Here is a 144,179-nt window from a genome sequence, read left to right on the forward strand (position 1 = left end):
TCAATCTTTTTAACTTACAATATCTCATGATGATTTTTTTTGTTGTGTTTTTTCTCATATGAGAAGGACAAGAAAAAATTGTTGTACTACTCATTGCATAGAGATTATCAATAAACAAGATGATTATTCTCCTCTTTTGCATGTGATTCTCTTGCTTTTATAAAGAAACCTAGGAAATCTTTCTAAAAATGGACTAGAAAAATAAAATGGTAAAATACTTCATGCTTGGTTTTTTCATAATGCGGGTTGTATTGAGTAGAGTAAAAAAGATACAATAGTACATGTAGGTGCAACAAAGGTGTAGCTCATTGAGAAAAGCTTCCTGGAGAAGATCTTGTAGATCCATAGGTATTTGTCCTAAAGTTAAACCCTACTATGAGATTTGATCTAAGCAAGTTAATACAATCAACTAGCATGCTAGGTTTCTTTCCAAGGATACTGTCATTTCTCCTAAGCAATAAGAACTGGACAGTGATCAAAGAGACAAATGATATGAGTTTCCAAGAATGCTTGCCCGGCCAACATAGTTGGACAAAGAAGGTTGGAGTAGAACTAAAGTCACTGCTCTTAGCTTGGAAATGTTGAGCTAAGACTTAACTTTCTTCCAGACCACCACTATGTGTGGGAATTCCAAAACAAGGCATCTTTCCATTTATTATACTCTCTTACACTACAAGAGAAAGGCCCTATAGATGCGCACTGTACACGTGAAAAAGCGGGCATGTTTATAAGCGCATGTATCAGAGCGTCTATTCAGCTAGTATACAGAACGTGTCTATATATCCGCGTTTATAAACGCGCCTATAGATGCGAAAATAAACGTACATATTTTTCATTTCTCATAAAGTCCCTGAATATGACCAAACCTCTTAACAGCTAGTATTTGTTTGAATACATTACCAATTTTACTTCTTTCTAAGTATTACAAATATACATCCAATCATTCAAAGCTAATTATATATGTGTGATTTCATGCCCTATATACATCCAATCATGCCCTATACAAATGTGATTGGATAGGGCATGATTGGATGTATATACGACATAATTACACCTGGATCATAAGGACATGATATACATGTATAGGACATACATGTATATCATCCAATCATTCAAAGCTAATTATATATGTGTGATTTCATGCCCTATATACATCCAATCATACCCTATACAAATGTGATTGGATAGGGCATGGTTGGATGTATATACGACATAATTACACCTAGATCATAAGGACATGATATACATGTATAGGATCATAAGGACATGATATGCATGTATATACGACATGATATACATGTATAGGGCATACATGTATAGGACATGATATACATTACCAACTTTACTTCTTTCTGAGTATTACAAATATACATCCAATCATTCAAAGCTAATTATATATATGTGATTTCATGCCCTATATACATCCAATCATGCCCTATACAAATGTGATTGGATAGGGCATGATGATTGGATGTATATACGACATAATTATCAGAGAAGTGATTGATATATGCACATGTTGCATCTATTGTGCACTTAACCTAGCCATGGCTAAAACTTATAGATCAAAGGTTGACTTGTGAATTTGCAATATATATATATATATATATATATATATATATAGAGAGAGAGAGAGAGAGAGAGAACTGATCAATACACTCACATGTCTCATTTGTTGTGCACTTAACCTAGCCATGCATAAACTTATAGATCAAAGCTTAATTGGTGATTCAAGGAAGTACCCTCACTTTTTAGGGTAGTCCCTTGATTCTCATTATTCTTAAGGAATATACATCACAATGAATACAATCAAATCAAACACAAGACATGCATGCCAATTCGTAGCATGAGTAGATTGATGTAAATCAGTTGGCTTGTGCATGTGCAAGCTATTCCAATCATGTCAAGGTGCACTTATAGCTCACATATAATTTTAGATAAGGTGGACCACATGTAGTCAATGTACACATGTCCTCTTTTCATTATCTTTAGCCAGTGTGACCACTTGTTGGTGACTAAGATAGATCACTGTAAGGATACTTTGCAATACCAACAAGCCAACTACAAATCTCTTATCTATGAAATGTATAAGTAAATTAACTTGGTTAATTTGATGAGGTGAAGTTTTCCGTTCATGGACAGTGTGGTTGGCTATCTACTTCAAGGTTATGAGAACTTGCACAAGTCAATGGAGCATCCTAAAAACGACGATACTCTAATTATTATATAAAGTCACTTCATATACATATCTTTGATTGATTGATGGATAATATGCTTTTCTCTATCTCTTTCATATACACATTCATTGCCTTTATATCTCTCTCTAGCTAAAAACCGTTCGTGCTTTATCCACCTATTGATACTTGCATGCAGTTGCAAGTGGGATGGTCTAGTAAGTCACCACATATGTGCCAATTGACTTGCCAATGTGTTATCTCTTATCCTCAAGCTTTGTTATATATGTCACCACATAGGTCAATTGATTTGCTAGTGTACCATCTCTTATCTCAAGATTTTCTATATATTTCACCAGTATTCTCAATCAAAAACATCATATCAAGCATATCTTGCATTAATCAAGCAGATTGGCCAACCCAACATAAATGAAATTGTATGAATAGCAATGTAGATCAAGATCTTAGCTTAAATCAATGACACCTTTTTGCACAATATAAACTGTTAGAGTTTAACTACAATATATAATGCCTGCAAATAAGAAAGAGGCTTGATTTGTTGGACCACTATGCACATACAATCTATATATGTCATATTCCCTAAATGCATGCATTGATACTTACAACATGCAGGCAAACATTTTGATATTGAAAGACTAGGAAAGTCATGTCATGTTGATCCAAAAACAACCAAAAGCTAGCATCTAATCAGTTTAATTATTCCTGCGCGTCTGTCAGCGCGTGTAATAGGTATTATCTACGCATATACACACACAATTACACGCAATTACAGACGTGCTACGCAAATATTTAAAAAAAAATTAAAAAGTTGTGGCTTTCTTTTCAAACCTGTGCTTTCCTGCATTTTTTGCGCATTTTCTGCAGTTCGAGCTCGACATCACTACTCATGCCTATCTATCACTTCATGAAGACAATGAGGCAAGGAAATAAGAGTAAAAAGAGGACAGGAGAAAAGAAGAGCCAAAGAGTAAAGAACAAGAGCCAAACAGCAAGGAAGAGAAGAAGATTCAAGCAACTTACCAAGGGAAGGGAGAAGGAGGACAAAGAGCTTGCAACCTAGCCGCCACCCGTCGGAACAAGCAAAGAAGGTTAGTTCTTCTTCTCTCTCTCAATCTTGTTTGCTTTCTCTGTCTATTTATCTCTCTCTCTCTCTCTCTCTCTCTTTACATGCTATAGTCTGTCATCTATGGAGGTTTTTTTGCACGTTTTTTAACCAAGTTTGAAAAGAAATGGTCCGACTGTGCGCGTCTATCAGCACATCCAGATGACAGTGTAGATGCAGGTATAGACGCGAAAATAGACGCGTTGACAGATGCATACAAAGACGCAGATATAGACGCAGCATGTAATATGTTTTATCTGCATAGGGCAATATAATTTTTCTTATGGAGATGTGGAATCCTGGATCCTCCAGCAGTGATCTTGAGTTGGAACACATGAACAACACCTTAGCGGAGTTTTCTAGAGGTGTTAGTAGCTTTTTTGGAGGTTTTCCAAACAAGGAGCAATTCATAGGGGAGATGACCAATTATGTTGGTCGCCCTTCCACTACAGAGGAGGTTTTCAATGTGATGTCTGGGACACTTATCACATATTTGCCTAGCACTGCCGCACAAACACCAAACCTTGCCACACCTCTACTAACATGTACTCCATGCACTATGCATACACATAGATCAGCTGATGCACAGGGATCAGTTGAGGTACATGGATTGGCCGAAGCACGTGCATCTGCAAAAGCACGTGCATCGAGTGAGGTAGAGGGTAGTGCCCGTCGAGGGAGGAGGGAGAGTCATGCAGGAGGACGAGGAGGTCGAGGGCTTTGTGGGGGTTGCCTAGAAGGTGGCTCTCGATCACCCTCACTGAGAAATGAGAGAGGTGAGCCTCCACAAATGTACTACTCTGTCACTGATGTTGGTGGTATCTTGCATGAATCTGAGGGGAGGGAAGTGATAGCCTACTTGAGGAGTGTCGTGCATGCCACATACAAAGATTGCATGATTCCCTTCAAGCACCAAAAAAATAGTTTGTGGCAAGAGGTGCTGCAGGTAGTACATAGAAGGTACCCTAATCTCGAGAATTTACGATTCTCAGATGATTGGGGACAATCAAAGGTGAGAGACGCGCTTCATAACAAGAGGTCTCACCTTATGACGAGTGCCAAGGAGTCACTGCCGGAGATAAGAGCAGGGGCACCTTGGATATGGCCAACCACCGAATTGCCACCGTAGGGAGTGGAAAGAGGCCAATAAGAGAGCAGCAGAGGAAATGTCAAGTCATCAGCATGCAGAGGCATAACGTATCCAGATGGCAACCATGGGATCGTCGCATTATGGATCGGGTGGCAGGGAGTCATGGGAGGCTGAGTTTGTAAGTATTATTTGATTTTTAAAAAAATTAAATTTTGTAATTTGTTTCACTTCATTATGTAGTGTGTTCTAATATGTTTTACGTTCAAATTTTTTTGTAGTATCATATCGTTGGTAGGATGCCTACTCCTACAGAGGTAGGCTACCATCGAGGTCATAACCGGGCGTCCACTTTTGGCAGCATTTCTATGAGGAGGGACTCATCAGGGAGGAGCAATATAATCGTGCCATGAGGATTCCACCACCAGAAGAGGTATGTTTTATTTTTTACATGAAAAGTATAGGTAACTCTAATTTATTGCTTGTAATGGTATTTATATACCTTAATCCTTTGTGTAGGCGAACCCTGATGCAGTTGAGGATAGCGAAGGGGGGACTAGCAGTAGCGGTGGCGGCAACGGCAGCGGCATAGGCAGCGGTGGTGGTAGCGATGATGATGCCTCTTTTGAGGAGATGTAGAGGAGCCCCATGTATGCATGCCTCCCCTTGGCTTGTAATTTTCATTTTAATCTTTCTTTGTTTTCCCTAAGCATACAATTTGATGTTGATGGGGAGAAAAAAACCAGAGAGCATGTGGCTTGCAAAATCACATGCTCTCTGGTTTTTTTTTCATACCTCTGTTTTGCGTGTCTATCAGCGCGTCTAAATTGCAGGATAAATGCACGTCTATTCTCGTCAAAAACTTTCATAGTAAATGCTTTTTTAGACGTGTAGATACACGCGTGTGTAGACGCACAATATGAATATATCCACTTTTTTATAAATATGATTATATATTTATGTAGCGCGTCAATACGGGCGTCTATATGCGTGTCTACATGGCCGTGTAACTCTGACCATAAGCGCGCTTTTAGATGTGAAATTGTAGACACAGCAGTAGATGCGGTAATAAACGCGCCCGACATTTTTTATCACAGTTCAAATATTGCATCTACAAGCGCGTCTATGGAGCCTTTTTGTTGTAGTGTTACAGTGTGGGCACATGGGGCTTAGGACTTTTTTGGTGAGTGGTGAGTGGAGGGGTAAGGCTTTAAGCATCAACCTCCATTTAAATACATTGAGTTGGAAGGAGGGGGCGGCCCTCAAGATGCTATGGAATCTTCTCTGCCAAGTGGCAGTTTTGATGCAACGGGGTAATCTTTCCTCAACCTTACATGGGCCTTCATAAAGATATCAAGCAAATTTGTAGTAAAATAAGGATCAATTAGCATTCCTTAGGGTAGTTTGCCAACATGTCAATAGTGTTTGTGCAATCTAAGGATCAGGTATCTTGATTCCTATGGTGCAATACAAGCGCTCTTATCGTTAGGTGATGCCCATTGGCTCACTACTTGCCTATGATGGGAGAGGAGGCCATCCAATGTTCTAAAAGAATAGTCCATGGTTGCTTGCTTATTTTCCTCTCAATTTCTACAATCTTTTACTCAATCCGTGTACCACCTATTGCTTTAGGGGAGGTAATAGTGTCCCAAGTGATCAATGTAGGCCCCTAGCTCCCCTCTTGAACCATAGGAAGTCTCTAAATAGCTTCTTAACCTCAAGTCACAAAATTTTGCTGAAGGCAAAGAGTGAGGCCATGTACACTATAGTAGATGTTACAAAGATCTTCAAGATTGTCAACCTACCTACGAAGGACAAAGGGTGAGACATCCACGTTCTCACTTTGGCTACAAGATTTTCTAGGTAGTACCACTTGAACCTGTGCCCACTAGTGAAGCTTACCTTAACAAGGCACCTAGATACTTGATCACCTCCTTGGGGTGAACCACCTTGAAGCCATACTGTAGCAGCTAGCCTTCAAGCTCTTTCCATGATAAGAAGACAAGCTCTATCTTCTCTTGGTTGATGTACAAAGTAGAATTCGGAAAACTCCTCATAGGTTCCCATTCGGGTATCCAAAAAATCCTTCTCTGCAGTGAGATGACAATTGCAAAGTTGTCATCAACAAAAAATTGGGCTAATGTAGTACTCTTGTTAAGTAAGGGAAGGGGCTTGACGGACCCACGTACTAGCTTGAGATCAATCCTTCTTAAGACTGGAATTGTAATCATGGTCGAGCAGAGTGGTGCTCCTGGGCAACCCTACCATGATCTATTGAGCATCATTGATGCTAATCATAGTAGTAGATGATTTTTGAAAGAGACTACATACCATAGATATGAGTACTAGATTGAATTTGAGTGCTGAGAGAGTGCTTATAGATTCATAAGGAACTTTAAACACTTTTCCATATAGCAAAAAAAGAGAAAATTTCCAAATACTTATCAAAGTATCTAGAAAATGTCTCAACTAGTAAAAGTGGAACACTTTACGAGTTAGTTATATTGTAAAATGATCCTATATATAGATTTTTAAACTTTCTAGTTGGAAATTATAGTGAAAATTTCTTGTATAAAAAAACTTATTAGAATGCATTATATAGTAAAATAATTCTATATAAAAAGACTAGTTGGAATCATTGATATATCGAAGAAGTATTTCTATATTCTAACAATATTTCAATCTCTAAATAACTAAATAGCATAATTATGAAGCCATAGATAAAGAAATTCATGTTTGTAAGAATATGTGTGTTTTACATTGTATGGAGGCTAGTAATAGTTTATCTTAATATTCTAAAGCATGCCACATGGCACACTACCATGTGGCAGGAAAAAGTAATGTCATTATAAATAGATGGTCAAGGACAAACCAAAATGTATTGACATATTCACTACAAAAACAATGGGAGAGGAGGTCATATTACACTTGTGGACATGATAGCACAAGGAAGTATACCCACATCGTGTATAGAGCATCTATGCAACCATGGGCCATCATCCATCACCTCAAACAAGGAAACCTTACTTCTTCTCTACATGATGATAATGCGATGCAAGGTTGTTACTACTCTAATGCAGCATGTTAACCGCACCAATTAGACAACATCAATCACAATATTGGATCATTAGCAAGACAATGTCAAAATTCAACCCAACCCTAAGGTCCACCCAAAAAGCTTTACCAATTTTCCCACTAAAGGCATCTACTCTTGGTTAGATCACTTTAAATGTCACAACCTATCATCATTGGAGTGAAGGTCAAAACAACAAATTAGTATCCCATTTGAGGGAGTAGCAACAACTTAGTGCACTCAACAAGATGACCTTACCAGGGATTTGAAAGTAGCCCTGATTCAGAACTTCGCATTGTAGAATTTTACATGATCATCATTATAGCAAATCAGACATTGTGAATATTAGCAAGCCCAAAGTAGATTTTTGTAGATCAATAGAGACAATTTACATCTAAAGTACTCAGAATTCTCACCAATTTACATCTGAAATACTTGAGATTGTCACCCATTCTTTTAGGATTCAATGTGTTTCTACATCCCCATACCATTGACAAAAAAATTGACTCTCAAATCACCTTAATAGAACCATCAACCACAAATATGTTTTACTCTCTACATCAGTCTCACAAACAAGAAAACTTAGACAATATGCTCTCTTGCCTCTCGCATGCATATAGGATCACTATGGCATTTTCAATTATAAGACGTGACACAAATTACAATATGGAGTTTCTCTCATTTTTCTTCTTGAATTACACACGTGCCAACTCGTTCCTCACCATACCTTCTTCTTGAGACCCTACATCTTTCAAGCCATTGCGTGCACAGTGCCCTGAGACAACGTACAAAATCTCCTTCTCATCTTCCGGTAATAGATCTTCAACAATTGACTTGAGCTTTCTTTGGGGAGGTTATTGATAAGCTTCTCAACAATAGCCTCACAAGAACAGGTGTGTTAGGGAAGGTTTGAATAGTTCTTGAGGGAGTTGAAGAGTACTTTCTGTCGCACTAGCTACCTTTCTCTATCCATCTCTCTTCTCTCTCTATCTTAATCAATTCTTGTCTCTCCCCCCATTTGTATTCTCTCTACCTCTATTTCTCTCCCTCCCTCTCTCTCTCTCTCTCTATATATATATATATATATATATACATGCAAGGTGTAAGAAAGCATGAGAAGGAGCCTAATTTTTTGGAAATAGTCTTCAGATTATTAACCATAATATAATGTGCATGAAGGACATGTACATTCAATTTGTTAAATGGTTGCAACAGTTGTATTGATCTAACTGCAAGTCAACGGCATGATCTTGTGCAAGTTATAATGATAGCATAGGCTCTCATGGAAGACCACAAATGTTCTAGTTTATTCTCACCATAGGAAAAGCATGCAATGAGAAATGACTAATATTAAGGTCCTAAAAGTGGGTTGGATGCCCAAGAGTGATGGTGAAATCCTACCCCTAGAAATCATATATAAAAGGATGAAGATTGAATAGAACAAGCTATTCATGTGTGTTCAAAATTTATGCACTTATTCTCTTACTTTCATTGTGAGAGATTGAATGAGAGTGAGAGTGAGAGATTCAGAGCAAGAGAGTGAGAGAGTGAGGGTGAGGGACTAAGAGGGTTGAAGCTCTATTCATCTTTTCTCCAAGCACTCTCTCTTGCCGTGCCCATGCTTCTCTTTTGCATGTGGAAGTCATAGAGGGTTAAGAGTCAAAGGAGCACTCACTTGGATCGTGGAGTGTGCAAAGTGTATCCTTCATGGAATTGAAGGAATGCCATGCCACTCACTACTAATTAATGCTTGCATTTGTGTCTCAGAGACTATGTGAGCGGTAGTCATTCTATTCTCATGTGTTGAAGCTCTTGGAGGAATAAGAGTGTGTCCAAGATCCCACTATGTTGAGCTTGTGTAGCATAACATTTTAGTTATATTTCTAGGCCTAAAAGAACACGTGGACCATGAAAGTGACTCGTACATTTCAAGTGTAGAATAGGAGGGGTGTGGAAGTGCCAACTTCAAAATGCAAGTGCTTAGTTAGGATTTTATGTTCGTAATGTAGGGATAAAATTTTGTTGGTATAAAAAGATTGGAATTTTTGGTTAGCTAGAATCATCTATTTTCACACTTTTTGTTTTGCTTTATTTTTTATAAACTTGAAAAAAACAAAATAAAATATATTGGAGTAGTTTAAAGTTTTGGCTATCTCTCTATATTCTCAAGTCTCCTTTGCTTTTGTGTGTAAGAGCTCTTGGATTCTTCACCTCTCTCCCCTCTTATATGTTTTCGTGGTATCAAAGCCATCCCACAATTGCATAGAGCTTGATTAAGGTTGACGTGAAGGCGTTGAAGCACAAAAGCAAGCAAGCAACGAGTAAGAAGCTCTTCTACCTTGCCCGATTTATGCTATAAGAGGCTTTTGAGGCTGGTAGGGCTGCAATCTCCAATTGTAATGAAACTTGGTGAGTAGGAAAACTTGCATATATAATATAGTTTCTGTAGTGATTTTTGGCATCTAAGGTCTTTTTGGCCTTCTTTTGGACCTGCAAGTGATCTTGACAATAGTTTTTGGGTATACTGCAATTTCGGCTACATTGACAATTAATAGGTGCATATGTTACGAATTTCGAATCTATAAGATTTGAGGTATTTACTAGGTTGCAAAAATAGAAGAATTTGCATATAGATTGTAGATTATGGTTATTATTGCACAAATAGTGAAAAAGCCTGTGTGTTTTGGTATGGTATACCTGTTATTAGCTTTCTAGTAGGTTGCAGCTTTTTGCAAGGTTATCTGTTTTGTCAAAATATATGATAACTTCAACCAGATTGTCAATGACAATCTTGATAAGAATAATTATCCTACATAGAAGTTTAAGATGACAAGTTTCTTGAAGGGCAAAGGTGTTTGGAATTACATTAAAGGAGACATGGCTATAGCACTCAAAGTTCTTGCACAAAATGTTATTGCATAATAGGTAAAAGCTAGAAGATATTGGGAGCAAACACAAAGTAATGACATGTATAGTTTGTCTGTTAGTGTCATAAATAGCATGATGGGCTATTTGCATGAATTTGATACCCATGCCATTGAATGGAAGAATCTTGTAACATACCGAACTTCCAATAGCACGCGTGAACCCCCTTTATAAGTAGTAAGGATAATTTTTTGATTTGGATAATGGCAAAATTTTTTATTCCCCTTACCCCCCAGCCAACAGTCGTGTTGGAGGGGAGGGGAATAGCATGTATAAGCAAGCTCCTTGCTGGAGCTTGCTGAGGCTATGGGTGCATGCGTGAAGCCACGCAGGGGAGGGAGGATCCCCTCCCCTCCCCTATTTAAATCGGGGATGGTGGGACGATGAGGGAGCGTGGCTGCTGCCATAGGAAAGAGGGCTGCCAGAAAGCTTGAGGAGGAGTAGATTGATGCTGCTGGGTGGTTGAAGAGAGAGGAAGAGCCAAGACGCTCACTGATGCCATAGAGCGAGGGAGGGCTTCCGTAAAGCCAGATGAGACGCTGCCAATCACCAATTGCAGCTGCCGCTGCAATCTGATCCCCCTGCCCACATCGCTATCAGCAGAGCTGAGAATGGATGTGTTGGTGAAGCCATCACCGTCGCCTTCCCTTCCGCCACGTGGAGGTCTCACGACTCCACCAGGAAGCTCAGAAGCTTCTTAGGAAGCTTCTATAACCCCTAAGAAGTCCCCCCCTCATATGGACTATTAAAGCCGCTTTTCCCCCCCAAAAAAAAAGTTTTACCTTAAAGGGCCTTCATATGACCCTTAAGCCTTTTTTCCACCCTCTCAAAATTACCTCCTAAGGGCTCCCTTAGGCCCCTTCCCCCCCCCCCCCCCCCAAATTTGCCATTGAAGGGCCCACACATGATCCATAAGCCCCTTCCCCCCCCCCTGAAATTCGTCTTGAAGGGCCTTCATGTGGCCCTTAAGATTTTATTTTTCCCCATACAAAAAGTGCTTCTTAAAGCCCCTTCATACCCTTTGTCCCCCACACGAAAATCCACTCTTAAGGGTCTTCTACACCCATTTTCCCCCTTTTCGAGGTGCTTTTGGAAACCTTAACTACGAGGGTTGGTATTCCCTCCCCTCCCCTTGAGATTCAAGAAAAGCCTCCTAGCCCTGGTCATGTGGGCTTACTAAAACACCCCCTACCCTGAGAATCCAAAGCCCTTCGTGTGGCCCTTTCATACCTTTCTTTTTCCCTCGGGATTCTTCCACCCAATTTCGCATGAATTCCACCTAAATCCCTTTCCGTGTTTGCATACGAAGGATACGAACAAGATCGTCACTCCGCGCCCAAGGCACAACCGCAGGAGGATCGTCTCCTAGCATCCATGTGGACATCTCACCACAAGTCCAGGTTTTCCTTCCTAATTTTTATTTTATGTTGTTATAATTCAATCGTGCGAGGATAATTTTTGGAAATATGATGCATTCTTCGTCTTAAATGCTTTAGAAAAATTAGCTCACGACGGAGGAATTCAGTCATTAGTATTTTTAATAAAATGAACAAAATAAAGTGAGTAGAATATTGATATGCGTTCCTAGCAATAGCTTTTGTGCATTTCAATGAACTAAACTTAGATTATTGTCCATATTTACAAAACAAAATTAAGATAATGCACTCCGTTTAAGCATGGAAGTATAAATTGCATGTCGTGTTATTAGGACATATCTTCTTTGAAAATGAGTCATTATGGAAAGTGCTAATAACCCATAGAAAATTGCAAGCCATGAAATGATTCTTACGTTGCATAACTCTAGTCAATTATCATTTCTCAACTGCATAATTATTAGAAAAAGACTGCTTTCTTGTTCGCAAGTTATAGGGTGATTAATTAGAATTAGGTTATAACCTAACCTATGCTTGATCTTAAATCGAAAAGTTAGGGTTGAAAATTAACTTATGCGTAGACAATGAGTCACGTGGTTATGGAAATAATAGCGTAATTATCTTCAAGAATAGATAGGTTAAATTGGCATAAACCTAAACACCTAAAAACCGCGGAGTACTCGTTTAGAAAAGGGTTAATTCAATGCGATGTATCCCAAGGAACTGACGAGGGTTAGCTCGGTGGAGACATTTACCTAGCCGCATGTATTGCCAAAAAACTGAAACTCGTAAACCCTAAATACTTGCCCACATTCACGAAATGTAGGGACAGTAGGACCTACTTGTGAGAAGTGATCTAGGGTTTTCCTAAAAACCTCTCGCTAAAATGATGAAACTCGAAACCCTAGGACTGACAAATCGCCCTAATGCCGTCAAGAACAGACTATTTCGTGACTCCATTCGATGGGTAAATAGTCCCATAGTTGATGCAACACTTGTGCAACAAGTGGTAGAGTCGCATGATCTTGTGATTTGATCACAAGGAAATGGCCAATTCCTCGGAATGAGATTGGCAGATTCTTACACAAGTTATCTTGCAAGAGGATGAATAGTCGTCCTAATATAGTATCTTTCTTGAGTAAAGATAATTGCTTGGAAGCAAAAGACCAGCCGATAAATTGGAATAACATATGAACTTAAGCTTTTGACCAAGTCGGGTTAATAGGGTATGCCCTAACCCAGGATATAGGGGATCTTGCCAAACCGCAATTGATCCCGGATCAAGTGTTGGATGCATTCGGGAAGAAGGATTCACTCCTTAGCAGTTGGCCAACAATAACGACCAATGGAAATGATTGTGCTTGTTACAGATTTAAGAGCACTGTTTTGCTTTGTTTGATCAATGAATTAAAGAATAAATGAATATCTAATGCTTCAGGTTGAAGGCCTCAAGGGAGAGGCAGCTTCAGTTACCCCCGATTGCCTGCTTGACCCTAACCAAGGGGGTTGTTAACCGCGCCGGGAAGGTGGACCGAACCTGCCACGTGAGGTCTCTCTCTTGAGCGCTACTTGGAGCAGGAGGATGCTTGGGTGCCAAGGGGGGCTCTGGCCGTAAATCCCTTGCCTTCCGAGCCCTACACAAGAGGCTAACGTGACTCGGGATTGGATCTCGAGGCCCGCATAGTAGTCTATGGGTGGAAACTTAGATTAATGATCCCTGTGGATTGCTGGATAGCCTTCGAGCAGATTGTGGATAAGCCTATGGGTTGGACTTTATATATTTCAAAGATAAATATGATAACCTATTAAAAAGGAACTTGTTTGACATTGCTTTTCTATGTCAAGTGCTATGATTACGTGAAGGAACCAGTGCCTAACAGGCTAATTAAAGAAGTTGATTGATACACATCCAACTAAATGTGTTAGGTAATTAAATAACTAAAACAACCTGAGGAAAGTGCAGTGGATGTGGCCATAGGTCCGTCCTATGGATGGGTGTTCCCGGTTGGCCAGGAACTTTTCTCAAATCACAATGGATAGCCAGAAGATCGTTCAGAGAATAGGAACAGTAAGAGCATTGACCTAGAGTCTAAGATACAGATGATCCCGATTTACGCTGTTTTAGGGGAACGAAATGGGACTATGCCTTATGGCAGAGAGGTTGAGCTTCGTATCTCTCTCATTTCCCATTCTCCTTGAACCAAGTGCAGCATGAATCCGCTTCAAACCTGGCATTTTTGCATAAATTAGTTCACTTGGATTCGATGCTAGTTGCCATTAGGAAATGACCAATAGGGAAAAACCCTAATTCAGGTCGGTCCTAAGTGGGAACGGCTGAAATACTTCCGCTACGTGGCAGAGGCGGAAAGTCCTAGATCACAAACCCCGTAACATTCCATGGGAGTGCCAAGCAGAACCTTCTAGATATCCTTTTCGATGGACTGCTAAGACGTGTCTTGAAGATAACAGGTGGACACGTTACAAATCTGGCAAGGCTATTCAAAGTAAACACAAAGGCCAGAAAGCTACAACTCAAGCTAGAGCTAAACCAAGTGAAAAGAGGGAATTTATCCATTAATGATTATGCATTGAAGGTCAAGAGTATTGTGGAAGCTCTTGGATCTATCAATGTGGTAGTTGATGATGATGTTGTTGTGTGTGCATGCTTAGATGGACTTGGAGATGAATATAAAAGCTTCAAGTCATATATGTATAGGAGAGATGATATCCTTGATTATGCAAATTTGATTTCTATGTTGATACTTGAGGAGAAGAAGCTTGGCTTGGATTCCTCTTCTTCTCAAATCAAGAACAAGTCTGAACATGTGTTTTACTCTACTAGCAAAGGTAGAGATCGTGGCAAAGGCCAAGGTGGTAGTCTTTGTCAAAGTTATAATGCAAAACAAAATAGAGGAAGACAATCCCAATGAAGGGGGAGTCAAAGAGTCCAAGTTGCAAATTCTAAAAGGCAATCGAATTCTAATGATAGTAGGGAGTGTTGGAATTGTGGTAAAAAAGTCCACTTTTCTAAAACTTGCTTTTAAAAAAAGGCCAAACTTAGAAATGGAAAAAAGTAGCAAGGTAATTACATATCCAATAACAGAAACCACAATGATAAAAGTGGATGGTTATTTGTTATGCAACACTTTATGAATATTATGAAATAATGATGTATGGTATGTTGACTCAAGTGTATTTAATCACGTGACTTCTTACGAAGAGTGGTGTAGAGAGATGCATAGTCCAAAATCTCCAAGCTATGTGGAAATAGGTGATGATATAGCTCACCCCATTACTCAAGTTGGAAATATTATTTTGAGTATGTAGGATGGTAAAATTAAGTACTTTACTGATGTGTTGAATTCAATTAATATTACAAAAAATTGGTTTATGTTGGTTAAATGGTAGAATAAGGATTGCATATTCGGTTCACATCTAATGGTTATTATATAGAAGATCCTAATAATAATTACAGGTTGATTGCAAAAGGGAAACATGTTGGAAAATTGTTTACATTGATATAAGTTTTCTTGAAATGGATGCTACCATATTTGAACAAGGTTTAGGTTTTGTGGTTAATACAAAAATTTGGCAAGAGAATTGGTCATGTGAATGTGCGGCAAGTGAAAGACATGAAATCAAAATAGATTGTAGATGATTTGTCCAAGTTTAGAGTTGATGGGATGTATAAAGTATGTGAAGCATGTCAATTTGAAAAGCAAGTAAGACATGCGTTTTCACATGAAAAGCACGTATGCAAGAAGCCACTTGAATTGACACATTTTGATGTGTGGGATGCTGTAATGACTCTAACTTTGAGTGGTTGTAGATATTATGTTTTCTTCATTGATGATTATACTCACAAAGTATAGGTTTACTTTATGCATGAGAAAAGTGAGGTGTTCACTCACTTTAAAAGCTTTAAGGCTTTGGTTTAGAAGGAGACATAATTGCATATTAAATACCTAACGTTGGATGGAGGGGACGAATATCTCTCCAATGAGTTTTTTTATTTTTTGCAAAAAAGATTGTATACATGTACATACACTCTGTAGCAAAATAGAATTGCTAAGCAAAAAAATGCATATTGCAAATGTGACTCGTGCATTGATATAAAAAACAAACTTGTCTTATTACTATTGGGCTGAGGTAATTACTATTGATGTATATATTATGAACAAGATACCCACAGTTGTTGTACATGGTATGCTATCTAAAGAGAAGTTTACAAGTAAAAAGCCAAATCTATCCCATTTAAAAATATTTGGATGTATTTCTTATGTGCATATTCCTCATGAGTTGTGTAGTAAATTGGATCCCAAAGCAAAAAAATATATACTTATGGGATATTCTCTTGAAGAGATAGGATATGGATGTTATAACCCTATTACATGTGAGCAAGAGTTAGAAAGGATGTTGTTTTTTATGAAATGAGTAACTAGTATAGTAATGTGTGGAATGCCATTGGGATTGATGAACATGTGAGTGTGGTTGTGCAAAACATAGGTCAACAATCCATAGATAATGAGTGGACCACAAGAGCCTCCTCGTCATGGTTCTATTGATAGACCTTAGAGTGGTAGATTGAGGTCACATGTTACTCTATCAAGTACATCATAGAAATCAAGAAAAGATAAAGAGAAAGTTGGAGACTCACCTATTATGATAGATATATCATCAGGTTTCTCTCATATTGATGTTGATTGAGATGGCTTAGATCAGAGCTTGGATGAGGAGTTTGAAATTTCTTTGAACACCTGGTGTGCCGAAAGCACAAAAGAATGCTAAAGTACCTAGTAGCAATCTAGGTCCACACATGTTAAGTAGAGAAAGAAAGCTAATGCAGCAATTGACATATGATAGCTATGTAGCTCATCACTATGCATACATGGCTAAGGTTGTGGAGGATGTGAAATCCACTTATTTTGAGGATACCGTGGGTAATCAAAATTGGGATCATGCTATGGATGAAGAAATGGTTGCACTTAAGGATAATGATACATGGGAGTTGGCACCTTTACTTGAAAGCAAGAAAGCTATTGGGGCTGCAAATTGGTTTGCAAGGTCAAGTATAATTCAGATGAATCTAAGGCTGAAGGGTATACATAGACTCATGGTATTAATTATGAGAAGATTTTTTCTCTAGTGGCTTAAATGACCACTCTAAGGATTGTGAAAATAGTGGGTGCATCAAAGGGTTGGATCACACATCAAATGGATGTAAAGAATGCCTTCTTATAGGGGGGGTTGTAAGTGGAAGTTTATGTGAAGCAACCACCTGGTTATGTAGATGAGACTCATCCAAATTATATATGTAGACTTCATAAGTCCTTGTATGGGCTCAAGGAAGCACCCAAGGCATGGCATGATAGGATTTCAGAATACCTTGCCAGCATTGGATTTCATAGAGCAAAAGCTAATCACTCACTCTAGGTAATACAGATATTGTGGTCATTACTATATATATGGATGCTTTGATCATTGTGGATGATAATGAGACAGAGATTGATAATGTGAAGGGTCTCCTCCAGAATGAATTTGAGATGAAGGATTTGGGAGAGCTACACTATTTTCTCAGCATAAAGATAATCAAGACTCCAAAGGTTATATGATTGCCACAAAGGAAATATGCATTGGATATGTTGAAGAAGTATGGTATGGTTGATTACAAGCCTATTTCTATACTTTTCGATGTTAATGCTAAGCTTAGTGCACATGAGGGTGACTTGATTAAGGATGTCAATATGTATTCAAAGATTGTGGGAAACCTTATCTATTTGATGATCACTAGGCCAAGCCTAGACTACACAATTGGTTTGGAGAGCCACATTTAAATATAGTGCAACACACATTGCACTATGTCAACTCTACATGGGACTATGAATTATTATATGATACAAGCATACCATTGGACATGCATGGTTACACAGATGTAGATTGAGTTGGTAGTATTTGAGAAAGGAGATCTATCATTGGTTTTATGTTTTCCTTTGGTAGTGCTATTGTTATTTGGAGCAACAAGAAACATCAGATAGTTACCTCATCTAGTATAGAGGCAAAGTCTAGAGGTGGTGCAATTACAACATCTGAGGTAGCTTGGTTACGTAAGCTACTTAGTGATTTGGAGATTTTGGTGGACAAGAAGACTATCATCTACCATGATAACCTTAGTAGCATTGAATTGGCTAGGAACCCATGTATCATGAATCAACTAAACACATAGAGGTCTATTATTATTTTATTTGGGAGTGGGTTCTAGTAGGTGATCTTAACTTGGTTTATATTAGCACAGAGGATCAAGCTTCTACCATTTTCACCAAGTCCTTGGAAGTTGAGAAGCTTCAATTCTTCAAGACTATACTTGGAGTTCACGAGATCATATTGAGCTCCACAGGGAGTGTTGAGAAGTCAAGCTCTACATGAGCTAGCATCCATTGCATGCATTAGTGATGTGGTTGGATATTACTCATGGATATATTAGGTGACAAAAATGAGGATCCACAAGTGATTCTATAGTTGGACTACATCCACATAGTCCACTCTTGGTTTTGGCACATTTATTGTGCCACCTCTTCTTTCCTTAGTGGGTTCACACTTGGTGATCGCATGTACATACGTTGTGGTACTTTCACATTGGTCTTTTATCATATTATAGACTTGGTTCTTTATTATGGAAGAAGAAGAAGATTTCAACCCTATCTCTTTGTGTTCTCAGGTCTCCATTGCTTTTGTGTGTGTGCATTCTTAGATTCTTCACCTCTCTTCCCTCTTGTTTGTTTTCAAGCAAGACAAGGACAACCCCTAAAAATGTGTTGTAAATTGTGAGCTATTCTTTTGGGCTTGTTATTATTGTGGGTGACCTTCCAAGGTCACATGCTACTGATTGAAGGTGCCCCAGATGTTGGAGAACAAGTTGGAGAAGGAGGGGAGTTGCTATATACTCAATTGGAAGAAGATGTGGCTACCATGGAAGCTCAGTTAAAGCTCTCTTTCTCAAGATGAAGAAGAAAGGATGAAGCTCCTAGAATGCCCACTTTGATACCAATAGAAAGGGTGAGTATGAGTGTGAGTGATAGAAAAGCTCAAGTGGAAGTAACACAGCAATGGCTATGGTGGTGTGAACTCAAGAGAGCAAGATCAGTATGTGGGAACTCTAGCAATCACAATGCGTGACCTACCTTCCTTTTATTATTCCATAGTAAATAATAAATAATAAACATGATAGTGATGGGTAGTTGCCATTTGCAATGTATAAGTATGTGGGTACTAAGTATAAGATAAATATACTTGGCTAGGCACAAGCAGCCTTTAAACCCTAATATTTATCGTGGAAACTTTTTGCTTGGGGATGTTTAGATACATACATGAGATGCCTCACTAATCTACCTATTTTCCTTGTTTGATACATACATGAGATGCCTCACCAATCTTGTCTTCTTAAGATACCTTAAGATTATGTGGCTAGGTTCACCATAATTTCAACATGTAATATCTCTTTGCAATATTCAAGAGATAAAGTGCACCTCTCTAGTGGTCTAGAGATTCAACTAGGTTTTATTAACACTATCTTAATATAAGCACCTACCTCTCCCAACTATCTATCACATTGTATATGAGGCTACCCACCTAGTTGTGGTATATCTACCTCAATGTTTCTTGGCTATCCAAGCCTTGCATCATGTGGTACATGCCATACATGTTGCTCATATGACGACTATCCATCCTCTTGGAATATCACCTTGTATATCTCAACTATCTATATCTTGTTGAAGATTATATCACATGGCTATAAACTATTTTCTTAGCTTTAGGATCCCAAAAACGATACTCCACTTACCTAAATATCCATATCTAAGAAAAAGTATCATTCTTGGACTTAGGATCAAGCTTGTTCCACTTGTCCTTCCTTTAAGATATGCATAGAAGCCCCACAACGAAACACGGACAAGTGATCATAAGAGGGTTTCTTACCAAGCCACACCTCTTTCAGAATCTTGCCATCCAATGGCTTGCTAGTGATCGATTGATCAAGGAAACAATTATCTGAATACCCTCAATCAAAAGTTTATTAGTTAAGGCCATCTTGACATCGTACTTTTAACCCTATCATGTATGTTATTATTCATTTTTTTAGCCACCCCATTTTGAGGTGGATTTTCGAGAGCAATCAATTCCCTTTTGATACCACACATCTCAAAAAAAATTTGGAATACACAAGAAGTATACTTCCACTTTTATTAGCTCATAGTTAAGGTTCTTACCTAATTGTTTTTGGCATAGGCAAATAACTTTTAAAATGTATCAAGCACACCGCTCTTCTTACAAATAGGATAAGACCATAATTTTCTAGTAGCATCACCAACGAATGTAATGGAATAAGTTGCTCCTCCCAATAATATTGTAAGCATAGATCCATGTATATCACTATGTATCAACTCCAATACCAGGATCCTCTTATGTGACACTTTAGTTTGTTTCTTGTACATGTAATGCTCACATATCTCAAAGTTAGAGAAATTGAAAGATATAAGATACTACATAAAAGAAATGAGGATCATTCTAGTGACTAACATATGGCTAAAATGGTAATCCTGAAGAGATGTAGATGGATATGTAAAGAGTGCAAAGTGCTAGACTTTGGCCCTATAGAAACAACAAGTGACCCTTCACATAACTTCCCAGCGTGATTACCAAATACAACATGGTAACCACAATTATCTAGTTGTCTAGTGCTTATCAAGTTTTTCCTAAGTTCGTGGACATTCAAAAGTACAAAAGAGGAACCATTGGAAAATGCCACATGTACATCTCCCACTCTAACAATATTGCATGCAAAGTCATTTCCCAATTGGACACATCCCTTTCTACCTACAAATCATTAGCAACAACAAACAATGCATCCCTGAGAGTAGAAACATAAAGTACATCACATCATCATTATTGCTGCATATAATGTTTACCTCTTTAATCTTTATCTTTAGTTTTATCTCTTTCTTATCATCATCCTCACTTTTTATTTGCCTTTGTTCTTGTTCATCCACTTAAAGTAGTCATTCTTAATGTTATATTTCTTAATGTAATAAAAGAATTCTGCATCTTTCCTTGTGCAACTTATTTCTTGCATTACTCTATCATGGAAATTTCCCCTTTGATTTGACCTTCCTCTAAACATTACTCCACTAGAGCTATTTGAACCTATATTATTCTTTATATTCACCACTTACATCATAAGCAAACTACTTTCACATTAGCACTAGTCAATCCACCAACAAGTATGTTGAGCTCTTGATTGGAGTACTAAAAGTATCCCAGCTTCAAAGGAAATCTTTGTATAGAAAACTGGCTAAAGATAGTATTGAACCCATTCAAATGGTTGCACATGGATGTTCCCTCCTAGATACAAAGGTCTATGAGTTTCTTTAGCTAACAAGCCTATGATATAGCAGTTTTCTTCTAATAAAAGGTTATATAATGTAATATTTCTGTTGAAAAATATTACTATCCCGTGTGAGACTCATACAAATGACAATTCCTGCATTGAAGTTACCGACGGTGCAATCTTTAAGCTGTACACAAGGTATCATGACTCTCCACTGGCAAAACGGGACCGAAGTTTAAAAACCCGCATAACCGCAGGTGAACATCCTCTTAGGAGGAGGTCATGAGGATAATAATAGGTTTATTGCAATTTTTTTTAATTACCTTCCCCCAGCCGAAGCGTGGCTGAGGGAAGGGGATGGGGCTATAATGGGAAATTGAGGAGGTGGAAGGGAGGATAGCATGCAGGGGGCCATGTAGGGGAGGGAACCCTCTCCCCCCTTGTCCTATATAAACACCCTCTAAGGGGGAAGGAGGCAAAGCTACGTTGCTACCATTGTGTCCTGCTATGCCGTGAGGAGGGAGGAGTTGATGAAGAAGAGCCAGTGCTGAAGCTCGTTAGGCCGCCAATCTGCCAGCTCCGCCTGCATTATGCCACGGCGGGCTGTTGCTGACGCCGCCCTTCCCTCATCCACGAATTACCTTCACTTTCTTCCACGTGGGGGCTACAGTCCAAAAGCTCCTTCTAAGAAGCTTCTAAGGGGGCTCTCTAAGGCCCCCTTTCCATTGCAACTCCCACAAGCCTTTTTACCCCCCGGTTTTCTTTTAAACCCCTTCCCGTGGTTTCTCCCCCCAAGTCCTTATAAAGACCACCTTACCTCGGGTTTTTAAAGCCCCTTCCCGCGGATTTCCATAAAGACCTATTAGGCCCGAGTTTTTCTTTAAGTCCCTTCCTATTGGATCTCCATAAGACCTTTGTACCCCGGGATTTAAGTCCCCTTCCATTGCATCTGTCACAAGCCCAATCTCCTTGCCGGGTCTAAGGGCTTTCCCATTGAAACCTCCTAAAGATAACTTTTCTTCCCTCCGAGCTTCGAGGAGGAAGCCTATAAGGCTTGCCCATTAGATCCTCAAATAAGCCCATCACGGCTTTGAAGAAGAGGGGTTTCTCTAAGCCCCTTTCCACTCGAATTCCCCCATAAACCCATCTCTAATTTTTCCCCCACACTCCCTCTCCACAAAGATCTTTATCCCTGGAACTTCTATGAAAGGAAGGAGAAGTTCATAAGCCCCCATTTTTTCAAAGCCCATAAACCCATTCCTAGCCGGAATTTCAAGGAAAAGAATCTCTCAAGCCTCCGTTTCCGCAAGGTTTTCGCAAGAACCCTCTCACAAATCCCTCTTTTCCGAAAGAAAGAAGGCCCAAGCCGAACCCTAAGGCCTTCCAAAGCCCAATTCTGCAAGTTAGTACTTCGGTCAAGGAAGTCGTACCTCAAAGGGAATTGCGCGTACGAGGGAGACGGGCCAAGATCATAAGACTATGGCCAAGGCAAGAAGGTCGAATTCACGATGGCTCTTAAAAAGGCACAAGGCACAACCGCAGGAGGATCATCTCCTAACATTCATGTGGACATTTCACCGAACCCACAAGTCCAGATTTTCTTCCTAATTCTTGATTTACGTCGAAGTATTACAAACATGCATGGTTAATGCATGGAATTAGGTTGCACTTTGCTTGTAAAATCCACCTAGTTTGATGAGAATGAATTACATTGGCTATTTCAAAAAGAAATAACTCACGATTGAAGATTAGTCTTTTGTATTTTTTCAACGGAATGAACGAAAGATGTCCATACAATTTTAGCAAGTTGCTTCTGTACATTAAAAAGTAACGAATCTAGAATAACTAATGACTATCATTACAAAAGTCGAGATTATTGTTGTACACCTTCGATTGGGAATGGGAAAGATTAAAATTGCATGTTGAATTATTAGACAAATATTTCTCTGTAATGATTCATTAAGAAAGTTGCTAACAATTGTAGGAAATTGCAAGGCATGGAAATGATTCTAGGTTGCATAAAGTAGGATTAACTCTAGTCAATTGGCATAAATCTCGTTCAACTGCGTAGTAGTTAGGAAAGATTGCATGGTTTGTTGTAACCTAAAACCCTAAAATCTTAGTGGCATGAATTGTATGCAAATTTTAATATGTGCTTTGATCTTAACAAGAAAAGTTAGGATTTGTAATTCTAATCATACGTAGAGGCAATAAATCGTGTGTTTACGAGAATGGTATCGTAATGCAACTAGTTTTTCCCCTCTTTGATCAAGACAATATCTTTAGGAATAGACAAGTAAATTGTTTTACCCTAAACACCTAAACCACAAAGGACTCGCTTAGGATGGTTAAATCGATACAATATACTCCAAGTGCCAACTAGGGTTTAGCTCGTTAAGGACTTGACCTAGTCGCACTTATTGCCAAGTCAAAACTCTCATACCCTAAGTCCTGCCCACATTCATGAAATGTAGGGACAATAGGACGTACTTGCAAGAAACGATCAAGGGTTTCTACCCTAAGGATCACTCGTTAAAAATATGAAACTCGGATTGAGTTGAAACCCTAGGACCAACGATATCGGCCTAGTGCAATTGGAAATGGATTGGATATGAAGACACCCTAAACCCTGTTTCCTATCTAATCATGATTTCGTGATTAGAAGACACCTTTCGATGGGTAAAATAGTCCCATGGATTAGATGGGACACTTATGCAACAAGTTGCAGAGTCGCATGATCTTGTGGTTTGATCACAAAAGAATGGCCAATTCCTCAGAATGAGATTGGAAGATCCTTGTGCAAGTTTATCTTGCAAGAGGATGAGTAGTCGCCCTGATAAAGCACGTTTCTTGGGAAAAGTGACCAAGATAAGGGGATTAGATATTTTCTTGGAAGCAAAAGACCAATCAATAATTTGGAGCAACATATTTTCTGTTAATAGAACTTAAGATATTGGTTAAGTTAGGTTAATAGGGTATGGCCCTAACCCAAGGACATAAGGGTTAACAAACAAACCCTTGGGGATCTTGCCAAGTTGCAATTGATTAGGATCGAATGCTGGATGCATTCAGAGAGAAGGATTCACTCCTTAGCAGTTGGCCAAATAACAACCAGTGGAAATGATTGTGCTTGTAACAATTTAAAGAGCACTGTTTGCTTTGTTTGCTCAATGAACTAAAGGATGAAAAGATATCTAATGCTTCAAGTTGAAGGCCTGAAGGGAGAGGCAGCCTCAATTACCCCTGACTATCTGCTTGATCCTAACCAAGGGGGTTGTTAGCCACGCCGGGAAGGTGGACCGAACCCACCGCGAGACGTATCTCCGTTGAGCGCTACTTGGAGCACGAGGATGCTTGGGTGCTAGGGGGGCTTTGGCTGTAAATCCCTCGCCTTCCGGTCCCTACACAAGAGGCCAACATGACTCGAGATTGGATCTCGAGGCCCACATACTAGTCTACGGGCGGAATCTTGGATTAGTAATCCCTGTGGATTGCTAGACAGCCTCTGGGCGGATTATGGATAAGCCTACGGGCTGAACTTTATAAATGTATTTCAAAGATAAATATGATAACATGTTGAAAAGGAACTTGTTTGACACTGCTTTTCTATGTCAAGTGCTATGATTACGTGAAGGAACCGATGCCTAATGGGCTAATGAAGGAAGCTACTTGATGCATGTCCAACTAAATGTGGTAGGTAATTAGACAACTAAAACAACTTCAGGAAAGTCCGGTGGATGTGGCCATGGGTCCGTCCTACGGATGGGTGGTCCCAGTTGGCCGGGAGCTTTTCTCAATCATAATGGACAGCAAGGAGATCGTTTCAAAGGAAATGAATAGCAAGGGCGCTGACCTAGAGTGTAGGTGATAATAATCCTGGACTTATACTGTTTTTTAGGGGAACGGAATGGGACGTGGCAGACACTCAAAGTCCTAGATCGCAAACCCCGTAACATTCCATGGGAGTGCCAGGCGGAGATTTCTAGACCTCCTTTCCGATGGACTCCTAAGACATGTCCTGAAGGGAATAGGTGGACACGTTATAGTTGGTATCATAGTGAACCAAGGATTTGTTTTTAAGAAATCTTAATAAGAAGAAGTAAAGCAAATGTTGCTATTCAGAACATTTCCTTACTTTCGATGCTGTCTTGCAGAATTATGAAGCATGGAATAGGTTCTTAGTGTTCCGAGTCATGTTTATGACCACGATGCATTCCCCGGATTATCGACAAAGGGTTGATATGATGAACATCCTAGATCGTATTTATAATCCATCGCCTTTGTACATGGAATGGAGATGGATGGGTGACTCAGGAATCTACTATATAGCTGCCCACTGTTTGCGTACCTTTGAAAAAGGATCAAGTGGTTGGAAGACCTGAAGATCGTGAAGATGTTCATTTTTGTGAAGGCTTACGTAAACTCAACTTTACATATTCAAGGTCGGAGGGTTGAACTGAACTCATATGTATATGAGGAAGTGACCCGTGTAATCCCCGCTGACAGGATCAAGGTGTTGGGGCGCTATGAGAAGAATGGGTTCCAAAGGAAGGGGTATCCTAATCTTCCGATGACTTACCAATTCCTGAAGATCCATGATCCAAAACCATACTATTATCCAGTTTCCGTAGATAAATGTAATACAACATTATTCTCCCCAAACTAAATGTAACAGTTGCTTTGCCATCCCAAGAAATATTGTACTCCGAAAGGACTAGACCCATATAAATGGAATAAGACTTCTTTTTATCAATGTTTGTTTTATCTATTAGAATTGATAAAAAGTAAACTGGCTAGATTTCTTGGTTGATATAGCTGAATTGGGTATGAAATATAAAGTCATAGCGATTAGCGAGTTATAACGTTAAGAAACCTCTATCCAAGCACAACCCCAGGTACAGATTCCCTGTTCGCCTCCTACATCAAGTACTACCGTGATCCAGGAGAAGAAGTTTCTTCTCAAGTAGATCAAGCTGCCAGAATTTGAGGGGAAAGGTAGGACTGTCCAAGCTGATGCAGAGATTTGGATAGAGTCCATGGAAGATTACTTTGAAGTAGCCACTACTGCACCCACCAACCAAGCTATGCTCGCCAAGCTGAAGCTCACCGGTGAAGCCAGGCTTTGGTGGAAGCAATGGTGCAGAGATCAAGGGATTGCAAAAGAATTCGTTACGTGGGAAAAGCTGAAGAAAGTTGTGCAAGGAAGTTAGTTACCACCTGCGTTTCGCCCGCAGAAAATGAATGAGTTCTACGAGTTGAAACAGTTGGGACTCACTCTTCACGCATACTACTTAAAATTTGTCTCACTTCTTAAGTATGCGCCACAGATGGACATGACACAGCAGGTGTCAAAATTTTGTGATGGTTTAAACCCACCAGTGAATACCCGTATCGAATCTATGTGCCCAACTGATTTACAGGACGCACTCATTCGAGCTACGCTTATAATTGAGGTACAAGCTAGGCCAAGAACTAACAAAACTTGGTCTTATAATGACCCGAATAGAGGAGCATATAGGCCTCAAATGAAGAGAGTTCAAGGTCAGAATTGGGGACAAAGAAAGAAATCGACTAATAATCTCAACAACTTTGTCCCTACCCAAAGCAATGGCCAAAATCTCCCTTGTTTCCCTTGCAACGAGCGTGGTCATTTCAAGAGGCAATGTTCCAAGCTTGGAGGAGAACATTGCCAAGCACCTTTCCAAGGAACTGGCCATGGCCAGGGAGCCGCTACCCAAGGCAGAGGAAGAATTGCCTGTATTGCCAACAGGAAAATGTGGGAAGAAGAAGATCCAACCATGGAAGTAGAGTTTGAAAGGGCGACAGCCCATGTCGCTCTTCACAAGAAAGGCCCAAATTGCCAGTTTTCGGTGATTCAGACACCATCGGACTATCAAGGTAACAGTTTCAGGACCTTGATTGATTGTGGCAGTACACATTCCTTTATCTCACCAGCTTGTGCAAGAAGATTAGGAATAGCCACAGTAGAAGCACCTACCTTGCTTGTGGTATTAGCAAATGGTCGTGAGGTCACTTGTACTAGGCAAACTACTAAGGTGAAATTCTTTATGGGAGGAAATACGACTTCGGTCAAATTCAGAGTCATGAACCTAGGTATCCATGAGTGTCTACTCGGAATGGATTGGCTTAAACCTAATGATGCCCACATTCATTGTAGAAAGGGCCAAATTTCCTTTCGGAACTCTGAAGGGGAATTGGTCACAACTCAAGGTAAGGCTGGAAAGCCGAAAATTCAATTGGCCAAAGCATCTCAGATTATAAAGGGAGTTAGAAAGGGGCCACCTATCTACTTGATTAAGCTCAATAAGTTAGATCAGAAGCAAGAGTTTAGTGAAGGACCTTCATGGCTAAAGGAGTACGCAGACGTATTTCCTGATGAGCTGATAGAACTCCTGCCTCAAAGAGAAGTGGATCATGAGATCAAGCTAGTGCCAGGAGCTGCATGATGGGACCTGAAATGGGCCGGCACTGGCTCTGGCACTAGCAGGACCTCATGCTCATGACACACAAACACCCTCACGGCCTCACGGACCAGGAGCGTCAATCCAATGCTAAAGGACAAAGTGCCCTAAAGCTTAATTCATGCGTTTATAGTTTATATTCCAACGTTTCCATTAAACTCCTCAGAGGGAGAACCCTTACACATTGGCAATGCCACGATCACACACATATGGAGGCATTCCACCGACTAATAATTGGAGCCCCACTGCAGCTCTCCTACATCGCACGGATTGGCCCTTTGATGCGCTACTAAACATATAATACAAATGAACACAAAATCCTCTCTTTTATATTTCTCGTATTTCCAGGAGATATACCATGCTTCCTCACCAAACAGTCCCTTAGGAAACCGGCCCTCTATCCTACGGTAAGGGATAACCTTACACTCTCAATCGTGGGTCAAAGTCCTAAGAAAACAATTGCCATGCAGTCCAGGAGATTTTCCTTTGATACCATGAACCATGCATAGTGCATAATGTGAATGTTTTAGTGCACAAACAAAAGAAAATTAGCATTGTGCATCGTGCAAAACCAATCTTTCCATGATTTCCATGCTAACGTTTATGTATTGAAACGAGGAGAGACACCGAGCCTTACGCTCATGCTGCCTTTTCCTTTATTTTAAAACAACGTCCTATAGCCATGATGCAACACATAAATCAGATTTTAATTTATATTTTGACGCTCAACCTCCCCTCTCACCCTACCGTTTAATGTTTTGCAACCGTTGATAGGTGAAAGAGTCGTTTTATGTGTATTTCTTTGTAGAGAAAGCAATAAACACGGACAAAAACATAGAAATGAGGGTAAACCGAGGCCAACCTCGTGCTCTATCTTCATTATACATTGCACAAACACTTATGTAATTTTTTGGAATTTTCTTTTTATCATTTCCTACTTTTCTCCCATTTAAAACCTATTTTTTACCATTTTTGGTATTTTTCCTCTATTTTCTTCAATAAAAAACGACTAGAAATTAAGATTGATTTTGCGCTATGGCCCTTAGGTTTCTTGACAGAAAAATTCCACGTTTTATTGATGTTAAATTTCATAGTTCCCCTTCATTTTGCAAAAAAACCCCCATTGTACCCCTTAAACGCGTGTTTTACGGGTTTTATACCATTAATTTCAGCCATATCACTTATGATTTTCTGATTTTCAGAGCATAAACTGATCAAACTCATAGAAAACAACATTATGATGCATAATCAGCCCATGGGAACACTATTTCATCAACCAAATAGCATAAAAAACCATTTTTTTCTTCATAAAATTGAATTACTGCTTAGGCTTTGTGTCTCGGGATCTCGGTTTTGCTATGGGACTGCATGTCAGCCCTCATTCAATGTCCAGCATCTTCAAGATTAGCAATCTTCATGTCCTCATTGATCTGGAAGCAATCCGCTCTCATCCGCACAAGCTTTCCTCCACCATTCTTCATTTTCATCTTCCACACAAGAACAGCCCCTTAGGGGAGAGAGAAAAACTAAAATCAGAGTTCTTCATCGAGGCCATCATTGCACGAGTGAAGGACGGCAAAATGATCAGCATACAGGAGGGAATCAAGGCCCATGATCACTTGAGTGGGTTGTTTACAAGCTGCATCCTCCATCTCCAAGAATTGGGTGCAAAAATCGGTACCATTTTCTCACGCTCTCTTCTCCTTTCTCTCAACACATTTTTTCCCACATTTCATGTTGCATGAAATGGTCCAACTCCCCCAAAGGTCACTTCCCACTTGGCCAAAAATAAGTCCACCTTTTCAAATCTTGCCCATTTGTTGGCCATTTCCCGGCCATTTCCCCCGTACGGGCTCCGATTTGAGTGCTGTAAATTTCTCAGCGTTTGGCTTGACATCCCGCATTGGTTGGCAACTCCTGACAACCTGCACGGCAGTCTGAAAAATTATAAAAAATCAACAAGTGTCGCTTGGGCGCCTTTTAAGAGTCGTATTTCACTTAACGCTTAAAATCGTCCTAGCTGGAGCCGCCGCCTTCGTCGTTGAATATTTTTCCCCTAAATTCCACATTTTTTGGCAAATTTTAGGTACATCTTGAGCTCAAAACTTTGCTCTCATTGGCGACCATGGGATAGGGCGACTTGGCCCGTCAAATCCCACAATAGATTTGCACAAAACAACCAAAGGAAGCATCAAGCTGATACAAAATAGATACATACTTAAACACAGCACAATGCTCACCCTACCCCATCACAAAACCAAGGCATGACATCCACAAGGAGTAGGCCTAGCATTAATCTGATAGAAGGTCCGAAGCTAGTCACTAACCAACTGCTCCAACATGGCCAAACTAAAAAGAACTATCAAAGAGGTTGCCCTAAGTGGTGGTCTGAACTACCTACCTAACTAAGGACAGCACAACCAAGAGCTCCTACTAGGCAAGGACTCCTATAGCCTGATTAAGAAGTATTCTCTTTCAGCACATTGCTTCTTTTAGGGTTTTATGTGTCAGACAGGGGCATGTAAAAAGGAGGGAGCTGAGCGCAGTGACCCAAGGAGGACAGGGCATCGACCTCAGGTTCTGTCTTGGTACCCAAGAACCTACCAAGCCCTCGCAAGGTGACACTTAATCCTTTTTTGACGCTCACTTTTATTTTCGCTCCAACCTTCCTTACTTTCTTCTTTTCCAGTAAGATGCCAGCCCTAGGAAGACAAGGCATCAGCCCCGGGTCTGACTCATCCCCAAGAATCTACCTGACCTTCGCAAGGCGATGATCAACTGCTCATAAATTTTCATTTCTTTTCTTTTTGATTTTTATAGGGGCTTAGAAGCCTTTTTACACAACTTTGTATATATTTATTTTCTTTGAGATATTCAGGGTTTCTTTTCCTTTATCATCATTATTTTTCTTCTGTCAGGCTTCTCTAACTGCCTCACAACTAACAAGAACTCCTAGAACGGCTGCCTAGCAGGCTAGCAGAATAGGGTCACTAGGACCCCCTTCTAAAACAGGTCTTTCAATGCTTGATAATGTCTTTACAGGAGGCAACGACTACTCAGACCTCCCTCAGCCATAACTAACCTAAACCTGGGACTTCATGCCTTGGTTGCCGGTCCCCAACAAGAAAAGAAAATCCCCTACAAGTACACAGACATATATAACATAAAATACGGTACTCATAAAGGAGAAATATCACCTGGATAGGGCCACGAGAAGCTTCCACGCAACAAAAGGCTCCTTCCAAGCTCTTCTTCGAACTTATGTAGCACAAAACTAAAACAAGAAACCATTAACCGCACCTGTACTAAACAGACAACTGGCCCTCTCGACCTAATGAAATAAAGCACTTCACTACAAAACTTGATCGGCCCTCTTGGCCTAATGAAATAAAACATTCAAAACCTCACAAAATTGGCCCTCTTGGCCTAATGAGATCAAACAGAATAACACCTACACATCCTTCCCTGGAATAATACCGATATACAATAATATGCCCCTTTCCAAGGAGGAAAATCCAGAGCTCCTAGCCCTAAACTAAATGCATAAGGTTATGACCCATCCCTCCTGCATATATAGCAAGAGGCGTACGCATAACATGTTGTCAAATTAACCTATGGGTCTAGGATAAGAACGGTAGATTGGTCTCGGGTACTCTTTGCATCACCCATATCAACCATCGTTTGCCATATATTGCATGCTCTAATAAAATTCCCCACGAGCGACCAGGTCCTGTTTCATCATTGATAACAATATCCAAACTAGGACCACAGTTAAAGAAAAGGTCTTCTTCATAAGCAAGATTTGCCAGTGAATCCGTAAACTGATTCCAGTAACGTGGAATTAGCTGAAAAGACATTCTCTCAAACTCCTCAAGCAGGGTCATGGCAGTTCGATGATACATACAAGGAATGGGATTCCGCGCTCTGTATGTCCCATCTAGCTGATTCAGGATCAACTGGGAATCCCCTTTCACTAACAACTGCCGAATACCACCTTGTTTGGCAATATGCAGTCCCATAATCAAGGCTTTATACTCCGCCATATTGTTAGTGAATCCTACCATGAGATAAGCAGCTAACTTCATCGTAAGTCTACGTCGGGGATCTCGGATTACTACTCCAACACTCCCTTTTTTATTAGGAACCCTGGACGCTCCGTCAAAATATAATATATACATCCACAATGGGTTTACATAGCCTGCCATCATGAACTCCTCTATTCGCAATTATGGTAGTCAAAATTCAATATGTTTAGAGGGTGAATTGACGGCTTCATCCCACCTTCTTCATTAAACTCAACAGGGATACTTGTCAACAATCGTAAGTAGTGATGGCAGAAGACCTTGATCTCCCACACAAAGGTCCCATCTTCTTGCTCAATCACATTGTATCCTTTGCTCCACCAGATGAGTTTTCCCTGATGGTATCTCTGCTCCAAATATGGGTGCTACAAATAAGGAATTAACCGCCCCATCAACCAGCTTTTAAGCTCTTTTGTAGGTCTCAAATCATTCCCAGCATGGACCTGCAATGCATTTCTTTTGTATTAGCATACTTAGAAATAATAAGGTTTAATCTTATTAAGATTAACCTTATTTTTAAACTCTACTCCTTGTAGATTAGCTAATAGAGCCGTAGACCTATTTTTCCCTAGCCTAACAATCTTGTAGGGGCCATCCCATTTAGGTTCCAGCTTCCCTGGAAACAGCTCCCTACGTGCATCATATAGAACTAATTGCCCTTTTTTAAAGGTATACTTCTTCGCTCTAAGGTCATGCAACTGCTTCATCTGACGTTTAGCTACCTCCTGGTGTAATAAGCTCTGCAACTTCAGTTCATCCAGGTGGGCTATGGTCGTGAAACGTTCAAAGAGTGAATCCTCATCTCCCAAAGAGTGGTTAATTGCAAACCGTATGGTTGGCAATTCGATTTCAAGGGGTAATTCACACTCTTTCCCATAAACTAATTTAAATGGGGTATGGCCGGTAGCTCGCTTGAACGTTGTATTGTACGCCCATACTGCCACATACAACTTCCTGTCCCAATCTCATTTCTTCTCAGAGACTATTTTAGACAAGATACCCACAAGCTGCTTATTGATACTTTCAACTTGCCCATTTGCTTGCGGATTATAAGGGGTCATTTTATTATGCTTGATTTGCCAAGCATTAGTTAAGCTCTTGATCACTTTGTTCAAAAAATGGGTTCCACGGACCGACACTAATTCTTTCGGTGGACCGAAATGGCAGATAATCTACTCTAAAAGGAAATTTCCAGTCTCTTTAGCATTGTCTTGCCTCGTCGCCCGCGCATCTGACCATTTTGTAAAATAATCAGTTGCTACTATAATGTACCTCTTTTGGGTAGTAGACGATGGGATGATAGGACCCACAAAGTCAATGCCCCACTTCTCAAATGAAAGGATAGCCATGATAAGCGTAAGTGGGCGTTTCCTATTCTCTCTATTGTCATGTCTTTGACAGGTATCGCATCTCTTAACATACTGAAAGGAATCTTGGAAGATAAACGGCCACCAATATCTAGCTCTTAAAGCTTTCTGCGCCGTCAACCGTTGAGCGAAGTGCCCTCCACATACAGAGTCATGGAACTCTTCCAAGATGAAAGGAACCTCGTCAAGCATCACACATCGGTGATAGATATCATCAACACCCTGCCGATATAGTGTTCCTACGATCAAGGAAAACTTCAAAGCTTGTTGTTTGATTTTCCTCTTTTCAACTTTTGATAAACTAGCTCCCGTCTCTCTTGTTAATAGATAATGTGTAATAGCAGCATACCAAGATGGGATAAAAGCTGTATCAATTTTAAACATTTTTGCAATGTCAGTTCCTTCAGCCAAAGTCTCTTTCGGCTCCTCGAAATCTACAAGGCATTCCACAATACCTTGCAACCTCGGTGGCTTACTCTTAATATCATAATCGAACTCCTGCAAAGTGATTAACCACTTTGCCAAACGATCAGGCGGCTGTAGCTTGTTCATAAGCAATCTAAGCCCTTCTGCCTTCGTATAGATAACTACCTTTTCATAGAGGATGTAGTGCCTGAATTTCTTAGTCCCAAAGACCATCGCAAGACACAACTTCTCCATGTAGGTATAATTGATCTCTAAAATGCCCAATTTCCGACTAGCAAAAGCTATCGGATGATACCACTTGTCCTCCCAAATTTGGGCTAAACAGTAGAGCTGATACTATGCATGGTAGCTGCTGAAAATATATAGAAAACCTCGCCTCTTTTAGATGCTTTTAAAACGGGTGTTTTTACTAACTCCTATTTCACATCCTTGAAAGCTACCTTACAAGGGTCGCTCCATTCAAATAGACAGCTAAAGGATAATAAGTTCGTTAATGGCAACGTCCTTTCTGCCAAGGCATTTATAAACCTCCGATAGTACCCTATCAATAACAGAAAGCTATGAACCTCTTTTGGAGTGCGTGGTGGACTCATAGCAACTATAACCTTGATCTTTTCAAGGTCAGTTGCTATTCCTACTGAACTGACCACATGGCCTAGTAATAGCCCATAAGGTACTCGAAAGACATACTTCCGTGGGTTAAGAGCGATACAAAATTGTCTGCAGTGCTCAGAGCACTTTCTTAAAATAATCAACATCATTTCTCTTACAGTGGCTGACCCCAGGTCATCAATAAATACTTTCAGCTCATCTGGGGAGATGTCACCAAAGGTCTTGCCTGCTGTTCGTTGCCATGATCCAGGTGCATTGCACAAACCAAAGGCCATCACATAGTACGCAAAAGTACCAAAGACAGTAATGAAAGTCATTTTCAACTTGTCCTCTTCTGCAATTGCCATTTGGTTATATCCCACAAAGCAATCCATGAATGAATATATTTCCCTACCCACTAATTGATCCAAAATTTGGTCAATAAATAGCAACGGGTACCAATCCTTAACTGTCTGCTTATTCAGCTCTCTAAAATCTACACATAGTCGAATCTGGTTGTTTTTCTTCTTCCTGATGACAACTGGTGAACACCATTCTGTGTGTTGAATAGAGAAGATCAAACCAGCTTTTCGTAACTTCTGTAACTCCTCAAACAGCCCGTCGCTCAATTCAAAAGGCATACGCCTTACCTTCTGACACACAAGACGACTGCCTTCTTTTACAGGAATAGTATGAACAGCTAGGCTGGGAGGAATGCCTCTCAGCTCATCATAACTCCAAGCAAAGATGTCACGGAAGTCCCTTTCTGTTGAACTGAGCATGGAACCTAATTTAATTGGCCACGATTCATTCGGTGTGCCAAGATGCAACTCAATCACATCCGCATCTCTTATCCTATCTTGCGGCTCTATCGGCTCATTTAGAGTTATCTGGTAGATATCCTCTGTAGTGGACCCCTCTTTAGATTCATCACTGGATGATGTCTCACTACCAGATGGATCGTCTGTTGTGTCTAATTCAATAGAAGATAAAGGAGCTCTCTCACTTTGAGGGGACTTAGGGTAAGCATCGACCATCACTCGATTAGCACCTCTACCTAGAACCAATCAACCGATGGGTATATTGACTTGATAGTCTATTCGTAAGATCCAAGGACTACCTAGCAAAACTAGATAGCTAGGACGTCGTGCAGATCTTATCACCTTAAAGTCCAAGAAGCATTCTACACTCACAACCGTAACGTGGACTTTAGTAATGCAACCTTCTGGTTGTCTTACACTATCATCAGCCATTCTAAGAAGGGTGGAGCTCTCTTTTTGGATGCCTAGACCCAGCCTCTCCATCAATTTTGAACTCATTATATTAACGGAGGATCCAGTGTCTACAATGGCATGTTCCACTAATATTCCATCCATGTATGCTGGAACCCTAGGGCAATTCTTTTCAGCATGATCAAACCAATCTTCCCCTACTCATGCTATGCCCATAGGTTCTACAATATACCCAATACGCAAGATCTTCTTGAATTCCTTGCGTACTCCTGGAGATAATTTGATCAACTGTAGAAGGTTTATGTCTGGTTTTACTTCACAAAGAGAACTTGCTAAATCAAAGTCATGATAAGTAGCCAAAGCTCTCTTTTCTCACCAAACCATCCTCTCTTTTGGTCTTTGGACCGGTTTTGGTGCTTCTTTCTTAACTCTTGCCTTCTTTCTTGGCACTTCCTCATCCTAGAGCTATTTTAGTGATTGATCATTGCATAATCACTCTCATTTACTAAAACAATCACTTCCAAGTGCCTCAAATTCTCATTTCATTTACCTAATCCTGATATTGAATTGTTTGCTCTTTTTTTTTCATTGACATGAGTAAAATTTTACCCAATGGTAAGTGGAATAAGAATTGTTAAGTAGTGAATCACAACTGAGGTTATCCCTTAGCTATCCCCATTTCAATTTCAACCTATTCCATTCAATTTCTTGCATATCATAAAAGGGGCAATAAAATTCTTTTCATTCCATGCATTTCATGCTGATTTTTAGAGCCTAGCATTGAGCTGCCATGTATATACCCACGAGGAAAAGTGGATGCCAGGTGAGTTGGTAGGACAAAAGAGAGGTGACCCTCCCCTACTAATAATGACCCCAAAGGGGAGCACAAGCCAGCTTGAGAGGGAAATTTTCACACCCCTCAAGTCTCGGATCCCACGCATTTAAAGTTTAGGTGCAGGTACCACTCAAGGGAACAAGAATTCAGTTTTTAGCATGGTATTTTTGGCATTGGATCAGCATTGAGGTTTCGGGATAGGGTATAGAAATAGGGTCCCATTAATCTTGCAATCTACAGTGGATTATTCAACCATTTTGGTTATTGCAGAGGGTATTTTCAGCTTTGGAAGATGTATTGAGTTCCCTTGTAGGTCTACACGGTTGGTACATGCATGAAAATTTAAGGTACAAGTCATTAAATGATCAAAACAGAGCATTCACAGGTTTCAAGAATTTCCAGATAGCTACAATAAACTATTTACAGAATTTTCTATATTCAACTAATTTCAACACTTGATAGTTCACTAGAAAGGGGACTTCTCAAGCTTCAAGCAGAGCCAAAGAGTTTGTTATTCACAGGACATGAAGTTACTCATGGCAAGGAATAAGAAAAAGGATCCTATTTTGGAGACCATCAATGAAGAGCTGAGAGAATACAAAACATGAGCATGAACATGAAACCCCTCAAGAAGCTATGAGAATCAAGAGGTTGATGTAAGCTCCATTCATTCTCCTATCAATCAACCAATGAATGGAGTCGAGATGTCCCATGCTTCCATGAACTCTAACAACCTATAACAACTCTCAAATGATATTAAAGAGATGAAATCAGGCTTTGATGGTATGAGGATGGGTATTGACAAGTTAGTGGCTATCTTTAGTGAAAAGATGTTGCCTACAGCTGGTCCCAATTTTCCAAACCCTCCTTTGGCTGAAGAGCAACCCAAACCCTCTACTCCAAAGGTGGTAGGACAATTTGAGATTGGGGAATCATCAAAGGCTAAAGATTTTACTCAGCCCACTTCATTTCAGCCTCAGCCCCATCAATCAAAGGCCTATTCTTAGCCACATGGGCAAGATCCACACGATAGGGCTCAAGCAAGCTCTAAACAGCATGAAGAGGACATCCACGGTTGCAATCCATTTTATAAACAGTTTTATCCTCATCCAAATATTGGTGGGCATGAACAAGGGCATATGAATTTAGCCCCAAACTCTTATGGACAACAACAACACAATCCTCATACTCAAGTTCAGCCTCATAGGCCAAGCCCTTTATCCAATCATGGTTGGCCTCAACAAAACATTGGGCAGCAACCACCATTTAATACTCCTATGCATCGACAACATCAAGGGTACCATGGACAACCTTCCAATATGGGCAACACTCATTTTCAGCCTCAAGAACATTATTTCCAGCCACAAGGTTATGGTGTGCAGTATGGACAGCAAACCCCATATGCACAAGGAACTTGGAATAATGAATTTACTAGGCAAGGCTCATTTGGTAACTCTTTCGGATAGCAACACCATAATGGACAGCAACAGCACAATGGGCAGCCATCTCAATATGAGAGAGAGTATAAAGAGAAAATTGTCATCTCAAATTTCAAAGGAGACAATCCTTCACCCACGGAGTTGGAGGAGTGGTTTAACAAATCGGAGATGTACTTTTCCTTATATCCAAGGTTCGAAAATGCCAAAGTGAAGTTTGCATCCCTTAATATAGAAGGCAATGCACATACTTGGTGGAGATATATGACAAGAATTAGGCATGACTTCTTATCTTGGGAAGCACTAAAGAATGCTATGATTGAAGTCTTTGTCTCTCCCATTGAAAAAGAGTGCTTAGAAAAGAAATGGTACACCCTTGAGCAACGTGGTCTCTTGGTTAGAGAGTATTCAAATTAGTTTTTAAACCTCTCAATGTATGTTCATGGAGTTTTCGATAGTGCCAAATTGAAAAAGTATATATTTGGTTGGAGTCTACCTTGTCATCCAAAGCTAGAGCCATAAAGCCTACATCTTTGCAAGCTGCCATTCAATTGGCTGAGCGTTACGGACAGAAATACAAGATTTTCCAGCAAAAAACAAGGCATTTATTTTAGCCTACACAATTTCCAAAGACATCAGGCCATTATGGGCATGTAAGGACTGATTTCCTTACATGCCCATAATGGCCTGATGTCTTGTTGGAATTGTTGAACAGTGCATGAGGGAGACAAGGAATGGAGGAAGAGAGAGGAGAAGAGAGACACGAGACACCAAAAGTGGAACCCCAGAAGTGTGTCAACTGAGCGCACATGATAGGAATATATAGAGAGGACCTAGGGCGCTATATATAGACAGACTATATATAGCTAACACCCTCGCTCAAATAAAGGTCCCTTACTATGGATGAAAAAACCCTTGGGGGTTCAAGGGAAAAACCCATAGCTCTATATAGGCCTACCGTTATATTAATATTCAAAATATAAAATTACAAAGTTGAACTTACAAGAGCCTATTCATAGGCATCAAAGGAGCTACATCACTCGTGAATTACAACATCAACAGAGAAGGAGCTACATCACTTCTGAATTACAACAGCCTATTCAGAGGCATCAAAAGAGATTTATCACTCCTAAATATACAACATGTAAAATAAGGATAAGCGACATCACTGCAAAAGATAAAATCTCCAAGAAATTCCTTCAACTGAACTTGGGATGTAAGCAGTATATCTGTCACATCAAAACTTAAAGAAAAACGTTACAGTGACATTAGAACAACACAAGGTCTAAAGAGACAGTTCGCAACGCCGCTCTATAGACAAGATAACACACGTGGGGCCCCATCAATAGAATATAAATAAAATAATTTGTCATCAGTTGGAATATAGCTGACTATATATAGTTAACAGGAATTTCAATTTATGGACCAAAGCAATACCTACAACAAGATACCAACTTTCCCCATTGTTTATGGACCAAAGCAAGGGAGCAATTTGATATCTAATGCTGAAAATAAGTTTGATGGAAAAAGGAATGATATTAGTGCAAAAAATTTAGCCCCTATCCAAGGCAAGCATGTGTCTAATGATAAGCTCAAAGAAATGTATGCCAAATGACTATGCTTCAAGTGCAGGGAGAAATGGTCACCCAACCATAAGTCCAGGTGCAAGGCTAAGAATTTGAAGGTTAGCATGATTTATGACGATGATTCTAATGTTGAACCTATTGAGGGGAGTCTTGCACAGCTTGAAGGCTCTACTACTCAAGAAGAGATGCATGAAAATAAAGAGAGTATCCATGATGAGTTCTATGACCCAATGAATGGCTTTCCTTTTGATTTGGATGGTCATTACATGGATGATTCTTGGACTGATTTACATCCTTCGCTATGTTCCATATCAAATTATGCATGGAGTGGTTCAAGAGGGGACAATACCCTACACCTCAAAGGCCAAATCAAGGGAAGGACTGCTGACATACTCATTGATACGAGTAGCACACATAGCTTCATCAATTCCAAATCACTCAATGGGCTGAAATTGAGTACACATGATATGCCTTCTTTCCTCAAAATCCAAGTGGAAAATGGAGACTTTGAAAATAGCAATCAATGATGCCCAAATGTTCCTATTACTCTATCTCCATTGTGTACTACATCAGTGAGTTTGATTGCATTAGTAATGGGTCCCATTGACATTATACTTGGTTGCAATTGGCTGAAATCTTTGGGCAGATTTACTATGGATCTTAACAAGCTCGAAATGGAATTTCAATGGTGTGGACAACAAGTAACTTTACATGGTGTTGAGAAGAAGAAAATGGAGGTGATCCATCCCAAGAAGATTAAAAAAGAGATAAATGCAAAGGCATGCATGTTCACTATTCTTCTCTCAAAGATTGATGAGGATCATCCCTCTCCTCCTACCAATGACGTAGATTCATGTCTCTGCAAGTTGGTGAAGGATTATGATGATTATTTTCAACCACCTACTTCTCTTCCTCCCAAAAGAGAAGTGGATCATCCTGTAGACTTGCTGCCCAACACCAAGCCTATTAACAAACCACCATATCGCCTCTCCAAAGTGGAAAGGAAAGAGGTAGAGCACCAAGTGAAAGAACTATTATAAATGGGTCTCATCAAGGCAAGCCAATCTCCTTTTTCCTCTACAGTCCTTCTTGTAAAGAAGAAAGATGGCTCTTTTTGCATGTGTATCGACTACCACCATCTTAACAAGGTCACTATCAAGAATAGGTATCCAATACCTAGAATAGATGACCTCCTAGATGAATTGAAGGATGCTAAGGCGTTTTCCAAGATTGACTTGAGATCGGGGTATCATCAAATACGCATGAAGGAAGGGGATGAGTTTAAAACAGCCTTTAGGATGGAAATAGGCCTCTATCAATTCATGGTTATGCCTTTTGGTATATCCAATGCTCTAGCCACATTCCAATCTCTTATGAATAAGATACTTCAGCCCTTGCTATTTCGGACAGTTTTGGTGTTCTTTGATGACATTTTGATCTATAGCAAGAGCAAAGAGGACCATTTACAGCATGTAAAAGAAGTCTTTGATATATTGAGGAAGCACAAACTATTTGCCAATGCAACTAAGTGTTCATTCAGGACAAAGGAATTTGAATATTTGGGTCATATAGTGGGAGAAGATGGAAACAAAGTGGATCCTAAGAAGGTGCAATGCGTCAAATACTGGCCTACCCCAACTAATGCTACTTCTTTAAGAGGTTTTCTTGGGCTATCATCCTTTTACCGTAGGTTTATGAATAATTATGCTCATGTTGCAGCTCCTTTTACCAATCCGCTAAAAAAAGAGGCCTTCTTTTGGGATGAAATCGCTGACAAGAGCTTTAATGAGCTGAAGCAATTGCTTGTTTTAGCACCAATACTAGTTTACCCTGATTTTTCCAAGACTTTTACCATCTACGCAGATGCTAGTGGTAGAGGTTTAGGGGCTATTTTGGTTCAAGAGCATGGTGTCATTGCTTTTGAGAGCAGAAAATTCGATGATAAAGAGAGGGAGATGCATGTGTATGAGCAAGAGATGCTTGCTATTCTACATGCGATCAAGAAATGGCATCATTATCTCTATGGAACACATTTTAAAGTCAAAAGCAATCATAGGGTGTTGATGTATTTTCTCTCACAGCCCAACCTTTCTCCCAAGCAAATGAGATGGTTGGCTACCTTGCAGTCATATGATTTTGAAATAGCATACATGGCTGGAAAGGATATCATTGTTGCTGATGTGTTATCTAGAATGTGGACATGCAGTTTATCTATAGTGTCTACAATTTATAAGGATTGGATAAACGACATCCAAGAAGAATATGTGCTGGAGGAGCATGTTGTCCAGATCTTACAGAAATTACAGCAAGGACATGATGAAGAATTTCCAAATTTCAAAGTGCATAATGGACTCTTATGGTTTAAGGGTAAAGTGTACTTGGTTTCTAACAGTAAATTCAAGCTAAAAGTACTCCATGAGATGCACTCATCACCAATGATTGGTCAATTAGGTCTTTTCAAGACCTTTGACAAGGTCCATAAAAGTTTTTATTGGAAGGGTTTATAGAAGGATGTCAAGGAGAATGTATCCAAGTGTTTAGAATGCCAAGAAAATAAGGACACCACTTTATTACTAGCCGGACTCCGTTATCCTTTACCTATTCCTATGGGCAAATGGACCGACATTTCCACAGACTTTACAACAAGATTACCTACTACTAGTCATGGATGGAATACTATCTATGTGGTTGTTTATAGATTGACTAAATCAGCCCATTTTATTCCAACCAAAATACAATATTCAACAAGGCAAGTGGCTGAGCAATTTATGGAAGGTGTGTTCAAGCTGCATGGTATGCCAATGACAATAGTATCGGATAGAGATACAAAATTCATGGGAAACTTTTGGAGAAGTCTATTCTCTTCTATGGGTACTTTTCTCACTCCTAGTACAGCCTATCACCCTGAAACCAATGGGCAAATGGAGAGAGTCAATCACTGGGTGGAAGTGTACCTTAGGCATTATTATCATGACACACAAGTTTTACGGGATCGTTGGATCCACCTTGCTGAATTTTTCTATAACAACATGTATCACATGAGCATAGGTATGTCCCCATTTGAAGCACTTTATGGGTACAAAGTCCAAATCCCATCAGTTTTGTTTCATGAAGATATCAACCCCCAAGCAAAGGAAGAGTTGGAAAGGATGGAGACGCTCATTAAACAATGCAAGGACAGCATAAGGAAAGCACAAGAAGTAATGAAAGCCTATGCCAATGAGAAGAGAAGACATTTGGACTTCAAAGTTGGAGATTGGGTGTTTCTTAAAGTGCCCAAGACACACTATGCTTCATTGAAGGGTGGGAGCACTATGCTTCATTGAAGGGTGGGAGCAATAAGCTTGCTCACAGGTCTTATGGACCATATTTGGTAGTGGAAAAAGTTGGAGAGCTTGCTTATAAGCTCCAACTACCTTCTTCCACTAGAATACATGACGTATTTCATGTTTCATAGCTTAAGAAGTATGTTGGACCTGATGTGTAGGTATTGGAAGAGTTGCCACCAATGGATGAAGCAAGACTTGTCATATATTGTAATATTCCGCGTAAGAAACGATTTTGGATAAATATTTTTTTTTAAAATTCCCCCCCTTATCCCTCCAGCCGATTGACGAGTTGGAGGGGGAGGGAAATAGTAGGAGCTATTAAGCTCCTTGTTGGAGCCTTATGGAGGGAGGGGGGACATGCGTGATGACACGCAGGGAGGGAAGATCCCCCTCCCCTCCACTATCTAAATGAGGGGGGGGCCACTGGAGATGAAGAGGCTGGAGCCGTGAGGAATAGAGGAAGAAGGGTTGGAATAGGCCGTGCCAGTGCTGCGTGTGGCAACCAAGAGAGAGGGAGGAACAGAAGATGCTGAGGCCTCGCCGCCTGGTCATCACGCCTCCACTCGCCGCCGTTAGTCTGCCAAATAAGCTTCCCCCCCTCCCACGTGGAAGCTTTAGAAGCTTCTTGGGGGGAAGCTTCTAAAGAACCTTCTTAGCCCCCTTTCACCCCCCCTTATGTTTTTTTAAACCCCCTTTGTTCCCCCCCCCTGAGTTTAATTCCCCCCTAAACCCCCTTTGTTTCCCCCCCCCCCCCCCCCCCCCCCCCGACTTTAATTCCCCCCTAAACCCCCTTTGTTTCCCCCCCCCCTGAGTTTAATTCCCCCCTAAAACCCCTTTGTTCCCCCCCCCCCCGGGTTTAATCACTCTAAAGTCCTTTTTTCTATTTTTCCCCCGGTTTTAAACCCCCTCATAACTCTCATTTTTCCACAACTCCCTCAGCTTTCTTCCTAATCCCCGTATCCCCATTATTATTTTCCCCCCCGAACCTAAAAATCCAAACCATCATCATGGCTCGGATGGTATCCCGTAAGGGAAAAATAGCCGTGAGATAAAAGATAGGGAGGGAAAGTAAAGGGAGTGAAAAGAAGGAGTGAAGGAGGAAGAGTGGGGAAAAGACAAAAGAAAGGGAAGGAAGGAGAAGACGGTGGAATTCCAGAAGAAAGAGGAAAAGGCTATCTCACATTCGAACTACGATGCCGCCGAAGAAAGTCCAAGGTGTAGCTGTGGGAGGGTCATCCCCCGGTATCCATGTGGATATCTCACCTCAAAGCCAGGTTTTTTCTTCTTGGCGTTAATTCGATTTTAAGTCGATCATGCAAAGAAAAATTGTTAAGGATAGGATATTCGAGTTATTTGTAACGAAGGAGTTTAGCTTATGAATGACAATGTATAGAACTTAGCTTTCTTCAAATTGCATCAAGCATTATAAATTACGAGCAAGATTAACCATTTACTATAGTAATATATTCCTAAGGTGTAGAAATTATATCTTGCACCATTAGTCTTATTCCTTTCGCAACGAATCGTTGTAAATGGTTAAATTCATGAAAGGTTTCTTTCGATGCTCAAATTACTAGGAAGTTATCTTGAATATTTGCACATCTTAGCAAGGCAAGTGTTGTTAGTTGGCATGAGCTCATCTTTAAGGAAAACGGAAGTTAAATTAAACTGTATTGACTGGGAAGTAAATTGTCACAAGGATAGCAAAACCGAGACAAGACGATTAATATTACCTTCCAAAAGATAACTGAACCAATCTAAACATAGAAACATTCATACCCTAAACACTTGACTACTTTCCTTACTGTAGGGACAATCAATTCGTAAAGATAAGGAACTAGGGTTTGTCCCTAAGGTTCTTAAAAGAAGAAACCCTAGGCTTGGCATACGTCAGCTTAAAGAATCTAAACAGATTATTCCACCGCACGACTTGCGCAACAAGTATGAAATCATTTAGTCCTGTGATTGATTCACAAGGAGAAAGGGTAAAAACCCTCATCAAGGACGGCAGATCCCTATGCAAGTTATCTTGCAAAAAAAGACGTATTTTTGGATATCCTTCTAAATAAGGAGAGTTGTAAATCGGAAACTAGCATATCTAAGGCACTTAGGGTTAACCAAATTGGGTATGCCCTACACCGGAATGTAAAAGATCTTGCCAATTTACAAGACACCTTGGGAACGAGTGATGTTACACTCAAAAGGAAAGAACACTTCCTTAGCAATTTGCCAAACAACTCGGTTGATTAACGGAAATGTTTGTGCTTGCTAGAGATTTTAGAGCTCTGTTTGAATTATGAATTACAAATTAAATGAGTACCTATACTTCAGGTTAAAGGCCTGAAGGGCGAGAGGCAGCTTCAGTTACCCCCGACTGCCTGCCTGACCCTAACCAAGGGGGTTGTTGACCGCGCCAGGAACGTGGACCGAACCCGCCGCGAGAGGTCTCTCCGTTGAGTTCTACTTGGAGCAGGAGGACGCTTGGGTGCCAGGGGGGCTCTGGCCGTAAATCCCTCGCCTTCCGGGTCCTGCACAAGAGGCTAACGTGGCTCGGGATTGGATCTCGAGGCCCGCATAGTAGTTGACGGGCGAAAGCTTGGAATAGTGATCCTTGGAGATTACTGGATAGCCTTCGGGCAGATTATGGACAAGCCTACGGGCGGAACTCCTTGTATTTCAAAGAAAAAATGATGAAATATTAAAAGAACTTGCTTGATGTTGTTTTTCTATGTCACGTGATAAGATTACGTGAAGGAACCAGTGCTTAACAAGGTTAATTAAAGAAGCTGATTGTTATATGTCAAATTAATGTGTTAGATAATTACATAACTAAAACAAACCGAGAAAAGTGCGGAGGATGGGCCATGGGTCCATCCTACGGTTGGGTGGTCCCGGTTAGCCGGGAACTTTTCTCAAAAATCTCGAAGAACAGCGGAATGATCATCATCATTAAAACGAATAACGAGAACGATGACCTAAAGTTACGTCTTACCCGATTTACGTTGTTTTAGGGGAATGGAATGGGACTATGCCTTATGGCAGAGAGGTTGAGCTTGCATCCCTCTCGTTTCCCATTCTCCTTGAACCAAGTGCAACGTGAATCCGCTTCGGACCTGGCGTTTCTGCATAAAGTAGTTCGCTCGGGTCTGATGCTAGTTGCTGTTAGCTAATGACCCATCAGGAAAACCCTAGAGTCCGGTCGATCCTAAGTGGGAACGGCCAGGATACTTCCGCTACGTGGCAGACGCGGAAAGACCTAGATCGCAAAACCCGTAACATTCCACGGGAGTGTGGGGCGGAGCTTTCTAGACATCCTTTCCGATGGACTGCTAAGGTGTGTCTTGGATGATACTAGGGGACACGTTACACTTGGTATCAGAGCCGACCAACAAGGGAATTGTTTTTATGAGATCTCAATAAAATGAAGTAAAGAAATTGTTGATGTCCAAACATTTTCTCATCTTCAATGCTGTCTTGCAGAACTATGAAGCATGGAACAAGTTTTTGGTGTTTCGGGTCATGTTTATGACTGCAATGCATTCTCTCCTTTACAGACAAAGAATTGGGATGATGAACATCCTGGAGCAGATTTATAATCCATCACCTTTATACATAGAACAAAGATGGATGGGGTCTTCACGAATCTACTACATAGCCGCCCACCGGTTTGCTTATCTACAGACCAACCTAAAGAGGATCAAGTGGTTGGAAGACTTGAAAGTCGTGAAGCTGTTCATTTTTGTGGAAGCTCACGTAAATTCGACTTTACATATTCAAGGTCGGAGGGTTGAAATGAACTCATATGTATATGAGGAAGTAACCCGTGTAATCCCAGCCGACAGGATTAAAGTGTTGGGCCGCCATGAGAAGTATGGATTCCAACGGAAAGGGTATCCTGAACTTCCAATGAATTATCGATTCCTAAAAATCCATGACCCAAAACCCTACTATTACACAGTTCCTGTAGACAAATGCAATACAATGTTGTTCTCCCCAAACTGAATGTAATGATTGAATTATCATCACACGAGACATTGTATAAGGCTACGCCTATGTAAATACAAATAAAGACTTCTTTTATCAATATTTGGCTGTACATAAGGGATGTTAAAAAGTTAAGTAGCTACATTGTTTAGGAGATAGCTGAACTAAAAATGAAAGATAAGCTGACATCGATTATCATATAATAACATTAAGAAAACTTTTATCCAGGCACAACCCCAGGTACAGGTTCCAAATTCGCCTCCTACATCAAGTACTGCTGTTACCCAGGAGAAGAAGTTCCTCCTCAAGCAGATAAAGCCACCCGAGTTTGACGGGAGAGGCAGATTCGTCCAGGTTGATGCTGAAATTTGGATTGAATCCATGGAGGATTACTTTGAAGCAGCTGGTACTGCACCTACCAATCAAGCCATGCTCGCCAAGTTAAAACTCACCGGCGAAGCCAGACTTTGGTGGAAGCAATGGTGCAGGGATCAAGGGACTTCAGAGGGGTCCGTTACCTGGGAGAAGTTGAAGAAAGCCATGCAGGGGAGATATTTGCCACCTGCATATCGTACACAGAAAATGAATGAGTTCTACGAGCTAAAACAGCTAGGACTCACTCTTGATGCATACTACTCTAAATTCGTCTCACTTTTAAAGTATGCGCCACAGATGGACATGACGCAGCAGGTGTCCAAATTTTGCGCGGGCTTAAATCCACCCGTAAACACCCGTCTCGAATCTATGCATCCATCAGATCTTCAGGATGTACTCATTCGAGCGGCGCCTATAATTCAGGAGGTGCAAGCTAGACCAAGGGGTAACAAAACTTGGTCCTATAGTGACCTGAATAGAGGAGCATTCAGACCTCAAGTGAAGAGAGTTCAAGGTCACAATCAGGGACAAAGGAAGAAAGCAAGGACAAATAATGTCAACAACTTTGTTCCTACTCAAAGTAATGGCCGAAACCTCCGTTGTTTCCACTGCAACGAACCCGATCACTTCAAGAGGCAATGTCCCAAGCTCAGCGGAGGACATCGTCAAACGCCTTTCCAAGGTGCAGGCCGCGGTCAAGGAGCCGTTACCCGTGGAAGAGGAAGAACCGCTTGCATTGCCAATAGGCAAAGATGCGAAGAAGAAGAAGAGGAAGATCCGACTATGGAAGCTGAATTTGAAAGAGCGACAGTCCATGCCGCTTTACACAAGAAAGGGCCGAATCGCCAGTTCTCGGTGATTCAGACACCGTCGGACTATCAAGGTAAAGGTTTCAAAACCTTGATTGATTGTGGCAGTACACATTCCTTTATCTCACCAGCATGTGCAAAAAGATTAGGAATAGCCACAGTAGAAGCACCTACCCTGCTTGTGGAATTGGCAAACGGTCGCGAGGTAACTTGTACCAGGCAAACTGCTAAGGTGGAATTCTTTCTGGGAGGAAAGAAAACCTCAGTCAAATTCAGAGTCAGGAATTTGGGTATCCATAAGTGTCTACTCGGGATGGATTGGCTTAAGCCTAATGACGCCCACATCCACTGTGGAAAGGGTCAAGTTTCCTTTCGAAACTCTGAAAGGGAATTTGTCACAACTCAAGGTGAGGTAGGAGTGCCAAAAATCCAATTAGCCAAAGTATCTCGGATCATAAAAGGAGTCAAAAAAGGATTACTCGTTTACCTGATCAAACTCAACAAGTTAGATCAAAAGCAAGAGTCTCATGAAGGACCTTCTTGGCTAAAGGAATACGCTGACGTATTCCCTAAGGAATTGATTGAACTTCCGCCTCCAACAGAAGTAGATCATGAGATTAGGCTAGTACCTGGAGCTGCACCAATTGCAAAGAGACCTTATAGAATGTCCATACCAGAAGCAATTGAGTTGAAGGAACAGCTCAAGCAACTGTTGGATGAGGGTTACATCCGGCCTAGCAACTCACCGTGGGGAGCTCCAGTACTATTCCAGAAAAAGAAAGATGGGACACTTCAACTATGTATTGATTACCGAGGGTTGAATCAATCAACAGTCAAGAACAAGTATCCTATTCCTAGAATAGATGAGCTTCTTGATCGTCTTCAAGGTGCAAAGATCTTCTCCAAGATTGATCTCAGGTCAGGTTACTATCAGATAAGGATCAAGGAAGAAGATATTCCAAAAATGGCCTTCAATACAAGATATGGGCACTTTGAGTTCCTGGTTATGTCATTCGGGCTTACAAACGCACCTACCACCTTCAATAGATTAATGCAGGATATTTTTAGACCATATCTTGATGATTTCATGCTTGTCTTCTTCGATGACACTTTAGTCTATTCCAAACAGGAAGAAGATCATGAACCTCAACTTCGGATTGTCCTTGAGACAATGAGGTCTCATAAGCTGTATGAAAAAATGAAAAAGTGTGCATTCTTCAAGCGTCAGATTGAATATCTGGGATTCATAGTATCATCAGAAGGAATATCAGTAGACCCAGCCAAGGTCAGAGATGTGCTTGAATGGCCAATACCAGTATCCATCAAAGAGATACGTAGCTTTCTTGGATTGACAGGATGGTATAGGGTCTTCATCAAAAACTATGCTTTGATTGCAGCACCTCTTACAGAATTACTAAAGAAGCAGACTTCCATTACATGGTCAACTTCCGAACAGAATAGCTTCGACAAATTGAAGCAAAGTTTGGTATCAGCACCTATTCTAAAACTTCCTGACCTCAATAAGGAGTTCGAGGTAGTAACTGATGCTAGCATTCTTGCCTTGGGATGTGTACTTATGCAGGAAGGTCATCTAGTAGCATACTCTTCAAGGAAATTGAAGAGTCATGAAAAGAATTATGCCACGCATGATCTGGAATTATTAGCTGTCATCCATGCTCTAAAGCTTTGGAGACACTACCTGTTGGGTAACAAGTTTACTCTAGTAACCGATCATAAGAGTCTCAAATGGATTTTTACCCAGAACGAGCTCAACAGGAGGCAACATCGGTGGATTGAAGTATTGGAGGAATATGATTTTGAAATCAAGTACTGACCAGGGAAGGAGAATGTAGTTGCCGATGCACTCAGTCGCAAGGCATTCCTAAATTCCCTAATCTTGCAAAATCCATCAACGGCCAGATCTCTGGCTACAAAAGTATCTATGCCAAACAACCCTATACTTGAACTAGCTAGAGAGGAAGCATGCCATGATTTGGCCTACCAAACAATGATAAAGGAAATATCTACCAAGGAGCAGAATCAGAAGTTGCAAGCTAAGTATCAGGAATTTTCCATTGATAATGGACTTGTCTACTAGAGAACAAGGCTGTGTATACCAGCAAGCCAGTCACTTAAGCAGAAAATATTATGGGAAGCTCATGATTCTCCTTTTTCAGGACATCCTGGCTATGCTAAGACTCTTAATGCAGTTAGAAAGAGCTACCATTAGGAGAGGCTTAAAGGTGACGTTCTCAAGTATGTCACTGAGTGTTTGTCTTGCCAACGTATCAAAGCCGAACGTGTCATGATGCCAGGGAAACTGCAACCGCTTGACATTCCCCAAATGAAATGGGAATTCATCAGTATGGATTTTGTTGTCGGCTTACCCCAAGTCCAAGGAGGATACAATTCCATTATGGTTGTGGTTGACATGCTTACCAAGGTTGCACACCTGATACCAGTAAAGACAAACTATAAAGCCTCCAACATTGCAAGATTGTTTATCAAGGAGATATTCAAGCTACATGGGTTACCTAAAAGAATCATTAGTGATCGAGATTCTCTCTTCACATCACACTTCTGGAGAGCTATCTTTGAAGTTATTGGGACTCAACTCTATTTTAGCACCGCCTACCATCCCCAAACAGATGGCCAAACAGAGGGAGTAAATCAAATCATTGAGGATATGCTTAGGGCATACTGTTGTCGAGAGCCGAAGAGGTGGATTCAATACTTGCCATTAGTTGAATTTGCCTACAATGCTTCTTACCAGCAGAGCATTCAAATGACCCCTTTCCAGGCATTGTATGGTCATGATTGTCGAAGTCCCCTAAACTTTTCTGATCCAACCCTAAGAGTTGAAGCTTCAAGACAAATGTTGGAGGACATGGATGATCAAATAAGGTCAATAAGACAAGACATACAAGCGGCCAAGGATAGGCAAAAGGCATACGCAGATTTGAAACGTCTAGATAGAGTCTTCGAAGAAGGAGACATGGTCTTCATTCGGGTACGCCCTAAAAAGAGTTCTCTATCCCTAGGAGAATGCAAGAAGCTAAGTCCAAGGTATTGTGGGCCATATAAAATCCTCAAATGCCTAGGACCCAACGCTTATAGATTGCAACTCCCTGAGAACCTAAAGGTTCACAATGTATTCCATATCAGCCTATTGAAAAAATATGTACCCAACTCTAATCATGTACTTGATGACCAACAAATTGTAATGCCTAGTCAAGGAGTCCTTGAACTAAGGCCGGAAAGGATCTTAGATGTTAGGGAAACACAGTTAAGATCTAGAACCTTGAAAGAATGCCTTGTCCAGTGGAAAGATTATCCCGAAGAGGATGCCACTTGGATAGATGAAAGCTCTCTCAACCATCAATATCCCCAGTTTATCTCGAGATGAGGACATCTCGATTCCTCCAAGGGGGAGAGAATATAATATTCCGCATAAGAAACGATTTTGGATAATTTTTTTTTTAAAATTCCCCCCCTTATCCCTCCAGCCGACTGACGAGCTGGAGGGGGAGGGAAATAGTAGAAGCTATTAAGCTCCTTGTTGGAGCCTTATGGAGGGAGGGGGGACATGCGTGATGACACACAGGGAGGGAAGATCCCCCTCCCCTCCACTATTTAAATGAGGGGGGGCCGCTGGAGATGAAGAGGCTGGAGCCATGAGGAATAGAGGAAGAAGGGTTGGAAGAGGCCATGCCGCTGCTGCGTGTGGCAACCAAGAGAGAGGGAGGAACAGAAGACGCTGAGGCCTCGCCGCCTGGTTATCATGCCTCCACTCGCCGCCATTAGTCTGCCAAATAAGCTTCCCCCCTCCCATGTGGAAGCTTTAGAAGCTTCCTGGGGGGAAGCTTCTAAAGAACCTTCTTAGCCCCCTTTCACCCCCCCCCCCTTATGTTTTTTTAAACCCCCTTTGTTCCCCCCCCTGAGTTTAATTCCCCCCTAAACCCCCTTTGTTCCCCCCCCCCCCCCCCCCCCGAGTTTAATTCCCCCCTAAACCCCCTTTGTTTCCCCCCCCCCCCCTTGAGTTTAATTCCCCCCTAAAACCCCTTTGTCCCCCCCCCCCCCCCCGGGTTTAATCACTCTAAAGTCCTTTTTTCTATTTTCCCCCCGGTTTTAAACCCCCCTCATCTCTCATTTTTCCACAACTCCCTAAGATTTCTTCCTAATCCCCGTATCCCCATTATTATTTTCCCCCCCGAGCCTAAAAATCCAAACCATCATCATGGCTCGGATGGTATCCCGTAAGGGAAAAATAGCTGTGAGATAAAAGATAGGGAGGAAAAGTAAAGGGAGTGAAAAGAAGGAGTGAAGGAGGAAGAGTGGGGAAAAGACAAAAGAAAGGGAAGGAAGGAGAAGACGGTGGAATTCCAGAAGAAAGAGGAAAAGGCTATCTCACATTCGAACTACGATGCCGCCGAAGAAAGTCCAAGGTGTAGCTGCGGGAGGGTCATCCCCCGGTATCCATGTGGATATCTCACCTCAAAGCCAGGTTTTTTCTTCTTGGCGTTAATTCGGTTTTAAGTCGATCATGCAAAGAAAAATTGTTAAGGATAGGATATTCGAGTTATTTGTAACGAAGGAGTTTAGCTTATGAATGACAATGTATAGAACTTAGCTTTCTTAAAATTGCATCAAGCATTATAAATTACGAGCAAGATTAACCATTTACTATAGTAATATATTCCTAAGGTGTAGAAATTATATCTTGCACCATTAGTCTTATTCCTTTCGCAACGAATCGTTGTAAATGGTTAAATTCATGAAAGGATTCTTTCGATGCTCAAATTACTAGGAATTTATCTTGAATATTTGCACATCTTAGCAAGGCAAGTGTTGTTAGTTGGCATGAGCTCATCTTTAAGGAAAACGGAAGTTAAATTAAACAGTATTGACTGGGAAGTAAATTGTCACAAGGATAGCAAAACCGAGACAAGACGATTAATATTACCTTCCAAAAGATAACTGAACCAATCTAAACATAGAAACATTCATACCCTAAACACTTGACTACTTTCCTTACTGTAGGGACAATCAATTCGTAAAGATAAGGAACTAGGGTTTGTCCCTAAGGTTCTTAAAAGAAGAAACCCTAGGCCTGACATACGTCAGCTTAAAGAATCTAAACAGATTATTCCATTGCAGGACTTGCGCAACAAGTATGAAATCATTTAGTCTTGTGATTGATTCACAAGGAGAAAGGGTAAAAACCCTCATCAAGGACTGCAGATCCCTACGCAAGTTATCTTGCAAAAAAAGACGTATTTTTGGATATCCTTCTAAATAAGGAGAGTTGTAAATCGGAAACTAGCATATCTAAGGCACTTAGGGTTAACCAAATTGGGTATGCCCTACACCGGAATGTAAAAGATCTTGCCAATTTACAAGACACCTTGGGAACGAGTGATGTTACACTCAAAAGGAAAGAACACTTCCTTAGCAGTTTGCCAAACAACTCGGTTGATTAACGGAAATGTTTGTGCTTGCTAGAGATTTTAGAGCTTTGTTTGAATTATGAATTACAAATTAAATGAGTACTGATACTTTAGGTTAAAGGCCTGAAGGGCGAGAGGCAGCTTCAGTTACCCCCGACTGCCTGCCTGACCCTAACCAAGGGGGTTGTTAACCGCGCCGGGAACGTGGACCGAACCCGCCGCGAGAGGTCTCTCCGTTGAGTTCTACTTGGAGAAGGAGGACGCTTGGGTGCCAGGGGGGGATCTGGCCATAAATCCCTCGCCTTCCGGGTCCTGCACAAGAGGCTAACGTGACTCGAGATTGGATCTCGAGGCCCGCATACTAGTTGACGGGCGGAAGCTTAGAATAGTGATCCCTGGAGATTACTGGATAGCCTTCGGGCAGATTATGGACAAGCCTACGGGCGGAACTCCTTGTATTTCAAAGAAAAAATGATAAAATATTAAAAGAACTTGCTTGATGTTGTTTTTCTATGTCACGTGATAAGATTACGTGAAGGAACCAGTGCTTAACAAGGTTAATTAAAGAAGCTGATTGTTATATGTCAAATTAATGTGTTAGATAATTACATAACTAAAACAAACCGAGGAAAGTGCGGAGGATGGGCCATGGGTCCGTCCTATGGTTGGGTGGTCCTGGTTAGCCGGGAACTTTTCTCAAAAATCTCGAAGAACAGCGGAATGATCATCATCATCAAAACGAATAACGAGAACGATGACCTAAAGTTACGTCTTACTCGATTTACGCTGTTTTAGGGGAACGGAATGGGACTATGCCTTATGGCAGAGAGGTTGAGCTTGCATCCCTCTCGTTTCCCATTCTCCTTGAACCAAGTGCAGCGTGAATCCGCTTCGGACCTGGCGTTTCTGCGTAAAGTAGTTCGCTCAGGTCTGACGCTAGTTGCTGTTAGCTAATGACCCATCAGGAAAACCCTAATTCCGGTCGATCCTAAGTGGGAATGGCCAGGATACTTCCGCTACATGGCAGACGCGGAAAGACCTAGATCGCAAAACCCGTAACATTCCACGGGAGTGCCGGGCAGAGCTTTCTAGACATCCTTTCCGATGGACTGCTAAGACGTGTCTTGGATGATACTAGGGGACACGTTACATATATGAACCTGAAAGTATTATTGGAAAGAGAGAAAAAATGCTCACAAATCGTACTCTTACTGAGAACCTAATTAAGTGGAAGAGCTTACCTATAAAGGAATCTTCTTGGCAACCATCCACTTATGTGAATGATTTTCCTTGGTTATTCTAGGATGATACATGACAGACTATGCAGGGACAACTTGCTGTGAGATATTACTGTTGGTAATAAAATTGTATTGACTTGATCAAAAATTGATTTTGATGTTATGGGGTGATACTAGGGATTGTATACTTCATTTCTATACTTCATTGGACCACTCTATCAAAATTTATGATAGGCTTTGTAAATCAGCCCTGTTTGGACAGCAGCCAGTTTACTCACAGTTTGGTATACATAAAGGTCTCTCTTATATGGAAAGTGCTTTTCTATCATATTGGAGCTACATGGACATGATTACTATCCTCATTGGCTTGGATTTGGTCCATTTATCCTTGGTTTTGAGGACAAAACCATCTTAGGATGGGATGGTTTGTCATGAAAGAAAATACCTTGATCTTTTTGTACTTTGGAATCATGCTAATTCCATATCTTGTAATTTCCGGCCCTTGTAAATTCAGCCCTTGCCTATGTAAATGTACCCTTAACTTTGGAGAGGAGAAGTTAGGATAAAGAAGGCAAGAGGCTAAGAGAAGACATCTTTTGGCTCATTCACTAAATTTTACTGTTCACTTTCTGCTTCCTTCTTACTAGATGAAGCATCAGCCGTGGCTGTCATGTATTTTTGGAACTCTCATCATTAATACATGGCAAGATGTCTTAGTGCAATATTTCTTTTGTTATTTCATGTCTATTTCAGTTTTAGTTAGATTTCTTTTCCTGGTTGAATGCTTCATTACATAGGTTTAGATTTAAGTATTAAAAAAATATAAAATAATGCAATTAACATTAACAATCAAGAAGTCACGTACTTTAATAGTGCTCAAACAAATACATTAATTACTCCAAGCATAACAATTTTGGAGGTTAAGAATAAGAAAAATTGCACTTAGTGGTGACAATTCTGAGCCTTCATAGATTTGATCAAGCATTTTAGTGCTAAGGAAAGTTTTTTTGTCAAGCATGCCACTTTCACCATACTAGCCATTAATAAAGTCATCCATTACATCATCATCATCAATGAGATCATCCTTGTCATCAAGTTGTGAGTCATATAGTTTCTTTAATTTGGAATAAATGCTTGGATCACTCCTGCGAAGGAGTTACATGCACTCAATTGACATATGAAAGATGCCATGAGAGGATAGATGTACATCCCTCTCAACATCATAATCCAAAACCTATCATATTAGCATGATTATGAGCATTTAACATGGAAGAAAGACCTTTGATATTTTATAAAAATTGCTTATTCATTAAACAAGTATATACACACTAGCCTGATATATCCTCTCATTTAGCAATAAACACAACATACAAGTGAGAGAGAATCTCCATGGTATCATAGTTTGTATTAGATGTGCATGATTAGACAATTAGATATATAAAAGACATCTCAAGAAAAGAGTATGAAATCTTGTTCTATATTGGACATTATGTTTAAAAACATCACTCACTTTTTATTTTACAACTGAAAGTAATATTTCGACAAGCTAAATTAGTTGTACTATATTCATCTAGGGGAGCTTCATCCGCATTATTTTGCTTCAGGCTAACACAAATGTAACTGATAGGCTAACATTCTCAAAGCAATGGAGTTCTAGTTTTTATTCAAATTGTTAGTTTAGTTACTCAGATTAACCATGTACATAATTGGTGGGAAATTCTACAGTGATGCAAGAAAATTGAAAAACTATTTATAGACATGGACAACCCAAGAAAATAAGACCACCATGGGAGAGAAAAACCATCTAAATTTCAGTCTAGAGGTGGAGGTGCTCTTTCAAGCCTATGAAATCCATAGTTCACTACCTTATCACTAGCATTTACAAGAATATATATTGGAACATCTTTGCTCATGGATCCTAGTTCATGGCCATTTTATCAATCCATAAATGCACAAGTACTTTTTGCACTCCTTTCTTGGCTTCTATTAACTAGATGTGCTATGTTTCCTTATGTATATGGCTTGCCATCTACATAAAGTCCTTGGTCCTCTATCTAAGTAATTGCTTGATGATGTCATGTGTGAGAATGAAAATCATCTTAACCATAGATGATATCCTCATCACTGTCAATTATAGATGCATATACCTATCAACTATTATTTGCATTATTGATATAACCAACTATAAGAATCCAATACAATAAAGATAAGAATAAACAATACAAACCATAGGATAATTTTGGTGTGTGGGCATTGGTCATGAACATAAATATCACAAGAAAACTTATGCAAATGGTCATGAACATAAATATCACAAGAAAACTTATGCAAACGACACTCATGTTGTGACCTTTGATGAGCCTTCAATGTAATCCTTGGCATCTATCAGACCAAAATGGAATCCATTCATAGTAAGATGAAGGTTTGCATCCACATGAGTTGGTACTCTCTAGAGTTCCAAGAAACTCTTCTCCATGTCCTATCATAGTAGCATGACCTCCATGGTTGAAATATGGAAGCAATTGTGTATGAGAGAATTCTAAATCTATAGAAAATATTTGTGATAAATAACAAAACAACATCAAAACATCAAAATTAGGTGCCAATCCTTTTAACTTCAAAAATCTATTCATTGATTTGTTTTTTTGTCATTTTACTTATATGAGAAGAACTTTTTTTTAAATAGTATTCATTGCATAGAGATTATCAATAAACAAGATTAGAATGGCCAATGAATACGCGAGCAATACGATGAATAATCTAGCATCTCAAGTCTTAGATATAGATAATTTTGTTAAGCATAAAATCATTTCAATAATACAAAAGAAAAATGCTATTTGCAATCACATCATATATCTGATTACAAAGAAAATACACGTCAATAAAAATACAAAGTTTTGTGTGTCAACAGGCTTCATATAGCTTGATGTAGTAGTTGTAGAGAGTTTTGTGCTTCAAATCATGATAGTTTGACATCATCATCGCATCTAATACATTAGGAAATCCCAAAAATTATGACTCCATAAGCTTATGAGTTAGAAATAACAAAACTAAGTGCTTATCATCTTCTCCTCTTTTGCACATGATCCTCTTTCTTTTATAAAGAAACCTAGGAAATCTTTCTAAAAATGGAGCACATAAAGAAAATGTCAAAACATTACATGTTTAATTTTTTAATAATGTGGCTTGTATTGAATAGAGTAAAAAAGAACCAACAATACACATGGGTATAGTAAGGATTTGGCTCATTAACAAAAGCTTCCTAGATAAGAGCTTATATAACCATAGATGTTGATCCTCAAAACTAAATGTGGCAATGAGATCTGATCTAAGCAAGTCAATACAATTAGTTGGCATGCCAAGTTTCTTTCCAAAGATAGTGACATTCCTCCTAAGCCATAGCTGATGAGTTTTTTAAGAATGCTCATCTAGCTAACATAATTTAGCAAAGAAGGCCATAGTATAGCTGAAGTCGATTCTTAGCTAGGCAACATTGAGTTAAATTTCTTTCAAACCACCACTAAGTGTGGGCATTCCCAAAAGATGTACCTTTGAGTTTCTTCTACTCTCTTGTACCCACCACAAGATACGAGCCATATACCACGTTTAAAGAAATAGAGTTATTAATTAAAAACTACCCCCATCATTGCTAAAACCCTCAGTATACATGTCTTTACACAATCGTGGCAATATACGTTGCTATTTGCATCGCAATATGTGCTGCTTTTTGTATTTTATGATACAAATAGCAACGTATATTACAACACATATTGTGATGTGCGCAATTTATTTATGACACTAAAAGCAACATGTGCAATGTTTATTTGCATTGCTAATAGCGACGGTTCTAGAGGGAAAAAAAAGGTTTTATACCATGTCTCCCTTCCAACCACATGTGCTAAGAAAAGTTCCATAAATCATGTATAGCTTGAGTATACAATTGTTATCGAAAGATGCATTGTAAGATAGTAGAATAAAATGTTCATTGATTTAATTTCTAAATAGATATAGCATTCGCAAATGACATCTCATAAAACTACATGGACTAATAGGTAGCATAATTGAAAAATAGATAGATGTATCAGTAAATATCACAAAATGCAAGTCCATACAAAAGATGAGAAATATATTGAAGAAAGCCTACATAAAAAGATTCTGCATGAACTTTAGAGCCAAAAAAGAAAGGGATGGATGCTCCACAAATCTAAGCAATTGCTCCAAGTCCTCTCCATCTAATAGCTCATCCCAATGTAATGGGTTGTCAAATGGACTCTACAATATAAAACAACCAAAGATTAATCTATATAACACAATGTATCACAAAAAAACTAGAAACTAAAAAGACAAGAAAAAGCATAACTTATTGGACTGCCACATGCATACAATCGATCGATAAGAGAAATGAGATCATGCTTGTCTGTATATTGAGTCTTCGATCATGTGGCATTGTGGTTTGTGATCAAGTGCTACAAGGAAAACAAAGTAGCATTGTAAGAAATAAGATTATTAATACAAGTACTACACTAAATTAACAAAGTGAACATAACCAAAAGAAAATTTATGAAATCTTCCAAATAACTTCTATGTCTATTACTACCAAGATGATGCATGAGCCTTCCCTCTAACCATGCCCTTGTTGCATCAAGCTTTGGAGAGCCACTCTTGACTACTTGCATCTGACTATCTATGAGACATATGTGCACGTATATAGTCCATCATCAATCCACTAGATAATTGATCAACCGTTGTAAGTATTGAGAATTCCTCATGCAATGATGTGATTACATACACCTTGTCTCCCTCTAGTATGGTTTTCTAGTGGTCTAGAACATTGTGCTTAAATATCTATTTGCACAACTCCCTCATGCATGACATCACCCTCCTCCCTTCAATATTCATGATTACGACACAAATTTTCTCATCCACTAAGTACCCATACCCTAGTGAGGTGGGTCTAAGATGTACTCTCTTCCATCTCCGACCATACTCCTAGGAATAACTAAGAGACCCCTATCTGTCTAGTGTACTTGTAGGGGTGGTACCTCTCGATGTAGCACCCATAGGGATGCCACCTATAGACGACTGAGTGAAACTTAGAGTCAAGGGAGTAGACATCCCTATGGGTGTAGTAAATATTGGAGGTAATAAGCATCCATTCCATCGAGGGATGGAGTACCAACCAAGTGCAGAATCACAACATTTGTATCTCCACCACACCCCTCAAAGCCACCCTTATAATGAGAAGAAGAGGAAGTTTGCACCTCTATAAGGTAGCCACCACAACCACTGATCGAGTAAGACATCCCTAAGCCTCCCTCTATGGCTAGGCTAGAGTATCAACTCCAACTACTAGAGATCGATGCATCAAAGTGTGTCGAGGTAGAATGTGCTAAATGCCTAGACAATAACTAGGATAAATCCTGATCTATATATCTCTAAAGTGTACCATTTGATTCGGAGACATATGCGTGGTGATCTCCTATAGCTCCTCCTTTGTCATCTGTCAACTCATCCTACTCTCTAGATCATCTACAATGATGTGTAGAGCCAAATCAAAGATATTAGCACAATCAATATAAGGGTGAATGGGATCCATGATAATATAAATTTGCAAAGAAGTATGTGAATTTAAAAATATGTAATAAAATATCAATTAAAAATATTCAATAAACTTGATAAGTAAATGTAAATATGATCTGTCCTATGGCTCCATGACAAGCTCTTGGCATAGCTCAACATACACTAGAAGATCTATTCATAGGTCCCCATAGAAAGAGGAGTCTACTTCATTCTCGAAATATTTTTGTGTTCCTCCAAACTCTTCATCTAGATTGACCATGGTTGTCTCATTTGTACGCTTCACGCCATCCATCTCCTCCACCCCTTGTAATAAAAACTTCTCTACTTACATACTCTCATCACTAACACTAGGGACATTGCTTTCATCATATACTCAAGCACTCTGAGGTGTTGATAGCACAACCACCAATGAGAGAGTTGTGGGTTTGGGTAGAAGAGTACATATTAAATAGTATGCCATGAGAGCTTGGCATAAAGAATGAGGTTGTTTTGACTTTGGATAGAAGATTACCTATTCAGAGTGATTTGGCAAGACAAATGTGTCATGCAGATTATTGCATCTTTTCCCGAAGTCTATCTCCAAGAATCCAGAGGGTCCTCATCAAATAGTTGCCCATGTTTGTTTCAATACTACTTTAAACCATTTTACATCAAATATCATCATAGAGAAGCTATGGTAATCTACTAAAAGAATAATTTGGAGGTTATCAAAATACTCCATTTCATCCACTATAATGTTCAGATCCATAACATGCCATCGATTTTCTTTCTCAAACTTTGCCATGATCCCATAGTCGGTCATGGATCACATTTTGTCAATGCACTCAACTCGAAAATATTGCCCACGTCTCTCTCTCTCTCTATTTTTCTCTCTCCCCCTACTACTGACATAGTACCCTAATAAAGGACCAACTTAGTTGATTGTAAAAGCCTTGTTGAGATCCATATTAATAAGGAAAAAGTCAATCTTCAAAGTCAAGGCATGATCCATTGAGAAGATTAGGTATAAGATCATGTCCTGAATCCTTTTTCCAAAGACAAACCCAAATTGCTCTTGATGCACCATCCAAAGAGCAAAAACAATAAATAGAATATTTTCTAGAAGATTCCTTGGCTGACTAGGGAAGATTCATAATTTGGTGAGACATGCTGACTAGACTATCTTCTTGGGCTATAAAAGGAAGATCCCTCCAAAGTCACTATCAACCTATCTTTAATGGAGTTAGAGTTATTTCAGCTACCCTCATGCTTTTCACCTATCATTTGTCAGTATCACCATCTAAGCTTCACAATGAAAGTACACAAGTGAAAAAATCCATCTTGTATAAATTCATTTCAAATTAAAGCAATTCTATTCTTCTTATATTGTTGTGTGTTCTCTACTTGCTCAAATTCTAGCTGTTGCACCATGTAATTTCTACATGGTATCAAAGCCCAAGGGGCTCTAAGGAGTGAAGAGTATACGAGAGGCAAGGGATCTAATAGAAAAGAGGAGAAATATTGTATATGCATTAGGTAGTAGTACTGGGGTACGAGATGGTGGTGTTGTTGTATCAACAACTCAAACCCTAAAGATTCGTCCACTAACCTTCAACGAAGGTAAGTTAGATGGTGCAAACTATACTTTGTGGAAGTTTGAAATTACAACCATCGTAGATTCTTATGAGCTTTTCGAGATGATGCTCAACGAGAGCCAAAACCCACCCCCGACCAATCAAATTTGACTGTTATTATTTCTCAAAATACAGATCTTGTAGAAGCTTGGAAACGAAGGAGCATAGATGCACTATGTGCCCTAGTTACTCAGGGAGTCCACCTTATAAAACATGTAAGATATCATGTTAGTTCAAAAGAATGATAATACATTTAGTAAAAATTAAAGGATTATATTTATAAAAGGGATTTTTAAATTATAATTTGAAAAAAATCCGTGATTTTAATAAAGTAAAAGGGTCATTTCAAGTCGTGATAGTGTGTAACAATAGAGTATTTCTTAATATCCTTTGAATGCACATTATATAGATGATTTCTTATAGGTGGACTCCCTTGCTTAGTTACAAGCTATTCAGATAATGTTTTGACTTGATTTAGTATACATGCGAGGCATCAATTGGCTTAGTTATAAGCTATTTAGAGAATGTTTTTAGCATACAACCAAGGCATCAAAATCTTAGAACGTACTAAAGAGTTAGTAAAAAACAAAAAATTAAACAAGGATTCAGACTAGTAGTAGATAATTTTGCTGAAGGAGAGAGAACTACTAAGGACACATGTACTATTGCCTTTGTTACTACACATGGTGAACTATTAAAAAAATCTTTCAAAATTGTTGTATGGAAATGCATGGCATCGTCTGCTTACCTATCTTCATAAGACTTTCAATTGTAGCTCTTGCCTAGTGCATATGAGAGTATTAGCTATAAGGAAAAAGGTGAGCATCTTCTTCCTCATGAACCTTCTACTACACAACCCCCCTGTATGCAATACTATCCAACATAACATTTTTATTATAATGTCATTCTTTCCACTCTTATACATTCCATTTTTTGAGATTAATAGAAATCTACTATCAATTGTTTTTATATTTGATATTGGCCATGAGGGCAGGTTTACCGAGCCAAGTGTGGAAATTAGTGATACTCTTGGAAAAGTTATTCGACAAAGAAGAAATAAGAAACAACCTATATGAGCATACATGAGATGCCTCACTAATCTACCTATTTTCCTTGTTTGATACATACATGAGGTGCCTCACCAATCTTCTCTTCTTAAGATACCTTAAGATTATGTGGCTAGGTTCACCATAATTTCAACATGTAATAACTCTTTGCAATAATCAAGAGATAAAGTGCACCTCTCTAGTGGTCTAGAAATTAACATAGGTTTTATTAACACTATCTTAATATACGTACCTATCTCTCCCAACTATCTATCATATTGTATATGAGACTACCCACCTAGTTGTGGTATATCTACCTCAATGTTTCTAGGCTATCCAAGCCTTGCATCATGTGGGACATGCCATACATGTTGCTCATATGACGACTATCCATCCTCTTGGAATATCACCTTGCATATCTCAACTATCTATATCTTGTTGAAGATTATATCACATGGCTATAAACTATTTTCTTAGCTTTAGGATCCGAGAGACGATACCCCACTTACCTAAATTTCCATATCTAAGAAAAAGTATCATTCTTGGACTCACGATCAAGCTTGTTCCACTTGTCCTTCATTTGAGATTTGCATAGAAGTCCCACAATGAAACACCGACAAGTGATCATAAGAGGGTTTCTTACCAAGCCACACCTCTTTCAGAATCTTGCCATCGAATGGCTTGCTGGTGATTGATTGATCAAGGAAACAATTGTCTGAATACCCTCAATCAAAATTTTATTAGTTAAGGCCATCTTGACATCATACTTTTAACCCTATCATGTATGTTCCTATTCATTTTTTTAGCCACCCCATTTTGAGGTGGATTTTCAAGAGCAATCAATTCCCTTTTGATACCACACATCTTACAAAAGTTTTGGAATACACAAATTATACTTCCACTATTATTAGCTCATAGTTAAGGTTCTTACCTAATTGTTTTTGGCATAGGCAAATAACTTTTGAAATGTATCAAGCACACCATTCTTCTTACAAATAGGATAAGACCATAATTTTCTAGTAGCATCACCAACGAATGTAATGGAATAAGCTATTTCTCCCAATAATATTGTAAGCATAAATCCATGTATATCACTATATATCAACTCCAATACTAGCATCCTATAATGTGACACTTTAGTTTGTTTCTTCTACATGTAGTGCTCACATATCTCAAAGTTAGAGAAATTGAAAGATATAAGATATTGCATAAAAGAAATGAGGATCATTCTAGTGACTAACATATGGCTAAGATGGTGATCCTAAAGAGATGTAGATGGCTATGTAAAGAGTGCAAAGTGCTAGACTTTGGCCCTATAGCAACAACAAGTGACCCTTCACATAACTTCCAAGCGTGATTAGCAAATACAACATGGTAACCACAATTATCTAGTTGTCTAGTGCATATCAAGTTTTTCCTAAGTTCGTGGACATTCAAAAGTACAAAAGAGGAACCATTGGAAAATGACACATGTACATCTCCCACTCTAACAATATTGCATGCAAAGTCATTTCCCACTGGACACATCCTTTTCTACCTACAAATCATTAACAACAACAAAGAATGCATCCCTGAGAGTAGAAACATAAAGTACATAAGATCATCATTATTACTGCATATAATGTTTACCTCTTTAATCTTTATCTTTAGTTTTATCTCTTTCTTATCATCATCCCCACTTTTTATTTGTCTTTGTTCTTGTTCTTCCACTTAAAGTAGTCATTCTTAATGTAATTAAGGAATTCTACATCTTTCATTGTGCAACTTATTTCTTGCATTACTCTATCATGGAATTTCCCCCTTTCATTTGACCTTCCTCTAATCGTTACTCCACTAAAGCTATTTGAACCTATATTATTCTTTATATTCACCACTTACAACATAAGCAAACTGCTTTTCACATTAGCACTAGCCAATCCACCAACAAGTATGTTGAGCTCTTGATTGGAGTCCTAAAAGTATCCCAACTTTTAGACAAGGTCATAAGCAAAAGCAGAGCCTCAAAGGCAATATTTGTATAGACAACTAGCTATTGATAGTATTGAACCCATTCAAATGGTTGCACATGGATGTTCCCTCCTAGATACAAAGGTCTATGAGTTTCTTTAGCTAATAAACCTATGATATAGCAGTTTTCTTCTAATAAAAGGTTATATAACTTAAAATCCAAAGACATCACTATCTATGTTCTTTACATTGAACTAAAATGATTTTGAGAGACTCAAAATAATGGTACTATGTGCAAGCTCATCCATCTCATCCCATGCATCTCTTTTCATTTTTATAGAATTTTCCATTTGCATTCGATAGGTTTAATTTTCCTCTTTTGGACCAAAACATTGCATATTTATTATTTCCAATCTGAGAACTTTATGACATCCAACTTCCCAACATTAAACAATACATTTTTTGTAGCCATAACTTATGCAAACCAAGAAGCAATTGAAATGGTATCGATTTTATAACTCAAAAGACCAATACATTTTAAAATTGAGTGCTCACCACAATGGCCAACCTATGGTAAAAGAAATGTCAAAATAGCCTAAGCATTCCAACACATATGAGTATTTTTACAGAACTTTTGGTAATTTTTGGCTATTTATCTCAAGAAAAATAACCTTCAAAGCACCAATATCTCATCTTTATGCTGTGGAAGTGGTTTTAACTTGTTTGTCTTCATCCAGAGATTTATAGAGAGGGTCTTTAAATCAACTAATAGTCTTGGAGTCTTTTGGCCTAGCAAGCATGTAGAAACATGACCCAAACAGTCCAACTTTAAAAATGCATTATTTTATTTAATGGCAGACTCTTGCAACACTTTGATGAGCAGTAGAGCTTTTAGTTGTCACAATCTTAGCAAAATATCAACTCTCTCCCTCTCATTAATAAACACAAGCATGTGCTTACTTCAAGAAAACAAGTAGGTCCCCTACTTTCCCACTTAAGCTAACCTTTTGCTTTCGTGTGCTCAAGTAGCCCCCATGGTCACATATATCAATACATGTACCTAAAGCACTTATTGAGAAATCCAACACTAACTAGACTACCTTGAATCTAGCCATTATTGTCTATGCAAACACTTTGATATCAGGCTATGGAAGCCCCAAAATCTCGGGGAAGTTACTATATGTATAGTCTCTACATCACATGTGTTCAAGGCCTATTTATAAATATCCTTATCTATAAATTTTTCTTGAATAAAACATAACCCTTTTCTATTCAATCTATAAATAACCCTTTCATATTACACCCTTCTTTATGTAAAAATTGTATTAAAATTGTATTTAAAAAATAACTTATTTTGAACCCACGTGATGCACACATATATTTATGAGTAACTTACCCAAGCCCAAAACTAAGTCTCAAGTGCTCCCTTGGTTGAAAATTGAGAGCTCAGTGTTATAGGATTTTTACCTCTTTCTAATCTATATAGCAAGCATAAACATGACAATGAGGCTTGAGTCCTTGAACTTGTAGCAAAGCTTGACTCCTCAAGCTCCTCACTCCAACCACGATCTCCCATAGATATAGCTTTTATATGAGGAAGAAATGGTGGAATTCAAGGAAATGTGTGCAAGAGAGAGAGAGAGAGAGAGAGAGAGCAATGAGATTGTGGTTGGTACTAAGACACCCTTATCCTTCATTATCTTTGCTATATATAACTATATAGTGTATTGTGTAAGGGGTGACCACCCTACCTTTGACCATTGGCATTTACCCCTACAAATCTCTTTTTTGACATACTACTAGCCCAATCAACATCCATGTAATCTACAAGCCGAAAAATACACATGTAGCATAAACCAAAGCATACTTGGGTGTAGATCTGGCATAGCACAATGTGTGCTACACAACATTCAAATGTGGCTTCTATGCAAGTTGCAAGAATTCACTCTCAAAACCAATTGTGTGGTTTTTTTTGGGATTATAATTGTCAATTAGATAAGTCTATTCATAATCTTTCTATATATAGTGACATCCTCAGTCACACCAATGTTATGTACATTAAGCTTAGCATTGATATCATCTAGAGGGATAGAGATTGGCTTAGCCATACCATACTTTTAAGCATACCCAAAAAATATTATCTTTGTGAGTCTAGCCATATCCCCTCTAAAGTCATTATTATCTCAATGCCAAGAAAATAATGCAACTCTCTTAAATCCTTTATTTCAAACTTGACCTTGAGAAGACCCTTCACATGATCAATCTTTGGCTCACTATTAGCCATAATAATCAAGTCATCTACATATGTAGTAATGATCACAATACCTATATGACTCTCACATAAATAAAGTGAGTGATTAGTGTGAACTTTAGGTAATCAATTATTCCACAATGTGTCATGCCATATCCTAGGTATTTTCTTTAGCCCATACAAGTCTTTTATGAGCCATGCGTACATAATCATGATAACTCTTATCTACATAATGGGGTGGCTACTCCACATAATCTTCTTCTTACAACTCCTCATGTATGAAGGCCTTTTAGAATATGTCTAATACATAATCCAATTCTTTTATGTAACCACTACTACAATAACCCCCATAGTTTTAACCATTAGAGTAAAATTCTTCTCATAACTAATGCCATGATTGTGTGCATATCCTTTAGCAAACTCTTATTGTATTCAATAAGTCTATCTATTTAACTTCACTTTACAGCTAATACATTTCTTGCCTTCAGGTAAAGGAACTAAATCTTGCATGTGATTTGCCTCAAATTTATCCATTTCTTCATCCATATCATGATCACAATGCTCATTACAACTGTACCTTTAAAACAAGTGGGCTTTATATATTACATAACCTTATCACTCTATGCATAATGATGAGGTATATAGTTATTATATGTTATTTGTTGCATTGGCTTTGTAACATGGGTTGACCTACATAGACATAGATCACTACTTGCTACCTTAGCATCCTCTTGTGCCTTCTGTTAGCTATATATAGTCTGTCTATATATAGCGCCCTAGGTCCCCTCTATATATTCCTATCATGTGTGCTCAGTTGACACACTTATGGAAGTGGACACTTATGGGGTTCCACTTCCACTGTCTCATTTCTCTCTTCTCTCCTCTCTTCCTTTCATCTCTCGTCTTCCTTGCAGTTTCCAACATGGTATCAAAGCGAGGTTCTACAACATCACAAAGCGATGCACGCGTGTTGGATGAGGAGGCGGCCTCGAGCTGCACTGGAGAGGCCTATGTCGACGATGATGTCTGTGTCGAGGTCGATGTTGACGTTGGTGTTTCTGCAAATGCCTTCAATGTTGCCATCGATGAGCGTGCGATTGCTCTCGAAAGGCAGGTTCTTGATTCACAGGTCGCAGCCTTTGATGGTGCCCCCCACTCACTGCCCTTCCGTGGATCTGTGGAGTCCTGCCAGGCTGCGGTGGAAGATGCCATGGAAATAATGCACCGTGCTCGAAGAGATCCCCTGATGGAGGATCACAACAATCGATATAGCAATGGATCGTCGGTCCAAAACCCTAGGACACCCAAATGTCGATGGGTGCCGATTGGGATGCGATGCCCCGATGATACGACGCAGGCAGGGAATGCATTTCCAAGGGGTTTTGCATCACTAAGGGGTTTTGCGTCACTTGCAGTACTCAGTTTGATTGAGCTTTGCTTCAAGGATCAACAACAATCTCATTTGGGGTCTATTTGTTTATGATTCATAAGAAAATCCATTTTTCTTAGACACTCTTGCCTCTGTTGTCATTGGTGCATAGTGGCACATGATCGTCATATCATTGTCGTCTTCCTCCTGCGCAAAGTAGGTTTGGCAGCAGTGCGGGAGGTCTTATTATCTGTTATCTCAAATGCAGGCTTTGGAAACTGCAGAGAGCAGAATCCTCACTTGATTGTTGCTCTGTCCCTCTTGTTGTGACAATTCAAAGGCAGAGCGTCAAAGCAACATACCATTGTCTGCAGTAATATTCGTCTAAGATTTTAGTTGCTTATGTTGCCCTTTGGCAATCTCTGAACCTACAAGCATCACCGTCAGAGGAGCTTCATGTTAGAAGCATTGCAGCAGTGCGGTCAAGCTGCTCTGTCTGACATTCTTGTCGAGAGGTCTCGGCACATTTGTTGTGGTATATGGGGCTAAAAGGTCTAGAAAGATTCACTTGTACCCTCTCTGTGGGCTAGTATTGTCTCGTTCCTCTTGAATCGGAGAATTATCCTGCAGCAAGGGCTATGGAATACTGCCATCCAGAAGAACATCTTATACTGCATGATTCTCTAGAGCTAGTTCCAACTTGGCTAGAGACAGAAGCAAACAATACCAGCAAAATCGTCTCTGGCATGGATTGGCATTGCATTCCCAGGGATGTTTCCAGTCCCGTAGACAGTTTGGGTAAAGAAATCTGGAGTGGGGTGTGTGGAAGTCAAATGTGGCAAAATGCTTTGCTTCTTGACAAGGGGTATGCCAATAATTGGAATTACAGCTGCCAAGGCATGCTGGAATCAAGTATCATTGCAAAGTGGATGTCTAAAGAGGTCACTTTGCAAGAGCTCATGTATAGTGAGGGATCCAATAGGGGGTTTTCCAGGAAGCAGTAGTTTTGCCCTCTAGGAGATTTGTGGATTGGGAGGAGCAGTTTATCTCCCATGACCGTGGGAGCAGAGTTGTCAATTATTGGCTCAAGGACAGGAATGGTGCATCATGCCTTGCTGTTGTTGGTACTGAGCGTAGTCTCAGACACATGGTTTATGTAGTAATCGATGAGTTCTTATTACAACGAAGTAGTAGTTTTGCCATCTAGGAGATTTCTGGATTGGGAGCACATGGTTTATGTAGTAACCGATGAGTTCTTTTTACTAGGAAGCAGTAGTTTTTCCCTCTAGGAGATTTGTGGATTGGGAGGAGTAGTTTATCTCCCATGACCGTGGGAGCAGAGTTGTCAATTATTGGCTCACCAAAGTAGCCTGTGAGGTTCTTCAATTTTATTTCAGCTTTGAGGAAAACTTCCACGTTGTCGTCAACAACATACACAGTCGGAAGCACTTGCTAGATTGCTTGTATGGCATTGCCACTCAAGGCTTATATTCTTTCCAGCTGATGAGGGTCTATATTCCAGCTGATGACACATTATTTCATTTATATTCTTTCCAGCTGATGAGCGTCTATATTCCAGCTGATGACACATTATTTCATTTATATTATTTCCAGCTGATGAGCGTCTATATTCCAGCTGATGACAAATTGTTTTATTTATATTCTCTTCATGGGGCCCCACATGTGTTATGTTGTTTATAGAGCGGCGTCACGAATTGTCTCTATAGACCTTGTGTTGTTTTAATGTCACTGTAACATTTTTCTTTAAGTTTTGATGTGACAGATATACTGCTTACATCCCAAGTTCAATTGAAGGAATTTCTTGGAGATTTTATGAAGGAATTTCTTGGAGATTTTATCTTTTGCAGTGATGTCGCTTATCCTTCTTTTACATGTATATTTAGGAGTGATAAAGCTCTTTTGATGCCTTTGAATAGGCTGTTGTAATTCAGGAGTGATGTAGCTCCTGAATGATGTAGATCCTTCTCCGTTGATGTTGTAATTCACGAGTGATGTAGCTCCTTTGATGCCTATGAATAGGCTCTTGTAAGTTCAACTTTGTAATTTTATATTTTGAATATTAATATAACGGTAGGCCTATATAGAGCTGTGGGTTTTTCCCTTGAGCCCCCAAGGGTTTTTTTCATCCATAGTAAGGGACCTTTATTTGAGCCGAGGTGTTAACTATATATAGTCTGTCTATATATAGCGCCCTAGGTCCCCTCTATATATTCCTATCATGTGTGCTCAGTTGACACACTTATGGGGTTCCACTTCTAGTGTCTCATTTCTCTCTTCTCTCCTCTCTTCCTTTCATCTCTCGTCTTCCTTGCAGTTTCCAACACCTTCCTCACACTATCTTAATAGTTGGAATCCAAACCTCTTCATCCAAGGTCTATTCAGAGCGATCTGAATTTGCATCAACATGAGAAAAGCCTAATGATACATTAGTTATAAAGGGCAATTCTTGAACCTTATCCTTATCTTTTCTCTACATTTGTGATGTAATTGATAGAGTGACCTATGATCACAATCTACCACTCCAAGCTATATCAATAGACCCATAAATGAGAGGCTCACATGGCACACTTAGTGTCGATATACTTCTCCTTAATTGAAACACCATGCACAATAATTGTGTGTGTTGGTCATAATGTATACAATAGCAGTTTCAATGCAATCATAATGTGGCAAGTCTCTTTCAAACATTAGTGCATGAGCCATGGATGCAATATTTCATTTTTTTAAACAATTTCAATTTTTTGGTGGAGTACATCTATATAAAAACTAGCTCCATATGCCATTTTTCTACAAAAATTTAGAAAACTCATTAGAAAAGTATTCTCCCCTCTATTTGAAATAAGACATTTTCTACAAAAAATTAGAAAACTCATTAGAGAAGTATTCTCTTGTCTATCTGAAGTTAGGCATTTTATTTGCAAACTTCTCTTCTAAATCGAATCTTTAATGCTTTTAAAGTGATTGAACACCTAACTATTTTAATGAAAAAATCCCAAAGGTTTTTAGCATGATCAATAATGAATGAGACATAATACTTGCATCCATACATAGTTACAGTCTCCAAATATTAAAGTATTTTGTGTACATTTATCTCATGCAAAAATGAATATATTATTTGCTTTCTAAATTGGCATGTTGCACATACTTTATGCATCCCATCAACTTTAAAATTTGCCAATCCATCCATAATTTGTTTCTCTTGCATATTTTTCAAATGTCGCATATTTACATGACTAATATTTTTAGCCTAAATTTCACTATCACCTATGCTACTTGAACTTTAATAAACATAGTAGCATTAATTTCAAGCACACAATCGAACCTATAATCCTTGTTCTACCATTTGACTAATAACAACGAAATTCTTGGTTATGTTTGAATAATTTTATTCTACAATATTATATACTCAAAAGAACCTTATTAGTATAAGCTATATCATCCCTTGTCTCCACATTGCTTGGAGAATCTAAACTCTCCATGAGATGTCATGTGCTCAAAGATACCTAAATCTTGGTACCATATATTATTCTTAGATGAACCTTCACCAATCATAGTATTGATGAAATGCTACTGACAAATAATAGCTCACTCTATCATCATTGTGTCTACCAATAGAAGCATAATTGCCTTGTTACCTTTCTCTATATCTAATGTGAATAATTGTTGGCAAATGTGATCTTTTTTACCGTAATACTAGCATTCCTTGTTATCACTAAAATTCTATTTTTTATTAGAACCTATAGGTTGCCATCTTTGGCTCACCCTGTCTTGGAGTTGTCCTCTTTTATATTGTCATGTGTCATAACCTTGACCACAAACACTATCTTGGCCTTATCAAAGATCTCTACTTCTACTTATAGATTACAATACTTGTTCAGAGTAGTTATTGCTTTCCAAGCAATGATTTTTCTTCTCAACTATGAACATAGAAATTAAATATGCAAAGCCATGGATATCTATTCATAGATGACTTGAGACTCATATATTTTTCTCCAAGTACGTCTAAACTTGTATGAAAAACAACATTATTATCAATTGTTATATTGATAGATCTAAGATCATCCACAATACACTTGATCTTTATTACATATCATTGATAGATAGATTTCCTCTTTTAATCTAAGTTAGCTTTGACTTGAGTTCTAACTTTTTGTCATTTGTACTTGCCTCAAATAGCCTTGCTAGATTCTTTTATACAATGGGAAGGGGGAAAGGAGGGGGGAGGGGGGGTTTTAGGTTTGATTTTTTCTAGCTTAGTTGTTTGCATGGCAGTTTGTTTTGTTATTTCATAGTTGGATTTCTTGTGTTTGTCTAGCTTAGGATTTGTTTCTATCATTTTATTTGATTTGTTGAGTGTGAAACTTGATAGCCTTGATCAAGCTTGGTATTTTTTTGGACAGGATGGAGCTTGTGTTTGCTAATAGCTACTGAACATTGAGGAGCTAGGTATGTTTTCTTGTCGAGACTTTCGCACATCATAGGGATTATGGGTTTACGAGCATTTCACGTTGCACTTGTTGATGCACTGCACTCGGGGGTCATCTCCTGTTCTTATCAAATATGTCCATGCCATGGGTTGGGATGAATCATGTTTTGCATCATCATTGAGCACTAGCATGGCATGAGGTCCGTTGCAGTTATATGCAATAAGTTTTAGATGCACGCGCACATGAGAGAGCACCTGTCATTGAGAACACACATTTCTTACACACACGATATTTAGGATGCTCATCACAAAGTTAGGAACCTCTCGTTGAGTGTGTAAGGAAGTTGGGTGAGTTAGAGGGTCGTGAAGGACGCCACCAATTGTGAGATGGGTTGTTCTTATCTGGTCAACATCTTGAGGACCATCATTTTCTAGAGTGATTGTGAGATTTTGGATGGGTGGAGCCGAGATTGATATTTTATTGATGAGAGTTGAGAGGTGAGGATAAGGAGTTTTAAATTAATCAAGAATTTTTGTTTGCATTTTGCATGACACATGATCACATGTGGATAGACTAGGCACAATTTTTTTAATGCATACATTATTTTTGTGTGTAACATCAATTGATTGGTTGCATATCATGGATCCAACATTGCATATTTTTCCAAATCATGAATGATTGGGCACGGAGTTCATTTCAAAAAATCATATTCCTGCTAGGGCACATTGTATAAAAAACAGGTTCATATCCATAGAATGTTTATTTTGAAGACTCAAGGATCAAAGGAAAAGAGCATATGGTTTACATCGTCAACGAGTATTTCTTGAAGGAAAAGAGGACATGTGTAGTGAAAGTGTGTGCAATTACAAGAACAATAGGCCAAGGAAGGGAATAAGTCGTCCAAGATAAAAGATGGAGAAAAATGATGCAATTTACAAAAATCAGTATTTTTTTCCTTTTTTTATAGATTTTCGTAATTCTGCCCGCGTTGACTTGTCGACCAAATGCATTTCAATTGTTTTGAGTACCAAAAAAACTATATTCAAAGTTCAAATGACGAAATTATGATTCAAACAAGTTGCAAACAGGCATAGGGTAGAAAAAATGAGAATAGTGAAAAGCAGTAGAAAAGCAAAAGCCAAAAGCTGAAAGCAAAAAGCCTAATGTGTGTGAGTGTGGATAGAAAACCATATAAGGAGATGAGAATGGAGAGTTAAGGGCCTTCCCCCTTGATTACAATTGTATTTTGTGAGAGAGGAGAGTGGAGGGTCGCATGCTAGAGTGAGCTCTTGTCATGCCAATTTGGAAGTCGAAGCTTTTGGGTGTCAAAGCGCCAAGCATCAGCTCAAGGTTGTTAAGGTATGAGAATATATTTCTCTTGGGTTGTTTTCGAATTATTGGTATTTCCGTTGTGCGGTTGTGTGATGCTCTACCCACATACGGGTTCTAAAATTTTTGTGAGCTATAAGAGGCATTGTTTTTAGTCTTTTTTTTAATGTGGCTTGTGGTGTTTTATCGAATATCTGAAATTTTCAAATTGAGTTGTGCATTTGACAAAGTCAATAACCCTAACCGGCACTTCTTAACGTCTCGTTATCGGGTTGTGAGTGAGGCTTGCTCTCGATCACCGCTCCTGTAACAACGGCTAAGGAATCAATTCTTTCTACTTCTTGCCAAGTTTGCATCTATTGTTGTAACAACAAATGTTGTTGTTGTTGTTGCTGCAACAAAGCAATCATCTATTGTAAAGCATCACCACCACTTGAAGCTATAGAATCCCCCATCTTTACACACTTGCTACCGACTTTTACCTCGGGTTCACCATTGTCAGAGCGTTTGGGGTCGAAAGTCTACTGCGGGGGTAAGAGACAGTAAGGTGAAGGGAGATTCAAGGAGACTAGACGAAAGAGAAGAGGGTTCAAAGAAATAGGAGACATAGAAAAAAAAACTCACAGAGATGAAGCTTGTCAGTTTATTTCTCGATTATGAGAAGATAAATCTCTTGTAGACAGAAATGTATATAAAATAATACCTTCCTCTATGCTGCTCAGACCACCAATCTGATGCTCCCATTGGCTACAAAAGGGGGGTAAAATACAAGCATAATTGTCCTATGACATCACTCCTTCTTCATCTCTCACTTTGGAGTGCTGTTCATTGCCCGAAAACTGCGATCGCACGTCACATGATTTTGCCAATCCTTCTTTTTACATAAAATCCTCTCAAAATGGCTGAAAGTTATATGCTTTCTTTTACATGTCATCATGTTCTAGAAGTTGTCTATAGTTCTTGGATTTTTTTTTACAAGAGATAATATGTAGAATATCATAAATTAGCTAAACTTGTCCAAAAATCTAATATGTTTGGACCATTCACACTACGGACACTAACATTAATGACTAAAATGGTATTGATTCTCTAGATCCATAAGTAAGCCACACTCTAGAGTTTTTTACACTATGTGTGCATAGTGGCACGAGAGCGTGCATGTTAAAAAAACAAAAGATATCTTACAAAGAGATGGTGTGATTGTCTTTGTATGCACAATATTAAACAAGAAAAAGAGTTGGGAATCATCCATACATCTCACACACACTCTCCCTCGTGTGAACTTTAAGACAATAAACCTTCCATTCCATACACTCATAACCCCCCATTGTTGCCCAAGGTTTATAGGGGCAAAGGGTGTGTTGCTAGGTGGTGCATAGAGATTGAGAGGTCACTTTCCTAGATAAACTCAAATTTAGCACAATTTCCATAGTTAATGTGGACACCAAGGGAGGAGAAAGAGGAAGTAATGCTCCTCAAAGCTAGAATATAAGCCAAGTAGACTATATGGTTGAACACATAGAGAGTGGATTTACACCCATCTTTGTGTCGTGGCTCTTATTCAAATTCTGATGTGCTTGAAGGCAAGACAATCCAAGGGAGTTTGCATAATCCCATTTGTATTTGCATTCTTTGCTCCCCAATCCATCAGTCTTGATAAGTGTAGGGTCTGAAATATATGTTGTGTACTAGCAGCCAATAGAAAATGCTAAAGTACTTTATGAGGAGCCTTTCTGCTCATATATTTATAATGAGGTGTTTCATGTTTTGGGCATCTCTCCTCACTCATATCCACCTCTATACATAACACAATCTTGGGGATGTCTATGTATCATGTTGTATTAGAGTCCAAGCTTGGTCAACATCTTCTTCACCTTATCTCTTGATGTAGGAAGGACATTATTTGCAAGTATAAGCTTTTGAGATAGTAACTTGTAATGTTTCAAACAAATAATAAGTTTAGATTTAAGTATTAAAACAATATACAATAATGCAATTAACATTAACAATCAAGAAGTCATGTACTTTAATAGTGCTAAAACAAATACATACTCCAAGAATAACAATTTTGGAGGTTAAGAATAAGAAAACTTGCACTTAGTGGTGACAATTTTGAGCCTTCATAGATTTGATCAAGCATTTTAGTGCTAAAGAAAGTTTATTTGTCAAGCATGCCACTTTCACCATATCAACCATTAATAAAGTCATCCATGACATCATCATCATCAATGAGATCATCCTTGTCATCAATTTGTGAGTCATATAGTTTCTTTAATTTGGCATAAATGCTTGGATCACTCCTGCGAAGGAGTTTCATGCACTCAATTGACATATGAGAGATGCCATGAGAGGGTAGATGTACATCCCTCTCAACATCATAATCCAAAACCTATCATATTGGCATGATTATGAGCATTTAACATGGAAGAAAGACCATTGATATTTTATAAAAATTGCTTATTCATTAAACAAGTATACACACACTAGCCTCATATATCCTCTCATCATTTAGACATAAACACAATACATACAAGTGAGAGAGAATCTCCATGGTATCATAGTTTTTATTAGATGTGCATGATTAGACAATTAGATATATAAAAGACATCTCAAAACATGAGTATAAAATCTTGTTCTATATTGGGCATTATTTTTTAAAACATCACTCACTTTTTTTTTACAATTCAAAGTAATATTTCGACAAGCTAAATTAGTTGTAATATATTCATCTAAGGGAGCTTCATCCGCATTATTTTGCTTCAAGCTAACACAAATGTAATGGATAGACTAACATTCTCAAAGCAATGGAGTTCTAGTTTTTATTCAACTTGTTAGTTTAGTTACTCAAATTAGCCATGTATGTAATTGACGGAAAATTCTGGAGTGATGTTAACTTGATTAATGTAATATAAGCATGCATGAATATGCAATCATAGTATAAAGACATCATAGGAAAATCTTTATTGTTTATAAACTTTGCTATGTGGTGCAAGAAAATTGAAAAACTATTTATAGACATGGACAACCCATGAAAATAAGACCATCATGGGAGAGAAAAACCATCTAAATTTCTGTCTAAAGGTGGAGGTGCTCTTTCAAGCTTATGAAATCCATAGTTCACTAGCTTATCACTAGCATTTACAAGAATATATATTGGGAGATCTTTTCTCATGGATCCTAGTTCATGGCCATTTTATCAGTCCATAAATGCACAATTACTTTTTGCACTCCTTTCTCGACTTCTATTAACTAGATGTGCTATGTTTTCTTATGTATATGGCTTGCCATCTACCTAAAGTCCTTGGTCCTCTATCTAAGTAATGTCTCTATTTGAAAGAGAGGTTGCATTGAGACACAAACCATAGGTGCTCATGCTAGGGATGTAGCATGTGAGCTAATGCCAAGGACGGCACCCATATATGGGTCTATAAAAGCATATAAGGGTCACCTCTAAATTAGGTGGAACATGGACATCCCTTGCAATGAATAGGCCATGTCCTTTTTGTAGAATACTAGATGGAACCATCATGTATCAAGCTCCCCAAAAGCTAAAAACCTCTCCATCTCTAGGAAGTGATCATCCTTCCTATCCTTTGTAGTGTCGGCAATGTGTATAATAGAGATCACACAGACAATACTTAATCACCATGAGTCTCATTCTCAAGGTCGGGAGGCAAAGGCTATTGCAAGACATCTACTTGGAGTTTGATTGCCTAACGATGTCATGTGTGAGAATGAAAATCATCTTAACCATAGATGACATCCTCATCACCGTCAATTATAGATGCGTATCCCTACCTATCAACTTTTATTTGCATTATTGATATAGCCAACTATAAGAATCCAAAACAATAAAGATAAGAATAAAGAATACAAACCATAGGCTAATTTTGGTGTGTGGGCATTGATCATGAACATAAATATCCCAAGAAGACTCATGCAAATGACACTCATGTTGTGACCTTCAATATCAGGGGGGTCACTATGTATAAAAATGTGTGTAGCATGAGTTCAAAAAAAGGGAATATAAAAATACATAGGCTTACATATGTACATTTACAGAAGGAAATATTTTAAAAGTAATAAATCTATTCACAAAGGGGTCTTTATATTGAATATGTAAAGTTTTTACAAAAGTGTATTATTAAATCATAAAACTACCCAGGATCTTTATCAAAAGGGTATGATGAACCTCAACAAGTAAACATAGCACCCCTAATCTTTAGGGTATTACGACCTCCCCCCGCTCTCTCTCTCTCTCTCTCTCTCTCTCGTGTACAAGAGGTAGATGATGAGTGAAAAGACCTAACATTGAAGATACATTCTCTAAAGTGGTCAAACACTTGGACTTGGATTTTGTAAAGCCAACCCAAAAGAAGAGAAGGAGTGATTGTTACATTATTTTGTGGAGCTGCATGAGCGCTTCATGCTCTCTGTCTCACACAAGGATGTGAAAAAGATGGAATGAATCTTCCTTCTTCTATTAGAAGTTAATCAAAAGCAACATACACATTCGGGATTAAAGTATTCTCCGAAGGCAACTATCAATATTGTTTATACTTCTTTTATTATTAATAGATATATTATGCATGTAGTGTGACGGTTTGATTTGTCTTCTTTTTCTTATTCCTTTATATCTCCTGTATATATATATATATATATATATATATATATATATATATATATATATATGCATATATAAAACTAGGCTCAAAGGAGTTTGACCATGAACAATTGATGGCATTCTTTGCTCTTCTTAGGAGGTATAAAAGAGTAATTTTGAGAACACTCCAATTTAAGATGCAAGGGACACATAACTAGCAAGTAGCTATGTAAGTTAGTAATGACAGGATTTTGTAACACATGCCTTCAAAAGTGATATTACCCTACTATCATAAGGCATAGGTTAAGCTTCCTAATAATAACTATTGTAAAAACCTTATGTTTTGTCTTTATCTTTAACATAACATGCACTTTCTAATTCATGCATGTACATACATATACATATACATGTACATATACATGTATGCACTTTTTTTATATATGTACATATATATACATCTACACACATGTACATCCATACATACATGCATGCCTCTACATGCACACACACACACACACAAAGAGAAGTTAATTTACATAATATAATAAAAAAGAGTTTGAAAATAGATCTTGGATTAGAAACAACGGTTTTGTAAACCTTCAAAACTTTCTAGTGAGCATGAATTTAACAAGCCTATCAAAGAAGTGGAGATATCTCAAGATGAGGGGGAAACTCTTTTGAGGAAGCCACATGAAAGCAATTCTCTTTCTAATCAAAACAAGAGCTGAATATCCTAAATAAAGGGCTAATAGCATCACAGGGACTAGTAATGACAAAAATAAGTTGCACTAGTGAGGGCCAATACAAGTCACCCTTGCAAGCTAGGAAGCATTGCTAATTTTCCTAGGAGGGGAGGGAGTTTTGAAATGAAAATATAGTCATTTCATATTTAGTCATTCCATAACTCTATTGAAAATTCTTAAATTCTGACAAGCAAAAGATGTAAGGTTATGTATAATAGTTCAAATCTCTCTTAACCACAAAATTTTCCATTTCTTTTAGGCATACCAAAATTGGTAGGAGTCAACAAAAAGGTGGTCCATGAGAGACATGGAAAGCCCCAAATCCTTTTCATAGATGCAAAACAGGAAAATTATAATATGAATAAAGACATCTTGCAAAACAGAGACTTGAGGTACACGGAGACACAAAATCTCAAACAGGTGGTGGACGATGAACAAAAGGCGAAGGAATTGGTGGAACTATGCTCCCTAACAAAGTATGTCTAAAAATTTGGAGGCATGGTCAACCACATGAAGTGCAGCGAGTTTCTTACAAATTATGATGGGTTTAAAAAAAAGGGACCATCACAGTGCATAATACTGAAGGGTTGCAAAAGGTGAAGATTCCAATGGCACTTTCATCAAGTTTTGTGCACAGGGTCCTAGGATTGCCACAACGTGCTTTCAAACCAAAGACAAAGAAAGATGTGGTGGCCTAGTTCAATTTCACAAAGCAACAGATGGGAAATGATTGAATCAAGTCCGAGGCTATACTAGACCCTACCTTGTAGCTACAATCCATGTTCATTCTCCATACAATGTTCTTAGGTGCTTGGTACAATGCTACCATGAATAGGAACCACCTCACCATATTTAAGGATTTGGTGTCAAGATACATGAAGGATGTAGACATGAACACTTATACAAGGAGCACCATCCATGCATCAACTATACTACTCACTGAACCTGCAGGCTGTAAAGAAGTCATAATGGGAATCCATAACTTGCTAAGGGAAAGGCCACTGGGAGATAGCTATGGTTGCCTTTGGAGGAATACTAATGACCATTATTAAAGAACCACTGAATGATCCCAACACCCTCAAAGAAGTAGTGATAGATGCCCAAGAGGATATGACCATATCCAAAGCACATGACACCATGAGCAAGAGAGGATCCAGTGAGTAGGGACAATAGGAGTAGACACAGGAAGAGGGAAGACCCTAGGCCACTCCCAGTAAGAAAAAGTAGAGGATACAAACCCAAAGAGAAAGGAGGATAGAGGAAGAGAGGAGAAGAAGAGCACAAGAGGCCTAGCAAGTGGAGTTGGAAGCCATAAAAAAGAAAAAAGAAGAGAAAGCTAGAATCGAAGAGGAGCCACAAAAGGATGATCAAGAGAAGAGCAAGGAAAAGGGAGAAAGAAGAAATATGCCAATAAGAAGCAGGTTGATCAAGAGAAGACTCCATTAGAAGAACAAGATGCACTAAAGATTGCCATGGAGGAGTCTAAAAAGAATGAGGTAGAACAACAAGACAAATAGAAGAAAGGTGAAGAGGAATATCGCCTAGCCATGTGAAACTCAGTAGAAGAGACACACAGAAGAGAAGAGACACCAATGGAATTTCCACCCGAAATTATCCAATGAGGCATTAGTCTAAGCAAGGCTAAAAGTATAGCAAAAGTGGAGAAGGGTACAAGTCAGTAGAAGGTAAGGGGAAGGCACCTATCCATTCTTTGCCACCACCACCACAACCTATTCAAGTAAAGGGAAACCCAACTATCAATTGCACCATTACCATTAACACCACTTCCTAGAGTGGAGGGGGGGGCAAGCAAATCTCAAATGAAGGCCGGCAATGGGTACAAACACTCTACTCAATCTTGTCAAGAAGTCCGTCACTAGGATTTTCCCTCATTGGATCAAGAAGGCCTACAACAGAAGAAGTAGAACATGAAAGAAGAATAGAGAAGCTACTGTGTTTAGGGAAAACATCGTCCTAGATTTCCCTCATCACTCAAGGCACATGACAAGACTTTGATGACCACCTCAAGACATTGGAAGAACAAAGGGACAGTAAGGAGGAAGAAAGGAAGCAAGAAATACTTGCCCTAGAGAAGGAGAAGGAGGTGTATGCAACATTGTAGCTGCATTACACTAGGGACATCTATAGCCTTAGAACAAAGCTAGCCAACTTGGCTAGGAGAGCTATGAATGATGACAAGCATGAGGAAATGATAGCACTTCATAAACAAGAGAAGGAAAGTAGGGAGAAAGCTAAAGCACGATAAGACAAAACCACTAAAAGCCTAGATGAATTGAATGGAGGTTGAAAGAGCAAGATCAACGAATTGTGCAATTGCAACCAGATGAGGAAGAAGTAAAAAACATAAAAGAGAGGGCACTAAAGCTCGTAGAACAGTGGGACGAAGCCAGTAAAGTGCAGGAGGACCTTAAGAAGATCATAGCCACACTCATCCATGAGAAGGAATAGCTTCCAATCAAGGAAGAGCATGTTTCCATTATAGAAGCTCTAACAAAGTGGCAAGAGTGAGGGATAGAGCAAGCTAGGAAAAAAATTGATCATTGGGATAGAATAAGCTAGGAAAAAGATTGATCATTGGGAGACAGAAAGCTTGGGACCTATGCAGAACCTTACTTGTAAACTGGCGAAGGAAAAACATGATAGAAATATGGCAAAGGATAGAGCCCAACTGGTCGAGAAAATAATGAGAATCCAGTAGAAGATCTTTGTGAAGACCCTCACTAAGGTCATCAACCCAAGAGAGGACTTGATGGAGTAATTGAAGAGAGAGCTCCAGTTGGCTAAGAAAGGCCTGTAGAACACCTTGGCGCCACTTCCACAGCTACTAAAATATGAGCCCACTCGAGATGACGTGGCCCAAAAACTTGAATAGGAAGGCCTCACAAGGGAGCAACTAGTAAGATTGAGCATTCAAGATTGGGTGTGCATTTGTCTTGATTTTGGGCTCTTCATACTATTTTTAGCCATTGTTTGGCTTTGTGTGATCTATAGAAGGAACAAACCCATTTAGACATTCATGCTATTTAATTCTTTTTAGAAAGGGGGGACATTTTGAGAGCTATCATGCAATTCAATTACACTTTGTTGTGAATATTCCCTTACTCATATTATCGTCGATGAGTCTCTTTTAAGCTTCCAAATGGGCATATCTTGGATTTGTAGTGTGTAAGACCTATTGCAACTATTATGCCTTCTTCATGCACTCGAGGGGTTCACTATATATATATCCTCTATATAACGTGCGTTCATGGCCTATTTATAAATATCCTAATCTGTGAACTTTTCTTGAATAAAACACAACCCTTTTCTATTCAATCTGTAAGTAACCCCTTTATATGACAACCTTCTATATGTAAAAAATGTATATCACTGGTGTTTTAAAAACCCCTTCTTTTGAACTCACGTTATATATACATATATTCATGAGTGACCCCCCCGAGTTCATGCACTACATTATTTGAGATTAAAAAACTAGATGTCTTACTGGAAAGTGTAAATTCATAATGTATTAGTTCAGACGAAGCAAGTAAAAGTAATCAAATGCAATGGTGTCAAGATTGAGGGCATGGATGGTGATGTGATGACTTGGCACGTTTCACTATGATGTTGAAACTCTCAAAGTTCATGTATTTTAGAGTAAAAGACATGCATTGCCAAGATTTTGAACTTAGTCCATTGATACATGCACTCACTAGACATTTGCTAGTTACCTTACTCTTCATGTGGCGATTCATGATCAAGAAGATCAAATTGGACTATATTACCACTAACAGTTCAAGTTTTCTTGTGGAGTGACTAGTTGTCCAAGTGAAGTCAAGTATGCAGAATGGTGTGTGGCACCTCTTGTGACTTTGAGATTTGTTGGTCAAAGTCGTATTGTGTGGCACAACTCTTTGTGCAGGGTTTGTAACTTCAAGTTGAAAGTTCAAGTGTCTTACAAGATTGGGCATTCAAGAGCACCATTAATTATGTTATGCTAAACATGACCATCATCATCCCATGGTGAAGACTGTCCATTCAAGAGAACCATATGCCATATGGCATATTTATAATCATGTTACGTTAAACAGGACTATAATCATCTCATCATCCATGATGAAGGTTTATGATCATGAGGGAGCGAGACTAGTGTGCACGCTATTTGCATGCTCCGAGCAAACGAGACTGAGAGGCACATGCTCTCTCTCTCTCTCTCTCTCTCTCTAGACTCGATGACCTGATGAATAGCCTTAGAGATGCAGCAATGATGGTTACTTACATGTCCCCCACATTTGATATTTTGAAGACTTGTAGTAGCATATATGTTGCAATTGCGACATTGGATCATGGGTCACTTTTATTGATCACCATAAAGCGCACATTGAATAGCCTGAATTCCCTCTTTCTGTGTTTATTCTATATACTCCCATTCATCAGAATATGTTTTTGGAGTTTGAGTATATGCATGTCTCTAGCGTGCATCCATTAGGCCTCTTCAACAGGATGGTTTTTAAACTTGACCAAATATCTAGAATATCTACGGCCAGTTCTAGTGGTCATAAAATCAGTATCTATGATAGTTTCAGGCTCAAGGATTTCAGTTTCATCATCTAGCAAAGGAGGGTTTTCATAGACAGGGTATACAGGTAGTTGTCCTCTAAAAGGTCGTAATAAACTGATATGGAAGTTGTTGCGGATTTTCCAATGTTGTGGTAATTCTAGTTTAAATGCATTGTCATTGATTTTGTGTATGATCTTGAATGGGCCATAAAATCTAGGTGCTAATTTGACAACGGGGTGTTTATCTACACTTTGTAATCTTCGTTTTTCAATTCTTAACCAAACATAATCATCTACTTTAAAATTCATAGCCTGTCTTTTCTTGTTTGCTTATTTTGTATATGATTGCTGGGCTTTGGCAATCATATCTTTAACTTCATCAAAAATAGTAGCATGCATATTAGCAATATCATCAGCAATTTGAATTTTTTTTTATAATGATGTAACAGGTGTAGGCAATCAATATCCATAAATAATTTCAAATGGTGCTTTCTTTGTAGCTGTATATGGTGTGTTATTATATGCAAACTGAAGTAGTGTAAATATGTATCCCATGTATGTGGTTTTGAAATGGTGTAAGCACACAAACGATCTACAATGGTACTGTTAGTAGCTTCTGTTTCACCATTTGTTTCAGAATGAAATGCAGATGAAAAATCAATCTTTGTTCCTAAGTTAGCAAACAAAGTAATTCAAAAATTATTGCAGAATCTAGAATCACGATTTAAAAAAATGACTTTTGGTAAACCATGGTTAGTGAAAACTGTTTTCAAAAACAATTGAGCAGCTTGAGATGTAGTTAAAGTTTTCTTGCATGGAATAAAATATGCTTGTTTGCTGAACCTATCTTCAACAGTCCAAATCATATCATGATTAGCTTTAGTGTTAGGTAGACCAGTGATAAAATCCATTGAAATCTGTTCCCATGGTCATGATGGAATGGATAATTGCATTAATAAACCATATTGTTTACCATGGTGTCTTTTAACTCATTGAAAAATTAAGCATTCAGATACAAAGTTAGATACATCAGTGTCCATGTGTGGCCAATAAAAATCTTCAATCAATGTATGCAAAGTAGATATAATTCCTCTATGACCTTGATATGGGGGACAATGAATTTCATGCAAAATAAATGATCGAAATGGAACAGTCACACATAATTTTTTTTCAGAAAACATAAATCCATTAGTGTAAGATAGTGAATCAATAGGAATCCAATTATTTGCAACTAGTTTATTCCAGTTAGCTTGAAAAGTAGGATCCTGATGATAAGTATCTTTCATAGGAATAAGGGAATCAAATGATATCACAGAAATATTTTGATTGGTCGGTCTTCTACTCAAAGCATCAACAACAACATTCTCCTTTCCAGGTTGATATTGTATAATGGGATGAAAACTTTGAATAAAAGCGGCCCATTTAATGTGTCGGTCAGATATTTGTAGTTGACTAAGGAGATGTCTAATGCTTTGTTGGTCAGTTTTGATCATGAATTTAGATCCCATTAAGTAATGTTTCCATTGACCTAAGGCTTGTACTATGGCTAGCAATTCTATGTCATAGGTAGAATATTTAAGTTCAGATGGTTTGAGTTTGCAACTAGAGTAAGCTATGGGATGAGAATCTTGCATAAGGACTGCTCTTATTCCAGATCCACTTGCGTCAATAACTACTAATGGTCTATTGAAGTCAGATAATTGTAATATAGGAGCATGAGTTAAAGCATGTTTCAACAAATAAAAGGACTTTTGTTGATTGTTAGACCAATTATACACAATACCCTTCTTTAAGAGTTTGGTCAAAGGTAACGCAAGTAATGAAAAATTCCTCACAAATTTTCTGTAAAAGCTAGCAAGACCTAGAAAAGAACATAATTCATGCACATTTTTGGGTATGGGCCAATTTAAAATTGCTTCTATCTTTTTAGGGTCGACTTTAATACCTTATGATGAAATAATATGTCCTAGATATTCAATTTCTGTTCGGAAGAATTCACTCTTTTCTGGATTAGCATATAATTGATTGTCTTTTAATAACTTAAAAACTAAAGACAAATGTTCATAATGCTCATTCTCATTTTTACTGAAAACTAATATGTCACCAAAGAAAACAATGACACAATGCTGATGTTTCAAAAATATGTGATTCATCATACAACTGAATGTGACTGGTGCATTAGTTAAACCGAAAGGTATAACCAGAAATTCATAGTGTCCAACTTGTGTTCTAAATGCAGTTTTGAATATATTAGATTTGTCCAATCTTACTTGATGATATCCGGATTTAAGATCTATCTTACTGAATATGGCAGATCCTTGTAGCTTATCCATAAGATCATCTACCCTAGGAATCGGGTATCTATTCTTAAGAGTAATTTTATTTAGGGCACGATAATCAATGCACATGTGATAAGTATTATTTTTCTTTTTCACTAATAAAACAGGTGCACCAAATGGAGAACTACTAGGTCTAATTAATCCTCTGTTAAGTAATTCTTCTATTTGGTTTTGAATTTCTTTCTGTTCAATTTGGTTATGTCTGTAGGGTCCTTTACATGGTGGTTGTGTTCCAGGAATTAAATCTATCTTATGATCTTCAGGACGTGAAGGTGATAATTTAGATGGTAAATCAGCAGCAAAACAATCTTGGAATTGGGTAAGAAATTGTGCATGCCGAGGATGCATCTGTTTTTCCTTAGCGTGAATTTCATTCACCCATATTAAATAGGATTTGCTACTTTTACGTAATTCACGTTTAGCCTGAGTATGAGTAAGCAATGGAAAATGATTGGAAGCGTACATACCATGCATTGTGATTTGTTTTCCTTGAAAATAAATTTCAATGGAATGCGCAGAATAATCTATATCAGGATTGTATTGATGATGCCAAGGCATTTCTAAGATAATGTCACTAGACTGCAAAGGTACAACTAAGAAATTTCTTTGTTCAATATAATCACCAATTTTAATTGCTAAATTATGCACCTCTTGTGTTCCATTATATCTCGTACCTAGGAATGCAGCCTTGATGCGATAATGTGTAGAAACAGTTTGTAAATTCAATTCTTTGACCAAATTTGCAGAAATAAAGTCATGTGTGCTCCCATCATCATGTAAAATAGTGTTTTCTTTACCATGCACAAAACATTTCATTGTTAATAAGGAATGGAGAGTTGGCATACCTGGCAAAGTATGAGAAGTAGTACCAATGTCGTCATCATCTTTCGTAAATTCCGGCATCTCTTCACGTTCTTCATCTTCTATTGCTTCCATATAATTGATATGGACAAATGGCTTTTTGGATTGACAATTTGTTGCTAGATGTCCAGGTTGATGACATTTGTAACAAACTATGGGTTTTGCTTTAGATACATTATTGGTAATGGCAGGAAGTTTAGGAATGTTGGGATTTGACTGTAGAGATGGATTAGGGTTTGGACTTTTGTTTGATGGCAAGGCAGGTGGTCATGTCCAAGATTTACGGAATGAAGATGGAAGAAAACGACTTTGATTGAATCTTCAAAAATTTGAATTGAATTGTTTGGAACCAAAGTTACCATTAGTTGGGAATTGTTGTGGTCGCTTGTCTCGTCCGCGAATTTTGTCTTTAGTGTCATGGGCCAAGGAAATTGCATCTTCAAGGGTTGTTGGCTTGAACATATTGACTTCCGCATAAAAATATCCAAGGAGACCAGACATAAACTTGCGTTTATGAGTTGCTTCAGGTACATCTTCGAGCATTCGTAGTTGCAATAGAGCATTCCAGAAACGTTCGGTATATTGTGAAATAGGTTCGCGATCCCTTTGTTGTAGAAGATCCCATTGCTTGATGGCTTTTTCGTGGAATTGGGGAGGAAGGAAATTCTGCAAAAATTTCTTTTGGAAAGTCTCCCAAGTAGTGAGACAATCAACGCTTTTGCGGACCACAGTCCACCATAAGGATGCTCAGTCAACTAAACGTTAGTGACACATTTAATTTTGTCTTTCTCAGCATATGTTTCTTCATGGAAATAATCATCAAATTGACTGATAAAAGCAAGTACAGTCTTTCCATCGCGTGATCCATTGAAAGTACAAAATTTAAAGTTTCTTTTACTTATCTTTGTTTCTTTTCGAATAGATTGGGCTTCAAGTGTTGCATCGATGGTACGTCGTATAAGATCTTTAGGTTGCGATCCATCTTGGTCGGTGGTAGATTGTTGCAGATTGGCCAATTGAACTTGTAAAGCTTGTCGTGCTTTTCGTTTCTCTTGAAGCTGCATCATAATCAAATCTAAGTTTTGCTCCATTGTTGGTTCGGGTAGATCACCTTCAGCCATAAAATCTTCCATGGTTTGATCAGTCATCCTGCAAAATTCCAAAAGACCTCACACACTCGAAACCTTGTTAGCGGGATGAGCGTAGCTCAAAGGCGGGTTTACAAGGCTTGTATATATATATTTTTAGTTTGGCTTTTGTAGTATTTCTCCTTTACGATTGCAAAATTCGATGTCACAATCATTTTCCAAGAAAGTAATTTTGTGTATGGTCTGCGTATAGACTACATATAGTCTGTGTGTTGATAATTGTTTGCTGTAATCTACTTCAGTCAGTTCACATGTGTGAACACGGGCTTCCAGAGAGTAGTAGACTAATTCGTGAGTTGCTGAGTATGAACTGCCTCTATGGTAGTTGGTGAAGATGACTTTGATGACCTTAGTGACTTGAGGAACTTAGAGGACTTAGAGCTTTAAGCTTTATAACTTAGCTTTGATTTTGAGGACCAGAGGACGTTTTCGCCAGATTTGACGTCGACGGCCAGTACCTACTGCCGCCGTAGGGGAGTAAATTTGATTATGAAGCTTTTAATAAGCTTCTTTTACATCTTAATAAGCTTATTACTAAATCTTGAAAAGCTATGGCTGAGATTTCTTATCTTTTCTTCACGACTTCTTGAAGGATCTTCGCGCGTAGTCCTCCGCTTGCAGAGGCCGGTCCCTCGCGATTTGAGTGTACAATAGGGGGTTCTTGACTGCCAGGAACACGCTGGTATTGACCGTTTTCCACGAGATTGACTGTAGAGCTTGATCATTCCAGGAGCTCCGCCTTCATGCGAGATGGTAAGCGATTGGAAGCTCTTGATCTCAGCTTCGCTCTGATACCATTGGTGCACAGATCGGATGTCGTATGTGTGCGTAGTGAGCGTCAGAAGGTCCCCAAGAACAAAAGAACTCTACTTTTTACACAAAAAAACAATGAAGAAAGCTTGCACGACATGAACAAGAGACCAATTGGGTGCAATCTCCCCCCATGCCTTGTGTGAGCGCTCCACAAAGCATGTATTTTATATATTATTCATCTTCAAGCTCAAGAAATAGCCCGATTTACAATTAACACGCTTTCGCTTTTGTGTTTGCTTTTGTGCCACTAAAGAATTAAAGCTATTGGGCGCCCAAGAAGTTAGGCGGTACCCAAACATAGTGTCCAATACAAATATTTAAATCGTGCACCTATGCGCATACAAAAATAATAAATAAATATCAAGCGCTTTAGTAAATAAGCGCGACAAAAAATGGACGCCATGCCTAAGATACGCGCCCATAAAAAATTGATGATAATTTGAATACATGATATCCTCCAATGCTTCCGAATGCCACCGCTGCTTGCTCTAATTGCTAGAAAAATAATACAATTAAACCGACAAAAGTGAATACCTAGCACTCTTCAGCTACAAAAATAAATTGGTTAGAAACCAATCCTAACCTTAATTTATTACGAGTGCGCACTCTAAACTCATAAAGGTTTATTAATTTAAATATGTATTTTGCGAAGTCACCCACTTACACATTAAATTATCAAAACATTCGAAAAGGATAGGTGTCCCCATTGACTTTTCGCACAAAGAATCCACCTTGTGTATAAGCCCCAATAATAAAATTTTACGGAATCCATCGCAAAACCTCACGGAATCCACCGTGGAATATACCTCTTGGCATCATAAACGAGCGGCAACATAGGTATTCACAGGTTAAGAGAGAGCTCTTGGGAGTTGTCACGACTCTCCAGAATGATAGAGAGTACTTCATTGGTGTTGATGTGGTGGTTGAGACTAATTGTTTGCCTCTTCTAGGTATGATCACAAGTTTCTCTACTCCAGATATTGCCATGCTTAGGTGGATTGGGTATATAAAATCCATGAATCTTGAGTTCAGACACATAGAGGGTAAAGACAACCCAGTAGCCGATATGCTTTCATGAGCAAGATATGATAATATGGATTTTTCTTGCATTGATGATGTTGATGATGGGGCTGATCTTTCAACCATGCATGCTGATCATATATGTCATGTGTCTGCTTTGGAAAGCTTTGATGACACTTTGTATACAAGAGAGTATTTACAAATTGGATGTTATTTGAGTACCATGTCTAGACAAGATGGATGGACTGATGCAGACTTCAACAAGATTAGGAGAAAAGCTTATGGTTTCTTCTTATGAAGTGGGCTACTTTGGAAGTATCCATAAAAGTAAGGAGGAAATCCATTGAGAGTTGTCTGTGATAAAGCTTCACATGTGCAGATCATGAAAGAATTCCATGAAAGTCTTTGGGATGGCCATTGAGCTGTTTGGGCGACCTATGAGAAAATCAAAGAGTGCTATTGGTGGAGAGGCATGTATAGAGATATCTCACAGTATCTTGAGATATGCCCTGATTCTCTAGTGTTCTCTTCAATGAGGCATAGAGATGAGCTTCATCCTACCTACCCGCTATGTATTCATTACAAGTGGGTTCTTCATTTGATTACTATGTATGTTGATTTATGACAGATGCGCTATATTGTTTTGGCACGCGAAGATCTCACAAATCAAGTAGAAGGAAGAGCATTACGGACGATGTCTACTTCAATGGTTTGTAAGTTTCTATTGGAGGATGTTATTTGCAGGTATGGATGTATTGGAAAAGTTATTGCAGATAGAGGTGAGTTGGATGCTAATGAGGCTAGGGAGTTTTTCTCTCGCCTTGGCATTAAACTTGCTTTGTGATGCTAGGAGGCATATTCCACAGTGGATTCCGTGCCACGGTGGATTCCGTAAACTTTGATGGCCGGGGCTCATACACAAAGTGGATTCTTTGTGCGAGAAGTTGATGGGGACGCCTATGCTTTTCGGGCGTTTCATTAATTTCGTGTGTACATGGGTGATTCCATAGCGGGTGATTCCGCAAAATGTATATTAAATTAATAAACGTTTATGAGTTTAGAGTGCGCACTCGTAATAAATTAAGGTTAGGATTTATTTCTAACCAGTTGATTTATTTATGTAGTTGAAGACTGTTAGGTATTCACTTTTGTCGGTTTAATTGTATTATTTTACTAACGATTGTGAATGCTTCAGTTGATGTGTAGAGATAGCAGCAGTGGCGGAGGAAAGCATTGGAGGATAGCGAGTATTCGATTTATGGATTATATTTTGATAGGCGCCACACCTATATTTTGTCATGCCTATTTATTGAGGCATCGATTATTTATTATTATTTTGTATGCGCATGGGCGCACGGTTATGTTATTTCTATTTGGACATTGTATTGGGCGTGCCAGATTCTTTGGGCATCGTCCATTAGCTTTATTCCTATTTTTGTGTAAAAGCAAACTCAAAAGCTAAAAGCTTGCTATTTTGTAATTTGGGCTATTATTTGAGCATGAAGATGAATAATACATAAAATACATGCTTTATGGAGCGCTCACACAAGGCATGGGGGGAGATTGCACCCAATTGGTCTCTTGCTCTTGTCGTTCATGCTTTTTACCTTGTAATTTGTGCAAAAAGTAGAGTTCATTGTTCTTGGGGACCTTCCGGCATTCACTACGCGAGCATACAGCGTCCGATCTACGCACCAGTGGTATCAGAGCGGAGCTGAGATCAAGAGCTTCCAATCGCTATCCATCTCGTGCGAAGGCGGAGCTCCTGGAACGATCGGGCTCTACGGTCAATCTCGTCGCGAACCGTCGATACAGGCAGACTTCTGGCGATCAAGAACCCCTGTTTCCATCATTGGATCGTGAAGGACCGCCGGGCTACAGCGACGGAGGACCACTTCCAACTCTCCTACATCAAGTCGTGGTTACACAGAGATAAGTCATCAATTTCATACCTTCCAAGCTTTAAGCTTTAAAGCTTAGAAAGCTTAAGAGAAGCTTTAAGCTTCAAATTATCAACACGAGGTATCAAAGCACCTCCGATTTTTCCGCCGTGGCTGAAAAAACGGCCCCCCCCCACGTTTTGCGCCGTTTTCTGTCCATGAAGCCTCAAGCTTAATCAATTAAGCTATAGTCACACAAAGCTCTTCAATCCTGCAAGTCACAACTAACTCCAGGTCACACCCAAACAGTCAAGTTCAGCAAGTATCTTCAAGTCAAATTCTACAAGTCAGATAAATCGACTAAGTTCTGCAAGTCTGCAACTCTGCAAGTCACATAAGTCTGCAACTCTGCAAGTCAGACTAGTCAACTGGAGTCAGAACTGACTTGTGCTCAAAACTCATAGAAGGACTATTCCTGCGCAGAAACTCCGAACTGCAAAGTTGTTCATTGGAATGTACTCTACCCATACGCAGGTTTACTGAAGCATTTTCAGCATACGAAGAAGGATAAAACACAGATTTTCCGAAGATTGAGAAAGCCATACCCAAAAATACATAAGCCTTGTATTCCCGAACTTGAGCTACGCTCATCCCGCTAACTTGATTTTGAGTGAGAAAGGTCTTTTGAGTTTTGCAGGATGACGGAACCACATATGGATGATCTTATGGTGGCTGAAGGCGACTTACCTGAACCCACGATGGAGCAAAAGCTGGACTTAATCATGATGCAATTGGATGAAGAACGAAGGGCTAGACAAGCATTGCAAGCTCAACTGGCAAATTTACAAAGAGCGTCTACCGACAAAGAAGAACCTCAAGCTGAAGATCTTATTCGACGTACCATCGACGCAACTCTTGAAGGTCAAACCATCTGCAAGGAATCAAAGATAAGTAAAAGAAGTTTCAAATTCTGTACTTTCAATGGCATACGAGAAGGAAAAACTGTTCTAGCATTCATTAGTCAGTTTGACGACTATTTCCATGAGGAAATCTATGCAGAAAAAGATAAAATCAAGTGTGTCACTAATCATTTAGTAGACAGAGCATCTCTTTGGTGGACTGTAGTACGCAAGAGTATAGATTGTCCTGCTACTTGGGAGGATTTCAAGAAGAAGTTCATGCAAAATTTCCTTCCTTCACAATTTCATGAGAAAGCTATTAAGCAATGGGATCTTCTTCAGCAACGGGATCATGAGCCTATTCCTCAGTATACAGAGCGTTTTTGGAATGCATTACTCCAGTTACGCATGCTTGAAGACGTACCTGAAGCGACACATAAGCGCAAGTATATGTCTGGACTCCTTGGGCATTACTACGCTGAAGTTAACATGTTCAAGCCTGCTACTCTTGAAGACGCCATTTCACTAGCTCACGACACTGAAGATAAGCTACGAGATAGAGATAGACGTCCACAGCAATTCTAAGCCAATGGTAATTATGGATCTAAGCAATTCAATTCCAATTTTAGAAGATTTAATCCAGGTCGTTTCTCTTCATCATCTTTCCATAAAAATTGGGCAAAACCACTTGCTTTACCATCCAATGTCAATCAAAATTCCAAGTCTATTCCACAGCCAAACCCTAATGTCCCTAGACTTCCCGCCATTGCAAACAATGTAACCAAAGCCAAGCCAATAGTATGCTATAAATGCCACCAGCCTGGACATCTAGCAGCAAATTGTCATTCAAAGAAGCCACCTGCCCATATCAACTACCTTGGAGCAATGGACGAAGACGAACATGAAGATATGCCTGATTTCAGTGAAGATGAGGACGACACTACTACTACTTCAGATACTTTGCCAGGTATGCCAACTCCACATTCTTTATTGACTATGAAATGTTTGGTGCATGGAAAGGAAAATATTATTTTGCATGATGACGGTAGTACTCATGATTTTATTTCAGCAAAATTAGTAAAAGAATTGAAGTTACAGACTGTACCTACGCATTATCGCATCAAAGCTGCATTCTTAGGCACTAGGTATAATGGTACACAGGAAGTGCATGACTTAGAGATTCAAATTGGTCAATACACTGAAAGAAGAAATTTCCTAGTTGTTCCATTACAGTCCAGTGACATTATTTTAGGTATGCCTTGGCGTCATCAGCACAACCCAAATATAGACTATTCCACACACTCAATGAATATTAAATTTCAAGGAAAATCTATTACATTATATGGTATGCATGCATCTAATGTTTTTCCACTGCTTTCGCATACTCAAGCTAAACGTGCATTACGTAAGAGTAGTAAATTCTATCTCATTTGGGTGAATGAACTGCAAGTAAAAGATAATCATATGCATCCTAGGCATAAAGAATTTCTTGCATATTTTAAGGACTGTTTTGCAGAAGACCTACCACCTAGTTTACCTCCTTCACGTCCAGAAGACCATAAGATAGATTTGATCCCTGGCACACAACCACCTTGCAAAGCACCGTATAGGCATAACCAGATAGAGCAAAAAGAAATTTAGAGTCAAGTTGAGGAATTACTAAATAGAGGATTAGTAGTTCTCCATTTGGTGCACATGTTCTGTTAGTCAAGAAAAAGAATAATACCTATCGTATGTGCATTGACTATCGAGCTTTAAATAAGATCACTGTAAAGAATAGGTATCCCATTCCTAGAGTTGATGACCTTATGGACAAACTACAAGGATCAGCTATATTTAGTAAAATAGACCTTAAGTCTGGTTATCATCAGGTGAGACTAGATACGTCAGACATATTCAAGACTGCATTTAGAACACAGTTTGGTCATTACGAATTTTTAGTGATGCCATTTGGATTGACTAATGCACCTGCTACGTTTAGTAGAATGATGAACCGTATATTTTTGAAATATCAGTATTGTGTAATTGTCTTCTTTGATGATATTTTGGTGTTTAGCCAAAATGAGAAAGAACATTATGAGCATTTGTAATTGGTTTTTCAGTTATTGAAAGAAAATCAATTGTATGCAAACCCTGAAAAGAGTGAATTATTTAAAATATAAATTGAGTATTTAGGTCATATTATATCATCTGATGGAATTAAAGTTGACCCTAAGAAAATAGATGCAATATTGAATTGGCCTGTACCTAAAAATGTGCATGAGTTACGCTCATTCCTTGGTCTTGCTAGTTTCTATAGGAAGTTTGTACGTAATTTTTCATTACTTGCTTTACCATTAACCAAACTTCTGAAGAAAGGAATTGTTTATCATTGGTCTGAAAATCAACAGAAATCCTTTAACTTATTGAAGCATGCATTAACCCATGCCCCTGTTCTACAGTTGCCTGATTTTAATAGACCATTCTTTCTAGTAGTGACCGATGCTAGTGGATCAGGAATAGGAGCTGTACTTATGCAAGACAACCATCCCATAGCCTATTCTAGTTGTAAGCTGAAACCTTCTGAATTGAAATATTCCACATATGACAAAGAACTATTAGCAGTTGTACAAGCATTAAGACAGTGGAAACACTACTTAATGGGTTCAAAATTTATGATTAAGACCGATCAGCAAAGTATTAGACATTTACTTAGCCAACCGCAAATCTCTGACCGACATATCAAATGGGCATCCTTTATTCAAAGTTTTCATGCTATCATTCAATACCAACCTGGAAAAGAAAATGTAGTGGCTGATGCATTGAGTAGAAGACCTGCCATACATAACATTTCTGTTATATCTTTTGATTCTTTGATTGCTATGAAAGATACTTATCATCAGGATATTACGTTTCATGTTGATTGGAATAAATTAGTTCAAAATAACTTGATTCCTATTGATTCATTGTCATATAATGATGGATTTATGTTTTATGAAAAGAGATTGTGTGTTACAATTCCATTCCGATCTTTTGTTTTGAATGAAATTCATTGTCCCCCATATCAAGGTCATAGAGGTATCATATCTACTTTACGTACGTTAACTGAAGATTTTTATTAGCTGCATATGGACACTGATGTATCTAACTTTGTTTCTGAATGTTTGATTTGTCAAAGAGTTAAGAGACATCATGGTAAACAGTATGTATTACTTATACCTTTGTCTATTCCATCTAAACCTTGGGAACAAATTTCTATGGATTTCATTACTGGATTACCTAATACTAAATCTAACCATGATATGATTTGGATAGTAGTAGATAGATTTAGTAAACAAGCATATTTCATACCATGTAAGAAAACTTTAACAGCATCACAAGCAGCACAATTGTTTTTGAAAACTGTTTTTACTAACCATGGATTGCCAAAAGTTATTATTTTAGACCGTGATTCTAGATTTTGTAACAACTTTTGGATTACTCTATTTGCTAACCTAGGCACAAAGATTGATTTCTCATCTACATTTCATCCTGAAACTAATGGACAAACAGAAGCCACTAACAACACAATTCTAGATCTTTTACGTGCATATACTATTTCTAAACCTCAGACATGGGATACACATTTGCATTTATTACAGTTTGCATATAACAATACACCACACACATCTATAAAGAAAGCACTGTTTGAAGTAATTTATGGATATAGATTATCTACACCTGTTGCATCTTTGTCAAATAGAATTCAGAGTGCTGATGATATTGCTAGTATGCATAACACTATTTTTTATGAGGTTAAAGATATGATTGCTAAAGCCCAGCAATCATATACCAAACAAGACAATAAGAAAAGACAAGCAATGAATTTCAAAGTTGATGATTATGTTTGGTTGAGAATAGAAAAACGTAGACTACAAAGTATAGATAGACACCCAGTTGTCAAATTAGCCCCTAGATTCTATTGACCATTTAGGATCATTCATAAAATTTATGACAATGCATTCAAGTTAGAATTACCACCTTATTGGAAAATTAACAACACAGTTAACATTAGTTTATTGAGACCATTTAGAGGCCAATTACCTGTACATCCTATTTATGAAAACCCACCTTTGTTAGAGGAAGAGACTGAAATACTTGAACCAGAAGCTATCATAGACACTGACTTTATGACCACTAGAACTGGCCGAAGATATTCTAGATATTTAGTTAAATTGAAGAACCATCCTGTAGAGGAAGCACAATGGATGCACGCTAGAGATTTAAATGCTTTCCCCACTCTGTTAGCTCCACGTTGAGCTAATAGCAATTGAGGTCAATTGCTATCCCACCCCGGGGGTATGATGCTAGGAGGCATATTTCACGGTGGATTCCGTAAACTTTGATGATCGGGGCTCATACACAAAGTGGATTCTTTGTATGAGAAGTTGATGGGGACGCCTGTCCTTTTCGGGCGTTTCATTAATTTAGTGTGTACATGGGTGATTCCATAGCGGGTGATTCCGTAAAATGCATATTAAATTAATAAACGTTTATGAGTTTAGAGTGCGCACTCGTAATAAATTAAGGTTAGGATTTATTTCTAACCAGTTGATTTATTTATGTAGCTGAAGACTGCTAGGTATTCACTTTTGTCGGTTTAATTGTATTATTTTACTAATGATTGTGAATGCTTCAGTTGATGTGTAGAGATAGCAGCAGTGGCGGAGAAAAGCATTGGAGGATAACGAGTATTCGATTTATGGATTATATTTTGATAGGCGCCACGCCTATATTTTATCATGCCTATTTATTGAGACATCGATTATTTATTATTATTTTGTATGCGCATGGGCGCACGGTTATGTTATTTCTATTTAGACATTGTATTGGGCGTGCCAGATTCTTTGGGCACCGTCCATTAGCTTTATTCCTATTTTTGTATAAAAGCTTGCTATTTTGTAATTTGGGCTATTATTTGAGCATGAAGATGAATAATACATAAAATACATGCTTTGTGGAGCGCTCACACAAGGCATGGGGGGATATTGCACCCAATTGGTCTCTTGCTCTTGTCGTTCATGCTTTTTACCTTGTAATTTGTGCAAAAAGTAGAGTTCATTGTTCTTGGGGACCTTCCAGCATTCACTACGCGAGCATAGAGTGTCCAATCTACGCACCACTTTGACTTCGACATATAATCCAAAAGGCAATGGGAAGAGCGAAAGAGGCCATCTGCCGATTGTGAAAGCCTTGGCCAAAGCATGCAGTGGATGGGTCACGGAGTGCCCTAGGTTGTTGCCTTATGCCTTATGGGCTAATCGCACTACTCATAGTGTGGCTATAGGTTATATGCCAGTATAGTGCTATCCGCAAGGTTTCCAGATGATGGTTTGGGCCCTATTTAGTACAGCATGTCCATGACAATGCTGCATATTCCTTGGCCAAGCTTGATGGTAGGACTGTGCGGATTCGGATTACAGGGGAGAGGATCAAACTATTTAAGAGAAGAGATAATGGAGCCTATGCAGTCGAGGAGTTGGATGATACGAATTATGAAGGACTTGAGCCAAGAGATAATGAAGATGAAGATGTGGACATTGCAGATGCTTTTACAGAAGATGAAGAGATTATATTGACCATTGAGCTTGGCAGTGATGAGGATGGGTAGTTGTGGCCCATCCAGAGGATGTGTAGGTTTGGAGGGGGTGGATGTTGTGACGCTGCGCGTCCACCAATGCAAATATGAGGGCAGAGTTTTTTGCCAAGAATTTGATCATATTAGTTAGTGTCATTAATATTTTGTTTTCTGTTATGTGTGTATCTTTTGTGTTTGCATTTGCATGATGCACAAGCACCTGTAGTTAGGCTAGGCACATTCTCCTTAGTGCATTCATAATTTTTGTGAACATCGTTTGATTGGTTGCATATCATGGATTCTGCATTGCATTTGATCTCAAATTATGAGTGATCATTGGACACGAAATTCTTTCCCAAAGCATAGTTTTAGGATACATTGCATGGAAGCAACAAGAAGGAAATTTCAGTTTGATTGAATTGACAAAAGACTTAATCAAGGCTTGGAAGGGAGGTAAGAACCATCTGACTAGCTTGTATTATGGAGCTATTGTTAGGTTTGGCATAGTTGCTGGAGCTCATCTACTGGTGTCATTGGAAAAGATTCACCTTATTTTTGCTTACGCGGCTGCTTTTGATCACGGGCTGGGTATAGGTTTCAACATGTATCCATTATTTTTCTTGAGTCTATTGTTGCAACTTTTCAAGTTGGATGGACTTATTGGGAAAAGCTAGTCTTGAGCGTCATCATTAGTGTAGTTTTGAAAAGTTTAGCTATATTTTAGTTCGCCAAGCAAGGCTTGGGATCACTTGCCATTGCCTTACATGAAGTGCCTGAAAGGAAGGAATAGAAGTCCGATGGTTGTGACGGTTTGTAGTCCCTTTTGGATCCTCCACACGATGATAGTGCTAAGACCATTCAACAAGTTTTGAACTCAGGTGTCAATATGAAGATGATATCAGACGTTCAAAAGTGACTGAGAATGACGTAGGCATTGCAAGAGACGGTGGCCTGATTGGCTCCCGAATATGATGAGATGTCGAGGTGCAGCAAATAGGCGTCATCATTGACGATACTTCCTGAAGTTTTTTTAAAGAGGAAGAAAAGCATGATTATTGAAGATGCTATCTGAAGTTTTTTGAAGCTTTTTTTGGGGTGGTGCCAATTATAAAAAGAAGAGGGATGTAGCTGCTGCAGGAGGAGGGATGGAATGGAGTATGAAGAGATGGATGGTGATGCAGTTGAAGATGAAGGAAGTCAAAGACAAGAACCAAAGCTGACGATGATCAACGAGCTCTTTAGAAGGTGAGACGAAGGAGAAGTCGAAGAGACACAAGCCGACCGGCAGTAATAACGATGAAGAGTGTGAGCTCTACGATGGTCAAGTTACAGCGAACGAAGAAAACAGAGACGAAGTAAGACAAAGTGAGGAAGGGATGGAAGGTGGCGCAGTAGAAGACGACAGACTGAGGTGCGAAGAAGGTTGGTGCCAAGAAGAACCCACTCTCCGACAAAGGTGAGAACCCTCTCAATGGTCCAACAGATAAAGAAGAGGAGATAAGTCTGTAGAAGACGTGCTGAGGGTGAAGAAGACTAAGAGTTGTCGAAGGCCTAGCGGAAGGTGAATTTATCATCAAGCTTTTTCCAGGTGTCAGAGTCGACGAAGTGGCGCTTCAGCCACTTGGAGACGTTGCCCAGGTGGAGCTCTCGGAAGCCTTCCCAGCCCCTTGATTGGTCACCAGAAACGCAAACACCGAGAAGCAAAAGAGAATATCAGCTGCGCTTTTATATAATTTGGACACAACTCTCTACGAAGGCATCTTTTAACCAATCACAAATTTCCAAGATTGTTTTAACACCTATATCATTGATCTAGTCTAATGCAGTTCGTCGACTCATGATTCAAGAGACGGACAGACATGCAACATGGAGAGTTGATGCAAAGAAAGCCGAAAAACGTTAAGTTGTAGTGTAGTGTTAAGCTTGATTAGAGGAAAGAAATGCAAGAAATGAAACGTGATGGGGGGAGGCCATTTTTTCAGTGCCTCCTCGATTTTCCAAAAAATGGCATTTTGGGCCTATCACCATTCCCTTTCTACTCTTGGGCCTAAGTTCCATCCTTTTTTTGCTCTCCATCACTCCAACTCTCACGAATAATGATATCGTATTCAGCAAGATCCAAAATCAATATTTCTCTCTCGCTATAAATGTAGTGCATATGGGCTGAAAGAATGAGGGAGAATGGGTACCGATTCTCGATGGAATGCAATGAGTAGATCAGTGAAGTACCAAGGAAGCGTCAATGGCTATACATGAGTGTTAGCGGCTTCTTGTTTTCAAATTACAAGGCATGTGTATGGAATTTTATGAGTAAGTGGGCTTCCTCTCGGTTTTATGGTGCATATTGGTTTCTTATGGTTGAAATTACTTTCTAGTGTTTGAAAATGGTCCATTCTATTAGAAATATGAACATTAATAGTAAGTCTTAATTATTTATACACTTTACATAAAACATACAAAAGTATAGTTTTATGTTAAATCATCAATTTTATGAGTTTCATCATGGCAAATTATGTTCCCATTGAGGAAAATGGAGAGTAATAATGAATCTTAGTATTCTTGAGTGGTTAACATAAATTTTTTTAGAAAAACCAAAATTTTAACTACAAATAGTTGTAAAAAAATAGAGAAAAAATGAGTTTTAATTGAGAAAAAACTTGGATATCACACATTGTCATGATGCTATGCGGACATAGTGTGAAAAAGCATGGAATGCATTATCATCCGACTTTCTTATTGATCAAGAGAGTCAATGTGATCTGAGTCATTAGTGCTAGTGTGAGTGGTATGGATTATCCAAAAATACTAGATTTTTGACAATTTAGCCTATTTTAGATATGTTGGATATTATTTATTATAAAAATTTAAAAAACTTAGAAAAGCTTCTAGATTAGGATGGCATGCAAAAAGAAAGTTTTTTTTTCAGTCAGTTATGGGAATTTCATAAAAGAAGACAGATTGACAAAATTGCGCACGTTGCGATCGCTGTTCATCACAGGCTAAAAACTGCAGTTTGAACTAGAAGAGGAAGAAGAAGTGGTCTGGGGGATCCGTGACCAGGTGGTTTGCTGTTTTGCTCCCCTTTTGGAGCCAACAGAGCCATTAAATTTGGATTTTGAACAGAAGAGAAGGAGCTGTTATTTCTAATCCACGTTTTTGTTCTATGAGGGAGTGCCAGGAGATCTAATGCTTAGAGAGTGCTTTTGAGTAGTGCTCGACAAAGGATTTTAGGTTCAGAGGGGGTGGATGTCGTGATGCTATGTGGACATAGTGTGCAAAAGCATACAATATATCATCATTCGACTTTCTTATTGATCAAGAGAGTCAATGTGATCTGAGTCATTAGTGCTAGTGTGAGTGGTATGGATTATCCAAAAATACTAGATTTTTGGACAATTTAGCCTATTTTAGATATGCTGGATATTATTTATTGTAAAAATATGAAAAAGTTAGAAAAGCTTCTAGATTAGGATGGCATGCAAAAAGCAAGTTGCTTTTTTAGTCAGTTATGGGATTTTCATAAAAAAAGAGAGATTGACGAAATCCCATGCGTTGCAATCGCTGTTGACAGGCTAAAAACTGCAGTTTGAACTAGAAGAGGAAGAAAAAGCGTTCTGGGAGATCCATGAGCAGGTGTCCTGCAATTTTACCCCCCTTTCAAAGCCAAGGAAGCCATTAGATTTGGGTTCCGAGCAGTAGAGAAGGAGCTATTATTTCTGATCCACGTTTCTATTCTACGAGGGAGCTCTAGGAGATCTAATGCCTGGAGAGTGCTTCTGAGTAGTGCTAGATAAAGGATTTCAGGTTCTGTCAATACATATTGATTTGATTCATTGTGCTTTGTCATTATTATGTTTACCTCTTGTGTATTCTTTATCTTCTCTTCCATCTCCTATCTTTGCTTTCTTCTATCCCTGATCCCTGGTGGATTCAACCTTTCGACAAAAACCCCTTCGACAACATAGGAAATTAGTGCTATGCTTGTGCAAGTATAATGGAGATAGAGCATGAGGATTTGCCTCACTTTACCCCAATTTTTATGTTTTATTGTATATTTATTACTTTCATTTATGAAGAAACATACATGGAAACACCTCCAAACCTACCCAATCGCAAGCAAAACCCTAAACAGTAGGGAGAGATGGGGTTTTATGTGTTGAATATAATTTAAAATTTGTTTTTTTTGCTACAATTTTCATGTAGGTTTGATTTAATTTTAGGTATTATGAGATATAGTGGCACGGGGAGTAGTCGAGTAGTGCTGCCTTAACATCGTAGCAAAGTCGTTAATGAAAGATAAATCATGGAAATAATGTTTGACCACATTCATAATGTTGATTTCATTTAAGTAACTATTTGTGCACTCAAAGTCATTCACTTTGCATTGCATTGCATCGATATGGTAGAGATAACTATCTCTTGGATACATAGCACTTGATTTTGAACTGTTGACCCATGATAAGTGTGAGGCTCTCTATATTATAGGTCTAGTATGATCATTTCCTTGAAGACTGATTTCGTGAGAAATATACTATCTCTTGAAATGAATATCGTGAAGAGTGGACTTTGTGCGTATGTGTTATATGTTGAGACGGTGCATCTTGGGGCTAATCCTTGGGGTGTAGGAGAGCCGTAGTAGGGCCACAGTGATAAGTTGGGGGGTGCTCCCTTTGTTTGTGCTACGAGGTATAATGATGATATATTTGGGTACGCCATTTTCTTGGAGTGTAGAAGGGCATCACGTTGGACTAAAATCTAGAGATGTTATCTACAAATGTGTTCATTTGATAAATCAATTCATAGTGTCTATATACTCCTGGTTATGAAGCCATGGGGTTGTTTAATGAGTATGGGAGGCCCGATTAGAGCCCTAGAGCCTGTGTCGGCGGGCCGATTTATTGGTCCTAATACACTATTTAGATTGTGCAAACTCCAATTAGCATTGTTTGAGGTCTTGGCTTTCAAACATTACTCTTGTGGAAGACTAATAGCCCCATATCTAGCTTTATTCCTTCTTCAATTAACCCTCAAGACACTATTAGCCAAGTCTTTTTATCATAGATCCACTTGGCAAAAACCAAAGTAGATTCTACTTCATTGAGAATTGTGTACTTTACCCTTGAAACCCATTATGTTATTTCATTACATATTACCAAATTAAAAAATTCTAAAAACTTAATAACATAATGGTTATGAATATTTCGAAATCTATGAATGCATCTTTTACCAGTATATCAATGACTAGAGATCTAAATCCTATGATAGCTCAAAGAAATGCCAGGTAGTGGCTATAGCATGGTGAGATGTCTCTTGGATACTTGAATAATTGTTCTTACATTGGGTTTCTGTTCCTTTCATGTGATCCTCCTCATCTATTTTTTCTCAAAAACCATTTTCATTAAGTTATCGCCTCTAATGCTGAATAAAATAAGAGAATATCTAGCCCACATATTGAAATACAAAATCAAATTAAGGCTAGGCAATGAGAGTACAAGCTTGAAACATCATGTAATGATCAATCTTTTTGGCAAGTCAACCATGCAAACTCATAAAAACAAAAAGAGATGTTAAAATATTTGTGATAAATAACATAACAATGAAAAAATCTTAAAATTAGTTGTCAATATTTTTTACTTACAATATCTCATCATGATTTTTTTTGTTGTGTTTTTTCTCATAAGAGAAGGACAAGAAAAAATTGTTGTACTACTCATTGCATAGACATTATCAATAAACAAGATGAATATTCTCCTCTTTTGCATGTGATTATCTTGCTTTTATAAAGAAACCTAGGAAATCTTTCTAAAAATGGACTAGAAAAATAAAATGGTAAAATATTTCATGCTTGGTTTTTTCATAATGCGGGTTGTATTGAGTAGAGTAAAAAAGATACAATAGTACATGTAGGTGCAACAAAGGTGTAGCTCATTGAGAAAAGCTTCCTGGAGAAGATCTTGTAGATCCATAGATATTTGTCCTAAAGTTAAACCCTACTATGAGATCTAATCTAAGCAAGTTAATACAATCAACTAGCATGCTAGGTTTCTTTCCAAGGATACTGTCATTTCTCCTAAGCAATAAGAACGGGACGGTGATCAAAGAGACAAATGATATGAGTTTCCAAGAATGCTTGCCCGGCCAACATAGTTGGACAAAGAAGGTTAGAGTAGAACTAAAGTCACTGCTCTTAGCTTGGAAATGTTGAGCCAAGACTTAACTTTCTTCTAGACCACCACTGTGTGTGGGAATTCCAAAACAAGGTATCTTTCCATTTATTCTACTCTCTTACACTACAAGAGAAAGGCCCTATAGACATGCACTGTACACGCGAAAAAGTGGGCATGTTTATAAGCGCATGTATCTATATATCCGCGTTTATAAACATGCCTATAGATGCGAAAATAAACGCACATATTTTTCATTTCTCATAAAGTCCCTGAATATGACCAAACCTCTTAATAGCTAGCATTTGTTTGAATACATTACCAACTTTACTTCTTTCTGAGTATTACAAATATACATCCAATCATTCAAAGCTAATTATATGTGTGATTTCATGCCCTATATACATCCAATCATGCCCTATACAAATGTGATTGGATAGGGCATGATTGGATGTATATACGACATAATTACACCTGGATCATAAGGACATGATATACATGTATATACGACATGATATACATGTATAGGACATACATGTATATCATCCAATCATTCAAAGCTAATTATATATGTGTGATTTCATGCCCTATATACATCCAATCATGCCCTATACAAATGTGATTGGATAGGGCATGATTGGATGTATATACGACATAATTACACCTGGATCATAAGGACATGATATACATGTATAGAATCATAAGGACATGATATGCATGTATATACGACATGATATACATGTATAGGGCATACATGTATAGGACATGATATACATTACCAACTTTATTCTATCTGAGTATTACAAATATACATCCAATCATTCAAAGCTAATTATATATATGTGATTTCATGCCCTATATACATCCAATCATGCCATATACAAATGTGATTGGATAGGGCATGATGATTGGATGTATATACGACATAATTATCAGAGAAGTGATTGATATATGCACATGTTGCATCTATTGTGCACTTAATCTAGCCATGGCTAAAAATTATAGATCAAAGGTTAACTTGTGCATTTGCAATATATATATATATATATATATGTAGAGAGAGAGAGAGAGAGAGAGAGAACTGATCAATACACTCACATGTCTCATTTGTTGTGCACTTAACCTAGCCATGCATAAACTTATAGATCAAAGCTTAATCAGTGATTCAAGGGAGTACCCTCACATTTTAGGGTAGTCCCTTGATTCTCATTATTCTTGAGGAATATACATCACAATCAATACAATCAAAGCAAAAGCAAGACATGCATGCCAATTCATAGCATGAGTAGATTGATGTAAATCAGTTGGCTTGTGCATGTGCAAGCTATTCCAATCATGTCAAGGTGCACTTATAGCTCAGATATAATTTTAGATAAGGTAGACCACATGTAGCCAATGTGCACATGTCCTCTTTTCATCATCTTTAGCTAGTGTGTCCACTTGTTGGTGACTAAAATAGATCACTGTAAGGATACTTTGCAATACCAACAAGCCAACTACAAATCTCTTATCTATGAAATGTATAAGTAAATTAACTTGGTTAATTTGATGAGGTGAAGTTTTCCTTCCATGGACAGTGTGGTTGGCTATCTACTTCAAGGTTATGAGAACTTGCATAAGTCAATGGAGCATCCTAAAAATGACGATACTCTAATTACTATATCAAGTCACTTCATGTACATATCTTTGATTGATTGATGAATAATATGATTTTCTCTATCTCTTTCATATACACCTTCATTGCATTATCTCTCTCTAGCTGAAAACCATTCGTGCTTTATCCACCTATTGATACTTGCATGCAATTGCAAGTGGGATCAATGCTACTAAGTTTATCATGGTAGATGATAGTCTTCTTGTCCACCAAAATCTCCAAATCACTAAGTAGCTTACGTAACCAAGCTACCTCAGATGTTGTAATTGCACCACCTCTAGACTTTGCCTCTATACTAGATGAGGTAACTATTTGATGTTTCTTGTTGCTCCAAATAACAATAGCACTACCAAAGGAAAACATAAAACCAATGGTAGATCTCCTTTCTCAAATACTACCAGCTCAATCTACATCTGTGTAACCATGCAAGTCCAATGGTATGCCTATATCATAGAATAATTCATTGTCCCATGTAGAGTTGACATAGTGCAATGTGTGTTGCACTATATTTAAATGTGGCTATCCAAACAAATTGTGTAGTTTAGGCTTGGCCTAGTGATCATCAAATAGATAAGGTTTCTCACAATCTTTGAATACATATTGACATCCTTAATCAAGTCACCCTCATGTGCACTAATCTTCGCATTAACATCGAAAGGTATAGAAATAGGATTGTAATCAGCCATACCATACTTCTTCAACATATCCAATGCATATTTCCTTTGTGACAATCATATAACCTTTGGAGTCTTGATTATCTCTATGCCGAGAAAATAGTGTAGCTCTCCCAAATCCTTCATCTCAAATTCATTCTGGAGGAAACCCTTCACATTATCAATCTCTGTCTCATTATCATCCACAATGATCAAAGCATCCATATATATAGTAATGACCACAATATCTGTATTACCTACAGTGAGTGATTAGCTTTTGCTCTATGAAATCCAATGTTGGCAAGGTATTCTGAAATCCTATCATGCCATGCCTTGGGTGCTTCCTTGAGCCCATACAAGGACTTATGAAGTCTACATATATAATTTGGATGAGTCTCACCTACATAACCAGGTGGTTGCTCCACATAAACTTCCACTTACAACCCCCCCTATAAGAAGGCATTCTTTACATCCATTTGATGTGTGATCCAACCCTTTGATGCACCCACTATTTTGACAATTCTTATAGTGGTCATTTAAGCCACAAGAGCAAAAATCTTCTCATAATTAATACCATGAGTCTATGTATACCCTTCAGCCTTAGATTCATCTGAATTATACTTGACCTTGCAAACCTATTTGCAGCCCCAATAGCTTTCTTGCTTTCAAGTAAAGGCGCCAACTCCCATGTATCATTATCCTTAAGTGAAACCATTTCTTCATCCATAGCATGATCCCAATTTTTATTACCCACGGTATCCTCAAAATAAGTGGATTCCACATCCTCCACAACCTTAGCCATGTATGCATAGTGATGAGCTACATAGCTATCATATATCAATTGTTGCATTAGCTTTCTTACTCTACTTAACCTGTGTGGACCTAGATTGCTACTAGGTGCTTTAGCATTCTTTTGTGCTTTCGGCACACCAGGTGTTCAGAGAAATTCCAAACTCCTCATCCAAGCTCTGATCCAAGTCATCTCAATCAACATCAATATGAGAGAAACCTGATGATATATCTATCATAATAAGTGAGTCTCCAACTTTCTGTTTATCTTTTCTTGATTTCTATGATGTACTTGATAGAGTAACATGTGACCTCAATCTATCACTCTAAGGTCTATCAATAGAACCATGACGAGGAGGCTCTTATGGTCCACTCATTATCTATGGATTGTTGACCTACGTTTTGCATAACCACACTCACATGCTCATCAGTCCCAATGGCATTCCACACATTACTATACTAGTTACTCATTTCATAAAAAACAACATCCTTGCTAATTTTTGCTCACATATAATAGGGTTATAACATCCGTATCCTATCTCTTCAAGAGAATATCCCATAAGTACATATTTTTTTGCTTTGGGATCTAATTTACTACACAACTCATGAGGAATATGCACATAAGAAATACATCCAAATACTTTTAGATGGGATAGATTTGGCTTTTTACTTGTAAACTTCTCTTTAGATAGCATACCATGTACAACAACTGTGGGTATCTTGTTCATAATATATACATCAATAGTAATTACCTCAGCCCAATAGTAATAAGACAAGTTTTTTTTTTATATCAATGCACGAGTCACCTTTGCAATATGCATTTTTTTGCTTAGCAATTCTATTTTGCTACAGAGTATACGTACATGTATACAATCTTTTTTGCAAAAAATAAAAAAACTCATTGGAGAGATACTCATCCCCTCCATCCAACGTTAGGTATTTAATATGCAATTATGTCTCCTTCTCAACCAAAGCCTTAAAGCTTTTAAAGTGAGTGAACACCTCACTTTTCTCATGCATAAAGTAAGCCTATACTTTGTGAGTATGATCATCAATGAAGAAAACATAATATCTACAACCACTCAAAGTTAGAGTCATTATAGCATCCCACACATCAAAATGTGTCAATTCAAGTGGCTTCTTGCATACGTGATTTTCATGTGAAAATGCATGTCTTACTTGCTTTTCAAATTGACATGCTTCACATACTTCACACATCCCATCAACTCTAAACTTGGACAAATCATCTACAATCTATTTTGATTTCATGTCTTTCACTTGCCGCACATTCACATGACCAATTCTCTTGCCAAATTTTTGTATTAACCACAAAACCTAAACCTTGTTCAAATATGGTAGCATCCATTTCAAGAAAACTTACATCAATGTAAACAATTTGCGAACATGTTTCCCTTTTGCAATCAACCTGTAATCATTATCAGGATCTTCTATATAATAACCACTAGATGTGAACCGAATATGCAATCCTTGTTCTACCATTTAACCAATAAAAACCAATTTTTTGTAATATTAATTGAATTCAACACATCAGTAAAGTACTTAATTTTACCATCCTACATACTCAAAATAATATTTCCAACATGAGTAATGGGGTGAGCTATATCATCATCTATTTCCACATAGCTTGGAGATTTTGGACTATGCATTTCTCTACACCACTCTTCGTAAGAAGTCGCGTGATTAAATACACTTGAGTCAACATATCATACATCATTATTTTATAATATTCATAAAGTGTTGCATAACAAATAACCATCCACTTTTATCATTGTGGTTTCTATTATTGGATATGTAATTACCTTGCTACTTTTTTCCATTTCTAAGTTTAGCCTTTTTTTAAAAGCAAGTTTTTGAAATGTGGCCTTTTTTACCACAATTCCAACACTCCCTACTATCATTAGAATTCGATTGCCTTTAGAATTTGCAACTTGGACTCTTTGACTCCCCCTTCATTGGGATTGTCTTCCTCTATTTTGTTTTGCATCATAACTTTGACAAAGACTACCACCTTGGCCTTTGCCACGATCTCTACCTTTGCTAGTAGAGTAAAACACATGTTTAGACTTGTTCTTGATTTGAGAAGAAGAGAAATCCAAGCCAAGCTTCTTCTCCTCAAGTATCAACGTAGAAATCAAATTTGCATAATCAGGGATATCATCTCTCCTATACATAGATGACTTGAAGCTTTTATATTCATCTCCAAGTCCATCTAAGCATGCACACACAACAACATCATCATCAACTACCACATTGATAGATCCAAGAGCTTCCACAATACTCTTGACCTTCAATGCATAATCATTAATGGACAAATTCCCTCTTTTCACTTGGTTTAGCTCTAGATTGAGTTGTAGCTTTCTGGCCTTTGTGTTTACTTTGAATAACCTTGCCAAATTTGTAATGTGTCCACCTGTTATCTTCAGGACATGTCTTAGCAGTCCATCAAAAAGGATATCTAGAAGGCTCTGCCCGACAATCCCATGGAATGTTACGGGGTTTGCGATCTAGGACTTTCCGCGTCTGCCACATAGCGGAAGTATTCCGACCGTTCCCACTTAGGACCGACCTGAATTAGGATTTTTCCCTATTGGTCATTTCGTAACGGCAACTAGCGTCGAACCCAAGTGAACTACTTTACGAAGAAATGCCAGGTTTGAAGCGGATTCATGCTCACTTGGTTCAAGGAGAATGGGAAACAAGAGGGATACGAAGCTCAACCTCTCTGCCATAAGGCATAGTCCCATTCCGTTCCCCTAAAACAACGTAAATCAGGATCATATGTATCTTAGACTCTAGGTCAACGCTCTTGCTATTCGTATTCTCTGAACGATCTTCTGGCTATCCATCGTGATTTGAGAAAAGTTCCCGGCCAACCGGGACCACCCATCCATAGGACGGACCTATGGCCACATCCACCGCACTTTCCTTAGGTTGTTTTAGTTATTTAATTACCTAACACATTTAGTTGGATATGTATCAATCAGCTTCTTTAATTAGCCCGTTAGGCACTGGTTCCTTCACGTAATCATAGCACTTGACATAGAAAAGTAATGTCAAACAAGTTCCTTTTTAACAGGTTATCATATTTATCTTTGAAATACATAAAGTCCAGCCCGTAGGCTTATCCACAATCCGCCCGAAGGCTATCCAGCAATCCACAGGGATTACTAATCTAAGTTTCCGCCCGTAGACTAGTATTCGGGCCTCGAGATCCAATCCCGAGTCACGTTAGCCTCTTATGCAAGGCCCGAAAGGCGAGGGATTTATAGCCGGAGCCCCCCTTGGCACCCAAGCATCCTCCTGCTCCAAGTAGCGCTCAACGGAGAGACCTCATGCGGCGGGTTTGGTCCACCTTCCTGGCGCGGTTAACAACCCCCTTGGTTAGGGTCAGGCAGGCAGTCAAGGGTAATTGAAGCTGCCTCTCCCTTGAGGCCTTCAACCTGAAGCATTAGATATCCATTTATCCTTTAATTCATTGATCAAACAAAGCAAAACAGTACTCTTAAATCTGTAACAAGCACAATCATTTCCATTGGTCGTTATTGTTGGCCAACTGCTAAGGAGTGAATCCTTCTTCCCGAATGCATCCAGCACTCGACCCGGGATTAGTTGTGGTTTGGCAAGATCCCCTATATCCTGGGTTAGGGCGTACCTATTAACTCGACCTGGTCAAAACCTTAAGTTCATATGTTATTCCAATTTATCGGCTGGTCTTTTGCTTCCAAGCAATTATCTTTACTCAAGAAAGATACTATATTAGGATGACAATTCATCCTCTTGCAAGATAACTTGCGTAAGAATCTGCCAATCTCATTCCAAGGAATTGGCCATTCATTTGTGATCAAATCACAAGATCATGCGACTCTACCACTTGTTGCACAAGTGTTGCATCAACTATGGGACTATTTGCCCATCGAATGGAGTCACGAAATAGTCTGTTCTTGATGGCATTAGGGTGATTTGTCAGTCCTAGGGTTTCGAGTTTCATTATTTTAGCGAGAGGTTCTTAGGAAAACCCTAGATCACTTCTCGCAAGTAGGTCCTACTGTCCCTACATTTCGTGAATGTGGGCAAGTATTTAGGGTTTAGAAGTTTCAGTTTTTTGGCAATACATGCGACTAGGTAAATGTCTCCACCGGGCTAACCCTCGTCAGTTCCTTGGGATATGTCGCATTGAACTAACCCTTTTCTAAACGAGTACTCTGCGGTTTTTAGGTGTTTAGGTTTATGCCAATTTAACCTATCTATTCTTGAAGATAATTACACTATTATTTCCATAACCACGTGACTCATTGTCTACGCATAAGTTGATTTTCAACCCTAACTTTTCGATTTAAGATCAAGCATAGGTTAGGTTATAACCTAATTCTAATTAATCATCCTATAACTTGCGAACAAGATTCATGCTAAGACAAGCAGTCTTTTACTAATAATTATGCAGTTGAAAAATGATAATTGACTAGAGTTATGCAACGTAAGAATCATTTCATGCCTTGCAATTTTCTATGGGTTATTAGCACTTACCATAATGACTCATTTTCGAAGAAGATATGTCCTAATAACACGACATGCAATTTATACTTCCATGCTTAAATAGAATGCATTATCTTAATTCCGTTTTGTAAATATGGACAATAATCTAAGTTTAGTTCATTGAAATGCACAAAAGATACTTGCTAGGAACGCATATCAATCTTCTGCTCACTTTATTTTGTTCATTTTATTAAAAATACTAATGACTGAATTCCTTCGTCGTAAACCAATTTTTCTAAAGCATTTAAGATGAAAAATGCATCCTATTTCCAAAAATTATCCTTACACGATTGAATTATAACAACATAAAATAAAAATTAGGAAGGAAAACATGGACTTGTGGTGAGATGTCCACGTGGATGCTAGGAGACGATCCTCCTGCGGTTGTGCCTTGGGTGCGGTAGGTGGAACTCACGTGAAATTGGGTGGAAGAATCCCAAGGGAAAAACAAAGGTATGAAAGGGCCACACGAAGGGCTTTGGATTCTCGGGGTAGGGGGTGTTTTAGTAAGCCCACATGACCAGGGCTAGGAGGCTTTTCTTGAATCCCGAGGGGGGGGGGAGGAAATTCCAACTCTCGTAGCTAAGGTTTCCAAAAGAACCTCGGAAAGGGGGAAAATGGGTATAGAAGACCCTTAAGAGTGGATTTTCGTGTGGGGGACAAAGGGTATGAAGGGGCTTTAAGAAGGAATTTTTGTATGGGGAAAAAAAAAAGCTTAAGGGCCACATGAAGGCCCTTCAAGACGAATTTCAGGGGGGGGGGAGGGGAAGGGGCTTATGGATCGCGTGAGGGCCCTTCAATGGCAAATAAGGGGGGGGGGGAGGGGCCTAAGGGAGCCCTTAGGAGGGAATTTTGAGAGGGTGGGAAAAAGGCTTAAGGGTCATATGAAGGCCCTTTAAGGTAAAACTTTTTTTGGGGGGGAAAGGGGCTTTAATAGTCCATATGAGGGGGGGCTTCTTAGGGGTTATAGAAGCTTCCTAAGAAGCTTCTCAGTTTCCTGGTGGAGTCATGAGACCTCCACGTGGCGAAAGGGAGGGCGACGATGATGGCTTCACCAACACATCCCTCTCAATTGCCGACGGCGATGTGGGCAGGGGGATCAGACTACAGCAGCAGCTGCAATTGGTGATTGGTGGCGTCTCGTCTGGCTTTACGGCAGCCCTCCCTTGCTCTATGGCATCGGCAAGCATCTCGGCTCTTCCTCTCTCTTCAACCACCCAGCAGCATCAATCTACTCCTCCTCGAGCTTTCTGGCAGCCCTCTTTCCTATGGCAGCAGCCATGCTCCCTCATCATCCCACCATCCCCGATTTAAATAGGGGAGGGGAGGGGATCCTCCCTCCCCTGCGTGGCTTCACGCATGCACCCATAGCCTCAGCAAGCTCCAGCAAGGAGCTTGCTTATACATGCTATTCCCCTCCCCTCCAGCACGACTGTCGGCTAGGGGGTAAGGGGAATAAAAAAAATTTGCCATTATCCAAATCAAAAAATTATCCTTACTACTTATAAAGGGGGTTCACGCGTGATATTGGAAGTTCGGTATGTTACAAGATTCTTTCATTCAATGGCACGGGTATCAAATTCATGCAAATAGCCCATCATGCTATTTGTGACACTAACAGACAAACTATACATGTTATTACTTTGTGTTTGCTCCCAATATCTTCTAGCCTTTACCTATTGTGCAATAACATTTTGTGCAAGAACTTCGAGTGCTATAGCCATGTCTCCTTTAATGTAATTCCAAACACCTTTGCCCTTCAAGAAACTTGTCATCTTAAACTTCTATGTAGGATAATTATTCTTATCAAGATTGTCATTGACAATCTGGTTGAAGTTATCAGATATTTGACAAAACAGATAACCTTGCAAAAAATTGCTACCTACGAGAAAGCTAATAACAGGTATACCATAAAAAAACACACAGGATTTTTCACTAATTGTGCAATAATAACCATAATCTACAATCTATATGCAAATGCTTCTATTTTTGCAACCTAGCAAATACCTCAAATCTTATAGATTCGAAATTTGTAACATATGCACCTATTAAGTGTCAATGTAGCCGAAATTGCAATATACCCAAAAACTATTGTCAAGATCACTTGTAGGTTCAAAAGGAGGCCAAAAAGACCTTAGATGCCAAAAATCACTTCAGAAACTATATTATATATGCTAGTTTTCCTACTCACCAAGTTTCATTACAATTGGAGATTGCAGCCCTACCAGCCTCAAAAGCCTCTTATAGCGCAAATCGGGCAAGGTAGAAGAGATTCTTACTCGTTGCTTGCTTGCTTTTGTGCTTCAACGCCTTCATGTCAACCTTAATCAAGCTTTATGCAAATGTGGGATGGCTTTGATACCACGAAAACATATAAGAGGGGAGAGAGGTGAAGAATCCAAGAGCTCTTACACACAAAAGCAAAGGAGACTTGAGAATATAGAGAGATAGCCAAAACTTTAAACTACTCCAATATATTTTATTTTGTTTTTTTCAAGTTTATAAAAAATAAAGTAAAACAAAAAGTGTGAAAATAGATGATTCTAGCTAACCAAAAATTCCAATCTTTTTATACCAACAAAATTTTATCCTTGCATTACGAACATAAAATCCTAACTAAGCACTTGCATTTTGAAGTTGGCACTTCCACACCCCTCCTATTCTACACTTGAAATGTACAAGTCACATTCATGGACTAAGCACTTGCATTTTGAAGTTGACACTTCCACACCCCTCCTATTCTACACTTGAAATGTACGAGTCACTTTCATGGTCCACGTGTTCTTTTAGTCCTGGAAATATAACTAAAATGTTATGCTACACAAGCTCAACATAGTGGGATTTTGGACACACTCTTATTCCTTCAAGAGCTTCAACACATGAGAATAGAATGATACCACTCACATAGTCTCTGACACACAAATGCAAGCATTAATTAGTAGTGAGTGGCATGGTATTCCTTCAATTCCATGAAGGATACACTTTGCACACTCCACGATCCAAGTGAGTGCTCCTTTGACTCTTAACCCTCTATGACTTCCACATGCAAAAGAGAAGCATGGGCATGGCAAGAGAGAGTGCTTGGAGAAAATATGAATAGAGCTTCAACCCTCTTAGTCCCTCACCCTCACTCTCTCACTCTCTTGCTCTGAATCTCTCACTCTCACTCTCATTCAATCTCTCACAATGAAAGTAAGAGAATAAGTGCATAAATTTTGAACACACATGAATAGCTTGTTCTATTCAATCTTCATCCTTTTATATATGATTTCTAGGGGTAGGATTTCACCATCACTCTTGGGCATCCAACCCACTTTTAGGACCTTAATATTAGTCATTTCTCATTGCATGCTTTTCCTATGGTGAGAATAAACTAGAACATTTGTGGTCTTCCATGAGAGCCTATGCTATCATTATAACTTGCACAAGATCATGCCGTTGACTTGCAGTTAGATCAATACAACTGTTGCAACCATTTAACAAATTGACTGTACATGTCCTTCATGCACATTATATTATGGTTAATAATCTGAAGACTATTTCCAAAAAATTGGGCTCCTTCTCATGCTTGCTTGCACCTTGCATGTAGAGAGAGAGAGAGAGAGAGAGAGAGAGTGTGTGTGTGTGTGTGTGTGATATATAGGGAGAGAAGTAGAGGTAGAGAGAATACAAATGGGGGGAGAGACAGGAATTGATTAACATAGAGAGAGAAGAGAGATGGATAGAGAAAGGTAGCTAGTGCGACAGAAAGTACTCTTCAACTCCCTCAAGAACTATTCAAACCTTCCCTAACACACCTGTTCTTGTGAGGCTATTATTGAGAAGCTTATCAATAAACTCCCCAAAGCAAGCTCAAGTCGATTGTTGAAGATCTATTACCCGAAGATGAGAAGGAGATTTTGTACGTTGTCTCAGGGCACTGTGCACGCAATGGCTTGAAAGATGTAGGGTCTCAAGAAGAAGGTATGTTGAGGCACGAGTTGGCACCTGTGTAATTCAAGAAGAAAAATGAGAGAAACTCCATATTGTAATTTGTGTCAGGTCTTATAATTGAAAATTCTGTAGTGATCCTATATGCATGCAAGGCAAGAGAGCATATTGTCTAAGTTTTCTTGTTTGTGAGTAATGTAGAGAGTAAAACATATTTGTGGTTGATGGTTCTATTAAGGTGATTTGAGAGTCAATTCTTTTGTCAATGGTATGGGGATGTAGAAACACATTGAATCCTAAAAGAATTGGTGACAATCTCAAGTATTTCAGATGTAAATTGGTGAGAATCCTGAGTACTTTAGATGTAAATTGTCTCTATTGATCTGAAAAAAATATACTTTGGGCTTGCTAATATTCACAATGTTTGATTTGCTATAATGATGATCATGTAAAATTCTACAATGCGAAGTTCTGAATCAGGGCTACTTTCAAGTCCCTGGTAAGGTCATCTTGTTGAGTGCACCAAGTTGTTGCTACTCCCTCAAATGGGATACTAATTTGTTGTTTTGACCTTCACTCCAATGATGATAGGTTGTGACATTTAAAGTGATCTAACCAAGAATAGATGCCTTTAGTGGGAAAATTGGTAAAGCTTTTTGGGTGGACCTTAGGGTTGGGTTGAATTTTGACATTGTTTTGCTAATGAGCCAATATTGTGATTGATGTTGTCTAATTGGTGTGGTTAACATGATGCATTAGAGTGGTAACAACCTTGCATCAATTATTCTATATGAGGGTGAATTTTCTAATTGTAGTATGAAATGCATCGCATTATCATCATGTAGAGAAGAAGTAAGGTTTCCTAGTTTGAGGTGATGGATGATGGCCCATGGTTGCATAGATGCTCTATACATGATGTGGGTATACTTCCTTGTGCTATCATGTCCACAAGTATAATAGGACCTCCTCTCCCATTGTTTTTGTAGTGAATATGTCAATACATTTTGGTTTGTCCTTGACCATCTATTTATAATGACATTACTTGTTCTTGCCACATGGTAGTGTGCCATGTGGCATCCCTTAGAATATTAAGATAAACTATTACTAGCCTCCATACAATGTAAAACACACATATTCTTACAAACATGAATTTCTTTATCTATGGCTTCATAATTATGCTATTTAGTTATTTAGAGATTGAAATATTGTTAGCATATAGAAATACTTCTTCGATATATCAATGATTCCAACTAGTCTTTTTATATAGAATTATTTTACTATATAATGCATTCTAACAAGTTTTCTTATACAAGAAATTTTCACTATATTTTCCAACTAGAAAGTTTAAAAATCTATATATCGGATCATTTTAAAGTGTTCCACTTTTACTAGTTGAGACATTTTCTAGATACTTTGATAAGTATTTGGAAATTTTCTCTTTTTTTGCTATATGGAAAAGTGTTTAAAGTTCCTTATGAATCTATAAGCACTCTCTCAGCACTCAAATTCAGTCTAGTACTCATATCTATGGTATGTAGTCTCTTTCAAAAATCATCTACTACTATGATTAGCATCAATGATGCTCAACAGATCATGGTAGGCTTGCCCAGGAGCACCACTCTACTCGGCCATGATTACAATTCCAATCTTGAGAAGGATTGATCTCAAGCTAGTATGTGGGTCCGTCAAGCCCCTTCCCTTACCTAACAGGAGTACTACATTAGCCCAATTTTTTGTTGATGACAACTTTGCAATTGTCATCTCACTGCAGAGAATGATTTTTTGGATACCCTAATGGGAACCTATGAGGAGTTTGCCGAATTCTCCGCTTCGTACATCAACCAGGAGAAGATAGAGCTTGTCTTCTTATCATGGAAAGAGCTTGAAGGCTAGCTGCTATAGTATGGCTTCAAGGTGGTTCACCCTAAGGAGGTGATCAAGTATCTAGGTGCCTTGTTAAGGTAAGCTTCACTAGTGGGCAGAGGTTCAAGTGGTACTACCTAGAAAATCTTGTAGCCAAAGTGAGCACGTGGATGTCTCACCCTTTGTCCTTCGTAGGTAGGTTGACAATCTTGAAGATCTTTGTAACATCTACTATAGTGTACATGGCCTCACTCTTTGCCTTCAGCAAAAGTTTGTGACTTGAGGTTAAGAAGCTATTTAAAGACTTCCTATGGTTCAAGAGGGGAGCTAGGGGCCTACATTGATCACTTGGGACACTATTACCTCCCTTAAAGCAATAGGTGGTACACGGATTGAGTAAAAGATGGTAGAAATTGAGAGGAAAATAAGCAAGCAACCATGGACTATTCTTTTAGAACATTGGATGGCCTCCTCTCCCATCATAGGCAAGTAGTGAGCCAATGGGCATCACCTAACGATAAGAGCGCCTGTATTGCACCATAGGAATCAAGATACCTGATCCTTAGATTGCACAAACACTATTGAGGTGTTGGCAAACTACCCTAAGGAATGCTAATTGATCCTTATTTTACTACAAATTTGCTTGCTATCTTTATGAAGGCCCATGTAAGGTTGAGGAAAGAGTACCCCGTTGCATCAAAACTGCCACTTGATAGAGAAGATTCCATAGCATCTTGAGGGCCGCCCCCTCCTTTCGACTCAATGTATTGAAATGGAGGTTGATGCTTAAAGCCTTACCCCTCCACTCACCACTCACCAACAAAGTCCTAAGCCCCATGTGCCCACAATGTAACACTACAACAAAAAGGCTCCATAGACGCGCTTGTAGACGCAATATTTGAACTGTGATAAAAAATGTCGGGCGCCTTTATTACTACGTCTATTGCTACATCTACAATTTCGCGTCTAAAACCGCGCTTATGGTTAGAGTTACACGCCCATGTAGACACGCATATAGATGCCCGTATTGATGCGCTACATAAATATATAATCATATTTATAAAAAAGTGGATATATTCATATTGTGCGTCTACACACACGTGTATCTACATGTCTAAAAAAGCGTTTACTCTGAAAGTTTTTGACGAGAATAGATACGCATTTATCCTGCAATTTAGACGTGCTAATAGACGCGCAAAATAGAGGCATGAAAAAAAAACCAGAGAGCATGTGGTTTTGCAAGCCACACATGCTCTCTGGTTTTTTCCCCCCCATCTACATCAATTTGTATGCTTAGGGACAACAGAGAAAGATTATTTCGAAGATTTTTATACTGAAAACAAAACAATGTATGTAGAACACGAAATTTCATATATATAGATGAAACATTTTTACATGATGAGTTCTAGTGCTTATGACCTCAAGCATGGTCATGGTCGCAAGCACTAGCTGAAAGTAATACATATCAAAAATGAAAATTACAAGCCAAGGGGAGGCATGCATGCATGGGGCTCCTCTACATCTCCTCAGAAGAGGTATCATCATCGCTACCACCACCGCTGCATGTGCCACTGCCATTGCTGTCACCGCTATTGTTAGTCCCCCTTTCTCTATCCTCAACTGCATCAGGGTTCGCCTACACAAAGGATTAAGATATATAAATACCATTACAAGCAATAAATTAGAGTTACCTATACTTTTCATATAAAAAATAAAACATACCTCTTCTGGTGGTGGAATCCTCATGGCACGATTATATTTCTCCTCCGTGATGAGTCCCTCCTTGTAGAAATGCTGCCGCCCGGTTATGACCTCGATGGTAGCCTACCTCTCTAGGAGTAGGCATCCTACCAACGATATGATACTATAAAACAATTTGAACATATAACGTATTAGAACACACTACATAATTAAGTGAAACAAATTACAAATTTTATTTTTTTTAAAAAATAAAATAATACTTACAAAATCGGCCTTCCATGACTCCCTGCCACCCGATCCATAATGCGACGATCCCATGGTTGCCATCTGGATACGTCATGCCTCTGCATACTGACGACTTGTCATTTTCTCCGCTGCTCTCTTCTTGGCCTCTTTCCACTCCCTACGGTGGCAATTGGGTGGTTGGCCATATCCAAGGTGCCCTTGCTCTTGTCTCTGCAGTGACTCCTTGGTGCACGTCATAAGGTGAGACCTCTTGTTATGAAGCGCGTCTCTTACCTTTGACCGTCCCCAATCATCTGAGAATCGTAAATTCTCGGGATTAGGGTACCTTCTATGTACTGTTTGCAGCACCTCTTGCCACAAACCATTTTTTTGGTGCTTGAAGAGAATCATGCAATCTTTGTATGTGGCATGCACGACACTCCTCAAGTAGGCTATCACTTCCCTCCGTGCAGAGTCATGCAAGATACCACCAACATCAATGACAGAGTAGTACATTTGTGGAGGCTCATCTCTCTCATTTCCGGGTGAGGGTGATCGAGAGCCACCTCCTAGGCAACCCCCACAAAGCCCTCGACCTCCTCGTCCTCCCGCACGACTCTCCCTCCTCCCTCGACGAGCACTACCCTCTACCTCACTCGATGCACGTGCTTCTGCAGATGCACGTGCTTCGGCCGATCCATGTACCTCAGCTGATCCATGTGCATCAGCTGATCTATGTGTATGTATAGTGCATGGAGTACCTATTAGTAGAGGTGTGCCAAGGTTTGGTGTTTGTGTGGCAGTGCTAGACAAAGATGTGATAGGTGTCCCAGACATCACACTGAAAACCTCCTCTATAGTGGGAGGGCGACCAATATAATTGGTCATCTCCCCCATGAATTGCTCCTTATTTGGAAAACCTCCAAAAAAGCTACTAACACCTCTAGAAAACTCCGCTAAGGTGTTGTTCATGCGTTCCAACTCAAGATCAATGCTGGAGGATCCAGGATTCCACATCTACACAAGAAAAATCATATCATCCTGTGCAGATAAAACATATTACATGCTGCGTCTATATCTGCATCTCTGTATGCGCCTGTCAGCACATCTATTTTCGCATCTATACCTGCATCTACACTGTCATCTGGACGTGCTGATAGATGCGCACAGTCGGACCATTTCTTTTCAAAGTTAGTTTAAAAATGTGCAAAAAAACCTCCATAGGTGACAAACTATAGCATGTAAAGAGAGAGAGAGAGAGAGACAAACAGACAGAGAAAGCAAACAAGATTGAGAGAGAGAAGAAGAACTCACCTTCTTTGCTTGTTCCGATGGGTGGCGGCTAGGTTGCAAGCTCCTTATCCTCCTTCTCCCTTCCCTTGGTAAGTTGCTTGAATCTTCTTCTCTTCCTTGCTGTTTGGCTCTTGTTCTTTACTCTTTGGCTCTTCTTTCCTCCTGTCCTCTTTTTACTCTTATTTCCTTGCCTCATTGTCTTCATGAAGTGATAGATAGACATGAGTAGTGATGTCGAGCTTGAACTGCAGAAACGTGCAAAAAACGCAGGAAAGCACAGGTTTGAAAAGAAAGCCACAACTTTTTTTTAATTTTTTTTAAATTTGCGTAGCACGTTTGTAAGAGCGCGTAATTGTGTGTGTATATGCGTAGATAATACCTATTATACGCGCTGACAGACGTGCAGGAACAATTAAACTGATTAGATGCTAGCTTTTGGTTGTTTTTGGATCAACATGACATGACTTTCCTAGTCTTTCAATATCAAAATGTTTGCCTCCATGTTGTAAGTATCAATGCATGCATTTAGGGAATATGACATATATAGATTGTATGTGCATAGTGGTCCAACAAATCAAGCCTCTTTCTTATTTGCAGGCATTATATATTGTAGTTAAACTCTAACAGTTTATATTGTGCAAAAAGGTGTCATTGATTTAAGCTAAGATCATGATCTACATTTCTATTCATACAATTTCATTTATGTTGGGTTGGCCAATCTGCTTGATTAATGCAAGATATGCTTGATATGATGTTTTTGATTGAGAATACTGGTGAAATATATATAAAATCTTGAGATAAGAAATGGTACACTAGCAAATCAATTGACCTATGTGGTGACATATATAACAAAGCTTGAGGATAAGAGATAACACATTGGCAAGCCAATTGGCACATATGTGGTGACTTCTAGGAGCCCATGTATCATGAATCAACTAAACACATAGAGGTCTATTACCATTTTATTTGGGAGTGGGTTCTAGTAGGTGATATTAACTTGGTTTATATTAGCACAGAGGATCAAGCTACTAACATTTTCAAAAAGTCCTTGGAAGTTGAGAAGCTTCAATTCTTCAAGACTATACTTGGAGTTCACGAGATTATATTGAGCTCCACAGGGAGTGTTGAGAAGTCAAGTTCTACATGAGCTAGCTTCATTGCATGCATTAGTGATTTGGTTGGATATTACTCATGGACATATTAGGTGACAAAAATAAGGATCCACAAGTGATTCTATAGTTGGACTACATCCACATAGTCCACTCTTGGTTTTGGCACATTTATTGTGCCACCTCTTCTTTTCTTAGTGGGTTCACACTTGGTGATCGCATGTACATACGTTGTGGTACTTTCACATTGGTCTTTTATCATATTGTAGACTTGGTTCTTTAGTATGGAAGAAGAAGAAGATTTCAACCCTATCTCTTCGTGTTCTCAGGTCTCCATTGCTTTTGTGTGTGTGCATTCTTGGATTCTTCACCTCTCTTCCCTCTTGTTTGTTTTCAAGCAAGACAAGGACAACCCCTAAAAATGTGTTGTAAATTGTGAGCTATTCCTTTGGGCTTGTTCTTATTGTGGGTGACCTTCCAAGGTCACATGCTACTGATTGAAGGTGCCCCAGATGTTGGAAAACAAGTTGGAGAAGGAGGGGAGTTGTTATATACTCAATTGGAAGAAGATGTGGCTATCATGGAAGCTCAGTTAAAGCTCTCTTTCTCAAGAGGAAAAAGAAAGGATGAAGCTCCTAGAATGCCCACTTTGATACCAATACAAAGGGTGAGTATGAGTGTGAGTGAAAGAAAAGCTCAAGTGGAAGTAACACAACAATGGCTATGGTGGTTTGAAGTCAAGAGAGCAAGATCAGTATGTGGGAACTCTAGCAATCACAATGCGTGACCTACCTTCCTTTTATTATTCCATAGTAAATAATAAATAATAAACATGATAGTGATGGGTAGTTGCCATTTGCAATGTATAAGTGTGTGGGTACTAAGTATAAGATAAATATATTTGGCTATGCACAAGCAGCCTTTAAACCCTAATATTTATCGTGGAAACTTTTTGCTTGGGGATGTTTAGATACATACATGAGATGCCTCACTAATCTACCTATTTTCCTTGTTTGATACATACATGAGATGCCTCACCAATCTTCTCTTCTTAAGACACCTTAAGATTATGTGGCTAGGTTCACCATAATTTCAACATGTAATATTCAAGAGATAAAGTCCACCTCTCTAGTGGTCTAGAGATTCAAATAGGTTTTATTAACACTATCTTAATATAAGCACCTACCTCTCCCAACTATCTATCATATTGTATGTGAGGCTACCCACCTAGTTGTGGTATATCTACCTCAATGTTTCTTGGCTATCCAAGCCTTGCATCATGTGGTACATGCCATACATGTTGCTCATATGACGACTATCCATCCTCTTGGAATATCACTTTGTATATCTCAACTGTCTATATCTTGTTGAAGATTATATCACATGGCTATAAACTATTTTCTTAGCTTTAGGATCCCAAAGACGATACCCCACTTACCTAAATATCCATATCTAAGAAAAAGTATCATTCTTGGACTTAGGATCAAGCTTGTTCCACTTGTCCTTCCTTTGAGATATGCATAGAAGCCCCACAACGAAACACGGACAAGTGATCATAAGAGGGTTTCTTACCAAGCCACACCTCTTTCAGAATCTTGCCATCCAATGGCTTGCTAGTGATTGATTGATCAAGGAAACAATTATATGAATACCCTCAATCAAAAGTTTATTAGTTAAGGGCAACTTGACATCGTACTTTTAACCCTATCATGTATGTTCCTATTCATTTTTTTAGCCAACCCATTTTGAGGTGGATTTTCAAGAGCAATCAATTCCCTTTTGATACCACACATCTCAAAAAAAAATTGGAATACACAAGAAGTGTACCTCCACTTTTATTAGCTCATAGTTAAGGTTCTTACCTAATTGTTTTTGGCATAGGAAAATAACTTTTGAAATGTATCAAGCACACCACTCTTCTTACAAATAGGATAAGACCATAATTTTCTAGTAGCATCACCAACGAATGTAATGGAATAAGTTGTTCCTCCCAATAATATTGTAAGCATAGATCCATGTATATCACTATGTATCAACTCCAATACCAGGATCCTCTTATGTGACACTTTAGTTTGTGTCTTGTATATGTAGTGCTTACATATCTCAAAGTTAGAGAAATTGAAAGATATAAGATACTACATAAAAGAAATGAGGATCATTCTAGTGACTAACATATGGCTAAAATGGTAATCCCGAAGAGATGTAGATGGATATGTAAAGAGTGCAAAGTGCTAGACTTTGGCCCTATAGCAACAACAAGTGACCCTTCACATAACTTCCAAGCGTGATTACCAAATACAACATGGTAACCACAATTATCTAGTTGTCTAGTGCTTATCAAGTTTTTCCTAAGTTCGTGGACATTCAAAAGTACAAAAGAGGAACCATTGGAAAATGCCACATGTACATCTCCCACTCTAACAATATTGCATGCAAAGTCATTTCCCAACTAGACACATCCTTTCTACCTACAAATCATTAGCAACAACAAATAATGCATCCCTGAGAGTAGAAACATAAAGTACATCACATCATCATTATTGCTGCATATAATGTTTACCTCTTTAATCTTTATCTCTAGTTTTATCTCTTTCTTATCATCATCCTCACTTTTTATTTGTCTTTGTTCTTATTCTTCCACTTAAAGTAGTCATTCTTAATGTTATATTTCTTAATGTAATAAAAGAATTCTACATCTTTCCTTGTGCAACTTATTTCTTGCATTAGTCTATCATGGAATTTCCCCCTTTGATTTGACCTTCCTCTAATCGTTACTCCACTAGAGCTATTTGAACCTATATTATTCTTTATATCCACCACTTACATCATAAGCAAACTGCTTTCACATTAGCACTAGTCAATCCACCAACAAGTATGTTGAGCTCTTGATTGGAGTCCTAAAAGTATCCCAGCCTCAAAGGCAATCTTTGTATAGAAAACTGGCTAAAGATAGTATTGAACCCATTCAAATGGTTGCACATGGATGCTCCCTCCTAGATACAAAGGTCTATGAGTTTCTTTAGCTAACAAACCTATGATATAGCAATTTTTTTCTAATAAAAGGTTATATAATGTAATATTTTTGTTGAAAAATATTACTATCCCACGTGAGACTCATGCAAATGACAATTCCTGCATTGAAGTTACCGATGGTACAATCTTTAAGCTGTACACAAGGTATCATGACTCTCCAATGGCAAAACAGGACCGAAGTTCAAAAACCCACATAACTGGAGGTGAACATCCTCTTGGGAGGAGGTCATGAGGATAATAATAGGTTTATTGCAAAAAAATTTAATTACCTTCCCCCAGCCGAAGCATGGCTGAGAGAAGGGGATGGGGCTATAATGGGAAATTGAGGAGGCGGAAGGGAGGATAGCATGCAGGGGGCCACGTAGGGGAGGGAACCCTCTCCCCCCTTGTCCTATATAAACACCCTCTAAGGGGGAAGGAGGCAAAGCTACGTTGCTGGCATTGTGCCGTGCTACACTGTGAGGAGGGAGGAGTTAATGAAGAAGAGCTGCTGTGCTGAAGCCGGCCGCCAATCTGCCAGCTCCGCCTGCATTACGCCACGGCGGGCTAGTGCTGACACTGCCCTTCCCTCATCGACGAATTACCTTTGCTTTCTTCCACGTGGGGGCTACAGTCCAGAAGCTCCTTCTAAGAATCTTATAAGGGGGCTCTCTAAGGCCCCCTTTCCATTGTAACTCCCACAAGCCTTTTTACCCCCCGGTTTTCTTATAAACCCCTTCCCGTGGTTTCTCCCCCCAAGTCCCTATAAAGACCACCTTACCCCGTTTTTTTAAAACCCCTTCCCACGGATTTCCATAAAGCCCTATTAGGCCCGAGTTTTTCTTTAAGTCCCTTCCTATTGGATCTCCATAAGACCTTTGTACCCCAGGATTTAAGTCCCCTTCCATTGCATCTGTCACAAGCCCAATCTCCTTGCCGAGTCTAAGGGCTTTCCCATTGAAACCTGCTAAAGATAACTTTTCTTCCCTCCAAGCTTGGAGGAGGAAGCCTATAAGGCTTTTCCATTAGATCCTCAAATAAGCCCATCACGACTTTGAAGAAGAGGGGTTTCTCTAAGCCCCTTTCCACTCGAATTCCCCCATAAACCCATCTCTAATTTTTCCCCCAAACTCCCTCTCCACAAAGATCTTTATCTCTGGAACTTCTATGATAGGAAGGAGAAGTTCATAAGCCCCCATTTTCGCAAAGCCCATAAACCCATTTCTAGCCGGAATTTCAAGGAAAAGAATCTCTCAAGCCTCCATTTTTGCAAGGTTTTCGCAAGAACCCTCTCGCGAATCCCTCTTTTCCGAAAGAAAGAAGGCCCAAGCTCCGAACCCTAAGGCCTTCCAAAGCCCAATTCTGCAAGTCGATACTTTGTTCAAGGAAGTCGTACCTCAAAGGGAATTGCGTGTACGAGGGAGATGTGCCAAGATCATAAGACTGCGGCCAAGGCAAGAAGGTCAAATTCACGATGGCTCTTAAAAAGGTGCAAGGCGCAACCGCAAGAGGATCATCTCCTAACATTCATGTGGACATTTCACCGAACCCACAAGTCCAGGTTTTGTTCCTAATTCTTGATTTACATCGAAGTATTACAAACATGCATGGTTAATTCATGTAATTAAGTTGCACTTTGCTTGTAAAATCCACCTAGTTTGATAAGAATGAATTACATTGGCTATTTCAAAAAGAAATAACTCACGATTGAAGATTGGTCTTTTGTATTTTTTCAACGGAATGAACGAAAGATGTCCATACAATTTTAGCAAGTTTCTTCTATACATTACAAAGTAACGAATCTAGAATAACTAATGACTATCGTTACAAAAGTCGAGATTATTGTTGTACACCCACTACAACAAAAAGGCCTCATACACGCACATTTAGACGTGATTTTTGAATACAGAGAAAAGCTTACGGGCGCGTCTATCCGCCCGTCTATTTGCACGTCTATCATTCCGCATCTATAATCGCATGTATCGACGAATTTACACGCACAAATAGACGCGCAATAGACGCACATATACACGCACATATAGACACGCTTCTAGACGCGCTTTTACAAGCACTGATAGACGCGAACGGAAAACAAAAAATGTCATTTAAAAAAAAAGATATTTAATTTCCTTTTTTAATTTGAATTATGCAGCGCGCGTATAAGCGCGTGTAATTTGCATTATAGACGCGTGAATAAGCGCGAATTACCTGCAATTTAGATGCGCTGATAGACGTGCAAAACAGAACTGGAAAAAAAAAACAATATTTGGGAAAAAGACAATGTATCTTACGGGCACGAGAATTGAAAGTAAAAGTCCATGTATTCATTATATATCAAAGCATTTACAAGGGAAGTTTTGAGTGCTTGCGACCTAGAGCGTGGCCGCAAGCAGTAGGCTCAAAGAGATATCATACATATACAAGAAAAGAAGGCCTCATGAGGAGGTATGGTGCTCCTCTACGAATCTGAAGAGGAAACATCCTCGCTAGTACCACCATGGCTACTAGCGTCGCTATCCCCCTCCTCGCTGTGCTCCACATCCGGGTTCGCCTACACACACAAAAGATCAGGGTTGCTTACATAGAGAAGGTGGAGAAAAAGTTATAATTAGTTATAATTTTAATAGGAAAGTAAGAAAAACATACATCCTCTGGCTGTCGAATCCTCATGGCCCAGTTGTATTGGTCCTCAGTGATGAGACCCTCCTCATAAAAGTGAAGCCATGTCGCTGCGCGGTTATGGCCTCGATGGTAACCTACCTCTCTAGGGGTAGGTGTCCTACCAACTATGGTAGTCTGCAAAACATTTAGAGATATACAATCAATTAGATGTCACAATATATTAGACTAAAATATATAAAGAATTTAAAGAAATATAAATTAAAAAAAACTAGAAATCAGAATATACTTACAAACTTTGCCTCCCACGACTCTCTACCGCCCGATCCGTAATGCGACGATCCCATTGTTTCCATTTGGATCCGTCGCACCTCTGCGTGCTGGCGACTCTTCACTTTCTCAGCTGCTTTCTTCTTGGCTTTCTTCCACTCTACGCGGTGGCACATATGTGGTTGGCTGTAGGCTCCACGCCCCTCCTCCAGCCTCCGCAGTGAGTCCCTGGCCCGTGTCATGAGGTGAGATCTTTTGTTGTGAAGCATATCCCTCACTTTTATATGACCCCAATCATCCGAGAATCACTGAACCTCAGGATTTGGGTACCTCCTATGGACTACCCTCAACACCTCCTGCCACAAGCCGCTTTTCTGATTTTTGAAGGCAATGAAACAATCTTTATACGTCGCATGCACGACGCTCCTCATGTACGCCATTACATCCCTTCCCTCATCATCATGAAAGATGCCACCAGCGTCTGTAACTCTATAGTAATGGCGTACAACCTCCTCTACATGATCTACTGGTGAGGGTGATCGCTCGCCACCTCCTAGGCAACCCCCACACAACCCTTATCCTCCACCTCGACTCTCCCTCCTCCCTCTCTGTCGACTACCCTCTACCTCGCTGGACGCACGAGCTTCTGCAGATGCTTGTGCTTCAACCGATGCACGTGGAGCACGTAAAGTACCTGCAAATGGAGTACCTACATATGGAGTACCTGCATATGGAGTACCTGTATGTGGAGTACCTGCATGTGGAGTCTGGGAAGTAGTGCCAGGCAAAGACGCCAGAGGCGTCCCAGACATGACACTGAACACCTCGTCCGCTCTGGGAGAGTGGCCAAGGTGTCTGGTCATCTCTCCCATGAAGTCTTCCCTACTAGGAAAACCTCCAAAGAATGCATTGACCCCCCTGCCAAAGGAGGCCAATGTATCATTCATGCGATCCACATCTGGGTCATTGCTAGATGAACCAGGATACGACATCTGCAAAAAAAACACAGGAAAAAGATAAATTTATTTGCATACAAAAAATCATATATTACCTACATTTTCAAAGAGCTTTCTTTAGACATTGAGAAGAACACTTAAGTGCTAATGCTTCTCTTAAACAAGAAAACTGATAAACACAAACATGGGATTGGTCACATTCATCATTGCAAAAATATATTGTTTAATATTAGAACTGGGAGACCTGGCACGTGTATCCCCACGTCTACATTGCAGGTTAGACGCGTTCTCAGACGCGCTCCAGAGTTCATCTTCTGTCCAGTGCGTCTATTTGCCCATCTAACATGCAGCACAGACGCGCTGCCAGATGCGCATCCCAGGTCAATGCGCGTCTATAATCACGTGTAGACTGCAGGTCAACCTTCTGTGCAGTGCATGTATCATCGCGTGTACATTGCAGAGCACATGCGCTCTAAGACGCGCTCTCAGATGCTTTGAGAGGAGACATTTTTGCGCGTCTACGTCTGCGTCTACACTGAGAGGTAGACGCGCTAGCAGACGCGCCTGGTCGGCCGATTTTAGGCCGACGACAGCCATTGACGATTTACATAATGCAATACATAATGGAATCACAAATCCTAAATACATAGTCAGAGCAGAGAGAGGAAGAGAGAAACAAAGAGAGAGAGAGAGAGAGAGAGACTCACCTTGGGTGTTTGGTGTGGCGGGTGGTGGCGCTTCTCCTTCTCCTTCTTCCTCTCCTTGGTAAGTTACCCTCCCTTGATGCTTGTTTGCTTGCTTGCAGCTTCTTCTTGTTCTCCTCTTTCTTGTTCTCTCTTTCTTCCTCTCCTTGGATTTCCTTTTTCCCTTCTTGTGTGTTTGAAATGAAAGAAGAGGTGAGTCATGAGGAGGTGAGGCATGAAGAGACTGCATGTCGGATAAACTCAAGCTTCAGAACCGCAAAAAATGCAGGAAAGGAAAGGCGCAGTTAGAAAATAAATAATTTAAGTATGGTTTGAATTTTGACGTGTGCGTCTATTTTCGCGTGTATATGTGCGTCTATTGTTCAGATAGACGCGAATATAGACGCGAAAATAGACGCGTAGGTAGACGCGAATTTAGTTGCGCATTTGGGATTTATCATAATTTTTTGTTTTTAAGATAAGTTTGATAATGAATTCTTCTTAAGTTTTGATAAGTTAAGATAACTTAAGATAAGTTTTAAGATGATGATTTTTGTGTATTTAAAATTAAGATCTTATGTAAACATATGAATGACAAATATTTTGATGTTGTCATGAATTAGGTTTAATCATGTCGACGTCATCATCACCTAGTGCGGTGCAAGCTGGTGAGTCAATGAGCACATCCTCAAGTGAGGATGAAACATTGCGTCTTCATAATCGAGATGCATGGCTACGACGAAAAATTAAATGCATGTGTGATCGTTGTGGAGGGTGTATTTTTCGAGCACGTCGAATTGCAATGTCACACCTCAGCTTGTATGGAGAATGGGACCAAGAAAAATCACCGGTATTCATTGTTTTTTTTTACCACTAAGATTGCTAGTCTATGTTATGGGAATTATATATCAACGTACATGAAACTCCCTTTTGTGGTTGAGCAGGATGCGGTGCCACATCCTCAGATGCTCCCTCCCGGGTGTCGAGAGGCTGCAAAACGTCGATGCGAGGAGGCAAAGTCTTCAAGAAGAATAGAGACTGACGACCATGATAGTAGCACTCATGAAATGCCCCATCAAGTCGTAGAGGATGAGATTTTGGACAACATGGTACACCATCTATTTTCACAACCGATTCAGGGAGAAGGTCACTCTATGAAGCCAGATGATCCACTATATGTAGCATCATCTACTCCATTGTATGAAGGTTGTACGTACTCCGTTCTTCGTGCGTCCCTCGAGATACTTAACTTGCAAAAAATTTATGGATGGAGTAATGTCAGTTTGGATGCGTTATTGAAGTAGGTATCAATTCAGTTTGGCTTATATATGAATCATAATATTAATTGTTAATTCTATTTTGAAATCAGATAGAAATATATGTTGGTGGTTTTTTAACTCACTTTTAAAATATATGTAGGTTATTATCACAAATGCTTCCAAAAGGAAACAAATTGCCAACTAAGAGAGAGCAAGCAAGACATTACTTGACATCTCTGGTAGGCCTCGATTATGTCAAGATCCATGCATGTGTCAATGATTGTGTCTTATTTCGTGGGATTCATGAGTTCGCACAAGAGTGTCCTGTTTGTGGCGAATCAAGATACGAAGTGGAGATGGAGTCAATGGATGTACCTTGTAAGGTTTTGCGACATTTTCCGATTGTTCCACGTATAAAACTTATGTTCAAGTGTAAGTCTATTGGAAAGCTCATGTCATGGCATGCTAGTCATCGTTCAAGTGATGGAAAATGGAGGATCCCTGCAGATATACCCACATGGCAACATATAGATAATTTGTGGCCCGTTTTCAAAGAAGAGCCAAGAAATTTGAGATTTGGTTTAGGTATGGATGGAATCAATCCATTTGGCATCAAAAGCACATCATACAGTGTATGGCCAGTGGTATTGGTGAACTATAATATTCCTCCATCCATGGCAATTAAAAAGGGACATGTGATGTTGTCCCTTCTGATTCTTGGAAAGCACAAGGTAAAAAACATGGACATTTACTTAGAGCTTTTGATTGAAGAGTTAGAAATGTTATGGGAAGGTATTGAGGTGCAAGATACAAGTGCATCTGCATCCTCTAGAGATTTCACATTGAAGGCCATGTTGTTGTGGACCATGCACGACTTTCCAGGATACGGAGAGTGTTCAGGTACATTATATAACTCTATATTTTAAATTCAAGACTTGAATCAATTGCATTTTATTAATTCACTTGTTTTTTCAAGTTTAACCACGTCAGGATATCATGCATGTCCTATTTGCAGTCCCTCTCTAGTTTCCTCTAGGCCGGCACGTTTAAAGAAGGTTATCTACGACAATCATCATCGATTTCTTCCTATTGACCATCCCAAATATGTTCTCCCTACTAATGGAATGACTCCACAATCTCTAACCATTCGAGATTGGAAGGAGAGATGGATTAATGCCGATAGCCACCCTCCACATGGCATGAGTTGGTAAGAAGTGCATTTCTCTCGATTGACTTTAAAGTATTTAGCATGATAAATTGTTTACATAATATATTGTTTGTTTGTTAGGTTCTCTGTATTCTTTCATCTTCCGTACTAGACTGAACTCAAGATCAATCACCTGTTGGACCCCATGCACATATTCAAAAATGTTGTATCTACATTATGGGATCACTTGATAGGGGCTCGCGATTCAATTAATGTAAGGGAGGATTTACGTAACATTGGTCGCATGAGACGAGCCTGCACATGAATTGGACCCAGAGGAAAGATTGAGATACCCCATGCACCTTGGATATTGTCAAAGAATGAGGAAAAAATAGTGAAGGAACAAATATATAGCTATCAAACACCCACAGGATGTATGAGATGTGTCAAAGGAGCCTTCACAAAGAAAAAGAAACGAGGTGTGGATCAACTATCTGGTTTGAAGTCCCACGATTGGCACAAAATGATTCAAGTAAGGGTATCTCTAACCATGAATATAGTAACTAGTGGCGTAACTATGTGTAAACATTGGGGAATGATGACCTTTCCTCAACTAATCATTTGTATCTATGAATATTGTTTACATTCAATTCGTACTTCCTACTAGCATATCCCATTGTGCCTCCATAGATGTACGTGATATCATTTACAAGATGGGAGAGCTTGTGAGGTGTGTATACATTGTATTTTTTCATTATATATCTTTGAATTTCTACACAAAAATAAAAAATTCTCAAATACATCTTGACAGATACGTGAGCTCGAAGAAAATTGATCCAAACACATTGCAAGATGATCGAGTATTATCTATTGTGGTGGTTTGTTTGGTGGAGGGAATTTTTCCTCGATCCATTTTGACAACTCAATTACATTTACTCGTACATTTGATTGATGAGATCGCACTTTGTGGGGCAATCCATGTAAGGTGGATGTTTTTTCTTGAGCACTTCATGAAAACCTTGAAAGATTTTGTGAGGCAAAAAGCAGGGCCTGAGGGAAGCATGGCTGAGGATTGGTTAGTGCAATCATCCCTTGTTTATATCTCTGAATATCTTGCTGAAGTGGATCCCTCTCAACCACGACTATGGAAAGATGATGAAGACTTGAGGATGACCTCTATAGTACCTCAAGGAAAAGGAATGAGTAAAGTGCTAACAAAAGAAGAACTTCGTAAGTTAAATAGTTTTTGTGTGCTCAATAGTGATGTTATGAGCAAATGGGTGACACTATATAATGAAGCAAGGGCAAGAAGAAAAAGCGAAAGACAAGAATTTCGCACTAGATATGGACGTAATGTCTCATTTCCAGATCATCTAAATGCACTCCTAGGTCATATTGACATAGATTGGTTACATGAGGAAATGGAGAGAATGGAAAAAGAGGAGGAAATTAATATATCTCAAGAAGAGTGGGAATACGCACGAGGTTGCTTATCAAAGGTGAGACATACTATCAATTAATTTGTTTCTATAAGTTTTATTTTATATAAATAATTGACATGTTTGATCTTTTATCTTTTACTACTAGTGCACATTATTCAATGCACTTGGGTGTGAGGGTAAACATCTTCGAACTCAACGTATAGATGAAAAGAAAAATACCCAAGATTGTGGTGTCCTTGCTCACTTCGAGACTGCCAATGGTACCATGGAAGGTTATTGTGGCTTGATCCAAGATATTCTGAAGCTTGACTTCAGACGATTCTTTATATATGTACTGGATGTGAAGTGGTTTAAAGAAATGGTAACAAATGGTGAGCATTGCACAATCAGACATCATCCAAGTGGTTTTGTAATCATTGACTCTACAAAAATTCACCAAAACAAGAATGACACATTAGTACTACCTCAACAATACGAGCAGGTATATATGCAAAGGCTAATTTTTTAATATGTATACATGTGATACATATACACAATATAATAAGTACTTAAGTTTTTTGCTTTTGTTTTTCAAATATAGGTTGTGTATCATCCAATGGTAAACAATAACCGATGGTGGTATGTCATCCCTATATCTAATCGTTCAAAACCAATATATGGTAATATTACCGACATGGAGATAGTAGATGACAATCCAACAAATAATGATGATGTGCATGATGACACCATAATGGATGATATGCATGATATAGTACAAGATGAACCTTACGATGATGTTCAAGGAAACGCAAAAGAAGACAATAATGTGATTGTCGATGATATTGATGAAGTTATTGAGCAATATAGCAACACATCTGATAGTCGGATAGACTTATTTGTTTCGTTACCTCTTGATAACATAGACCTAGAAGTAGATATTTTAGCAAGGGCTGATCTCATTGAAGATGAGATGGATCATTCACTGTAACATACTTAATTTGCTTATTGATTCAATATATGTGTATTCCTAATTCTATGCTTTTTATCATGCGCACACGTGCATACTCAAGAATCAATAGTCAATTTTAAAGCAAGCATTGAATTTTCCATAATAAAAAGGAAGTATCTTTTATCATCTTCAAGTACATAGAGAAATTACGAGATACATATTGCAATGCTTGCTACTAATTGTAAGGTTTCTGTCGCTTGCTGCTAATTACTTATATCAGGCTTGTCAACTGGAGGAACTGCCATTCATTAGAGAGCAATGAAAAAGAAATTATTAACTCTATTTTTTTAATTCAATGATTCAATGTGTATTCTTAATTCTATGGTTTTTATCATGCGCACATGTGCATGCTCAAGAATCAATTTCAGGTGGTTAAATAATTATTAACTTTGGTTTTTCAATTATGTGAATTGCTAATTTTAGATGGTTAAATAATTGTGCGTCTGCTAGCGCGTCTATATTAGCGTCTATTTGCACGGATATATAGACGCGAAATTCGCGTCTATTTACACGCACGTTTACATGCATTTATAGATGCTCTGATAGACGCGCCCGACTTTGCGTGTCTAACGTGCGCATCTATGCCTCATTTATATTGTAGTGACCTTCGATTGGGCATGGGAAAGATTAAAATTGCATGTTGCATTATTAGAAAAATATTTCTTCGTAATGATTCATTAAGAAAGTTGCTAACAGTTGTAGGAAATTGCAAGGCATGGAAATGATTCTAGGCTATATAAAGTAGGATTAACTCTAGTCAATTGGCATAAATCTCGTTCAACTACATAGTAGTTAGGAAAGACTGCATGGTTCGTTGTAACCTAAAACCCTAAAAGCTTAGTGGCATGAATTGTATGCAAATTTTAATATGTGCTTCGATCTTAACAAGAAAAGTTAGGGTTTGTAATTCTAATCATACGTAGAGGCAATAAATCGTGTGTTTACGAGAATGGTATCGTAATGCAACTAGTTTTTCCCCTCTTTGATCAAGTCAATATCTTTAGGAATAGACAAGTAAATTGTCTTACCCTAAACACCTAAACCACAAAGGACTCGCTTAGGATGGTTAAATCGATAAAATATACTCCAAATGGTAACCAAGGTTTAGCTCGTTAAGGACTTGACCTAGTCGCACTTATTGCCAAGTCAATTGCCAAGTCAAATCTCTCATATCCTAAGTCCTGCCCACATTCACAGAATGTAGGGACAATAGGACGTACTTGCAAGAAACGATCAAGGGTTTCTACCCTAAGGATCACTCATTAAAAAGATGAAACTCAGATTGAGTTGGAACCCTAGGACTGACGATATCGGCCTAGTGCAATCCGAAATGGATTAGATATGAAGACACCCTAAACCCTGTTTCCTATCTAATCATGATTCCATGATTAGAAGACACCGTTCAATGGGTAAAATAGTCCCATGGATTAGATGCGACACTTGTGCAACAAGTTGCAGAGTTGCATGATCTTGTGGTTTGATCACAAAAGAATGGCCAATTCCTCAGAATGAGATTGGCAGATTCTTGCACAAGTTTATCTTGCAAGAGGATGAGTAGTCGTCCTGATAAAGTACGTTTCTTGGGAAAAGTGACCAAGATAAGGGGATTAGATATTTTCTTGGAAGCAAAATACCAATAAATAATTTGGAGCAACATATTTTCTATTAATGGAACTTAAGGTATTGGTTAAGTTAGGTTAATAGGGTATGGCCCTAACCCAAGGACATAAGGGTTAACAAACAAACCCTTGGGGATCTTGCCGAGTTGCAATTGATCTCGGATCGAATGCTGGCCGATGCATTCAGAGAGAAGGATTCACTCCTTAGCAGTTGGCCAAATAACGACCAGTGGAAATGATTGTGCTTGTAACAGTTTAAAGAGCATTGTTTGCTTTGTTTGCTCAATGAACTAAAGGATGAAAAGATATCTAATGCTTTAGGTTGAAGGCCTGAAGGGAGAGGCAGCCTCACTTACCCCTGACTATCTGCCTAACCCTAACCAAGGGGGTTGTTAGCCACGCCGGGAAGGTGGACCGAACTCGCCGCGAGAGGTCTCTCCGTTGAGCGCTACTTGGAGCAGGAGGATGCTTGGGTGCCAGGGGGGCTTTGGCTGTAAATCCCTCGCCTTCCGGGCCCTACACAAGAGGCCAACATGACTCGAGATTGGATCTCGAGGCCCGCATACTAGTCTATGGGCGGAATCTTGGATTAGTAATCCCTGTGGATTGCTGGATAGCCTTCGGGCGGATTATGGATAAGCCTACGGGCTGAACTTTATAAATGTATTTCAAAAATAAATATGATAACATGTTGAAAAGGAACTTGTTTGACACTGCTTTTCTATATCAAGTGCTATGATTACGTGAAGGAAGCTGCTTGATGCCTAATGGGCTAATGAAGGAAGCTGCTTGATGTATGTCCAACTAAATGTGGTAGGTAATTAGACAACTAAAACAACTTGAGGACAGTGCGGTGGATGTGGCCATGGGTCCATCCTACGAATGGGTGGTCCCGGTTGGCCGGGAACTTTTCTCATTCATAGTGGACAGCAAAGAGATCGTTTCAAAGGAAATGAATAGCAAGGGCACTGACCTAGAGTCTAGGTGATAATAATCCTGGACTTATACTGTTTTTTAGGGAAACGGAATGGGACTATGCCTTATGGCAAAGAGGTCGAGCTTTGCATCCCTCTCATTTCCCATTCTCCTTGAACCAAGTGCAGCGTGAATCTGCTTCGGCCCTGGCGTTTCTGCGTAAAGTAGTTTGCTCGAGGTTCTACGCTAGTTTCTGTTTAGGAAATGACCATTAGGAAAAACCTTGATTCAGGTTAGTCCTAAGTGGGAACGGCCAGAATACTTCCGCTATGTGGCAGACACTGAAAGTCCTAGATCGCAAACCTCGTAACATTCCATGGGAGTGCCAGGCGATGCTTTCTCCTTTCCGATGGACTGCTAAGACGTGTCGTGAAGGGAATAGGTGGACACGTTACAATTGGTTTCATAGTGAAGCAACGAAGGATTTATTTTTAAAAAATCTTAATAAGAAGAAGTAAAGCAAATGTTGCTATTCAAAACATTTCCTTACTTTTGATGCTGTCTTGCAGAATTATAAAGCATGGAACAGGTTCTTAGTGTTCCGAGTCATGTTTATGACCACGATGCATTCCTCGGATTATCAACAAAGGGTTGATATGATGAACATCCTAGATCGTATTTATAATCCATCGCCTTTGTACGTGGAATAGAGATGGACGGGTGACTCAGGAATCTACTATATAGCTGCCCACCGTTTGCATACCTTCGAACCAACCTAAAAAGGATCAAGTGGTTGGAAGACCTGAAGATCGTGAAGCTATTCATTTTTGTGAAGGCTCACGTACACTCAGCTTTACATATTCAAGGTTGGAGGGTTGAACTGAACTCATATGTATATGAGGAAGTGACCTGTGTAATCCTCCCTGACAGGATCAAGGTGCTGGGGCACTATGAGAAGAATGGGTTCCAAAGGAAGGGGTATCCTAATCTTCCGATGACTTACCAATTCCTGAAGATCCATGACCCGAAACCATACTATTATCCTGTTTCCGTAGATAAATGTAATACAACATTATTCTCCTCGAACTAAATGTAACAGTTGTTTTGCCATCCTAAGAAATATTGTACTCCGAAAGGGCTAGACCCATATAAATGGAATAAGACTTCTTTTTATCAATGTCTGTTTTGTTTATTAGAATTTATAAAAAGTAAAGTGGCTAGATTTCTTGGTTGATAACTGAATTGGGTATGAAATAGAAAGTCATAGCGATTAGCGAGTTATAACATTAAGAAACCTCTATCCAGGCACAACCCCAGGTACAGATTTCCTTTTCGCCTCCTACACCAAGTACTACTGTGATCCGGGAGAAAAAGTTTCTTCTCCAGCAGATCAAGCCGCCAGAATTTGAGGGGAAAGGTAGGATTGTCCAAGCTAATGCAGAGATTTGGATAGAGTCCATGGAAGATTACTTTGAAGCAGCTGGTATTGCACCCACCAACCAAGCTATGCTCGCCAAGCTGAAGCTCATCGGTGAAGCCAGGCTTTGGTGGAAGCAATGGTGCAGAGATCAAGGGATTGCATAAGGATCCGTTACCTGGGAAAAGCTGAAGAAAGTTGTGTAAGGAAGATACTTACCACGTGCGTATCGCGCGTAGAAAATGAATGAGCTTTATGAGCTAAAACAGTTGGGACTCACTCTTGATGCATACTACTCAAAATTCGACTCACTTCTTAAGTATGCACCACAGATGGACATGACACAGCAGGTGTCAAAATTTTATGCTGGTTTAAACCCACTAGTGAATACTCGTCTCGAATCTATGCGCCCAATGGATTTACACAACGCACTCATTCGAGCTACGCCTATAATTTAGGAGGTACAGGCTAGGCCAAGAAGTAACAAAACTTGGTCTTATAATGACCCAAATAGAGGAGCATATAGGCCTCAAATGAAGAGAGTTCAAGGTCAGAATCGGGGACAAAGAAAGAAATCAAGGACTAATAATCTCAACAACTTTGTCCCTACCCAAAGCAATGGCCAAAATCTCCCTTGTTTCCCTTGCAATGAGTCTAGTCATTTCAAGAGGCAATGTCCCAAGCTTGGAGGAGGACATCGCCAAGCACCTTTCCAAGGAACTGGCCATGGCTAGGGAGCCACTACCCAAGGCAGATGAAGAATCGCATGTATTGCCAATAGGAAAATGTGCAAAGAAGAAGATCCGACCATGGAAGCAGAGTTTGAAAGGGCGACAGTCCATGCCGCTCTTCACAAGAAAGGCCCGAATCGCCAGTTTTCGATGATTCTCAGATACCATCGGACTATCAAGGTAACGGTTTCAGGACCTTGATTGATTGTGGCAGTACACATTCTTTTATCTCACCAGCTTGTGCAAGAAGATTAGGAATAGCCACAGTAGAAGCACGTACCTTGCTTGTGGAATTAGCAAATGGTCATGAGATCACTTGTACCAGGCAAACTACTAAGGTGAAATTCTTTCTAGGAGGAAAGATGGCTTCGGTCAAATTCAGAGTCATGAACCTAGGTATCCATGAGTGTCTACTCAGAATGGATTGGCTTAAACCTAATGACGCCCACATTCATTGTAGAAAGGGCCAAATTTCCTTTTGGAACTCTGAAGGGGAATTGGTCACAACTCAAGGTGAGGCTGGAAAGCCGAAAATTCAATTGGCCAAAGCATCTCGGATTATAAAGGGAGTTAGAAAGGGGCTACATGTCTACTTGATTAAGCTCAATAAATTAGATCAGAAGCAAAAGTCTAGTGAAGGACCTTCATGGCTAAAGGAGTACGCGGACGTATTTCTTGATGAGCTGACAGAACTCCCGCCTCAAAGAGAAGTGGATCATGAAATCAAGCTAGTGGAGGGAGCTACGTGATGGGACCTGAAATGGGCCGGCACTGGCTATGGCACTAGCCGGACCTCATGCTCATGACACACAAACACCCTCACGGCCTCACGGACCAGGAGCGTCAATCCAATGCTAAAGGACAAACTGCCCTAAAGCTTAATTCCTACATTTATAGTTTATAGTCCAACGTTTCCCTTAAACTCAGAGGGAGAACCCTTACATATTGGCAATGCCACGATCACACACATATGGAGGCACTCCACCGACTAATAATCGCAGCCCCACTGCAGCTCTCCTACATCGCAGGGATTGGCCCTTTGATGCGCTGCTAAACATGTAACACAAACGAATACAAACTCCTCTCTTTTATATTTCTCGTATTTCCAGGAGATATACCATGCTTCCTCACCAAACAGTCCCTTAGAAAACCGCCCCTCTATCCTACGGCAAGGAATAACCTTATACTCTCAATCGTGGGTCAAAGTCCTAAGAAAACAATTGCCATGCAGTCTAGGAGATTTTCCTTTGATACCATGAACCATGCATAGTGCATAATGTGAATGGTTTAGTGCACAAACAAAAGAAAATCAGCATTGTGCATCGTGCAAAACCAATCTTTCCATGATTTCCATGCTAACTTTTATGTATTGAAACGAGGAGAGACACCAAGCCTTATGCTCATGCTGCCTTTTCCTATATTTTAAAACAATGTCCTATAGCCATGATGCAACACATAAATCAGATTTTAATTCATATTTTGACGCTCAACCTCCCCTCTCACCCTACCGTTTAATGTTTTGCAATCGTTGATAGGTGAAAGAGTCGTTTTATGTGTATTTCTTTGTAGAGAAAGCGATAAACACGGACAAAAACATAGAAATGAGTGTAAACCAAGGCCAACCTCATGCTCTACCTTCATTATACTTTGCACAAACACTTATGTAATTTTTTGGAATTTTCTTTTTATCATTTCCTAAATTTCTTCCATTTAAAACCCATTTTTCACCATTTTTTGGTATTTTTCCTCTATTTTCTTCAATAAAAAATAACTAGAAATTAACATTGATTGTGGGATGTGGCCCTTAGGTTTCTTGACAGCAAAATTCCAGGTTTTATTGATGTTAAATTTCATATTTGCCCTTTATTTTGCAAAAAAACCCCCATTGTACCCCTTAAACGCGTGTTTTACGAGTTTTATACCATTAATTTCAGCCATATCACTTATGATTTTCTGATTTTCAGAGCATAAACTGGTCAAACTCATAGCAAACAACATTATGCTGCATAATCAGCCCATGGGAACAATATTTCATCAACCAAATAGCATAAAAAACCATTTTTTCTTCATAAAAATTGAAATACCGCTTAGGCTTTGTGTCTCGGGATCTCGGTTTTGCTATGGGACTGCGTGTCAGCCCTCATTCAATGTCCAACATCTTCAAGATCAGCAATCTTCATGTCATCATTGATCCGGAAGCAATCCGCTCTCATCCGAACAAGCTTTCCTCCACCATTCTTCATTTTCCTCTTCCACACAAGAACAACCCCTTAGGGGAGAGAGAGGGAGGAGAGAGAAAGACTAAAATCAAAGTTCTTCATCCAGGCCATCATTGCGCGAGCGAAAGAAGGCGAAACGATCAGCATACAGGAGGGAATCAAGGCCCATGATCACTTGAGTGGGTTGTTTGTAGGCTGCATTCTTCATCTCCAAGAATTGGGCGCAAAAATCGGCACCATTTTCTCACGCTCTCTTCTCCTTTCTCTCACCACGTTTTTTCCCACATTTCATGTTGCATGAAATGCTCCAACTCCTCCAAAGGTCACTTCACACTTGGCCAAAAATAAGTCCACCTTTTCAAATCTTACCCATTTGTTGGCCATTTCCTGGCCATTTCCCCGTCCGGGCTTCGATTTGAGTGCTGTAAATTTCTAGGCGTCCGGCTTGACATCCCACATTGGTTGACAACTCCTGACAACCCGCACGGCAGTCTGAAAAATTATCAAAAATCAACAAGTGTCGCTCGGGCGCCTTTTAAGAGTCGTATTTCACTTGACACTTAAAATCGTCCTAGCTAGAGCCGCCGCCTTCATCATTGAATATTTTTCCCCTAAATTCCACATTTTTTGGCAAATTTTAGGCACATCTTGAGCTCAAAACTCCGCTCTCATTGGTGACCATGGGATAGGGTGACTCAGCCTGTCGAATCCCACAATAGATCTGCACAAAACAACCAAAGGAAGCATCAAGCTGATACAAAATAGATACATATTTAAATACAACACAATGCTCACCCTACCCCCTGACAAAACCAAGGCATGACATCCACAAGGAGTGGGCCTAGCATTAATCTGATAGAAGGTCCGAAGCTAGTCACTAACCGATTGCTCCAACACGGCCAAACTAAAAAGAGCTATCAAAGAAGTCGCCCTAAGTGGTGGTCTGAACTACCTACCTAACTAAGGACAGCACAACCAGGAGCTCCGACTAGGCGAGGACTCCTATAGCCTGATCAAGAAGTATTTTCTTTCAGCACATTGCTTCTTTTAGGGTTTTATGTTTCAGACGCGGGCATGTAAAAAGGAGGGAGCTGATCGTAGTGACCCAAGGAGAACAGGGCATCGGCCTCAGGTCCTGTCTCGGTACCCAAGAACCTACCAAGCCCTCGCAAGGTGACACTTAATCCTTTTCTGACGCTCACTTTTAGTTTCGCTCCAACCTTCCTTACTTTCTTCTTTTCCAACAAGATGCCATCCCTAGGAAGACAAGGCATCGGCTCCGGGTCTGACTCATCCCCAGGAACCTACCAAACCTTCGCAAGGCGATGATCAACTGCTCATAAATTTTCATTTCTTTTCTTTTTGATTTTTATAGGGGGTTAGAATCCCTTTTTACACACCTTTGTACATTTTTATTTTCTTTGAGATATTCAGGGTTTCTTTTCCTTTATCATCATTATTTTTCTTCTAGCAAGCTTCTCTAACTGCCTCACAACTAACAAGAACTCCTAGAACGGCTTCCTAGCAGGCTAGCAGAACAGGGTCACTGGGACCCCCTTCTAAAACAGGTCTTTCAATGCTTGACAATGTCTTTACAGGAGGCAACGACTACTCAGACCTCCCTCAACCGTACCTAACCTAAACCTGGGACTTCATGCCTTGGTTGCCGGTCCCCAATAAGAAAAGAAAATCTCCTACAAGTACACAAACATATATAGCATAAAATATGGTACTCATAAAGGAGAAATATCACCTGGATAGGGCCACGAGAAGCTTCCATGTAGCAAAAGGCTCCTTCCAAGCTCTTCTTCGAACCTGTGTAGCACAAAACTAAAACAAGAAACCATTAACCGCACTTGTACTAAATAGACAACTGGCCCTCTTGACCTAATGAAATAAAGCACTTCACTACAAAACTTGATCGGCCCTCTTGGCCTAATGAAATAAAACATTCAAAACCTCGCAAAATTGGCCCTCTTGGCCTAACAAGATCAAATAGAATAACACCTACACATCCTTTCCTAGAATAATATCGATATACAATAATATGCCCCTTTCCAAGGAGGAAAAACCAGGGCTCCCAGCCCTAAACTAAATGCATAAGGTTATGACCCATCCCTCCTACATATATAGCAAGAGGCGTACGCATAACATATTGTCGAATTAACCTATGGCTCCAGGATAATAACGGTAGATTGGTCTCGGCTACTCTTTGCATCACCCATATCAACCATCATCTTCCATATATTGCATGCTTTGATAACATTCCCCACAAGCGACCAGGTCTTGTTTCATCATTGATAACAATATCCAAACTAGGACCACATTTAAAGAAAAGGTCTTCTTCATAAGTAAGATTTGCCACATTTAAAGAAAAGGTCTTCCTACTCCGAGATAAGCAGCTAACTTTATCGCAACTCTACGTCGAGGATCTCGGATTACCACTCCAGCACTCCCTTTTTTATTAGGGCCCCTGATGCTCCGTCAAAATATAATATATACGTCCACAATGGGTTTACACAGCCGGCCATCATGAACTCCTCTATTCGTAATTATGGTAGTCAAAATT

Source organism: Lygodium microphyllum, chromosome 26 (assembly GCF_053477565.2).
Source record: "Lygodium microphyllum isolate KBCC chromosome 26, Lygodium_microphyllum_v1.1.10, whole genome shotgun sequence".
Lineage (NCBI taxonomy): Eukaryota > Viridiplantae > Streptophyta > Polypodiopsida > Schizaeales > Lygodiaceae > Lygodium > Lygodium microphyllum.